This window comes from Dreissena polymorpha, chromosome 5, assembly GCF_020536995.1.
Source record: "Dreissena polymorpha isolate Duluth1 chromosome 5, UMN_Dpol_1.0, whole genome shotgun sequence".
NCBI classification, from domain to species: Eukaryota; Metazoa; Mollusca; class Bivalvia; order Myida; family Dreissenidae; genus Dreissena; species Dreissena polymorpha.
The window spans coordinates 28315677-28459855 of NC_068359.1; the positions used below are offsets into that span (position 1 = coordinate 28315677).

The following is a 144179-nucleotide window of genomic DNA, read 5'->3' on the forward strand; positions in this document are numbered from 1 at the left end:
TCGATGAATATAACATTTGATTGATTTTTATTGATTGATTTTTATTTGGTAAACATATGAACATTACATAGTTACTACATAATGCAGACAATATAAAATATATTATCACAGCAATATACATAGCAAACCATGGAATGCACACACAATACCAAGGATAACACAAAAAAGAGAAAAATGATTTTCACTTATTTCCATTGTGGTCCTTGTTATTGGTGGCAGTAACCATGAAACAGTCATGTATTAGATTTTAATAATGTATATGTATCAAATATGTACTGTTTAATAAAGTATATTACTGATTAAGAATGAATAAATATAATCACATGTTCATTATTATCACAGAAGTTGCATAAGAAATTTACACACTGCATAGGTAGTTAATAAACACACTTTGTAGCATAAGTTAAAGAATAATTATGAGATCCTTGCATCTTATTGATCATAAGACTTAAAAATGTATCACAGTATTTTAACAGAACATAAAATTCATAATAAAAATTATACTATAAAAAGCTATAAAGACTCTAAAAACTGTTTCTTGATGGCACCCTTGAAATTGTTAGGTTTAGGTACATCCCTGATGTTTTGAGGAAGATTGTTCCATAAACAGATACCATTATATGTTAATGTTTTAGAACCAAAACTTCCTACTCTTGGTTTGGAAAAACGACCAGAGTCTTCAAATGTAAAATTTTCAGCAAAATGATCAGATTCTGGCTGAGCTACCATATTAGACCTAGTACAATTGTAGCATTGTGTGTTATTTGCTGTTTATAAATAAGAACAAGAGGAATGTTTGTATTTAATCGCTGTTGTTGTGTTTTAAACTTGATTTAAAGTACCAACAATTTATAATTCAAACAATTTTATTTAAGTGTGTGTATATTATTTTTTAATGCACACATTTATATGCAATACATGTTATGTATATTTATTGTTAGGTATATGGTGATTTGTTAATGTATCTTTCTGTTCCTGATTGCTCGTTGTTGTTTTTGCCCAAATCGACATCTGTGATGCAACAACTAAACAAGGGACAAAATTGTCACAAAACCAGGTTTTCATTGTGAAAAAAAATGTGATAAAGGGAGACAACTCAAACTGAACTTTTTAAATGAACAAACAAAATTAACACCCTTTGTAAGTTTGTTTTAAAATAAATCTATTTTTAGTCGTGGCGACCTTGACATTGGAGATATTGACGTGATTCTTTTGTGCAACACACCGTCCCATGATGGTGAACAAATGTGCCAAATGATTTTAAAATATCATAATGAATGACATAGTTATAGCCCAGACAAGCTCATTTATGGCTATTTTTTACCTTTGAACTCAAAATGTGACCTTGACCTTGGAGATATCGACGTAATTATTTCGCGCGACACACCGTCCAATGATGGTGAACAAATGTGCCAAATGATTTTAAAATCTGACAATGAACGACATAGTTATGGCTCGGACAAGCTCATTTATGGCCATTTTTGACCTTTGAACTCAAAGTGTGACCTTGACCTTGGAGATATAGACGTAATTATTTCGCGCGACACACCGTCCAATGATGGTGAACAAATGTGCCAAATGATTTTAAAATCTGACAATGAACGACATAGTTATGGCCCGGACAAGCTTGTTCCGCCAGCCCGCCAGCCAGCCCGCAAGCCAGCCAGCCAGCCAGCCCGCCCGCATTCGCCAATCTAATAACCAGTTTTTTCCTTCGGAAAACCTGGTTAAAAAACATATATATGATCAATAAAACAATGTAATCATTTGATAACTATGTTAATTTGTGTTGTTACTTTATGTGTGGCATTTAATGACAATGTATTTTGTTGCAAAAACGTGGATTAATTATTTCAAAGCGTCTTTTACAGTTCAGTGAACATGGAACATAATACGGACTTCATATCACAAACTTAGAAGATATAATATGCTGCATACATGTAATAAATGATAAATTATGATAGCCAAAGATACATCATTTCAATACAGTCATACACACAGTTATTGTAATACTAGTATATACAATATAAAAAATCGACTTGTTAAAGGCTTTGTAAATAAAATAAAAATAATAATTTTATATTAACAGACACAAAGACTCTCCTGTTCTTGTGTACCCTAATTCACAGTCGGAAATTTTAATATTAAACAAGGGACAAAATTGTCACAAAACCATGTTTTCATTGTGAAAAAAAATCTGATAAAGGGAGACAACTCAAACTGAACTTTTGAAATGAACAAACAAAATTAACCCCCTTTGTAAGTTTGTTTTAAAATAAATCTATTTTTAGTCGTGGCGACCTTGACATTGGAGATATTGACGTGATTCTTTCGTGCGACACACCGTCCCATGATGGTGAACAAATGTGCCAAATAATTTTAAAATCTCATAATGAATGACATAGTTATAGCCCAGACAAGCTCATTTATGGCTATTTTTTACCTTTGAACTCAAAGTGTGACCTTGACCTTGGAGATATTGACGTAATTTTTTCGCGCGACACACCGTCTCATGATGGTTAACAAATGTGCCAAATGATTTTAAAATCTCACAATGAACGACAAAGTTATGGCCCGGACAAGCTTGTTCCGCCCGCCCGCCAGCCAGCCAGCCCGCCCGCATTCGCCAATCTAATAACCAGTTTTTTTCCTTCGGAAAACCTGGTTAATAAAAATGGTAAGTCATGTGTATGTGTGTATAGTAAATTTAAAAGAAGTAATTAAAAACATTGCATTTTATGTTTACGGTATTACCACCATGGCTGTTGATTAGTTAAATATAAACGACAAATAGGGTAATAGTTATTGATGTAAACGTGTAGTAAATGTAAAGTTCATTTAGAAATGTGAAGATGGTTTACGGATACGAATAAAAAATGGTTACGAATCTAACAGGGTACGAAATGAGAACTAAAAAATACCTTAAAAAATGGTACAGTTATCCGTTATAGCATAGATTTTCCATTGTAATACTTCAATAACAATTCACGTGTGCACATTTTGGACACAGAGGACGTGCAACTGTACTATAAATCATAACATTTGAAACTTAAACAGATTCCCAAATCGCATCCAAAAACCGAAAGTAGCTATAATTTGTTGAGTGGTTATGCCCCTTATTTACATTGTGCATTATGCGGCGTTAGTAAAAAATGACATCGGTAGCAAATCCAATTGTATGCTATTAAATCAAATATTAAAAATATAAGGCAGATACTAAAATAACATACAACGTACAATGATATTCTGCTCGCCACCTCGTCCCATTTTTTCTTCGAATAACAGAAATTTGTTCGGCTCCGATTTCCTTGTATTCGCCGAATAAAAAGGCTCCAGTGGTCCCGAACAAACGCGTTTAAAACAATCTCTGCTGGTTCGGTCCAATCTGGAGCCTTCTGATGCTTCATTTCGCTTTTTTCAACTGACAGACACTCCATCGTAAAAGTTGTATCAGAAATGTCTTCTGAAATTTATGACACTATTTGGCGCGTTTTCTATACTATAAAGTTCGCTTAGTTGTGACGTCATGAAAAAAAACGATCTTATTGAAGTCTATTTTCAAACGCGTTTGTGAATAAGATTAAGAATCCTGAGTCTGTCTTTTGTAAGTCTAAGTCTGAGTCAAAGTCTGAGTTTATTATTGGTGAATACGTCTCCTAGGATATATTTTTGACCAAATATCGAGTTGCGAAAGGCCGCAAACAGTCAAATCCATTTCATTAAAACATAAAGTAAAATAAGAAAGCCTTTTTGTGTCAGTGTCATAACATAGGCAACATACATTGAAAATACAACCAAAGACAAGGCTGGCTTCTTCACTTGTGAAACTATGGCCCTTGATCTTTTCCCCCACCCACCTCATTTTTAATGAAAAATTGAGAAATTTGACCCATTTCATGGCATGCACAGTACTGTAGTGTTTTCACCCGGTTAGCTATTCGTGGGTTTTAATGCAATTATCACAACCGCTAGCAAAGATAATATACTAGACTACTCACATGGGCATCGACTGGAATCCACGTCTGGACGGCACCAATCGTCCTCGTCGTCTTCGAGGGAACTTGTCGGCTTCACGCGTCGGCTCGTCGGGTACACTCGTCGGCTCGTCGGGTGCACTTGTCGGCTCGTCCACGCTACCAAATGGCACTATACATGTACTTCTGGGAATACACTTCCAGGCAAACACGTACTTAAACACACAGTCACCGGCTTACATACACAGTCACAGACTCACTTATGTCTTCTGGGAATGGCCTTCCAGGTAAATACGTGTTGAACGCACATAAAATACAATATAATACAATACGCACAGGCTCACAGCTAGACACTGGCTTACATACACAGGCTAAACCCCCTGGAACTACTTACGTACTCAGGGTTACACGCACAGGTTCACAATTACAGGCTCACAGTTACCGACACACATATACAATACAATACCATATAATACAATATAAACTATACGCAGGCTCACTATTTCACACACAATACTCACATAGGGACATAGGCACATAAACACATCTACTCACCTCAACGTCCCGTGCACAAGAGACCGTACAAACTCGTGCTGCCCAGCATGCACTATATCGATTTGTCGCTGGTTCCCAGTCACGAGGTATGTGCGCGTTTTGTAGGCCGGGCACCGGCACAACACTCCTCCCACTTTTCTCCTTTTGGGACGACGCCACACAGCGAAGGAATCGTACCGGAGCTACCGATGAAGTAATAGTGCCCCTCGCGTAAGCACCTTGACCTAACACCTCAAAGTCAGGTCTGCATGCCGGCCAGCTTTCGTCCGACCTCTCTTTCTGCGCAACGTCTGCAATATACAACAACTAAAATTCATTCATCTCCATTAAATGTCAATAACCCCCTTTTCATAATCTTAGAATAATAACCAACAATAACCCACAATTGGTTATGCCTTGGTGCAAATAGGCTTGCTTACAAAATGCAAAGACATGATAAACAAAAACAGTTTCAGTGAATTGCTAATTTGCACAACTATGAAACTATACGCTTTAACCATAAAGCCATAATTAAATTAAATCAATAGTCACTGTGACTGCTTTTAATTTGATGATGCATATAAGCCTAAAATTGTGTAAAAACAAATCTGCCAAAAAATTCGCCTTCTTTTTCAAAACAAGGTCCTGTAACTCCTGTCCTTTTCTTGTCTACACAATGAATGGACAGGAGCACCCACCTTACAACCTATTTTCACCAATTTTAACAAATAACATAAATGCGACAAATACATCCGCTTTGAAGCACACATGAGAAGGTCCTCACCCCCACATGGAAATGCATTATCTACAATAAAAATCATCTTGGTTATATTATACAATCACAAGAATTTTAACAAAGGGACTACGAATGCGTTAAATACATATCTAAGTGGCAAAAGGTTAAAAGTATAAGAATAAAAATAATCTTATTTTTGTCCAAGTATAATACCTTTAATTGCTTTTAATGTTACAAATTCATTTTATTGACATTATCTGGAGGGAAATACAACTAAAATAAAACAAAAACTATTGTACCCACTACACTCCTCCCACTTTTCTCCTCTTGGGCCGCCGCCATCATGGTAATCGTACAGTCGCACCCAAGGCAGAAAAGACAGAGACTCAAATGGGACTATGATTTCCCCCTTCCCGCAGGCACAGGAGTGCCTTTGCCAAGCGGGGTACATACAGACCGCTGCATTCTAGCGGTTAGTGACCAATATGTTTCTTGCATATTTAAAATTCCATCAAATTAGTAAAATAAAAAAGAACATTCTTGTCGGCTATCGTCTGACAATTACTTAATCAAGAAAAAACATTATTGTTGGCTTTCGTCCAACAAGTACATTCCCTTATGTATTAGAATGTGGAGATCCCACTGAGAAATAATGTACTTTACAAAAATAAAAACAAAATAAAGTGTACATGCACCTGGAAACACCTCCGGCCATTAACAAAAAATGAAATTGATGCATCATGACAGTTGCCGTCAAGCATGGTCACGTAAAAAATTCAAAAGACCTGCAAATATTGTTTAAAAGAACAATTCCGGGAAATACCACTTCCGGCCACAAACAGTATGGAGTGTGACAGTGGTCGTCCGACAATGTCACATCCGACCATAAGGGAAACCAGACTTCACGGGAAATAATCAAACACATCCGTGATTGTGCAAAGCACTACTTAGCGCGGTAATACAAACATTACAGGAAGTAAAGCGCGGACGGCACAAGATAATTTGGGACGACACTTTATGCCTATTCATTAAACCCTCATTTCGCAGAGCACTGCTCAGATTAATTTCAAGTTTATAGTTCCAACAATATTGCAATAAAAGACTGGGCTTAAACTGAGACAATATGACATATATATATATTCAAAACAATCTAATCAAATTAATCAAAATGTTTAAGAGAACTATTACTTTTATACTCCGCGTACTACGTAATACATTAACAACACCGCGAATAGGATAGAGTTTCCAGTAACAAAACATCAGAGTAGTAAAAAGGATCACAAAAATAGGTGACCATACCGCTGTTTAGTATTATGTGACTGCAACGTTACTGTAATTGTTTAAATTGGTAGAATATTGTATTTTTAATTGTTTTACTAGTTTTACTAACAATTAACCTCGCCATTTACAATGTTAGGCGGAACAGATTTTGGAAGTTAGACGCTCTGGTGGTCGCCAACCTAATTTCCAACGCTGGGACCGCTCCCAGCGGCGAGAACTAGAGGGTCGCCACCCTCTTAAGCCACGCCTAACAGGCCTTCGAAATTCATCCTCCCTTCTTTTGTCCGGGGCAACTCGGTATCCGGATGCGCCACCCCCTCGGTGGTCACCCGCGGCGACTCCGTATCCGGTCGCACACTTCCGGCGGTCCGCCGCAGCGACATCAGCCGGATCCACATGTCTGGCGGTCGGTTTGGCCCCATCTTCAGTGGCCGACCTGGCCATCACTCGCGCTGCCTGGCCAATTTCCCCTCCCTGGGCAACTTCTGCCGCCTCTCGGCTGGCTGCTTCCGCAGACTCCCCGTACACCCGTTGTACGCGAAATGCATCCACGCACACAGGATCCCCATGGTCTCCTTCAGTGATATTGCCAATGACCATCCCTGGATCACGGACGACATCTGGCACAGTTGGCTGCACCAAGGGAACTGCATCGTGCACGTCCTTGGCATGCTGTGGGACTCCCCTCTCAAGATTCAAAACCTGTCCATCAAAAATAATGGTGGCCTCTGCCATATTAATGATGGCTCTGCCTGGATTTACCAAAATGTCGAACCCAAGAAGCATATCGACATCTGTCGGAGCTACATGCAAATGCTCCCGATACCAGCAGTTGCCAATCTTTAACTCAACTGGGCCTACGGCAAAACTCGGCATGGAGTAGTCCCTTCCTGTCATCAACAACTTGACATCACCCAGCTTGGGAGGTGGCTGCTTCATGGCCTCATACATCCGATCAGAGATAATACTGACCTCTGCTGCCGAATCAACCACTGCGTCAACCACGATATCTCCCACCTGCACCTTCATGCAGAACTGGGACACCAAACCTGGCTGGTTTTCATGAACCACTTCCGGTTGACCCGACTGCTCATCCGCTACCACTACGGGAGCTTTCTCCTCATGGTTGGCCAAGGACATGGTACTTTCAAGACAATTCCGCTGGAAATGTCCCAATCCACCACACTTAAAGCAAGATATGCCCCGCCGCGCCATACCAGGATATTCGCCCCAATTAGACCCATATCTTCCTCGCTTGGATCCCTCAGGGCGGAAATTTGAATGTTGGTATCCACTATGATACCCGTTGTTTCGCCAGTTCCCGGCGCTCCCATGGTAAGCATTTGAGCCGGATCCCCTTTCGTAGGCATGTTGGTTCCGATGCCCACGTGGACCGCCGCGGCTCCAGGTGCCTTCCTGATAGGGATCCTCGGCCGCACACTCGCCATAGCATCCCTCGTGAACGTCGGGACGGAACAACGGAACCGGTCGTTCGACGCGGCGAACAGCATCCGGGGTCCCACAACGGCAGGACAACAGTTCCACGGCACCCTGCAATTGACCAACCACCTGGCTCAACTTGTCGAGCGCCGACCCACTCACCACCTCTGGAATTGGTTCCTCGCCAACCGCGTGAACCCATCTCAAGTCCTCCTGCTCATCCATTTGGGTAGGGGCACATGCAAATTGAATGTGATGGAACATTCTAATTTTTTCAATTGCCTCTCCTATCGACTTTGGTTGCTGCATGCTCACCTGTCGGCCGGTTTCTCTGTCCTGTAACCCGTGGCAGAATTTTGCCACTGCCTGCTCGGTGGCGTATACTTGGGGCAGATCTCGGAATGCCTTAGTGGCTAGCGTGAGTACGCGATCTGACCACTCATCCAATGATTCTCCTACCCCCTGAGAAATTGCCTGGAAACGCCCTTGCGCAGTAGCAGGGAGCTCTTTGGCATCAAAACGCTCTTCCAGACGATGCAGTAATTCCTTATAAGGGACAGTTTTCCTGCCGTCAGTTAATACAGCATAGAAGTCCGCAGCTTTTCCCACCAAACACCAAACCAACCCATCAGCGCACTCATCATCTGACCATTGGTGCAAATTGGCATAGCGCTCAAACTTGCCCCGAAAAACTGGCCAATTGCTTCGACCATCAAACTGTAAGGTTTTAGGTATTCGGGTAATCACATCCCGAGTAGCAGGGTTTGGTGTAGTTGCAGGCAGGAGTGCAATAGGAAGGCTCGGTATTACCGGCGGGTTGATGAGCGCCAGAGTAGCCTGCTGATTGGGTAGGCTAGGTGGGTTTATGGGCACTGGATTAGCAGGCTGATTTTGTGCTGGCTGATTAATGGGTACCAATGTAGCAGGCTGATTGTACATGCTAGGTTGGTTGTTGGGTACCTGGTAAGCAGGCTGATTTTGTACCGGTTGGTTGATGGGTACCAACGTAGCAGGCTGATTGTACATGCTAGGTTGGTTGTTGGGTACCTGGTAAGCAGGCTGATTGTAAACAGGTTGATGGATGGGTACCTGGTTGGATAGCACAGACCCATTATTTGGATAAATAAAGTAAGGTGTGCTTGTGGTCGGAGGATTGGGAAGTTCTTGCAATGCCTTCATGAGGGTTGCTTGGGGTAGGGACGTCTCAATTTTTCCTCCAAATGCGCCCTGGTGCACGCGTGATGGGTATGTGGGGGAAGGTTCTTCGGTTTTATAGGCGACTGGACTGCGCCACCTAAGACCCGCCTCGCTGTCTGCTCTTCCCCACGGCAACTTCTGTTCCCTACGTCCAGCGGGGGTATGAGATAAATATCGGGGTATGGGGGTTTGAGACAAAGTCTGCAAGGAAAGGAAAGGTCTTGGCCTGGAGGAGGGGCTGAATGTTGATATTTGGTCTGGACCAGCCAATTGGTGTTGGACAAGAATGGGAAGTGATCTTTGGACCAGGGGTTGTGACCAATTTTGCAACTGCGATTGCAGTTCCGAAATACTCTCCTCCAGGGTGTTAATCTCTGCGGCAAGCGCAGCCCTTTCTCGTGCGTCTGGCCGGTTCCTTGGCGCACCTAACCCCCACCCCCCGTGTGGGACTAACTCACCAGTATACAACCGCCCCATATCTTCCTCATCTTCATCCAAGGTTATTGCAAATAACCTTGGATTCGGACGGAAGTCCAGCATCTGCATGACCTCTTCATCCAGAGGTCGCCGCATTAGTACAGCGATTTTCCTTGTCCAATTGGGAAAAGTACCTGTACCGGTCTGATTGGGAAAAATTGAGTCGTGAAAACCTCAAAATTGGGAAAAATCAGGTCGTGAAATCCTGAAATTGGGAAAATCGCGTCGTGAAGTTTAATCTCTTATTCAAAACATCATACAGTTCATACTTAATTGAACATACCCATTTAAATGGGTGCTGGACGTTTCGTGCCACTACCAGTTCGTGTCACTGATATTTGTGTAGGAGGGCATTGGACGTTTCGTCCCACTGATAATATATAGGCGGATAGGTGTAAATAATACCGTATAGGTGTGAAATCATAACAGGAATCTTTCGCACCTTTGATTGTAACATCTGTTCAATGGGAAAACAACATTGTTTTTTTTTTCAAGATTGTTTAAGAGTCAATTTAAATGCTTCATATAATACATTAACAATACATTACATAAATATATTAAAACATCAGAAGTGAATGCAAACATACATTTTTGACAAAAAAATTGCAGCCTACCCAATCTTGTAGGATTATCTTGTGTTGGCCGAGATTACATAAAAATATACAAACATTTGCAATAAATTGACATTAGCAACATCATATGCATGCATACATTTTAACAATATCTAGATTGATTACATAAATATATTCAAACATTGTTTTAATACACATTTACAAAAGTGCACAAATATAGAAACACAAATACAACAGCATACTATCCTATCATACACAAATCATATATACAATGTATTGCATTTCAGAAGTCCTCATCGTGGATGTCATCCTGGGTTGTGCTCGGTCCCAGCCCGATGATATGGCTGCACGCTCTCAGCAGTTGAGTAGTTGTCATGTCATCGTCTTCGTACTTCTCCCAGATCTCGAAGAGCCGCCCGTGCACTTCTTTGAAGATTTTCCGGTGTACCCGAGTCAGGGCGTGCTCCGACACAAGGCGGATTGTTAGATCCACTGTTTCTGCCTCACGGCGCAACATGTAAAACCCTAGGTCGGGACGCCCTGCTCGACCGTTGATTCTGCGATGCCATCCTGGAAAAAAATATATGTTGTGAACTATGATGTATAATAATTTGTATTTAATAATATTTAAATTATAACTATCCAATGAAAATATGATATATTAGTTTTTATAAGATAATATTTAAATTATAACTATCAATTGAAAATAATATATTGCTTTATTATTCTATACATGTAAAAAAATACCTTTAACGTCGTTGTTCGTTCGTAACGTCTCGCGGTATTATATACTGTGTGTTCAACTGACTTTATTTACTCTTTCAATGAATTACACAGTTTACCTCAAAGATCTCGTCAAGAGGCTGGTAGCACCTGGAAATAAACTCTGATACACACATACACAGTTTGTATCATAATTAAAGCGGTGAGTTGTTTACTAATTGGTTACTAATTGGCCATTAAAGGCCCGTGTCTGTAAATTAAAGGCCCGAGTCAGTAATTAATTGTTTGCTAATTACGTAAAGACACATACGGCTAATTGAAAGTTTGTGAGTCGATAGTAAAGCATAAGCTTTTCTTAAAAGAAAAAGACCAACTTTATTTTAAATTGTATTATTGTTCATTCATGTTATATATTATTATTTATGTATATAATACATACAATTGAAGCATAGAAAATAACAGCATTTCATGTTTTATATTTATTAAACATAATGAACTATGCACACATGTTTGTATACTAACAATAAATCATTTTATTTTATTATTACAAGCGCATACACATGATTCATAAAAAATAACAACACTTTATGCTTTATGTTTATCGCATATAATACACTATTTACAAATATTAGTATACTAACGATAAATCATTTTATTTGTTTGTTATTTATAATCATAACTGTCAACATTATTGTAATTTTCTACATTAATATACACCCCAATATCATTCACACCTATCCGTCTATATATTATCAGTGGGACGAAACGTCTACCCCTTTTTAACACAAATATCAGTGGCACGAACTGGTAGTGGCACGAAACGTCCATAAACCATTTAAATAATCATTTGCAGGCATGCCTTAATGACCATTAAGTTATAAAGTTTATATAAATAACAAAATAATATAAAGAACACACCAAATCAATTACTAGTTGTTTTAATCTCTTTTAAAGCAATGTCTCTCTCTTTCATTTTTGTGAAAATTTCAACAATCTTTGATGTTTGATCATCACTCAGTTGCTTGCATCCCTCCCTGCACAGCATCATTAGGGCTGTCAATGTGTCCTGTGATAGATGGTTCCGATTGGTTTTTTGGCATAATATTTGCTATTATGACTCATTTCAAACTACGATAAGGTTACAAACCGACGTAAAACAGTATGCTGGCTGCCTGGCAAAAGAACCGGAAACAGAAACAACTATATTGATTGAATGCGCTGAATAATAAAACCCGAAATTAATCGAGCGCGTGGTTACACACAACTATACGATTTTCTTTGTTCGCTCGCCGAAAGTTGGTTTTTTTTACGAAACTTTCGATCGTTTTGAGAAAAAATTCGGACGCTGATTGGGATTTTTCCAGATGCCGATTGGGAATTTGGGAATTTTCGCTCGATTGGGAAAGTACCGTTTTGGGAATTTGGGAATTTGGTTCGATTTGGAAAGTACCGTTTACCGGTACTTTATAAAGAAGGAGGAAAATCGCTGTAGTATTCCCAGAGATTCGGGATATACGTTACCCGCATTCTCCCGGAGATTTACAATGGCTTTAGCCAATTTCGGTCCAATCCCCGGAACGGAGGTCAAAACATGAGGAGGGTCAAAGTTTACCTGTACCATTCTGACCGGTGTCCTTGGTGTGGCGGGTCTACTGCCCATATCCGCCATTTTAGTTTTAAATGTTTGGCAGACAACAACAACCAAAAAAAACAAACCAAAAAAACAACAACAGGAATTCAAGAAAGAAAAATCCGTGTGACAATGACAATGAAAATAATGTAGAAAACGTTTTCCTTTAACCTATAACTACCTCAGACTGGCCCACCTACCACGTGAACTTAAATATTTCCCATATCCATTATTAATTGAGAAATTTACAATGAAGGAAATTTAAACAAAAACAAAAAACGGACTGGAAGTTACTAAATCCAAAAAATTCTTAAATGAAAAACTTGTGCTAAAATGGTAAGGACAATAAAAACGTTTTTCAAAAGAAACAATAAATTTCCCACCAAATACCTAACTTCCACGTGAGCTTAAGCCCTAAACTGTGGTAACAACAACAAAGATGGCCGACACGGACGAGTTAACACGTGGCCATCCGTTGATTACACAAGCAATGAACCTGTTACAAACAGCATTGGACAATCACGTTTTTTAACAAATATTTCGCCAACTGATAACACGGCCGGCGAATGTGAACAATGAAAAAAACTATGATGCCGTCTGTTTTTACACACGACTAAAAATAGACGAAAAATGCGTGCAACTGTTAAATTATAGAAATAACGTTTTAAAACGAACACAGAACTTTAAATTAAATTTGATGCGACGGTCCAAACTAAATTTCACGATGCCGATTTATTTGCAACAAAGTTATATATAGAACTAGCCTAACCGTTAAAACACAATTACACAAACCCCATCCGTACTACCATTGTAGTGTTTTCACCCGGTTAGCTATTCGTGGGTTTTAATGCAATTATCACAACCGCTAGCAAAGATAATATACTAGACTACTCACATGGGCATCGACTGGAATCCACGTCTGGACGGCACCAATCGTCCTCGTCGTCTTCGAGGGAACTTGTCGGCTTCACGCGTCGGCTCGTCGGGTACACTCGTCGGCTCGTCGGGTGCACTTGTCGGCTCGTCCACGCTACCAAATGGCACTATACATGTACTTCTGGGAATACACTTCCAGGCAAACACGTACTTAAACACACAGTCACCGGCTTACATACACAGTCACAGACTCACTTATGTCTTCTGGGAATGGCCTTCCAGGTAAATACGTGTTGAACGCACATAAAATACAATATAATACAATACGCACAGGCTCACAGCTAGACACTGGCTTACATACACAGGCTAAACCCCCTGGAACTACTTACGTACTCAGGGTTACACGCACAGGTTCACAATTACAGGCTCACAGTTACCGACACACATATACAATACAATACCATATAATACAATATAAACTATACGCAGGCTCACTATTTCACACACAATACTCACATAGGGACATAGGCACATAAACACATCTACTCACCTCAACGTCCCGTGCACAAGAGACCGTACAAACTCGTGCTGCCCAGCATGCACTATATCGATTTGTCGCTGGTTCCCAGTCACGAGGTATGTGCGCGTTTTGTAGGCCGGGCACCGGCACAACAGTACATCCAAACAGAATGCAATCCTAGTTTTGGCTACATTACTCATTAATTTCATCCATGTGCTGTATTTACCTAGAAAAGTGTCTGCAATAGGTTTAGATTTTTCACAATTAACCTTCAAATTTCTGTTCTGTTTCTGCAGAGTGAAATATTGACTTCCGCCAAAAGTGAGAACCTCCTTTTTGAAGATTCAAAATTTCCCATTGTGTCACACCGGTCTTACTGACAATAACGTTGTGACGTCACCATTTATGTATAGAATGAAAATTTCCTTGTTTCAATGTTTTTATCCAAAATTTTGAGACATTCTTTCTAAAACTTAACACAAGAAATACATCTTATAAATACCTAATTGATTATTAAAGACCATAGGTTACCCCTACCCTAAAGATATGTAATTTTATATAGTGAAGAATTTCTTGATGGGTCATTACGGTCACATTTCAAAATGGTAACATCACGCAGTCTGGTTCCCATGATAAAAGTTTGTTTAAAGTTTATTTCAATTCAAGTTTTTCATCTAATAAAACGACCAAAGTCTTTACTTCTACCAATTGCCAGTAAATGAATTTCAATAGCCACATATTTCTTTTACCATAAAAAAGAAACACATGCAATTTTTCAAACATGTAGATTTAATACAGTATGTTTTTCCGTAGTATCGGCCCTCTTAATGAATACATACGAATTTTGGAAGTGAACAAATACAAAATACGTATGTTTAATATGTCAATCTATAGTTAAATGTGTATTCTTCGACATAACAACGAAAACCGCATTTAAAGGGGCCTTTTCACAGATTTTGGCATTTTTTTAACTTATTCATTAAATGCTTTATATTGATAAATGTAAACATTGGATCGAAAAAGCTCCAGTAAAAAATCAAGAAAAAAAAATAAAAAAAGGAAAAGAACATTGCCCGGAGCAGGTTTCGAACCAGTGACCCCTGGAGTCCTGCCAGAGTCCTGAAGTAAAAACGCTTTAGCCTACTGAGCTATTCCGCCGAGTACACATCCGTGATGTATTTTATACCTTATATAAGCAATCTTCGTAGTTTCACAAAATTTAACGACAAAAACAGAACTCTCCAAATTATTCAATCGTTTCGCGTTGCAACGCTTTATAATTTTTAGGTTTTAAAATCGTCAAAAGATGCATATAATGGCTATATTAGAGCATGGTTAATGTTCAGTATTACTGTTTCCTCACAAATATCATAACTAAAACGAAAACTTACGAATCTGAAACAACTTTTTTCAATTTTGTCAATTTACCAAAGCGTGAAAAGATCCCTTTAAATCCGCAATGTTTTCACAAAATACTCGCTAGACTTAGCTCCCTGTAATAAGCTGTTTCATGTAAAACTGTCTCATAGTAGCGGCCCTTCTGATTGGTTGCTTAGATTTCCTACTATGCGCATGTGCTTGCTCTAAAAAGTTAATGGAAAAACGAAACTCTTGCTCATGTTGTTCTTAAAATAGTTTTACATTTTATTCAAAAATAATCGGCATGTAAAACATTTGATAAAGCTACTTCTAATCCATAAACAAACTAACATAATTGTGTGTAACGTATTTAAAAATCAAAGCATCACCCTGGAATAAACTTGACCTACTTTCCAACGAACACCGAAAATCATGAGAATGATCGTCGTAAAAGTCATGGATAACCATCAAATAAATTACAACTTCCAAAAATTGAAGAAAAAATATTAACATTCCAGCATGCTGGATATTTTATTCTTTCTCTTAAAAAATTATCTGACTTTTAATGAAGACAAATCTAAACTTTTAAAGTATCGTCACGTCACCTATTTTCGCCGTTCTCCTATTTTTGCCGATAACATTTGGTGCAATATAACCTATATATCGTCACGCGAGATTGCACAGTTGACCTAGTCCGAGAATAAACAACATTGTCACGGATGAATACACCGTGATTTCTTTTTAAAATGGACATCCGAAAGGTAAGAAATAAACAGATGAAAACTTACCTGCAACAAAATGCAGATTTGCTTAATGCCCTTTTTTTGTTCCTGTTACTTCGTATGTTATTATTTAAATAGTGTGACTTTGTTCATTATCTTACTTGTAAAATGTGCAGCAGACACAGTATGACGTCACATATAGGCGCGATATGTCAAATTTTTGTCGGCATATGTAAAGCCCGTGAAAAATGCGTAATATATCTCCTTATCACACCTCATGAGTATATTTTCAGGCTCCTCCTTCGGAAAGAGGCAGCTGCAGGGCCACTTATTCACACGATGATCTGACAAATGCGTTCAATATGTGTATTGAACAAGGGCTTCCTGTTGAGAGGGTTGCTAAAAAGTTCGGTATTCCGATCAACACTTTAAATGACAGAGTTCGTGGCAAAATTAACATAGACACTTTAAAATCTGGCCCTTCCCCTTCATTTGATACCAACCAGGAAACATTGCTCTGTGAGCACATTAAAACTATGGCTGAAATTGGCATGGGTTATTCTCGACAAGAAACAATTAACTTGGCCTCTGATTATGCCATTCATTTGGGAATAAAACAACAAGGGGAAAGGTTGAGTTTGAAATGGTTGTATGGGTTTTTAAGTAGATGGCCGGAGTTAAAGGTAAAAAAAACTCAGTCACTATAAATAGCAAGGGCCAGAAGTGCCACTAAGACGACAATTGAAAACTATTTTAAAGAATTGAACAATATATTAACCAAATATCATTTGACAGACAAGCCAGCCAGAATCTACAATATTGATGAAAAAGGTCTCAGTACAAATCACAAACCACCTAAAATTGTAACAGGCAAGGCCTACAAGGCACAGGCGGTGAGAGCTGATAAGTCCCAGACGGTGACCCTTATTGGTGGAGGTAACGCTTCAGGGCAACAAATTCCTCCATATTTCATATTTCCTGGTGCCCGAATGCATGCAACCCTACTAGAAGGATCAACACCAGGAACGTATGGGACAGTGTCTGATTCTGGCTGGTCCAATACCGAAATATTTTCCTATTACATAAAATACCATCTTGAACCTTTACTACCAACACGTGATGCTAACTACCCCATCCTTATCTTGTATGACGGTCATAAAAGCCATGTCTCAATTGGTTTAATTCAATGGGCAAAATCAAATCACATAATTCTATTTGTTCTTCCGCCCCATTGTAGCCAAATACTTCAACCCATGGACGTCTCATGTTTCGGTCCGTTTGAAAATGCATGGAATGCGGCATGCCACCATCACATTAGAGTTACTGCGGGTTATGTTGTAACCAAAAATGATGTATGTTGTATTGCATGTAAGGTGTACACAGCCACGCTTACACCCGTGAACATTCAGTCGGCTTTCCGTCGATGTGGAATACACCCATTCAATGCCAATGTCGTAAGTGATATTGCTATTGCACCATCTCTTGCTTTTGCAAAGACTGCCCAAACAAAATTAGTGGTACAGTCTCATGAAACAGCTGTTTATTATTTCGACAAACGATGCGCGCCAATCTTTGATAATGTTCGCCCTGCAAAACTAAGAAAAACTCTTAGTAAAGTTGTCGCATGTAAAGCAATTACTGAAGATGTTGTGTACAATAAGGTAAAAGAACATCTAAATAGACATAAACCAACAACAAAGTTTGTAAAATCATCATCAATGGAAGTTAAAAATAAATCATCAACCTCAACAACATCTACAAACCCAATTCATAAACCTGGTACCTCATCTATGAACGGTTCAAATGTCTTGGATGAAATTCATCATGAAGCTGACACCTCTGAGGACGATATGTTGACGACTCTGAAAAGTGCTGCGTGTGTAAACTGTTCACATCCGCAGAACTAAAATACTGTATTAGTCTGACTTTGGTAAAATGGCCACAATGTGACATTTGTGACAGTTGGGTTCATCTAAAATTTTGCACACCTGTAAAAGTATTGAGGAGGGGTGATCAGTTTCTGTGCCCAAAATGTGCAAGCAAAGAGGTGTAAACAGTTTTAAAATTGTAAATGAAATACAGACATATTATGTTGACAGTTAATTTATATAAAAAAACAGTGTATAAATTGTACATAAAATACAAACCTATTATGTTGACAGTTAATATCTAATATTTACATTTGCTTACTGTTACATAACTTGTTGAACGACCCTTATAAACCAGTTTATGTGTAACCGGCGAAAATAGGTGACGTCACTTACGCTGACATTTATTTAAAGTGACCTGTAAATGGATGTGTTTACATATTTGAAGCCATGAAATAACTCAACAAAAACACTAAATTTATATTGGTAAGTGGTCTATTTTCCTCTCAGTTATTTAGTTTTTCAAATTGTGTGTATTCGTTATTGTAAAAAAAACAGTGTAGTGTTTTTACGGTTAGCTCTCTAGGGTTCTTTCACAACAACTACAGCAATTACTAGCAACGACAAGATACTAAACAACTCACATGGGCATCAACTGGAATGCTCGTCAGGATGCACCAAACGTCCTCGTCGTCTTCGAGGGAACTCGTCGGCTATACTCGTCGGTTGCACGTCACAAAATGGCACTATACATGTACTTCTGGGAATACACCTCCAGGCAAATACGTACTTAAACACACAGTCACCGGCTTACATACACATATACTTCTGGGAATACACTTCCAGGGAAATGCCTGTCATTTACACAATCACAGGCAACTCACAGACTCACATGCACAGTAACAGTCTCACTTATATCTTCTGGGAATGGCCTTCCAGGTAAATACGTGTTGAACACACATAAAATACAATATAATACAATATAATACAGTATAACCTATACTCAGGCTCACAATTACTCACTCAGGCTCACAATTACTCCAAGCAATACTCAGCTTGGGAAAATACGTCTACTCGCATCAGTCACCCGTGCATAAGAGACCGTACAAACTCGTGCTACCCAGCATGCACTATACCGATTTGTCGCTGGTTCCCAATCACGAGGTATGTGCGCATTTTGTAGACCGGGCACCGGCACAACACTCCTCCCACTTTTCTCCTTTTGGGACGACGCCACACAGCGAAGGAATCATACCGGCGCAACCGATGAAGTAATAGTGCCCCTTTCGTAAGCACCTTGACCTAACACCTCAAAGTCAGGCATAGCTTTCGTCCGACCTCTCTTTTGGCGCAACGCCTGCCATAAACCACAACTAAAGTTAATGCATCTCCATTAAATGACCATTTGTGTTTAGCACCTTCGCACAAATATGAACGCATATGAGCCTTAATCTTTGTTAATAAAGAGTTAAAAATAAAAGTTCATAATAAGGCCCGGTAACTCTTGCTCCTTTTCTTGTCTGCACAATAATTGGACAAGTGTACCCACCTTCCAACCTATTTTCACAAATTTTAAGAAATAAAATAACTGCATACAAATACATCTCCTCGCAGCCCAAATGAGAAGGCCTACGCCCTTTGCATGTGACTGCATAATATACAATAAAAATCCTCTTGGTTATATTACAATAAAAATCACAAGAAATTTAACTTTCTAAGGTTATAAAAATCCTCTTGATTATATTAAAATAAAAATCACAAGAAATGTAACTTTCTAAGGTACTACAAATGCGTTAAAATAATATCTAAGTGACAAAAAGGTTAAAAATATAAGAATAAAAATAATCTTATTTTTGTCCAAATAATACATATAATTGCTTTTAATTTTATACAGAAAACGTATTTTGCAACATAATCATTGACATTATATGGAGGAAAAGACAATTAAAATAAAACTATTGTACCCACTACATTCCTCCCACTTTTGTCCTCTTGGGCCGCCGCCCTACGGTCGCACCCAAGGCAGAAGAGACAAAGACTCAAATGGGACCATGATCCCCCTCCCGCAGGCACAGGAGTGCCAGCGCATAGCGGGGTACATACAGACCGCTGCATTCTAGCGGTTAGTGACCAATATGTTTCTTGCATAAGAAAATTTCCATCACATTAGTTAATAAAAAAAAACAGTATTGTCGGCTATCGTCCGACAATTGCTTAATCAAGAAAAAAACATTCTTGTTGGCTTTCGTCCAACAAGTACAGTCACTTATGTATTAGAATGTGGTGATCACACTGAGAAATAATGTACTTTACAAAAATAAAAACAAAATAAAAGTGTACATGCACCGGGAACAACTCCGGCAAATCAAAAAATTAAAATGACGCTACGAGACAGTTGCCGTCAAGCACGGTCACACACAAATTTAAAAAGACGTGCAAATATTGTTTAAAAGAACAACTCCGGGAAATACCACTTCCGGCCAACAGTATTGAGTGTGACAGTGGTCGTCAAGCACTGTCACCTATAAAAAACAAACTCATTCGACAAAATTCTACGACATTGCTCGGCATATGGTTGGTAGAAAAGAATTTATAGAAAATTACGGAAATAAATGACATGATACAGCAATGACGAAGTGATTGAAGTTAGATCGACTCACAAATCTTAACATGGAAGGATAAAAGGTGACGGAGGTGCCAAGACTGGGATATTGCAGGGAAAACCGGGTTTTTATTCACCATCTGCGTAGTTACCACATCCGATGGTGCGGTGTGACAGCGGTCGTCCGACAATGTCCGACAATGTCACACCCGACCATAAGTTAAAAAAATAAACAACAGACTTCACGGGAAATAATCAAACACATCCGTGACTGTGCAAAGCACTTCTTAGCGCGATAATACAAAAATTACAGGAAGTTAAGCGCGGACGGCACAAGATAATTTGGGACGACACTTTATGCCTATTCATTAAACCCCCATTTCGCAGAGCACTGCTCAGATTAATTTCAATTTTATAGTTCCAACAATATTGCAATAAAAGACTGGGCTTAAACTGAGACAATAGGACATATATATTCAAAACAATCTAATCAAATTAATCAAAATGTTTAAGAGAACTATTACTTTTATACACCGCGTACTTTATGTAATATTCATAACAACAGCTTTTACTACTACTACTACTACTACTACTACTGCTACTACTACTACTACTACTACTACCACTACCACTACTACTACTACTACTACTACTACTACTACTACTACTACTACTACTGCTGCTGCTGCTTTTAGTGTTACTACTAGAGATACTCCGCGTACACCGTAATACGTTATCAACACCGCGAATATAATGTCACTGCAACTTTACTGTATTTTTTTTTAATTGGGGGTCTTTTGTATTTTGCATTGTTTTCCTAGTTTTACTAACAATTAACCTCGCCATTTACAATTTTAGGCGGTACAGATTTTGGAAGTTAGACGCTCTGGTGGTCGCCAACCTAATTTCCACCGCTGGGACCGATCCCAGCGGCGAGAACTAGAGGGTCGCCACCCTTTGGAACCACGCCTAACAAGTCTTCGAACACCACCTTCCCAGCTGTCATCTGGGGTAACTCGGCATCCGCATGCGCCGCCCTTATGGCGGTCACACGCGGCAACTTCTGTCGCCCGTCTGACAGGTACTGACCTTCCGGTGGCCGGAGTAGTTTCAGCAGCTTTTCGTTGGGCTATTTTGGCCCTCACCTGGTCGGCCCTGTCGGTGGCCATGCTTTTAGCCGCCTCCGCAGACTGAACCGCAACGCGCTGCACGCGAAATTCATCATCGCACACAGGATCTCCATGGTATCCTTCAGTGCTCTCGCCAATGACCATCCTTGGATCACTGACGACATCTGGCACTGTTGGCAGCACCAAGGGAACTGCATCGTGCACGTCCTTGGCATGCTGCACCTTCATGCAGAACTGGGAAACAGGACCTAGCTGGTTTACATGATCCACTTCCGGTTGGCCCAACTGCTTAGTCGTCGCAGCTACCACAACGGGCTCCTTCTCCTTATGGTTGGGCAAGGACATGGCATGAAAATGTCCCCAGTTGGAACCATATCTGCCGCGATACGATCCCTCAGGGCGGACTTTTGAATTTTGGTTCCGATGCCCACGTGCACCTCCGCCACCCGCACCCGCAGGATACATAACCTGGCGTTGGTCGTTGTACCACCGGTTCCGGACCTTCCCTGGGTAGGGGCACTCCACAGGGTATTCGGCATAGCCTTTTTTATTTCGAAACGGCTTACCCGGTTGTCGGACAAAGGGATCAACGGCCGAACTTCCAAAAGAGTTTGACAATCTCTCCACAGCATCCAGCAACTTCTCGACCACCTGGGTCAATTTGTCGACCGCCGACACACTGACCTCATCCGCAGTGGGTGCTTTCTTCACCTCGTGAACCCACCTTGACTCTTCTTGCTCAGTCTCCTGGGTATACCTCGGAGCCGCAGCGCAAGCCGACTGAACATGGCAATATATCTTCAGCATGTTCATCGCATCTCCCATAGATGTTGGTAACTGAAGACTAACATGCTTGCCGGCCTCCTCGTCAATCAAACCGTGACAAAACTTCGTCACTGCCTGTTCAGCGGCGTATGCATAGGGCAGATCACGAAACGCCGCTGTTGCCAGCTTCAGCGCCCGATCTGACCAATTGTCTAGGGACTCGCCTACTTCCTGATGGGCAACGTGGAAACGGCCCTGCGCGGTGGCGGTAAGCTCCCTGGCGCCAAAACGCTCCTGCAGTCGCTGCATTAGCTCTGCGTAAGGTACCGTCCCTCTCCCTTCGGTTAGCAACGCATAGAAATCGACCGCCTTTCCTGTCAAACACCAACCAAGGCAATCGGCGCATTCTGCGTCAGACCAATCTTGCACCCTTGCGTAGCGCTCAAACTTGCTCTGAAAAACAAACCAATTGCTCTGCCCATCATATAGCAGGCTCTTAGGCAATTTTGTCAGAACATCCCGATCTTTCTGTGTCGGGGGAATACTTGGGCCAGGAGGGTTGCTTGGTCCGGGCAAATTATTGAAAACCGGTGCATTGCTGGGTATGGGAATAGTGATGGTAGATGGAATTGGGACAGGTAGACCATTCGGGGCAAGAGGGCCCTTTGAGGCACGATGGGATCCCGTAGGCCCATTGTCCCTACTCTGGGGCAAACCTAACAAAGGGGGCGGGGCGGGGACGCTTGATGTGACATTAAACGGTTTCGGTATGCTTGTCATCATATTGTCCGGCTGTAACAACATACGCTTTGGGAGCAAAGGCTTTGCAATCTGGGGAAGAAAATCGTCCCATTGAGCTACGTCCGCCTCAAGAGCCGAAAGTTGGGCTTCTAGTTGGGCCCTCTCGTGATCCTGACTTACCGACTCCTTCTCGAGCACAGACATATCTATCCACCTTTCGTGTGGGTCCATGGGCCTATTTGCGATTGACCGCCCCATTCCACCCTCCCCAACATGTTCCGCCCCATCCCCATACCCCAGGGCTTCTCTAAATAATGCGGGGTTAGTACTAAAATCCAACTCTGTCATGTCACCAAAGGTCAGCGGCCGCCCTATAATTGCCTCTAAAGTATGTGGTAACAAATTTCCCGTATTTTCCCGTATCAAAACAATGGCCTGTGCCAGTTGTCTGCCCACACCCAGAATACTGCATAATCTAGTGGGAGTGTCGTAGTTCACTCGAATTTTTCTGGGGGCTACTAGTAAAAATGGTGGGGTATATCCACTTCCCATATCCATTGTTAATTTAGAACTTTACAAGTAAATATGAAAAAGTTAAATTAATAAACAACCTAAAATAAATGGGCCAAGAAATTCTGAAATAAAAACTTTTGTATCTACTGGTAGACAATTAACATTTAATTGCCAAACAACCAATTAACAAACTCGCTATCACTGTTGTTGCTATCAATAATCAATAAAAACTGAAAGTAAGAAACACGTCGCTTTAACTTGACGTTAAGCACTAATTTCCCGGGACCCAGTTTACTTTCGCAATAACACTGCTATAAAAAGAATTGCCAAGGACAAAACTCGTGCGTGTAAACTTCTATTTCCTCGGACTTTAGTTACCGATATATCAGCAATTTACACTGCTATATACAACAGTCAACCAAACACGTTTTTCATGAACTGCTGCGCACAGAATACGCGCCAACTAATCACGGGAAAATTGCCAAATAAAAAAAAAACACGTGGCCATCCGTTGATTACACAAGCAATTAAACTGTAACAAACAGCATTGAAAAATCACGTTTTTTAAGAAATATTTCACCAACTGATAACATGGCCGGCGAATGCCAACAATGGAAAAAAACTACGATGCCGTCTGTTTGTTACACACTTCTTAAAATAGACGAACACTGAGTTCAACAAGTTAAAAACAGAAATCACGTAACACGTTTTATGAAAAACAAATTATGCGATGCCGATTGATTTTGCAACTAGCCTAACCGTTAAACACAATTTTCACTTTGTCCCCCGTTGGGCGCCATTGTAGTGTTTTTACGGTTAGCTCTCTAGGGTTCTTTCACAACAACTACAGCAATTACTAGCAACGACAAGATACTAAACAACTCACATGGGCATCAACTGGAATGCTCGTCAGGATGCACCAAACGTCCTCGTCGTCTTCGAGGGAACTCGTCGGCTATACTCGTCGGTTGCACGTCACAAAATGGCACTATACATGTACTTCTGGGAATACACCTCCAGGCAAATACGTACTTAAACACACAGTCACCGGCTTACATACACATATACTTCTGGGAATACACTTCCAGGGAAATGCCTGTCATTTACACAATCACAGGCAACTCACAGACTCACATGCACAGTAACAGTCTCACTTATATCTTCTGGGAATGGCCTTCCAGGTAAATACGTGTTGAACACACATAAAATACAATATAATACAATATAATACAGTATAACCTATACTCAGGCTCACAATTACTCACTCAGGCTCACAATTACTCCAAGCAATACTCAGCTTGGGAAAATACGTCTACTCGCATCAGTCACCCGTGCATAAGAGACCGTACAAACTCGTGCTACCCAGCATGCACTATACCGATTTGTCGCTGGTTCCCAATCACGAGGTATGTGCGCATTTTGTAGACCGGGCACCGGCACAACAACAGTTTGTTTCTGACATCGGCGAAAACTGGTGACACCAGGATACCATATCTGATGTTGTAATATCATGCTATATATTTTTATGTATATTTGCCTTTTTATTGTAGTACAAATTGTTTCCAGTCTTTCAGCTTTAATACACTTGTTATTTCTTATTCATCATGTTTACTAGTCGGTTGTACAAGCTGTCTGAGCTTATGTTTGTTGTTTAGCTCTTGCCGACTCAACATAAATCTTATCTAATCTTATCTTATCTTAGCACTTCTTGACGGTTTTATCGTTAAAGGCACGATACTATGAGGATGAGCGATACTATGAGAGTAAGAGCTAGATAATACCTCCATAACCGACTTAATAGTATGCAAACTAGGACTACATCTTTATTTGGTGATAATTTCGTACACACTAGAAATTAATTGTAAAAGCAGTAAATAATCTGAAACAGAAGAAACAAAGAAGATTACAGAAATCGTCTTCATCGTGGCGTATTGGAGATGGTATCCGCATAACGACCGGTTGGTCTCGAATAGTAGAAGAGGCTATAGAAGTTTTCAGCGCCACAGACGTCAACCTTCAAAAACCACTGACGTTGAAGCTCATCCTCAAACGTGCCCATGAGAAGCATTACTATACATACTTGCAATTGAACAAATTTACTTATTTAATCTATCAAAGGACTATAGAGTTCGCCACCACCAAACAGCTGACAAGACTGCAGCAGTTCAACGGCACTTTCCACATCGTCCTCAAGCCGTTTTGTGAACTGCAGTATGTACATGCCTTATTGCGACACTAAGATTAATGAAGGCAGATGCCCCTACTCTTGGTCATGATGTCAAGGAGAAGAAATGCAAACTATGTCACAATATTTCGCCATATTGAAGGTCTGGGGCGAGATTAACCAGTTATCCAAAGCTTTGTGGTGCACTTTGAGGTCTGTTTGTTTTACCTTTTTCAATCATTTGGTAGCGTTAGTCGCGTTATTTTTGAGTTATTATGTTTTAGCTTGTTCAATCATGTAGTAGTGTGAGAAGAGTTATTCCATATGTAATAATGTAAAAAGGTAGCGTTAGTCGCGTTATTCATGAGTTATTATGTTTTAGCTTGTTCAATCACGTAGTAGTGTGAGAAGAGTTATTACATGTGTAATTATGTAAAAAGATAGATGCAAAATCTTCATTCAACCTTTACAGTTAATATTTCAGCACAATGGTGTGCGCTTAAGATGGAGCCAGGCTGTTGTGAGGTGCATAAACGCAGTGTGCCTTTAGGCGACGTTCGAGAGACGCGACGCCGTCAATACATTGATGCCACTTGATGCGAAAGTAAGTGGCAATTCCATTTCTGCCCGAAATACAGATTACGTGTGCTTTCAACAGGTACACTTTTTAATTCCAACATGTATTTGCACAAGTATACAAGTACTAGTATATACAGTAATAAGACAGTGCATATAAACTTTCGTTTTCAAATATTGTTATAAAATGCCTTTATAAATCCAGGCCTGCTGACCGGGCAACGTCAATTGATACAGAAGCCGTCTTTGGCTATTTTCTGTCTACCTGGCTGGACAGTACCGTATGTAAGACTGGTCCATATACCGGCAAACATTGAGAACTAACAAAGATACAGAAGCCATGTTATAAATTCGGTATGTACACCAGCTTGATAACACTTTTGCCGTTTGTAGGGATGTGATTATCAGGGTGCAGGATAACGTGACTTTGTTGGGTTCCCAATAAAACGTTAATGGATGTATCACACCGGTAAGTGCTGCTTTTGTTTAAATAACATTTTAAAACACTGTTTCGTAAGAATATCAACTAGTGCATAAAAGACGGATTTTTATGCTGCTTATGGCAATGTGAAATACCGCTTATGGCAATGTGAAACACATAACATTTACTTTATTTTATAAGCCTGTGTTCTTGTCAAAACAATCCATGTATACTGCACGATAATGCTTTACGCAACGTTAAATGTTGTCACCGAATTAAGACGTATTCAAAGCTTTATTCTTAAACCTGAAGATACCGACACAAACTGCAAGAACAACTGTCTTTTATGCACTAAACATTTTTGCAAATGAATTTCATTAACTTGAGATATTTGCAAAAATAAAGTTCTTTACGTTGTGTTTACACTCTGCCCATCCCGTGTGTAAATCCTTGATAATCCCGTTGATTCTGCACCCTGATTATCGTGTCTCGGTCTGCAGGTTTCATATATACATGCATGCTCTCGGAATTACCGCGCATTATATCCATTGTATTAAGGACATGACTGTGTGGTAGGTGTATCTTGACGATAACCAAAGTCAGTTTGCTATAACCAAAGTCAGTTTGCTTTGCATGGTTTGCGGACAAATCCCGTTTGGCCAAAACTTTCAGTTTCAACAACTGTTTAGTGCTCTTTTTTAGGGGCACCTGTGCTTTATTCGGTCCTTAAGAAATATCTCAATATCAATATCAAACTCTGCCGGCTAGGCCCTATCTGATTTTTGTCTGTATGGTTTTGCCAACATCAATCTCGTGTGTAGAGGAAGATCCGGATTGCATAATCTACATTAGCAGTGAGTGTTTAGACACTTAACCTTTCTGGGACCAAAATGTCGGCGTCAAAGTTGTCGACCACTCTTTGGATCATACCAGCGTAACAATCGCAAATAGTGCATCAATTCTTGTCTTTCGATGAACTTATGCCTGCTGATCTTCAAAACCATTTGAATATAATAATGATACATTTTGGATACACATTATGTCCGACCAGATTAATAAAGTGATTTAAGATATAAATAGCCATTTCTTAGATAACAAGAAGGTTGCATTTCAAGTAAATTACACCAATTCCGTTTACAAATGGCATTACAGTTATACATAGTGCTAATCTTCCGTATTCACCAAGATATTAATATCCCCATATATGAGAACAATAACAAAGTATTGGCGTGATCATCGAGTCAACTAAATTAAACTTTTTATTTGATGGGCAATGACCAAACGTTTATTTTTTATGTTTGTAGATTAAGAAGGTATGATTGTGTGCATCAGCAGGTAACCTATTTAGTTATATGGTCCATGACAGGGAGGGGATAAACAAAAAGCCCAATTTGTTCATAACAAGGTGTTGTGTTAACTTGTTTTCCACCAAAATTCCAATCAACGTTCTGAAGTGGTCCACTATCTCGGAACACTAATACTGAAGTTTGATCAAGATAAATAGAGAATTAAAGGTAACTGACCGATCGTTGTGTAATATATCAGCACACTGGATGAGCAAACGGTTTATTACTTAAATCTTACGGAGGAGTCCGGAGATAGCCGATGTATCACGATTGATATATCAGGTGAGGCATTGAACAAGGCTCACCGTTTCTTTAATCGTGCCAAGCTTGTTATATACACACCACGCAGTAACTTGCTTTTATATGTATCACATCTCAACGTCCCCATTTTAAAGTAATAATGAAATATAATCGCTACGACGGTGCTTTGTAGGTGGTAATCAATATGTTGTTTTGAGATAAACACGTCAATAACGGCGACATGTGCACTTGCGCTTATTTTTGAAAATATTTTTTTTTTGTTGTGTTATTTTTTCGATTTAAATATATGACATCTTGGTATGAAATTGTTTATTCTGTTCAATCTGATTATATTTTACATATTAATAAATGTTAAAGTCACAGAAGTTGCTTTAAACACGGGATTTTCCAAAAGATATTTGTATGTCTAACACAATGTATTTTGTAATCATCTTATTTGACCAAACTAACCGATGGTCGAACTTTTTTCTAACTATTGCTAATCAATATTTAATCAACATCATCATTATCAATATCTTTGTCCTCATCATTTTTGTCGCAATATCGCGATGTTACGGAAACGAAAATACTAATATAATAAGGAATTTAATCGTGCGTCGAACATACGGTAGATCTTAAGCGTTCAGATATTTAAATTGGAAAGAAACAAACGATTATTTTGTATTATGTTTTTCACTTAAAAGAACCGTGTTCCTTTGTTTGAACGTTCTTGGTCGCGTATTGAAACTGGTGTCCGTCTTGTGACCCTGAGGTCTCGGGTTCGCTTTCTGTTAGCGTTCTCGAGATTTCACGAAAGACATATTGTCAGGTTTATACTCGAAATGAACCTGAGAGTGCCTCAATAAGCGTTGAAAGCAAGTAAAATAAGTTTAATAAGTTGTTCAGTATTGGATGTAAATAACATAACTGCATCGAATAAATTGCACAAGATGCAGATACGTTACATTTTTTATTCGTACATAGCATAGGATTAACTCGTACCTTTCACATTTATTATTCACGAAATAACACACGTATTTTATAAACAGTCATTGCAAACAGTTTCAATGAAAGCCTGAAACATGATCAGCATACTGACGTCTTCATCCAACAAGGCGCATTCGATGTTGACCTCCTCGCATTTCACGACATCTTCCTCTGCGGTCTGGTATCGATCCCCACCACCTTGTTCATGATTAGATTAGCAGTCAAAATAAGCCAGTGCTTTCAGAGCACGCTTCCTGCCTTGGCGGTGAAGCCTTTTGTTTAGCTTGGATTATTTGTTTCGCTCACGTTTTTCGTGTTTTAACTCTCTCTCTCTCGCTCTCTCTCTCTTTCCCTATTAAAAGATATCTCGCGAGCGTAGCTATCGTAGCTCTATCTCGCTATCTCTACTATCTATCTCTCTCTCGCTCTCTCTCATTCTCGTCTCTCTCTCTCTCTCTCTCTCTCTCTCTCTCTCTCTCTCTCTCTCTCTCTCTCTCTCTCTCTCTTTGTTTTCTCAATTTCGTGTCGTATTTTTGCTGGATCCGTTTCGTCTTTTTCTGTATCCCATCTCCGTCGTATAATCGCCTCGTGCCAACTTTTCACAATCTTTCTCATGGTTGTATGTGTAGCGTGACTCTATTTCTATTGCTCATGACATTCTGGTATGGCAACAGTGTTCTATTTACGTCATGTGTTTTTGGCGTAATGACGTCACATGTGTTAAAGCAGAGTTGCGATTTTTAACAATTTAACATAGACAGACAGACAGACAGACAGACAGTTTATTCAGGCTTATACAAATATATTCGTTTTCATGCTTTAATACACACGTAATTCTTTGTCAAGTAACTAGGCATAACAACATAACACTAAATACCAAATAATTGTCATTAAAGAATATAAATACAGATAAAATAATACGATATAGTAATAATAATAATAATAATATTATTATTATTATTATTAAAATGTGATTCTTTACCATTTAACGCATTGTAAAAACCCAGCGATCCGAAATAATGTCATGCAATTTATTTATTTGAAATATAGGTTTAATATTATGTCAAAATTTATAAAAATAAAAAAGGGTTAACATTTGCGAAAAAGGCTAATTTTTTTAAGTTGTACGCGTAAATTTTTCATATTTTAGAGATTTAACCCTCAAGTACAACTTCCCCCAATAAGTCATCTTGCACAAAATCGGACTAGGCATTTTGATCGAATCTGCGACCCATTCGTCATCGTGTCAGTATTTAACCACAGAGCACGGATCTGCTTCCAATCAACTTTTGAACTTATTTAATTAAACCAGCTTATTAAACCATATTAAGACTTTTCGCATAATTTGAACGAAACGGTTTTATATGTACATACATGGATGCAGTAGCTCCCTCGTTGGAATAACAACAAATAATTATTTTAATCTAATTGTTTACTTGGTCGGATAAGAGTCATACGCAAGCTCGTGAAATAGTAATTATATCCATCACTTCACTTAACCCGTAGTCTGGTACCGTTTGGCACCACAGGTGAGGTAATTATATATAAACCACATAGTAAATACTTCTCATATATATTATCTCATCTTACAACTTCCAGCTTGTGACTTTCGCCTCCAATCTCCCAGCAAACATGCCCATATCGGCCCGATATCGGCCAAATGATGGAATATCGGCAGAGGTTTGCCGATGTTGGGCCGACATCGGACCGACATTTATGTTAAACAAAAAATATTTTGTTAAGAGATGAGAACTTTTTGCAATTTTCCATTTTAGTGAATCCATCTGGTTTAATAACGTTTGATTAGGTCGCATATTATTCAATTTATATTTATAGGACAATGTCGGCCCGATGTCGGCCCGTTGTTATAAAAATACTTGTAACTCCACAGTTCAAAGTATAATATCGGCCCAACATAGGCTCGATATCATAATTAACACTCAAGAGAAAAGTTAACTTTGATTATTTTCTTTTTAATTTCTTGTTGCATTAAATTTAATTGTCTATGTCTCTTTTAAAAACCGTGAAAGATAGGTCGCATATTATACAATTTATATTTATAGGACAATGTCGGTCCGATGTCGGCCCGTTGTTATAAAAATACTTATAACTCAACAGTTCAATGTATGATATCGGCCCAACATAGGCCCGATATCATAATTAACACTCAAGAGAAAAGGTAACTTTGATGATTTTCTTTTTAATTTCTTGTTATTAAATTTAATTATTATGTCTCTTTTAAAAACCGTGTAAGATACTTGATATAAAATCAATATTATCATGTCCAGGAAGAGTAACCGTTGTTAAAAGGAAATACACAGGTTGCTTCTCTTGGCTCTTGTACAGTGAATCTGCCCAGGCTTTGGAAGTAAACAAAATAGTATGTCAACTAAATTTATATCACATAATGTTATAAAATACCTTTCATTTAATAAATAGATTTGTCATATTACTTTTTATGTAAATATGCGTTTGAAATATTTGACTTTAAAATATATTCAGTCCTGTATAATCATACAAATAGGCGCGCGACAAAGCTGCATTGACTCAATTTCGAAATTATCAAGGTAGAACTATTCTGTCCTGGACTTTTTTATTTTTTTTTGTTCGGAACAATTTTATTTGTTTTTTTCACAAGATCAGACCATTTTTAGAGTGCTGTTTTTCTGAAATTGCTATCTGTCATCAAATGTCGCATGTTTTCGCGACTGTTCAATGTTTGTTTAATTTCATGAATGAATAGCTAGTCAGCTAGCCTATAAGTTGTTTCATAAAATTCTTTCTAATAAATTTTGGTGAAACTGAAAACACTCCGTGTATTATATTAGCAATGTCAAAATCAAGGGATAAAACATACTGGCACTCATACAGACAGGTAAAATAATGTTTCTATACACTTAAATCATGTTTACAATGCTGAGGAATCATGTTCCAGTACACCCAATGCAACAGGCCATTTGGCAGCTATTTCTTAGGTAATTACTTATTGTTCTTTTAGTAAACAACATAAATTAATGAACTGAGAGCTGTGTACAGATGCTTTGTGTTTCTTTTCAGGTAAGCCATTTGTCTGTATTGGGTGGCCGAAACCGCTCTGATGTGTGCCGGCGCATTCTGAAGCATTGCATGTCAAATGAGGTGGCCAACCAGTACAGCTGGCATGGGAGGAAGAAAAAGGCAGTATTTGGAAAACTTCCATTGGCTGATGCTGTGCAGAGTAAGTTGTCATAGTATGTGTAAAAAGATAAGGTCACAGTTAGAACTAATACACAGTGCCAGTTACGCGGTCTCGGTAGTTTTCAGACTATACTTAAGGGGTCAATATAAAAAACCGGGTCTGTATACAACCCCGCGTTCTAGGCACCTTTAATTACTATGAGGGGGGTGTAGGGGAGGTAATGCAATCAAATGTCACAATAAGGTCTTATATCGAAAACCACAATCACGTCTGAAATTGAAATTTCATGTACCTCGCAATTAATGTCGCTATATATTTCCTTGTATGAGACGTAAAATAAATGACGTATTTATATAATACTATATAAGGTACCCCTATACACCTTAATTCGTGTTAATATCGGGTAAAAAAGGGTATGGAGATACATGTATTTAAAGTGGGAACCCCATGACCTATTTCTTAATCAGAGACCCCGTAAATGGCCATATGTGTGAATATATATATACATACAGAATTACATCCGGCTGTTTTCCTTTTTCAAAAGTAGTCTTCATATTGTAATTTAAAAAAGGTTAAGAAATAATATTGGTTTATAAACTGCCCAGTATCGTTAATTCTTGCAACCCTGTTTGAACATATAATGGATATAGAATAATATGAGCCTACATGTCATTACCATTTTCAGAAGCTGTCATGCGGTCCTTGAAATTCACAGCTGCAGAAGTTGAACATGAGTGCAGGGAATGGTTTAGAACAGCCTCTGACCGTGACGGTGGAAGAAAAAAGAAGACAGCTTAAAAAAGTGATGAACCGTCCCAATGAATTTTAACTCGTGTGTGTTTTAACTTTAAATTTAGTCTCCTGCTGAAATTTGTTATGATGTAAAGGTCTCTTTGAACTTGAAATTAATGATTTTACACAACTTTTCTTTTAATATGCATAATGATGGAAGCAGTGTATATTTTTTTTTGTTTTTTTTTGCCTTTATTACCTAAATAGCTGTAACTCTGTGTGTTACTTAGGTAAACGTAACTGTTCAATATTTTCTTGTTCTAATTGTTTTCATTTGTCATTTTTGAAGAAAACAAGTTTCATGTAGTTTGTATTAATATTGAAGACAATTTTCTCGTAATATTTTTTATTCAAAACTTTCTAGAAATGCCCATAATTTATGTCTAAGTTCAGGGGACATACAAGGTGTTTATTTCTGAAAATACTCAATTATAAAAACCAATTCCCTCAATTCATTTTGAATTTGATAAGTGACAGAACTCAATTATTTTTATTTTCAAGTGATCATTTCCTGGTGAAAACAACAAATAATTTTAATATATGTTAGTTTAAGGTATTTATGGTTATAAAGTCCCAGTAAACTACTCAATTATATATCATTCAGCAATCTATTGCACTGCTCTACTGCAATGTATTCATTAACAAATACTGGCTGCTTTTTACTGCATAACATTATTAGTTCTCTTTAAAGGAATGGTCCGACTTAATGGCTTTTTTTCAGTATTTTGGGAATGTGACCCCATTCCATGAAATTGGGAAATGTTGTGTCAATATATATATTTACCTGCAGTTCAGAAAAAGTACAACTGATTAACTACAATTCTTATTCCACATTTCACAGCTAGTATTTACCATTTAAGACAATGAGGAATTGCTTGACTTGATTTAGGGGGAAAAAATGTGTTCTGCCATTGAGAACATGGCCCATTACCTTAAAGTGAGATTTCTAGTCACTTGTACATTTACATTTTCTGCCATTACTATGTTGTGTTTTTTTTTCTGGATAGCAATTTGCTGAATTTACTTGTTACACTTTTTTGTGTATCGTATGACTGCTATGTTGTATTTTGCTGACTAGTCTTGTTACTATTTTTTGTGTATCATACGACTACATTGTTGTATTTTGCTGACTAGTCTTACTTGTTACTATTTATTGTGTATCGTATGACTACCCCAGCAAACATGCACATATGGGTCCCATATGGGCTGTTTCTGGGCAAACCCATATGGGTAAGCCCATATGGGCGTCATTTGGGACCAATATGGGCTAGCCCATATGGGAATGCCCACAAGGGTCCCATATAGGTCCCATATTATTGCGCTATCGGGAAAAATATGTAAACTTGTATTTATTTGATTAAAAACTCATTTCTTAAAACGTATGTAGGACTAACTTGATCTAAACTGCTAATATTCTACCCAAAAATAGAAAATCAATGCATAAGCAAATAATATGCGGCCCATATGGGTCCCATACGGGTCCCATATGGGAGTCATTTGGGAGCTATATGGGCTTGCCCATGTGGCAATGGCGATAAGGGTCCCATCTAGGTCCCATATTATTGCGCTATCACGAAAAAGATGTAAACTTGTATTTATTTGATTAAAAACTCATTTCTTAAAACGTATGCTGGACTAACTTGATCTAAACTGCTAATATTTTACCCAAAAATAGATGGGTCCCATTTGGGCCGCCCAACAAAGGACAAAATCAGCTACCGGGCTGTTTCTGGGCAAACCCATATGGGTAAGCCCAAATGGGAGTCATTTGGGACCTATATGGGTTAGCCCATATGGGAATGCCCTTAAGGGTCCCATATAGGTCCCATATTATTGCGCTATCAGGAAAAAGATATAAACTTTTATTTATTTGATTAAAAACTAATTTTTTAAAACGTATTTATGACAAACTTGATCTCAACTGCTAATATTTTGCCCATACGGGTCCCATTTGGGCCGCCCAACAAAGGACAAAATCAGCTATCGGGCGCACATTTTTTTGAAAATTCTGTTTTTGATATGGCTTTGTTTCAAATAATGTATATACTATGATTAATATGAAGTCATTTTCAATAGATAATTTTAATTTAAATAATCGCGCAGAAAAATAAAGTATTTAAATAATATGCGCATGCGCAGATGTTAATTCCGCCTCGCGAAAACATCCAAAACAAAACACTCAAAACGGTAATTTGTTAAATTGTGATATTATACACGTAATTATATATTTCTTTTGAAATCAGATATATATTGCTGATCACGCATTATTTATTTATCTGTTACTTCAATGAATGCCTGTGCGTTTAATAATTTAAAGTGCAAATTATTAGAATCCTTCATCGCTTTGCCTTTGTCATGTATTTTCGCGACGTAAGTCGTAACGTTCGTTTGTCGCCATAGATCAATCTTTTAGTTAAACTGCTTAATTCAACTTGATTCTGCCTAAAATTCACTACAAACTATTTATAGCAGACAGGCGCATGCCTGAAAAAATGGAACACTAAATTAGTAATCATGCTAATGCTAATAAATCTTACTTATACTATACATTGATATAATATTAATTTAAACGTATAATATAATGTTTTTTTTATAGGTCTTTGATTACTTGCACGCAAGCCAAGGTTGTCTGCCTGTTGACAAATTTTAATGATTATTAAAACACATATTTGCAGAATATTAAAAAAGTCTGTGTATTAAGAAATAATTAAATTCATAATGTTTATTGTACAAATTTATTTCAGAAAATTAAATATTCACCACCACCTGGTTTGCCAACATCGTCTTTACAAGGAATGTCCAGCAGTGCATGACAGAGGCCGGTCACTCCCATTAAGTCCAGCTGAAGAGCCTTCCCAGTTCATAGGACAAAGTAACTACAGTGCCTTCCCCAGGAAATTTTGCAGGCGCGCCGGGGCTGATTGGGGGTGGGATCGGGAGGGGTGTCCCCTCCCGACGTTGATTAATTTTTAAATTTAACGTGTCAATTCACGTTCTGTGGTGCGTTATAACTTAAAGAAAAACAGCGTCAAAAGACGTCATTTGGTGCGCTATGACTCTTCAAAAAAAATTCTCCAGTCATTTAAAAATATATTTTTTTTATATTGTTTAATTGTTTTAAAACTTTTCCGCACAGATAGTAAAATCCCGACTCGAACGATTTCCCAATACATCCGTTTCAACCCGACTCTTTTACTGTATACTTACTATTTTTGAAGTTTCTATTTATTACCCGATAATCCCGTTTATTCCGTTTTTATCAATCTTTTTCTGGTAAATATTTACGATAAAAGCTTTCAGTTATTTCTTTAACACAAACCTTGCCATTTTTTAAGTGACTATTTATAGATTTGATGAAATATTGCCTCTGAATATGCGTCAATCCCCTGACCTGTTGTGTGCTTGTTAAAACGCTCAATACACGCCATTTGTATGCAATAGACGCGACGTTGTACATGCTGCATAATTTTCGCGCTCTTTTTAATTGAGAAAAAGATTCGACACAAAATAAATTTACACTGCTAATTTGAAGCAAAAATATTTAACGTTGCGGTTACATTTACATTCGGAAGTGTGTTTCGGATTAAAAACGCGTTAACATCGACTTACGGGAATGGGTTTTGGATTACAAATTTAATTATTCCCATTTGAGATTTCAACAAATATTAACCGTTGCGTTATAAATTCAACGATAATTTGTTTAAACACTTTACGGGTCGAATAAATGTTTTGACGGAATTATGCATGAAATTCACGTTGTCCACGAGGATCACGGCCGGTTGCCATCATCAGTCTTCTAACTATCGATTATCGGACGAAACATTAACAAGTGTGCGTAATTAATTCAACGACAATTTGTTTAAGCGCATTACGTGTCGAATAAATGTCAGAAAAACGAGGTTAATCAGTTCTATAAATGGACATGTTGAAATATACATGTACTGGAATTAAATAAATTGTTATCACATAATTGTAACCGGTAGTCATTTGCACAACTTACTCGCTATAATAATTAATTGTTTACCACTTGCAATTAATTTCTCGTATTAATTATGAGTCAAAGGTAACACTTGTTTACAGTAAAAAGGTGTGATGATGATGCCCTAAACCGTCTTTAATGTTCTGTACTGTACTAATTACCGGTTTATATTACTCAAATGGTACAACTTCTTACTAATCAAGCTGCGATAAACTCTTACTTCATGCCCGACGTCAATCAAAATTAATGGTCGATAGTTAACCCCGCCCTCATAAGCATTCGCGTAACCGATTGGACGATGAACTTCACAGTTTGACGACTGGAAAGTTACCAGATACATCCTTGTCAGCATTTAAATGACCGTGTTATGTGGCTAGAATAATCGATACGCGCGTCATGCTATTCTCTTATCAGTGGATTATCCATTACCCCATGTGGTGTTTATGGCGATTACTTGTGAAAGTAGGTACCGAGTGCTCTTTTAAAACAGGGAATATTGATACACTGATAGGAAAACCTTGATTTTTTTGGACAATCTCCACTTTCTTTTACTGAAGAATACACTGATCGGAAAATTTCAAGCGCCCCGGTGACTCTGATTTCAAAATTCAAGCGCCCCGGCAAGGGGCGCTTAAATGGCCTGGGGAAGACCCTGAACTAATTTTTGTGCTTGAAACTTTAACTTAAAATAATTTCAGTTTTGGAACTACTGCTTATAAAATGATAGTTAATTACATAAATAATTGATGTAAACAGATAATCCAACTGAAAAAATATAAAATACACAGTCATTTAGTAATCTATAATAATACATACTTCTACTAATAAAAGAAACAAATTGACGTTGACAGGCATATAGGTGCAAGTTGCTATAATCAGCCCTAGCTGTACAACAGCTGTTGGGACAAATCGGGCCCGCTGCCGTTATATCGGCACACATCCGATATAATTATATAAGACCCAGCTGTGATATATATTATTGTCAACATAATTTTAGGTACAGTTTTTTTTACTCTGTCTTCAGATGCAGTTACACAGATTTTAACGGTGTTGGAAACAATGAGAGACGAGAACAGGGAAATGAAGCGGATGCTGCATCGGCTCTTGGCTAGGTCAGCTACTGATGACGAGCCAATGCAACTGCCATCAGTCTTCCGATTGGAACATTTGAGCAAATAGATGAGTTTGAAGAGCATCTTGGTGATGAAGCTACGATCCATCTTTTCTAGGACTGCTGCATAGTTCAAGCTTTTTTATCAAATATATTAAGCAATGTTGTAAATGTAATTGACAGTTCTTTCTCCATTGATCCTAAACCATTCCTTTAAGGATCATTTTCTAAGAAAGCATACATTCTTTTTATCTGGAAATGAAATGGTATATATTCCTTTGCAAAAGAAGAAACAGCATTCCAGTTTTTGAAGGTTTTAAAAGACATATATATATATATATATCATGTGCAATTACGAAAAACACTAGAATGTATGAAGATATCAAAGATAATAATATGGACTTGTTCTCGAAATAGGATTTGCCATTTATTTGAGTTTTTTTTATTTTTCTGCAGGGTTTTTAATTTCTAGTTTATAAAATATTTTGTTTAGTCTTGCAAGTATGTTTTCTACAAATGTTCTTTGAGTACATGGTGTGTTATTTGTATTGGTTAAAGATTTAATATGCATGGGTATGCTTTTGAGTAATGTGTAGTACATCAGGAAAATACTTGAAGGTATTCTGTATATGTAATATATATTTTATATCAAAATAATAGGAGTCCTTAATTCTATAGTTGTATAACTGGTCAACATATATAATGTTATAGAAAAACGTCGTATTGTTTGAAGTTATGTCATTATTGTTCCATAAAATAGTTCAACTGTTGGTTTGGGTTTATAGATTATGAGTAACATTACTCCATGCGGATAGAACATTAGATAGAAACATGTTTTCGTTAGCAACTTCATGTAAAATATTTTTGCTGATGTTACATTCAAAAAGTTAGGAATCACCATATTATTTTAGAATTCTCTGGTAGAATAGTTAACGTGGGATCCTCCTGCTATTTATGTATGTATCCATGTATATGTGTGTAATACTTTATGTGAATAAAAGTTGAGAGTACTTTAATAAATTTTTAAGTCTTTTAACAAAAACCTTGTATTTCTTGCAGGATAATGCTATTTAGCTCTTGAACCCTTTGATATCGCTCTGTTCCAGCAAGAAGAAATAGATAAAACATTTAAAAAATGAAACTGGAAGTACATGTACAAGAATCTTTTGTCTGATGTTCAATTTAACACAGTATTTCATGTTTGCAGCCTACATATTATTTCTAACATAACCTGAATTTCCATTAATGCGTTGTCCAAAATTTTACAGGCTCTGTGTACCCATATTGAATACAATGCCACCAGTTTGTAGCCCATATTAAGTACAATGCTGCCTGTATGTAGCCCATATTGAGTAAAAGGGCTACCCGTATGTAGCCCATATTTAGTAAAAGGGCTGCCTGTATGTAGCCCATATTGAGTAAAAGGGATGCCCATGTTGGGCCTATATGGGTCCCATGTGGGCACCTATATGGGCCCCATGTGGGCTGCCAACATGGGACCCAGATGGGTATTGCAACCGGGCTCCACATGGGTCCTATCTGGGCTGCCCCATATACTTTCATGGGGCAGCCCAGATGGGACCCATGTGGAGCCCGGTTGCACTTCCCATCTGGGTCCCATGTTGGCAGCCCACATGGGGCCCATATAGGTGCCCACATGGGACCCATATGGGTCCCATATAGATTGTTTGCTGGGGTACTATGTTGTATTTTGCTGACTAGTCTTATTTGTTACTATGTTTTGTGTATGGTATGACTACTTTGTTGTATTTTGCTGACTAGTCTTATTTGTTACTATTTTGTGTGTATCTTATGACTACTATGTTGTATTTTGCTGACTAGTCTTACTTGTTACTATTTTTTGTGTATCGTATGACTGCTATGTTGTTTTTTGCTAACTAGTCTTAATTGTTACTATTTTATGGGTATCATACGCTATCCAGTTTAAAAGAAGGGTTATTTTATTAATTGCCAGGGTATATAGACCAGTTTTGATAATATGGGTGATATGAACCATTTATACATGCATGTTTGGTAATTTTCCATGTATACAATATGCGTGTTGGATACGTTGGTTTTCTTCATAATTCTCTATTTTATTTTCAATTGCTGAATATTCTATTACCAAAATACAAAACTCAAGTCATTTGGTCATTTAACATTTTGTTTCAATGTGTTAATTTTTCAGTTTCTGTACCTGTAGAATTATAGAGTCTGTTAAAATAATTTCTTTTACATTTGTTGTTAGTCAATGTATATATTAATTAATTTTACACCATTAGAATAAAAATGTTGGAATTAGTAATAAATCAGTTTAATATTTTCAGTTTCAAGACAGTAGTATAATTAGCAAATACTGTGTTCCAGTTTGGTTGAAAAGAATGTAAAAATAAAATGTTGTCTGAAGAAAATGTTCTTTCATTTATTTAAGAAACTGTATTAGGCCCTTAACACTACCAACAACAACTAAAAACAATTGAGGCTAGACAGGGACTGAGAAATGGTTAAAAGTATGTCGGCACCATGCTGGCTCAAGAAGGTATCGCCGATATACATACCAATGTCGGGCCAACATCGAGCCGTGTTGCACTCCCGATCTCGGGCCGATATACATACCAATGTCGGGCCAACATCGAGCCGTGTTGCACTCCCGATCTCGGGCCGATGTAATTACCGATGTCGGGCCGATATACATACCGATGTCGGGCCAACATTGCGCCGTGTTGCACTCCCGTTGTCGGGCCGATGTAATTACCGATGTCGGGCCGATATTGAAATAAATATCGGGCCGATATCGGACCGATTTACAATGTTTGCTGGGAGCTATTTGTTATGTTCCAATACTCAATTTCTCGCACCTATAAATGTTAACACACCTCTCAGCTTCCATTCAGACTTGTAACGAGGCATTTGAAAAGTGACATACTTTGAATAGCAATGGCTGCCGAAATAAAATCTTTGAGAAAACTCGAGTGTGCATAAAAGCGATTACTTGGATTGTTTTTCGAAGCAATGGCGATGTTTCAAGCGGTTTAATTATGGACACATATGCAATTATTATATTGCAGCGCGTTATACCATGCTTTTTGCGAAACTCGAAGTAATACACGGGAATGCTGTTTGACTTAGCGGCCGTGTGCAGGAACAACCGTCAAATTTTCAAAGTTATAACGTCAAATGATGTTAAGATTAGCAAAAGAACAATTTTTTATTGATTTATTTAAGCTCCTGTTCAATTCAATGTAATAATTTGACGTTTGACGTCATAGTATAAGTAACGTCATTTGACGAAGTTACTTTGACAATTTGACGTTATTGTGTATGTTTATATGCCATGATGAGCTGTGTGAAACCGGTCGGCATATTTTAATAGTTTTTTTTTCTTATACCCATGCGACGTACTGTACTATATCAAACAAGGTATTCAACTCAAAATGACCCGAAAACCGGATGCATCGCTTTCAACAGCCATAACTTCATCAATTGTGCAGCGATTTCCATGAACTCATTCAATGCAGAAATAAATTTCCTTTCTGGAAATATACATATCTTGTAATTATTTTTACAAATGCTGGGTCAAATTTTAAGAAATAACACATACACAGCTGGTGTGACATACTCGTCTCCGACCTGACCCGATCTAAGACTGATATCTTCGTGGAGTAAAGGGCAATTTCCCTGCAAAGTTTACGGACCTCGGTACCATAATTCAATAAAACGTATGAAACAAAACATTAATACCGTTCTTGCCGTCAGATTATGCATCAACACTAAATGTCCAGCACCACTATCTATCTATCTATCTATCTATCTATCTATCTATCTATCTATCTATCTATCTATCTATCTATCTATCTATCTATCTATCTATCTATCTATCTATCTAACTTATATATATATATATTTTAGAGAACCCCAATACCACAATACACTTAATCGCATTATATATATATATATACATATATTAAATAGATAAATAAATGAAAGCACGTGGAGAGAAACTATTGATCATACAAGTCCGCTCTCAATTTAAAAGCTTTAAAAACAAAAATCGATAGATTTCGTACACTTTTTTCATTGTCTGTAAGAGGTCAATAAAGTTAATCATGTCCGGGTTCTTTCAATAATATGTATTCATATGCTTCTTACGTGAATAAATAAACATTATATTTTGGCATTCAGGTAAAAAATAAAAATTGTCATCAAGAACGTAACAGTTTTTGCATTTGTATGCCCCCTTTCGAAGTAGAAGGGGTATATTGTTTTGCTAGCTGTCTGTCGGTCTGGCTGTCTGTCGGTAAACCAGTCTGAATGTCGGTATACCAGTCTGAATGTCGGTAGACCAATTCGTTTCTAATCAATAATTCCTCAACGAATTGACCGATTGGCTTGATACTTCACATGTGCATTGGCCTCGGCCAGTAGATGACCCCTATTTACATTTGGGTCACTAGGTCAAGATCACTATCACACTAAGTGTTATCATCGTTTCCGATCAATAACTCGTCAACGAATTGACCGATTGGCTTGATATTTCACATGTGCATTGGCCTTGGACAGTAGATGACCCCTATTGAAATTGGGGTCACTAGGTCAAAGGTCACTATCACATTAAGTGAAAATAATTTCCGATCAATAACTCGTCAACGACTTGACCGATTGGCTTGATACTTCACATGTGCATTGGCCTAGGACAGTAGATGTCCCCTATTGAAAGTTAGGTCACTAGGTCAAGGTCACTATCATACTACTGTGAAACCATTTATTTTCGATAGCACAAAATTTCGCCTTTTTTATAAAAATGACGATTTCGTCAGCACTTAAATACGCCGATTTCTGATTTTGAATTTTAAAAAATGCGTCAGTCAATATCCGATTTGTGTGTAATACATATTCGCGATCAATCGCAGTTGCGAAAAATCGTGGTACGAATGCGGGAACACTCTTGAGAATCACTGCAGGATATGGGGCCTGTTTGTCACATGCCAATTAACTAGTCTTTTGTTATCAAGGGACAGTAATGGACCCTCTTAATGTATGCCATTCACACATTCATTGTTATGATTAGCGGACAAGTGGGATCGAATAACCGTTAACGAGTGTTTGTAACAACGAAGCCAATTGCCAATTGGGTATGTGTTCTAGTTGGTATGATTTTTATTAAAATGCTGTCAATACCGTTTTAAAACTGTTTGTGTTATACGAAAGAGGTTCCAGTTTGTTAAGTGGTTTTTTTTTTTCAAATAAAATGCTTTTTTTCTGATATCAACATTAAAATTAGAAACTCTATGTGTGTGTTTGTTCTTTAAAAAGTAAACTACCGGTATATAAATCAATAATGTCAATAATTTAAAAATAAATAAATTGATACATATAAAATAGTAATAAGTGTGGTTAAACGCAAACAATCAAACAACAAACAGCAATTTAAATATTCATTATTAATTTGTGATAAATACGCATGTTGATCACACATCGTCATCTTTTTATTTGGTTTATTGTCTTTCATCGGCATTCGCTGCGTGATGGCTAATATGCAACACCCCTGAAAAACACAATGCACCTAATGGGTAATAAAGTTATAAACAATTAGCGCTAATTCATTACCATTCTACATAAACGAAGTCAACGCATTCGATACAGCTGTAATGCACACGCGTTTTAAAGAAGTGTCACGTGTCAGTTAAGTACCTTGTGTAATCTACATCCCTTTGTGTCAAAACCGGATTAATCTTGATTACGAAACAGCAGTGAATGTGTGCATGGATTATGTTGGAATTTAATGCCTCATGTCTACGGTATAGTTTTAAAATATTGTTCAATTTGGTATTTGTTTTTGTTCAAACATAGAGCATGATTGTTCGTTAGGATCTTAAATTCGCCGATTGGTCGACTGACGAAATTTATGAAAATTAATGCCTGACGATTAATAATGGTTTCACAGTATGTGAAAATAGTTTCCGATCCATAACTCGTCAACGAATGGACCGATTGGCTTGATACTTCACATGTGCATTGGTCTTGGACTTTAGATGACTCCTATTGAAATTGGGGTCACTAGGTCAAAGGTCACCATCATACTAAGTGTAAAAATCGTTTCCGATAAATAACTTGTCAACCAATTGCCCCATAGGCTTGATACTTCACATGTGCATTGGCCTTGGACAGATGACCCCTATTGAAATTTGGGCCACAAGGTCAAAGGTCAAGGTCACTGATACACATTAAGAGTACAATCGTCTCTGATCAATAACTCGTCAACTGATTCACCGATTTGCTTGATCGGTGTATTTCCCATGTGCATTGGCCTTGGACAGTAGATGACCCCTATTGAAATTGGGGTCACTAGGTCAAAGTCACTGTTACACACTAAGTGTGAAATCGTTTCCCATCAATAACTCAACTGATTCACAGATTGGCTTGAGATTTCACACGTGAATTTGCCTTGGACAGTAAATGAACCCTATTGAAATTGGGGTCACTGTCAAAGGTTAAGGTCACTGTTACAGACTAAGTGTGAAATCGTTTCCGATCAATAACTCGTCAACCGAGTCACCGATTGGCTTGATACTTCTCATGTGCAGGGGCATTGGACAGTAGATGACTCTATTGAAATTGTGGTCACTAGGTCAAAGTTCATAGTAAGTTGCACAATAAGTTGGAAAAGCGTTTCTGATCAATATCTCGTCAACGAATCAACCGATTGGCTTGATACTTCCCGTGCGCATTGGTCTTGGACAGTAGATGACCTCTATCAAAATTGGGGTCACTAGGTAAAAGGTCAAGGTCACTGTCACAATAAGTGTGAAAATTGTTTCCAATCAATAAATCATCAACGAATTGACCGAGTGGCGTGATACTTCACATGCGCATTGGCCTTGGGCAGTAGATGACCCCTATTGAAATTGGGGTTACTAGTTCAAACCCCTGTTTGGAGGGGCATGTGTCTCCGACCGCGGAACACTTGTCTGTTTTGTAACAGTATCTTTTCAGGGTTGTGCCATCTCCCTGCTTCCACTTCAAGTCTGTGGGTAGATCTCTTATACGAGTTAATGCAATTCTTAATTGTGAAACATTTACTACAGTTTAATATTGCTGGAACTTAAAGCTACTGTAAAGGCTAATACTTCTACATCAGGTCATGTTTGCTTTCACTTGACCAGGTTTGGAAAAACATATCAGATATTCGTTGCTTTTTAACTATGGGAAGACACACATAATACGTTTATGTATTCACGGTACACGTCCCAGTTCTCCATTGACGAAATTATTTTGTGTTTGCAACCTCACACTTGCTTACAGTATCGTATATGCATTCTTTCATTCTGAACACAGTCACTATTTGTAACCTCCATACTTCACAACCATAGCTTACAATAGATTCAAAAAGTTTATTCAAAAGCTCAAGTCTATAATTAACTGATATATCTGGGTATTTAACTAAATTTGCTTTTAGCTTGTAAATAACTTTTAAGACCCTGTCCTGGGAGAGCATCATACGTTAATGAAAAAAGAACCACAGTGGTTAACTTTGTACAAGTTTAGAATGTCATTATTTTGTTAACTTATACTAGTATTGTTAATAAAGTGTTAAAAACAGAACACACACTGTTGTCACTGATGTAAATAAAAGAAATCATGGTCTTAAAACATTGCAAGAAATATTTGTATATACTTTGCTAGTACAGTTGCTTGCATATTTAATACATTGACAAACATGTATATGTATTCAATATATGCTTTCAACTGAATTATTATAAAATAAAATATATAAGTATATAGTAAAACTAATAATTTGACGACATAACAAAATATAGCCTTTAAATAATGAAAAACGCAATGCAAGACATTTAATTACACAAGGAGTCGTGTAACGGATTTAAAACATGTAGTGAATAGTCTAGTGACGTCTTTAGTTAACAGAAAATGTTATAATTCCAAGCACACGAATTATGTTACAGGGGTGTGTACACGAGCAAAGTGGGAAGTTAGCTGCCAATACGCTTTATTATAATTATTAATTTTGGGTAAATTCACATGCCAATAATGTCCTTGCTGTATATATACACACATAAACTGGCCCTTCGTATGTGATTTTAGCCAGGTCATTAATATAAACAGTTTATGCACATAAGTTGAGTTACCGTTACATTCTGACTATTCTACAGTGTTAACTATGTTTCACAGTAACCATATAAGAATACTTGACCGACCACAATCACATTCAAACTTGGCAAATATATAATTCAAACAAGTTTACCACAATGTTGGTTTAAATCAAATGGGCAAAATGTTTTTAAAAAAAGGTTGAGGAAAACAAAACGATCTAATGGTCACATAGCAAACTTCGTGCCTTGCAGTTTAAGAGAAGATTTTTAAAGTTTTCACTTTTATACTGTACAGGAAACACGTTACAACACGGTGGAGGCAATTTTGAATCAGGGGCACCATTTGAACATACTTTGTTGAAAACAACCATGCCATGTATCATGCTGGGCACCATTTGAACAAACTTGGATGAAAACAACCATGCCATGTATCATGCTAACTACCAAACCCTTGTGCATAGGGGTTTCAGTGATTTTTGTCAGTTTTACTACATATATGGAACACAGGTTACATCCATGAGCCAGTTGTGAACAAACTTAGTACAGAAGCTCAATTTATGTTAGATGCAAATACCAAAACTCTGGGTCTTATAGTTTCAGAGAGAAAGATTTTTCAAGTGTTCAGTATATACATACTATGGAAACAAAATAGATGCAGGACAAGGCTTTTAAAGTTTTTATTACAGGGGCATGATTTTAACAAACTTGGTAGAGGAACACAATATAATTTAACTTTCAAATGTTAAACCTTCATGGCTTATAGTTTAAGATTGTTTAGCTACTGTATCTTACTATACAAGTTTATATCACAAGAAGCCCTAACACTTCTTTTATCAGAGATTTGTGATATTTTCCTGTTTTAGATATTTCTTCAATTATGTATCCTCATGAACATCTACAATTTACCACTCGTGTTAGATGCAGAACCACACTCCTCACACTTGTACAGCCATTCTCGTGAATGTACCCTCATGCGTGTCTTCAAGTGACCACTCTTCTTTCATGCATAACCACAACTGACACTTGTTTCTCTCTTGAATGTATCATCAAGTGTTTTTTCACGAGACTACTATGTTTAAATGAAAAGCCACACACATCCCACTTGAACGGTCTCTCTTCTGTATGTATCTTCATGTGTTGTCAATGTACCACTTGACTATGTTTAAATGCTTTACCACACTGTGGTCCACACACCTCACATTTGTACAGTCTCTCTTCTGTATGTATCCTCATGTGTTTCTTCAAGTCAGAACTCTGGTTACAAGCATAGCCACACGCCTCACACTTGTACAGTCTCTCTCCTGAATGTATTCTCATATGTGTATTCAAGGTTATACTCTGGTTACAAGCATAACCACAATCCTCACACTTGGACAGTCACTCTGCTAAATGTATCCTTATGTGTGTCTTCAAAGTACTTTTCTGGATACATGCATAACCACACTCCTAAAATGTGTACGGTCTTTCTCCTGTATGTATCCGCATGTGTGTCCTCAAGGTACTACTCTGGTTACATGTAAAGCCACACTCCTCCCACTTGTACAGTCTCTCTTCTGAATGTATCCTCATGTGTCTCTTAAAGTCAGAAATCTGGTTACATGCATTACCACACTCCTCACGCTTGTACAGTCTCTCTCCTGAATGTATCCTCATGTGTCTCTTCAAGTCAGAATTCTGGTTACATGCATAACCACACTTCTCACACTTGTACAGTCTCTATCCTGAATGTATCTTCATGTGCGTCTTCAGGGTACTACTCTGGTTACATGCATAACCACACACCTCCCACTTGTACAGTCTCTATCCTGAATGTATCCCTCATGTGTGTCTTCAAAGTTGTACTATGGTTACATGCATAACCACACTCCTCACACTTGTCATGGTCTCTCTCCTGAGTGTATCCTCATGTGTGTCTTCAAGGTACTACTCTGGTTACAAGCATAACCACACTCCTCACACTTGTACAGTCTCTCTCCTGAATGTATCCTCATGTGTTTCTTCAAGTCACCACTTTTGTCACAAGCATAGCCACACTCCTCGCACTTGTACAGTCTCTCTCCTGAATGTATCCTCATGTGTTTCTTAAAGTCAGAACTCTGGTTACAAGCATAACCACATTCCTCACACATGTACGGTCTCTCTTCTGTGTGTATCCTCATGTGTTTCTTCAAGTCACCACTTTACTAACATGCATAACCAATCTCCTCACACTTGTATGGTCTCTTTCCTGAATGTATCCTCGTGTGTTTCTTTAAGTCATAACTCTGGTTACATGCATAACCACACTCCTCACACTCGTACGGTCTCTCTCCTATATGTATCCGCATGTGTCTCTTCAAGTCATAACTCCGGTTACATGCATACCCACACTTCTCACACTTGTATGGTCTTTCTCCTGTATGTATCCTCATGTGTGTCTTCAAGGTACTACTCTGGTTAAATGCATAACCACACTCCTCACACTTGTACAGTCTCTCTCTTGAGTGTATCCTCATGTGTATCTTCAATGTACTACTATGTTTCAATGCTTTACCACACACCTCACACTTGTACGGTCTCTCTTCTGTATGTATCCTCATGTGTTTCTTAAAGTGACCACTGTCTTTATTTAAATAACTGCTCAGCAGGTTTTTTTATGTATCCTCATGTGTGTCTTCAAGTGACCACTCTGTTTAAATGCTTTACCACACACCTCACACTTGTACATTCTCTCTCCTGAATGTATCCTCATGTGTGTTTTTAAGTCATAACTCCTGTTAAAAGCATAGCCACACTCCTCACACTTGTACAGTCTCTCTCCTGAATGTATCCTCATGTGTGTCTTCAATATACTACTCTGGTTACAAGCATAGCCACACTCCTCACACTTGTACAGTCTCTCTCCTGAATGTATCCTCATGTGTGTCTTCAATGTACTACTCTGGTTACAAGTATAGCCACACTCCTCACACTTGTACGGTCTTTCTCCTGAATGTATCCTCATGTGTCTCTTCAAGTGATCACTCAGTTTAAATGCTTTACCACACTCCTCACACTTGTATGGTCTCTCCTGTATGTATCCTCATGTGTGTCTTCAAGTTATAACTCTTGTCACAAGCATAGCCACACTCATCACACTTGTACGGTCTCTCTCCTACATGTATCCTCCTGTGTCTCTTTAAGTTACCACTCCTGTTACAAGCATAGCCACACTCCTCACACTTGTACAGTCTCTCTCCTGTGTGTATCCTCATGTGTCTCTTCAAGTCATCACTCTTGTTAAAAGCATAGCCACACTCCTTACACTTGTATGGTCTCTCTCCTGTATGTATCCTCATGTGTCTCTTCAAGTCACCACTCTTGTTAAAAGCATAGCCACACTCCTCACACATGTACGGTCTCTCTCCTGTATGTGTCCTTATGTGTGTCTTCAAGTGATCACTCAGTTTAAATGCTTTACGACACTCCTCACACTTGTATGGTCTCTCTCCTGAATGTATCCTCATGTGTGTCTTCCAGTGATCTCTCAACTTAAATTCTTTACCACACTCCTCACACTTGTATGGTCTCTCTCCTGAATGTATCCTCATGTGTGTCTTCAAATTATAACTCGTGTCACAAGAATAACCACACTCCTTGCATTTGTACGGTCTCTCTCCTGCATGTACACTCATGTGTTCCTTAAAGTTACCACTGTCTTTACTTGAATAACTGCTCAGCAGGTTTTTGGGTCCGATGAGGCCAAGTTCTCTGGCTAATTCATCTCTGTACCAGACCAGCAGCTCCTCACCTGAACCAATAGAAATATTAACAAATTATTTATAAAACATCTACAAATCTTAAACTTTTTTTTTCAACAAACACAGAATGTCTCAACTAGAACTTTGTTAAAAATGTGACTGATACCCCACATTTATATCTTAACAAGAGCACCGCCTTGCGGGTGCAGACCGCTCATCTATTTTCTTTTTAAAGGTGAAGGGACTCTCATTTTCAATCACAAAGGAGGGAGGAGTGGAGTGAAGAGGGGTGTATAGTGTGGGGTTGTGGACATTTATTACATTATCTTCCAAAAAAGCGAAAAAAAAAAAAAAAAAAAAAAAAAATCCGGGGGGGGAGGGGTTGGGGGGGGCGATGGGGGGGGGGGGTTTGGGTGCGATGGTTGGACGGTATTTCAAACATAACCATTTTTTAAAAAAAAATGGGGGGGGGTATAGTGTGAGGGTGTGGTGGTAATTTGTGAGATGATCTTTAAAAAAAAAAAAAAAAAAAAAAAAAAAAAAAAAATAGGGGGGGGGTGGGGTGGGGGGGGGGGTATAGTGTGAGGGTGTGGTGGTCATTTGTGAGATGATCTTAAAAAAAAAAAAAAAAAAAAAAAAAAAGGGGGGGGGAGGGGGGGAGGGGGGAGGGGGGGAGGGGAGGGCACGGGGGATGGTTTGGGTGGAGTCTATTGTGGTATGTCAGGTAAGAGTAGTTTCATCAAAGTATCAATCAAATCTAATCATAAATAAAGAAGTTATGGCAATTTTAGCAAAATTTAATAATTTGACCTTGAGAGTCAAGGTCATTCAAAGGTCAAAGTAAAATTAAAGTTGCCAGGTACAGTAACCTCATGATAGCATGTAAGTATTTGAAGTTTGAAAGCAATAGCCTTGATACTTAAGAAGTAAAGTGGATCGAAACACAAAATTTAACCATATATTAAAAGTTACTAAGTCAAAAAAGGGCCATAATTCCGTAACAATGACAACCAGAGTTATGCAACTTGTCCTTTTACTGTACCCTTATGATAGTTTGTGAGTGTTCCAAGTATGAAAGCAATATCTATGATACTTTAGGGGTAAAGTGGACCAAAACATAAATCTTAACCAAATTTTCAATTTTCTAAGTATAAAGGGCCCATAATTCCGTTCAAATGCCAGTCAGAGTTACATAACTTTGCCTGCACGGTCCCCTTATGATAGTTCATAAATCTTGCAAGTATGAAAGCAATAGCTTTGATACTGTAGGAATAAAGTGGACCTAAACACAAAACTTAATCAAATTTTCAATTTTCTAAGTATAAAAAGGGCACATAATTCTGTCAAAATGCCAGTCAGAGTTACATTACTTTGCCTGCACAGTCCCCTTATGATAGTTAGTAAGTGTTGCAAGTATGAAAGCAATAGCTTTAATGCTTAAGGAATAAAATGGACCTAAACACAAAACTTAACCAAAATTGTCAATTTTCTAAGTATAAAAAGGGCACATAATTCTGTCAAAATGCATGCCAGAGTTATCTAAATTTGCCTGCCCAGTCCCCTCATGATAGTAAGTAAGTGTACCAAGTTTGAATGCAATAGCATTGATACTTACTGAGAAAAGTGGAACTAAACGCAAAACTTAACCAAAATTTTCAATTTTTTAAGTATAAAAAGGGCACATAATTCTGTCAAAATGCACGCCAGAGTTATCTAACTTTGCCTGCCCAGTCCCCTCATGATAGTAAGTAAGTGTACCAAGTTTGAATGCAATAGCATTGATACTTTCTGAGAAAAGTGGACCTAAACGCAAAACTTAACCGGACGCCGACGCCAACGCCAACGCCAACGCCAACGCCAACGCCAACGCCGACGCCGACGCCAAGGTGATGACAATAGCTCATAATTTTTTTTCAAAAAATAGATGAGCTAAAAATGTGTAAATGTGAATTGTATTACATACAAATTGTACGTTCTTCTTGTTGATCTCAACATATTCTATTTTTGATTCTAAGACTGAAATATAGGACAGGTTTTAATTCAAACTCAAAGTTTTGGTTATTTATGTGTTTTTTTGCTATTTCCAAATGTTAAATAATTTAAAGGGAATGTTGGAGTAGAAAGGGAAGTTGGTAAAACAAACATTATTTTTTCAAGACTGTTTAGACGTATTGAGAAGCAGGTTTTTCAATTACTTAGATTGACCTTTTATTAATCGTTGTGTATATAATGACGTTTATTAGTTTTACGACTGAGGCTGCATTATGCAAGGACCTGGAGTGTGTCTAAGGCAGCACTCAGAATAGACTGATCCCGGAAAAGCATGAGTTTAGAAAAACCCACTAATCACCCCGGTACAAACAACGCTTGTCCATTATATCAACCAATGATAGCTTCCTTTAAATAATAACTGTTGATACGGTGTGTGATTTTGAAAGGATTATAAATGGGTCATGTTTATTTGTACCAGCAGATTAGTGGGTTTTTCCAAAAAGTTGCTTTTCCGGGATACATATATTGGGAAGACATTTGAATTAAAGCTGCAATGTCCAACTATTTTTTTATTAGTCTGAGGTATTCATATAGCTGTGTTGCGCTGTGGGGGAAATCAGAGAATCCGGAGAAAATAACACCTTTCTGGTATGGAGACAATCATACAAACTCCTACCCACGTACAGGAAATTGAACCCGTATAACCAAGTTGAGACTGCTCTAATCAGACAGATCCACATTGAACATTCATATCTTTAGTCATACAACAGGGGTATATACCTGGTGAAACTGGCTTCAATGTGCAGTAATAGATGCCTCCTTTGTACTGCAATCCTACAAGGTTCCGATCTGCATCCGTCATAGCACAGTTCACATATCTCATCCAGTTAGAGGTGGCTTTGTTCTGGGCATCCACAAAGTGACTCCCGTTGCCATCCTTATAGATCTGAAATGAATAGAATCTTACTATAAACAACCAACAGTAAATATGATTGATACACAAGAAAACCTGATACCCAATATGCTTGTTATAAAGAGCAACATAGATAGACCAAAGTACCAAACAATGCACTGATAAACTAAATAGCGGCAATGGTCATACAATATTTTATACAGCACAAACATACTTAGTAAAGTGTTTGTTTTTTTTACTTTCATTCATGTAAAATAGTACAGTACTTTAACCCCTTGAAATACACACTTGTTTTATATAATGAATCAGCTTCACAAGATGTGTGAAATCTTTACATGCCAGCATGATAACATATTAGCTATAAATGTGTTACAGGTACTGATGCCCAAACAACATACGTTTGGACACAGTCAAAGCAATTATTAATTCCACAGCAGACAAACAGAAAAGGCCATTATTCAGTCAAAGCTATTGCTGTCGAAATTTCTCTTTTAACAAACATCTGTACACTAAGAACAATCAAATTTTAAAGTCTGATAAAACTCTCCCAAGCACTTAAGAGTAATTAAAAAGTAATATTTGGGACTATGTATTCTATAGTGGAAACCAAACAAAGGGCCATAACTCTGCCAAATCTTATCACAGAAAAAGTTACTTTCATAACTATTATCTCTAGAAAATAAAGATAACACCACTATGAAAATTTGATCAATATCAATCTGGTAGTTAAAGATAAGTTGGAAATAATGCCTGTGTTTGTGAAACACAATGCCTTCTACTGTGCTCCTTTGAAGCCATATGTTTGACCTTTGACCTTGAAGGATGACCGTGACCCTTCACCCCTCAAAATGTGCAGCTCCATGAGATACACATGCATACCCAATATCAAGTTGCTATCTTCAATATTGCAAAAGTTATGACCAAGGTTAAAGTTTTGGGACAGACACACACATACAATGACAGACAGAAAGGCCAAAAACAATATACCCCGTAACCCCGGATCATTCGATCCGGGGGCATAAAAACAATGTTGGGATATTCAATAGTGGTAAAACAGACAAATGCGATAATTCTGCCAAAACTTGCTGCAACAAAACTTTTTTATCTTTGCATTTAGGTTATTCATATTCGAAAGTTTGAACAAGAATCACCATATAGATAAAGAGGCATTGACAACACACGCATCAGAATTGAACTATAGACAAAAAACATAATCCTGCTAAAACTCCTGGAATGTCCAATGCCTTTATTTTACAATCATCTACACAATAAACAGTATGCGCAAGATCAAACCATTAGTTAAAGAGTAATCAAATAACTTGGGGTGAACAGACAAGCTGAGGGACAGACGGACAAGTATAATGTTTAATGCCTCTCCCTCTGTGGCGGTATAATAAACATTAAATCCCTTCTATTGACTGCTACAAAGAGAATTCATTTGTTGAAAATTCAGGACTTTATTTTCTAACATTTATACTTTTTTAAATTAGCCTCGCATTTCAAACTACAAATAAGTATTAATGCATCAAGCTTAGCATCACCTTCCTCTGCCAGCAATACCCTGACTTATGGTTGTCAGTTATGATATCTGCCCCATACGGTCCAAACATGATCCTGGATTCCAGTTCCTCTTTGGAAAACACTCCAAGACCAGCTCCAGCTATTTTGGATGTTTTGATTTCAAGGCAATCTGGCAAGGTATGCTCAGCTTTAAGAGGGTCTTCTTCTGGCACCTTCAGTTTATATTAAAGTGTATGTAGTGTAAACACTAGTTGTATTAGAACAATAAGTGCATATATAAGGCATTTCTTATATTAATCGACTTTATAATCGGTAAAATACTTTCTAAGTAACAGTCTCATATGCCCATGATACTTTATACTGATACTTTATCATGATACCATAACAGTAATATGTTGTTTTTTTTTTCCTTATTTTTCTACAACATGTAGTTTATTACATTGAATACAGCCTCACCTCTTTGTCCTGTATGTAGTTATAGGGTCCATGGACAGGGCAGTCCCCTTCAAACTCCTTATTGCATTCTCCACAGTCTAAGAGAGCAAATAAGCACAGGGCAATAATCAAACAAAGTCAAAGACTTATATCAGCTACCAGAACATCAGATTTAAAGAACCCACTTATATTTATAATGAAAAGTATAAGACCGCTAATTTAGAAAATATCTGAAGGACAGCCTTTGCATCACAAGACTTTTTATTTCTATTCCCAGTCATCAGTTCACAAAATAAGCTCATATGGTTTAATCAAATGCTCTTTTACTTTCTGAGTTATTTGCAACACAAAATCTGACCAAAGTTCAAGGTACAATTTTAAAAAAGGTCAATAATTTGACCTTGTGACTTTATAGTTTGTTACTTCATGTGACCCACTTTTAAATTAGGCTTAGATATGAAAAAGAAATAAGTTTAACCCAAAACAGCCACAAATGAGGCATTTTAACTTTGTTTAAGTGTTATCACTAATTTTCTCAGATTTGACATAGCAACCTAATTTGTACCACATCGGAGCGAAATTTTAAATAGCTACTCTCAAGTTAAACATTCTGACCCATGCTCTTAAAGATTGACTATTTATATGGCTTGTCATATGATAACCCAGTGACCTAGTTTTTACCTATAGTTATACTTGGCATTGAAATTGTTATATAAAATTTCTGAGTAAGTTTTATCAAGATTGAATCATAAACAAGGCTTTAAAGGGTTAGAAGGTTTGCAAAATTTGACCTGCTGTCCTAGTTATCACTGAACTTAACCCAATATAATTTCAAATTTTGCCAAGTTTAGAATTTTTAAGTTTCATCAAGATTGATTAATAAATGTGTCTTCTAGAGTAGTAATACAGATTTTCAATGATTTAACAAATAAGCATAGTTTTTAACCTACTTGACCCTGGTTATAACTTGGTCTCAATATTTTCACTATTAACATACTGACAAAGTTTTCTATATATTGATTTAACTTGTGGCTGTAGAGTGGTAACAAGCCAAATGTTGACCATGCACAACACATGACACCGAACTTACCACTTTAGCTCAACATGTAAACTAAGTGCTCAGGGAGCTAAAAAATATTATTATAATGTTTGTTGATCTTTCGTGAGACTTTCTAGTGCAAAATAATGGATGTTTTGTTCCAGGGCTTACAGAGAAAATGGTCATTATCACAAGGTTCAAGGTTCATACAGCTGGCTAGGATCCTCTCTTGAAGCCTGTATGTCTTGTCTTTTTCTGGGGACCTCTTTTTCTTCGTTCTCTGCAATGGTGTTGAATATGAATAATATACATTACATTTCACACATTTTATTCCATTTTATTTATCTTTAAATCAAAACAAACAAGGGACAAAATTGTCACAAAACCAGGTTTTCATTGTGAAAAAAAATCTGATAAAGGGAGACAACTCAAACTGAACTTTTTAAATGAACAAACAAAATTAACACCCTTTGTAAGTTTGTTTTAAAATAAATCTATTTTTAGTCGTGGCGACCTTGACATTGGAGATATTGACGTGATTCTTTTGTGCAACACACCGTCCCATGATGGTGAACAAATGTGCCAAATGATTTTAAAATATCATAATGAATGACATAGTTATAGCCCAGACAAGCTCATTTATGGCTATTTTTTACCTTTGAACTCAAAGTGTGACCTTGACCTTGGAGATATCGACGTAATTATTTCGCGCGACACACCGTCCAATGATGGTGAACAAATGTGCCAAATGATTTTAAAATCTGACAATGAACGACATAGTTATGGCTCGGACAAGCTCATTTATGTCCATTTTTGACCTTTGAACTCAAAGTGTGACCTTGACCTTGGAGATATAGACGTAATTATTTCGCGCGACACACCGTCCAATGATGGTGAACAAATGTGCCAAATGATTTTAAAATCTGACAATGAACGACATAGTTATGGCCCGGACAAGCTTGTTCCGCCAGCCCGCCAGCCAGCCAGCCAGCCAGCCCGCCCGCATTCGCCAATCTAATAACCAGTTTTTTCCTTCGGAAAACCTGGTTAAAAAGCATTCCATGCAACAGGCGGACGGCTATAAAATATCTCATTCACAAACACACTCTACCTAAACAACAGACAAAGGGAAATACTGGACACAGCAAAAACGTTTTTCTTAACCATCGTCTTTACATTAATATTACTCAGGCAGTGAAAGTTGAAGCAAATTCCGCCAAGCAGCTAAAGATTTTAAAAACACAAACATTTTGGGACTATATTTTCTTATGCAAAAAAGCAGACCAAGGAACATAATTCTGTAAAAACTTGTTGCAGCCAATGTTCCTTACTTAATGATAATCACACATGAAAGTCATTCAACAGTCAAAGTTTGAGCTAGGTCCACCTAGTAGTAAAAGATAGGTTGGAGCCACAATCTTCAGGACAGACACATGTAGGAACCAGTACAGTGCTCAATACCTCCCTATAATTTATTGCAATAAGAGGAAAACAAAATACTGGTTACTTATACATACTTTCTTCACATGGTCACCCTTTTCCTCTAATTTATTCTTAGCTGGTTCCAGGAAAGGAGATGCAGTCCTTGTCACAGCATTCTCTGCAAGCATATCATTAAAATAAAACTTCTGTTATTACTAAGTAACCTTTCCAACACCCTCTTGTTTCGTCAAAATATGGATTTTGTGTGACTCTTTTTTTAAACTGGATTTCAAGTGTATTGAGTATCCATAATTAACACAATTAAACAAGGGTACCATAAACTACTGTATCTAATCTAGAAATGTTCAGCAGGTACAACAGTTTCACATTCAACCCTCAACATGCTTTTCCGGGACAACACTCACTTTTATTGTATTTCGGTTCCAATGAAATCTCTTCTAGCTTATAAACTACATGTACCTATTAGAAAGCAGACGACATTAATTTGGCAAATACTTGATAATTCAAGGGCCTTAATATGGGAGGGCTTTATGCAAGTTAGCTGATTATCAAACTTGGTGGATATTTAATGCCCAAAAACATAGCCACCATGTTTCATGATGATCCCATTTAAACAATCCGATTTAGTGAGCAGGCAAGGTAAATTAAGCCTTTTTACAAATAATGGGCCATAACTACAAACAACTCAATGCAATCTGGCTTGCTGTAAAAACTGCGCTTTGATATTATTACATAATTAAAAAGTTTCATGGTGATCCCATGTTAATTGTTTGAGTTATTGAGTGTACATAATTCACCTCCATCTTTTTCCGAGTTTGAATGTCTTGGAACATTTAAGTTGGAGTATTGGTCCATTTGTATTGTCCATCCACCCACAGCTGATTTAGCATAATATTCGTCTACATTTGAAAGTTCAATCTCTTGCCTTGTCAGATATACAGAATTAAGGTCGGCCAGTTTAGCTTGATTCTCTGGTGTTTTTGAATACAAAATGTATGTATGATCACATAAAGCATTGTGATCATTTGCTGTTGTATTTCCATTGTCTGTTCCTGTCTTTATATACTGTTTAGCTATACCACATTCATTATTGACGTCATATGTTGTTATATAACCCTGGTCTGTAATTGGATTTAGAGACTGTTGTGTTGCCCCACATACAGAATGGAGCTCATCTTGTGCATTTGAATTGGAAGTCGCGTTTTTGTTCACACATACAGAATTGAAGCAAGCTTGTCTGGCTACATCTTGACGCAAAACTTCACATTCCGTCTGTTCTGATTTCACACATTCAGAGGTGAAGCCATCTTGTTTGTTGCAATCTGGATGTCTCTCTTCCCATAGATCCTGTTCTGATTTGGCACAAACGGAATAAAAATCAGAAGCCGGAGTATACCATGCTGTCCATTCATCAGTTTCAATTTTGACACAAACAGAGTTCAAGTCAGCTATTGTTTGGTCTGAATTTAATGTCTCTTGACTTACCCTAGCCGATATAGTGTTTACACTAGTTTGGGTTTTGGAATCAAAGTCCTTTCTAATTGTACACTTGCTTTTAAGGTCACTTTCCCAGGTATTGCTTTCTGTCTTTCGTTTTCTCATTTTGAACTTTTTGGAGGCCGCCACACTTTTCTATGTTTTTGTCATTCTGAAAATGTTAATTCATAGGCAATTTCGTGAGACAGATTATATGGTCACAACACTTACAAATATGTAAAAATATTGCAAACCACTTTACAGTTACAATCATTACATAAAATGATCTGAAAAACTAATCTTGATATATTAGTGCGTGTGTTTTTTTCCAATATTTTTTGTATGCCGGTTTAAGATATGAATTGTTTAGGTAGGACAATTTGTTTTAAAGTAGGGCACTGGTCAACAATACCGGGTAATGCGTACTGTGCAAACATTACAAACATTTTTATATTCTTTTTTGCATGGTTTTGGAAACTTTATCTTGACATAGTAAAGTGTGTTCTGCATTGTTGTTACCATTTTGTTTCATCATCAAGTACTTTTTTGCCCAAACCTGGTAACACTTAGTAAGCGTGTTCGAATAAATATTAGCGGTCATGAACAAGGCTTCAAGCTCATCAATAAGTAAACAATAACAATACATTTTCATTGTTACCTTAGAATATAATTATTGAAAAAGGTGAAAAATAACTTGTCATTGATAAAATATTAAAACAATGACTATAAATAATTAAATAAACAAAAGCATGCAACAAAAAACACTTTATTTTAAATCTTTTTTTAAATTCATGAACACAATGGACATCATTAAACGCCAAAGATTATTTTCCGTGTTTATCATGTGTATTATTTAAGTAAAACTAAATTCAAATAAAACTAGAGCTTTGTCACAGACGTGACGAATACCCCCGTATGCCGCATTGACACATAATATTTTGCATGTCGTCTTCACAAAAAACAGCGGACACCATGCTCAATTTTTAAAACGCACTAAGTGACCCCTTGACCTAGTTTTTGACCCAGAAAGGCCCATGTTCTAACTTGGCCTTAAGATCATCTCCATAAAACTTCTGACCAAGTTTGGTGAAGATCGGATGTAAACTACTTGAATTAGAGAGCGGACACCATGATGAATGTTAAACAAGAGCACCGCCTTGCGGGTGCAAACCGCTCATCTATTTTTCTTTTTAAAGGTGAAGGGACCTATCTCAATTTCAATCACAAAGGAGGGAGGGGTGGAGTGGAAAGGGGTGTATAGCGTGGGGGTGTGGTCATTTATTACACTATCTTCAAAAAAAAACATTTGGGGGGGGGGGATTCTTGGGTGGGATGGTTGGACGGTATTTCAAAAATAAAACAAGGGACAAAATTGTCACAAAACCAGGTTTTCATTGTGAAAAAAAAATCTGATAAAGGGAGAAAACTCAAACTGAACTTTTGAAATGAACAAACAAAATTAACCCCTTTGTAAGTTTGTTTTTTAAAAAAATATATTTTTAGTCGTGGCGACCTTGACATTGGAGATATTGACGTGATTCTTTCGTGCGACACACCGTCCCATGATGGTGAACAAATGTGCCAAATGATTTTAAAATCTCACAATGAATGACATAGTTATGGCCAGGACAAGCTCATTTATGGCCATTTTTGACCTTTGAACTCAAAGTGAAACCTTGACCTTGGAGATATCGATGTAATTATTTCGCGCGACACACCGTCAAATGATGGTGAACAAATGTGCAAAATGATGTTAAAATCTGACAATGCACGACATAGTTATGGCCCGGACAAGCTTGTTCCGCCCGCCCGCCAGCCCGCCCGCATTCGCCAATCAAATAACCAGTTTTTTCCTTCGGAAAACCTGGTTAAAAATGAGAACTTTGTAAGTAGAGGTTTGTTGTAGCCTTTGGCAGACTGGTAATTTGATGGTGAAAAAAAAAAAAAAAATGACCTTTGACCTTGAAGGATGACCTTGACCTTTCACCACTCAAAATGTGCAGCTCCATGAGATGCACATGAATTTATTTTTTTTGACCTTTGACCATGAAGGATGACCTTGACCTTTCACCACTAAAAATGTGCAGCTTCATAAGATACACATGCATGGCAAATATCAAGTTGCTATCTTCAATATTGCAAAAGTTATGAGCAACGTTAAAGTTTTCGGACGGACACACGGACGGACGGACGGTCAAAATTTGTGTGCGTATGGAAAGGCGTTGTCCATATACACATGCATACCAAATATGAAGGTTATATCTCAAGGGACATAGAAGTTATGAGCATTTTTCGAAACCTAAACGCAGATTTTGAAACCTAAACACAGACCCCTACTTCAAGGTCAAGGTAACAGGGGTCAAAATTGTTGTGCGTATGGAAAGGCCTTGTCCATATACACATGCATACCAAATATGAAGGTTATATCTCAAGGGACATTTATGGCCATTTTTGACCTTTGAACTCAAAGTGTGACCGTTACCTTGGAGATATCGACGTAATTATTTCGCGTGACACACCGTCCAATCATGGTGAACAAATGTGCCAAATGATTTTAAAATCTGACAATGAACGACATAGTTATGGCTCGGACAAGCTCATTTATGGCCATTTTTGACTTTTGAACTCAAAGTGTGACCTTGACCTTGGAGATATTGACGTAATTATTTCGTGCGACACACCGTCCCATGATGGTGAACAAATGTGCCAAATGATTTTAAAATCTGACAATGAACGACATAGTTATGGATCGGACAAGCTCATTTATGGCCATTTTTGACCTTTGAACTCAAAGTGTGACCTTGACCTTGGAGATATCGACGTAATTATTTTGCGCGACACACCGTCCAATGATGGTGAACAAATGTGCCAAATGATTTTAAAATCTGACAATGAACGACATAGTTATGGCCCGGACAAGCTTGTTCCGCCAGCCCGCCAGCCAGCCCGCCAGCCAGCCAGCCAGCCAGCCCGCCCGCATTCGCCAATCTAATAACCAGTTTTTTCCTTCGGAAAACCTGGTTAATAATAAAAATAAATATATGTGTTTTTTTAACCATGTTTAAAAAAAATTGAGGGGGGGGTATAGTGTTAGGGTGTGGTCGTCATTTATTAGATGATCTTTAAACAAGGGACAAAATTGTCACAAAACCAGGTTTTCATTGTGAAAAAAAAATCTGATAAAGGGAGAAAACTCAAACTGAACTTTTGAAATGAACAAACAAAATTAATCCCCTGTGTAAGTTTGTTTTTAAAAAAAAATCTATTTTTAGTCGTGGCGACCTTGACATTTGAGATATGGACGTGATTCTTTCGTGCGACACACCGTCCCATGATGGTGAACAAATGTGCCAAATGATTTTAAAATCTCACAATGAATGACATAGTTATGGCCAGGACAAGCTCATTTATGGCCATTTTTGACCTTTGAACTCAAAGTGTGACCTTGACCTTGGAGATATCGAAGTAATTATTTCGCGCGACACACCGTCCAATGATGGTGAACAAATGTGCCAAATGATTTTAAAATCTGACAATGAACGACATAGTTATGGCCCGGACAAGCTTGTTCCGCCAGCCAGCCCGCCAGCCAGCCAGCCAGCCAGCCCGCCCGCATTCGCCAATCTAATAACCAGTTTTTTCCTTCGGAAAACCTGGTTAAAAAAAAATAAAATAGGGGGAGGTGATTCGGAGGGGGGGGGGTGGGGGATGGTTTGGGTGGAGTCTATTGTGGTACGTCAGGTAAGAGTTGTTTTGTCTAAGTATCAATCAAATCTTATCATAAATAAAGAAGTTATGGCAATTTTAGCAAAATTTAATAATTTGACCTTGAGGGTCAAGGTCATTCAAAGGTCAAGGTAAAATTCAACTTGCCAGGTACAGTACCCTCATGATAGCATGAAAGTATTTGAAGTTTGAAAGCAATAGCCTTGATACTTTAGAAGTAAAGTGGATCTAAACACAAAATTTAACCATATATTCAAAGATACTAAGTCAAAAAAGGGCCATAATTCCGTAAAAATGACAACCAGAGTTATGCAACTTGTCCTTTACTGTCCCCTTATGATAGTTTGCGAGTGTTCCAAGTATGAAAGCAATATCTATGAATCATAAAAAATGTAACGAAACCGAAAATGAATATTAATTACAACGGTGTGAACGCGGTTAACACCTGCTAATTAGTTTGCATTGTCAATTAATGATTGGATTAAAGGAGCGACTGTTAATCGATAATCCCATATATGCCCCGATTTATATTTTTAAAACCAAATTATGGGTGGGTAATATAGACGATAAGAGTCATAAACACAAACGTTTGAAAATTTCGAAAGTGTCAAATGAATTTCGGCATATTGTTCTATTTAAAGATATGATGAAATAAGCTCCCAATCAGGACCGTTGTATTGCAACATGCGTAAATCACCTGACACGGTTTGCATGCGTCGTGTACAGCTATTTGAGGTTACAAATTCTACATTAAATAAATGAATTTCTTTGTCCAGATAAAATGCGCGCGAAAATAAATCGGCGTGGGTGTATTTATTTGTAAATAAAAATTTCGTAGCGGAACATTTAACATTGAGAACATATAATTTCCATTAAACGTTTCGTTGTGAATTTCAACTAAAGTACCGGGGTATCTCGCGAATTATTTGGCATTGACATTTCCTCTAAATAAAATATAATGTAAACACGTTGTATCATTACCGTTACGCTGTATTAGTTCCTTCATTATTGAAACAATTATATATTGTATACTGACTGCACACAAGTGTCGTAACATACGGATGCAATACGTAAGTTTGGACAGTACTTAAAGTCGGACACAAGTAAATAAATGATTTAATACTCTCTTGATTTCTTTGAAACTCGGTATTTGTTGTTAAAAAGGACAAATGCAATGATTAACACCATAATAGTCAATAGTATTGATCATCTAAACGCTTTATTTACGTTTCCGACTTTACGTACTGTCCGAATTTAAGTACGCATACATGTGCACATACATGTAATATCTACATGTAGTATATGATTTTCTTTGGTACATTTACATTTAAGTACACGGTGCCTGTACTGTAACATTAATTAACGATATTGACTGTGTACATCAGACTACTTGCTGTTTTATGTATATGTATGTATGCATATTATTTATATGTAAATGAAGAAATAAAATAAAGATGAAAACCTGCCTCTTATCATTTTGTAGGAAAATTTTATGGGCTACCAAATATTTTTATTGGTAGCCCAGTGGGCTACCTGAAAAATAAGACATTTGTCGGACACTGTCTATGATACTTTAGGGGTAAAGTGGACCAAAACACAAAACTTAACCAAATTTTCAATTTTCTAAGTATAAAAAGGGCACATAATTCTGTCAAAATGCCAGTCAGAGTTACATAACTTTGCCTGCACAGTACCCTTATGATAGTTAGTAAGTGTTGCAAGTATGAAAGCAATAGCTTTGATACTTAAGGAATAAAATGGACCTAAACACAAAACTTAACCAAAATTTTCAATTTTCTAAGTATAAAAAGGGCACATAATTCTGTCAAAATGCACGCCAGAGTTATCTAACTTTTCCTGCCCAGTCCCCTCATGATAGTAAGTAAGTGTACCAAGTTTGAATGCAATAGCATTGATACTTTAATAGAAAAGTGGACCTAAACGCAAAACTTAACCGGACGCCGACGCCAAGGTGATGACAATAGCTCATAATTTTTTTCAAAATAGATGAGCTAAAAACGCACTGAGTGACCCCGTGACCTAGTTTTAGGCCCGGAATGGCCCATGTTCAAACTTGTCCTAGAGATCATAAAGATAAAACTTGTGACCAAGTTTGGTGAGGATTGGATGAAAACTACTTGAATTAGAGAGCGGAAAACATGGTGAGGTTTAAAACGCACTAAGATACCCCGTGACCTAGTTTTTGACCCGGCATGACCCATATTCAAACTTGACCTAGACATCATCTAGATACAACTTCTGACCAATTTTGGTGAAGATTGGATGAAAACTACTTGAATTAGAGAGCGGACAACATTGTGATGTTTAAAACGCCCCCGTGACCTTGTTTTTGACCCGGCATGTCCCATATTCAAACTTGCCCTAGACACTATCAAGATACAACTACTGACCAATTTTGGTGAAGATTGGATAAAAACTACTTGAATTAGAGAGCGGACAACATGGTGAGGTTTAAAACACACTAAGTGACCCCGTGACCTAGTTTTTGACCCGGCATGGCCCATGTTCGAACTTGACCTACACATCATCTAGTTACAACTTCTGACCAAGTGTGGTGAAGATTGGATTTAAACTACTTGAAATAGAGAGCGGACACCATGCTCAATGTGTAAAACGTACAAAGTGACCCTGTGACCTAGTTTTTGATCTGGCATGGCCCACGTTTGAACTTTGCCTTCAGATCATCTAGATAAAACTTCTGACCAATTTTGGTGAAAATCGGATGAAAACTACTTGAATAAGAGAGAGGACACCATGCGGAATGTTAAAAAACGCACTAAGTGACCCCGTGACCTAGTTTTTGACCCGGCAAGGCCCATGTTCTAACTTGGCATCTAGATACAACTTCTGCCCAAGTTTGGTGAAGATCGAATGAAAACTACTTGAATTAGAGAGCGGACAACATGCTGAATGTTTAAAACGCACTAAGTGACCCCGTGACTTAGTTTTTGACCCGGCAAGGCCCATGTTCGAACTTGGCCTAGACATCATGTAGATACAACTTCTGACCAAGTTTGGTGAAGATCGGATGAAAACTACTTGAATTACAGAGCGGACACTTAATACGGACCGACAGACAGACTGACCGACAGACAAGTTCACTCCTATATATCCCCCTAAACTTCGTTTGTGGGGGTATAACAAATAGAATTAACTTAAATTCAATCGTCATAAAGGTTTATGGACGTTTTGTGCCACTACCGAGATGTGCCACTGATATTTGTGTTGAAAATGGGTAGATGTTTTGTCCCACTGATAATATATGGCCGTATAAGTGTGAATAATACAGTATACAGTGTACAGAAAATACCGAAATGAGCGAACATTTTCGAGCGAAGCTATTGTATTGTACGCATAAAATTTGACAAATTTGCGTAAAAGTCAAATTGGTTGCGTTTTCAATACACATGATATTGTATTTCTTTGCATTTTTATACATTTTAATAGGGTGAAAGACGCAGATGCACAGCTTATCTGGGGCAATGGTAAGGCGGCGACGCTTTCATTCAGCAAGCACCTGGATGACAAAGCAGGAAAACAGTCAAAGTTATCCAAACGCTATGCGGACTAGATTTCATTGTTAAATAAAAAAATGCGTTTTAAGTCTGTCTTAAACCGTCGTTCTTTGTTTATGTCTTTGTAAAGCGTCTGTACTTTCAGCTTCTATTACGATGGGAAATAAAAAGTCTCAGAGAGGTCGAAAGACGTCCGCAATTGTTGCGCCAAAATATAATTTGATTGCAAACGTTTCCGAACCAAGAAATCAAAAGCCAATTAGAGCCGAATCATTCGTGTTATCATTTGTTTTTAAGTTTAAAGTTCATATTAAGGAAAGTTTCAAGGATTAAAGATGTTGTGAAACATCAGTTTACTAAAGTTTATGATGATAGTTTACAATTTTATTGAATCAATACAAGTATGCAGCTTCAACAGAAGTAAAGCGTGAAAACCCTCAGCGATTTTCCTTGTCCAATTGGGAAAAGTACCTGTACCGGTCTGATTGGGAAAAATTGAGTCGTGAAAACCTCAAAATTGGGAAAAATCAGGTCGTGAAATCCTGAAATTGGGAAAATCGCGTCGTGAAGTTTCATCTCTTATTCAAAACATCATACAGTTCATACTTAATTGAACATACCCATTTAAATGGGTGCTGGACGTTTCGTGCCACTACCAGTTCGTGTCACTGATATTTGTGTAGGAGGGCATTGGACGTTTCATCCCACTGATAATATATAGGCAGATAGGTGTAAATAATACCGTATAGGTGTGAAATCATAACAGGAATCTTTCGCACCTTTGATTGTAACATCTGTTCAATGGGAAAACAACATTGTTTTTTTTTTCAAGATTGTTTAAGAGTCAATTTAAATGCTTCATATAATACATTAACAATACATTACATAAATATATTAAAACATCAGAAGTGAATGCAAACATACATTTTTGACAAAAAAATTGCAGCCTACCCAATCTTGTAGGATTATCTTGTGTTGGCCGAGATTACATAAAAATATACAAACATTTGCAATAAATTGACATTAGCAACATCATATGCATGCATACATTTTAACAATATCTAGATTGATTACATAAATATATTCAAACATTGTTTTAATACACATTTACAAAAGTGCACAAATATAGAAACACAAATACAACAGCATACTATCCTATCATACACAAATCATATATACAATGTATTGCATTTCAGAAGTCCTCATCGTGGATGTCATCCTGGGTTGTGCTCGGTCCCAGCCCGATGATATGGCTGCACGCTCTCAGCAGTTGAGTAGTTGTCATGTCATCGTCTTCGTACTTCTCCCAGATCTCGAAGAGCCGCCCGTGCACTTCTTTGAAGATTTTCCGGTGTACCCGAGTCAGGGCGTGCTCCGACACAAGGCGGATTGTTAGATCCACTGTTTCTGCCTCACGGCGCAACATGTAAAACCCTAGGTCGGGACGCCCTGCTCGACCGTTGATTCTGCAATGCCATCCTGGAAAAAAATATATGTTGTGAACTATGATGTATAATAATTTGTATTTAATAATATTTAAATTATAACTATCCAATGAAAATATGATATATTAGTTTTTATAAGATAATATTTAAATTATAACTATCAATTGAAAATAATATATTGCTTTATTATTCTATACATGTAAAAAAATACCTTTAACGTCGTTGTTCGTTCGTAACGTCTCGCGGTATTATATACTGTGTGTTCAACTGACTTTATTTACTCTTTCAATGAATTACACAGTTTACCTCAAAGATCTCGTCAAGAGGCCGGTAGCACCTGGAAATAAACTCTGATACACACATACACAGTTTGTATCATAATTAAAGCGGTGAGTTGTTTACTAATTGGTTACTAATTGGCCATTAAAGGCCCGTGTCTGTAAATTAAAGGCCCGAGTCAGTAATTAATTGTTTGCTAATTACGTAAAGACACATACGGCTAATTGAAAGTTTGTGAGTCGATAGTAAAGCATAAGCTTTTCTTAAAAGAAAAAGACCAACTTTATTTTAAATTGTATTATTGTTCATTCATGTTATATATTATTATTTATGTATATAATACATACAATTGAAGCATAGAAAATAACAGCATTTCATGTTTTATATTTATTAAACATAATGAACTATGCACACATGTTTGTATACTAACAATAAATCATTTTATTTTATTATTACAAGCGCATACACATGATTCATAAAAAATAACAACACTTTATGCTTTATGTTTATCGCATATAATACACTATTTACAAATATTATTATACTAATGATAAATCATTTTATTTGTTTGTTATTTATAATCATAACTGTCAACATTATTGTAATTTTCTACATTAATATACACCCCAATATCATTCACACCTATCCGTCTATATATTATCAGTGGGACGAAACGTCTACCCCTTTTTAACACAAATATCAGTGGCACGAACTGGTAGTGGCACGAAACGTCCATAAACCATTTAAATAATCATTTGCAGGCATGCCTTAATGACCATTAAGTTATAAAGTTTATATAAATAACAAAATAATATAAAGAACACACCAAATCAATTACTAGTTGTTTTAATCTCTTTTAAAGCAATGTCTCTCTCTTTCATTTTTGTGAAAATTTCAACAATCTTTGATGTTTGATCATCACTCAGTTGCTTGCATCCCTCCCTGCACAGCATCATTAGGGCTGTCAATGTGTCCTGTGATAGATGGTTCCGATTGGTTTTTTGGCATAATATTTGCTATTATGACTCATTTCAAACTACGATAAGGTTACAAACCGACGTAAAACAGTATGCTGGCTGCCTGGCAAAAGAACCGGAAACAGTAACAACTATATTGATTGAATGCGCTGAATAATAAAACCCGAAATTAATCGAGCGCGTGGTTACACACAACTATACGATTTTCTTTGTTCGCTCGCCGAAAGTTGGTTTTTTTTACGAAACTTTCGATCGTTTTGAGAAAAAATTCGGACGCTGATTGGGATTTTTCCAGATGCCGATTGGGAATTTGGGAATTTTCGCTCGATTGGGAAAGTACCGTTTTGGGAATTTGGGAATTTGGTTCGATTTGGAAAGTACCGTTTACCGGTACTTTATAAAGAAGGAGGAAAATCGCTGACCCTATATCCCAAATAATTATCTGGGGCACTGAGTATAGTTGTGAATCTGAATGGGATGTATAATACATGCCAGAAATTTTCGGGTCCAAATCGGGACAGTCCATTAAAAATGTCGGGACATTTGACCAAAAAGCAAATTGCAACAGTGTTAAATATTATAATTATGTATAATAAAATAAAAATTATTTACTTTTACTACTGAGGGCATGCAGTCACATCATAAGTCTGGGACCAGACACAAGTTGACAACACATGACCTGATCCACAACGAAAAGGAATTCTGAAATGTGTCAGGGGGTTTTTTTACTAAGAAAGTGACGCCGATATTCGGCGTCTTCCCTTACCAGAATTTTTCCCCTTAAAATACAATTTCCCCACCAAAAATATCATTTTTCACCAAAATATAATATTTTCTCTCAAAGAAATGTTCATTTTTCCTTGGGGCATTCGACAATTATCCAATTTGCACCATGTACAACGAATTCGCGCTCTCTCTCTCCAGACGAACACACAACATCTGGGAATCCCAGTTATTCTAAATATAGCTCTTAAATAACGTCATGTAAACTGGGCAACTAATCGTAATAATCATGTGACTATTTTACTGGATACCGGTCTTGCGCGAGAAGGGTGTTTCGTCAATTAATTACCGGAAACCAGTCGAATTTTCATCCGGGCTATGTGCAAGCCGAGGTATAAACGTGAAAACAGAAAAAAATGTCTCACAATTAGCGTTCTTACACAAACAAAATAAAACATTCGAACTCGGGAGATACTGAACGCATCGAGGCATTTTTTAAGAAAGAATCATCGAAAACCGTTATAACCCAGCAGGATTCCGAGGTAATCAACATCGAACATTGTGAAAGTGAAAGTAGACAATCGGCAGCTGCCGCTCCTTTCCCTTCCAATACTGTAGCAAATCAAGATCGTCAACCCATTCATCATGAAATTGAAATCACAAAATTGACATCGTCCCCCGGCCCCAGTACAAAAATATAGTTGAAAACATTTCCCATGACACAGAACAAATCGGTTTAAAAAAATATATAATGCAATGCTTTTGGAGAATTATCAATTTTTGATTTCCATACTTGAAGATAACAATCTTTTATTCGTGTTTTGAACAGATGTATAAAATTGTCTTCATGCCCAACACCTTGACTAAATCCATAACTAAATAGTAATTCTCTGATATGACTAGCCCATGTCCTTCTACCTGCATCATCTAACTCTTTTTACCTATTATAACACTGTTAAGGATATCTATGGTTTCCATACGGGTAATTTTCAACCAGAACTTGATGCAATTTGGGATATATGTTATACATAAAGGAAGTCTATCACATTCTCCTAAAGCTAAGATGGCCCGGTTGCTCAAAGCATCGTTAAGTCTTAATGGACCGTTAAATGATAACGGACCTGTTAAAATCTGGGTTAGCGTTAACATTGGGTTGCTCAATATAACGCTGGCTTTTAACGGCCAGTTTAACGTCAGTTTCTGCCTTTAGCTTTAATTGAGGTTTAAAGCACAATTAAACAGTTAACGCTAGGTTTCAAAATGGCTGCTATAGCCGTTCTGCCATTTAGGAAACCAAAGGAATTTCGATTGTCACATCATCTTGATGAATTAACTAGTGAAGAGTTTATTGCACGCTATCGTTTTTCTAAGAATGGAGTCTATTTCTTGGAAAATCTTCTTAAGGACGATTTGCAACGGCAAACAAACAGAAACCATGCGCTGACATCAATCCAACAAATCCTCATAACATTGAGATTTTTTGGTACTGGAGCATTTTATTCAGTCATTGGAGACACTCTATGATTCCACAAATGTACGGTATCTAGAGTTGTTGAAAATGTAACGGATGCCATCATCAAGCACTTGCACGAGTTCGTTGTGTGGCCATCACCAGCGGAGAAGGAAAGAGTTAAACAAGGCTTTTATGCAGTTGCTGGATTCCCGAATGTAATTAGCTGCATAGATGGAAAACACATCCGCATTCAGGCACCTCATGATGATGAAGCTTCATATGTCAATTGGAAAGGCTTTCACGGCATAAATGTCCAAGCTGTCTGTGATCATCAAGGTAAACTTAGGCGTAACAAAAAAAGTTGTTTGTTTCCGGTGGCCCGACCCTACCTAATTTTTTGCCGCCGGTCCTAATCTTTTTTGAGCCCAAAATTCGAAAAAAATCGGACCGCGTATTTTTCGGCGCGCTCAATAAGCGTTCAACGTTATCGGCGCCGTACATTAAACTTTCAACATAAACAAGATGGCGGCGCCCAGCGCTAGCACGTCGAATGCAGCATCGTCAGTTCTTGCGATAACATTTTTCAAATGCAAACATCTGGAGGAGCAAAAACTAATAAAAAATGTTTCTCTCAAAGCAGATGGACGATTTATTCCAGGAACATCACTCTCGAGACAAAACTGTCACTTACACAGTGAAGTGTAAGACGGACATGTCAAAATCGGCTGAAAGTTTTGAGATCGAAGGTAGGCCTACATTAAAGCAGTTGCAAATGTGTCAATTTTACAGTATCTTTATTATTAAATATATTTTAAACAGGTATATATCATGTTAGAATCGGTATGTGTTTATTTATATGGTGCAGTAGTTTCGTATTACCCCACCCACTTATTTATAAAATATTAAAACTTTGTATGACTTGGGATAAAGTTGGGTGAAGGGATGGGGGGTTGAACTATGCTGGCATGGTCCCATGGGGAACCCCTGCTCGATTTTTTCAGAGGGCTGGACTTTGTTGTTTTTTTCGAGGATTTTTTTTCTTCAGGTATATAATTTTGATTTGTTTGTGAATAGCCCGTCTAAATAATTGTTTAGCCTCTCTTTATATCAAAAAGGCAATGCCTTGTTTCAGGTGGAATGTCCGTTGGAACACTAAGTGACCGTTTCCAAATTAAATGTCTGGAGTTCACCTGTATGAGTAGGATGAATGCGGACGATGAGAAAGATGTACAGGAAGTTTTAAAGGAAACAAACAAAAAGGCTGTGGATGCGTTTAAGTTGCTTATGACAGGGGGAAGACGATTGTTTACGAAAAGAAAAACTTCAAGGTATTTAAATTTCATCTTAACAGTGTCAGTGAGGGTCTTTTCAATATATTATAACAGGCTTAGGAATTGGTTCCCAGATTCCCTTGTATCTCCATCAGTCTCTTCAACTTGTCTGCAACTGTCAAATACTTGTACATAGTGTAAAATATAGATATGTAGAGTTGTGTTTGGTGGTTTCGTACAAATACTTTCAGAAGGGTGCGCCTATCTGAGAGGTGGGTATTAGAAAAACCTTCTGATTTTTTACAGTTCGGGTGTTAAAGATGGTTTGTCAAGGAAGGACGAGCTGTTCAATGATTTGGTTGGGGACTTTGAAAAACAGGGGCTAGACTGGCCAAGTAGTCAAGTATCCATGGAAGGAGCTTACTTTATTCAGGTATTTTATAATATCCGATATAATGTTTAAAAACTTATTTTGCTGAATATTTTGTCAGGCACTTTGACTGAATTTTCTAATAATTTTAATCTTCTATGTCCGTACATTTTCAGATATTGTCATGTCCATTCAATAATATTAAAGAACTCTTAAAAATGCCAGGGAGCATTGCGAGACCAATGCACACAATCTAGCCGTGTACTGTTTTAGGAGCTTCTATATAAAATATTTCAAGCGGGGAAATACTTTTTAATTCTCACAAATCATATATTGAATGGAAATGTTGCAGTCTGACATTGTCTTTTAATTTCAAATATTAAAGGCTATTAAAAAGGCACTGTGGTCAAATTGAAGATATAATATTTAAGAATAATATAAGATATAATATTTAAGAATAATATATTTTTATCTTGTTGCAATTTTAGTGCCATGACTTTAATTTGTAAGTATTTAACTGTCGAACTAAAAATGTCTCTAACACTATTCTGTATCTTGAATGTCCTGAGGTGTCGCATTTTATATGTAGTTTGCAGATTTCAAAATTAAACTAACATAGATCTAACTTGATACTTAAATTAAAAAAATATATATTAAAATGTGTGTGCTTTTGTAATATTAAATATAATATAAAAATGTAAATGTAATGTTCTGTACAAGACCATACAGCATTTTATTGGACTACATATTAAATGCATACTATTGGTGTGTGGATTATCCTTGCTTTCCTGGTTTCCTGGTTTTATATCATACCTCACCGTGTTCTCTCACAAGATATGAATGTTTATTTGGCATAGTAAAAAATAGATGTACCCTTGGTCAAGGAGTTAAGTGTCAAGACCAACCTAAGTTTGACCTTGACTTTTTGATCAATGGGGACATAAAAATATCACAAACACATCACTAACATGTAATTATGCTCCTCACTTTATAATATCTGACATTTGCTTTGTGTGTATCTCTATTTTTGTACATCTGTACAGACTGTAGAGTAGTATTACTATTGAAGTATGCATAACATTTTGTGGTTTGGGTGTACAGCTACTCGTTAACTTTAATGCTTTAAGATATAGAGAAATTAACTTTAACCTGCTAAATATTTAGCTTTTTTTAATGATATCATTTTGTAAGGATGAACAGTCAACAGTTGTGTTGTACATGTAGTTTTAATAATACTAGCAGTTTTAAGATATTAAGATATTAATATATTCTGTTAAATCAGTTTGGAAGTTTTTTTATAATCTTTTAATGCATGCGGTACAAATATTAAATAGAACTTATTTGTTAAATCTTTTATATAAAATATTAAATAGTAAAATCTGACCGTTCTATTAAAATAAATGTAAGTCTTTTTTAATATATAGGACAAAAAACAGACAAGTTGTCAAGTTGTTAAAATAGTTTCTTTCAAAAACAGATCCTATGCAATGCTCTGTGGTACCTTACAAGTCATCATGAAGTGATAAATGATACAGCCAATCGCCAACAAGATGTCAAACCCATTCCTGAGGTTTTTAGCAGTTATTCAGGTATTTTTTATACTGAATTTTGTTCCAGTCTTTTATATATATATATATAAAATGCTGGCTCATGTTCAGTTTGAAATAAATAAATATTGTGACTTTATAGCTACATGACAATTATACGCAAAATAATTCTTTTAATATAATATATAAAATATTTAATGTCCAGGTAAGTTCTGAATGGTTTTAATCCTTGAATGGTCTTTGGTCTAGGGTTTACCCCGACTGGCCTGACATTAATTGTTCCTTACCGGTTTCACCGGAGGGGCTTATAATTTTCGCTCTGTGTGTCCGTCGGTCCGTCTGTCCGTCAGTCTGTCACACTTTTCTGATTCTTGCAATAACTTTAAGTTTTTAATATTTGTTCATGAAACTTGAAACATGGATAGATGACAATATGGACATTATGCACGTCATTTCATTTTGTTCCTACGTCAAAAATTTTGGATGCTATGGCAACAAAACCAAAAAAAAAAAAATTGACAATGGTGGTATTTCTGACAATGGTGGAGCCGGTAGGGGACCATATTGCTTGACAATAGCCTTGTTACTTCTTCTCTGTATTAATCCAAGGTATAACAGTTGTGTTTGATAGCTATATTAAATAAATATATTAAAGTATGAAACAAATTTGATTGTAAAGGTAATCCTTTGATGCCATTTTGCAGGTTACAATGATGTGAAAAGGAAAAAAATGAATGGTCAACAGATGTCACAGTCAGATCTCGCCAGTCATAGTCAGGCCTTGTACAGCCTTTTGATGAAACCAGTTGTTAAAAGCACACCTGCATGGAACGAAGCTTTCATAAACATCCAGATGTTAGCCAATTGTATGGACTCGTACAAGACTTACTTACATGAACAACTGGAGACTCAAACAGAAAACCAGAAGCAACTTCATCCATGTAAACCTATATCAGAGAATGCTACTGTTGAGCATAGGAAGAAAGTAGATTTTATTGCACAAAGATATTCGAGAATTGATCAAGTTATGAGAGATGCAGATGAAATGTCACCAGTATTTTTTGATGAAACTTTACATCTTAAAGATCAGTTTGAAGATTCCAAACAAAGATCAAGATTTTTTGAAAACTTGTTTTTGACTGTGCCGGTGTTTATTATAAGATATTGTCCAGGTGGGTCAAGGGTTACAACTTCTTGCTTGATCAAATATGCTGATAACAAACCACCAGAGGCGAAGATACTTATAGATGGAGCCCGTTTGTTAAACAAAATACAGAGCAGACTTAATGAAGTACACACTAGGGCGCAAAAGAAAGCATTTAAAGAGAAGATTGATTTGATTACGACAATGACTCCCGCAGTGAGAAGCATCATTTACAGTCATTTAACAACTGATGGATCGGCGTCCTGTAATCCTGAAATGCAGGAAAGATTAAGGTTGATTTCCCTTGGAAACACAGAAATAGTAGATGATTTGAGGCATCTTAATACAGGTAGACCAAAGGCTTTTGAACCATTCTTTGACAAGCTTGAAGAAGTTATTGAAGAAGTCACAGCTGCTGATGACAGGAGGCATAACACAGCACATCTTAGTCAGTGGTTTTCTGTGGAAGAACTCATCGAATGTACTAAAGCACGGTTACCAGAAGACACACCCGTACCATCTGGAAGCTTAGTAAGGCTACAGTTTGCCCCAAAAAACCCCTTCACTCACAGGGCACTCTGTTTTACTGGAAGATTCGATGTGCAGTATAAAGTTCAGCGAAGGCAGCTTCGTGTAAGCCATCAAGATCAGCATTATTGTGCCGCAATTCTGAAATATTTCAAACATATGGCTGTTGAACAAAAAGATGCCAAACCAGTAGTGTTGTTCTGTGATGACAAAGCAAAGATACCAGTTGGCGAGCCTGAGGCGCCAGTATCAACAGGTGTTAGAGGGAAAAAGACTCTTGCACCAACAGAAACAACGTTAATAGCTCTTGATCATGACATGACAAAAGCATCAATCACTCCCTCTGTCTATCTGTCATGTCATGTTCCAGACACAGTGGACAAATCGTTTGTACGAGGTGTTGTAACAACTGTCACTAATGACTCTGTATTTGAAACCTCGGGTCCATTCAGACATGCAGCGACAATATGTAAAATGCTTAAGAATGAACAGCCCAAGATAGTGATGAAATATACAGATGGAGGAACTGATCAACGAAATAACTTGGAATCAGTCAAATGCGCCAATATCTGTGTATTTAAAGAACTGAATCTAGACATGTTAGTTCATGCCAGATGTGCACCAGGGCACAGCTGGACCAATCCGGCAGAGAGAGTCATGTCTGTTTTGAATATAGCTCTGCAGAACTGTTCACTTGAGAGAGAGAAGCTGGCTGACGAACACGAGAAAGAGTTCCAAAAGTGTAACTCAATGGCGCAATTAAGAGAAGTCGCTGCAAAGAAGCCAGAGGTAAAAGTAAAATGGAGGGAATCAATTGAGCCAGTCCAGAGTACCATCAGGAACAGATTTTTGCGCCTCAAGCTAAAAGACCACCCATTTCAAGCCCTTGACCCCATGACAGAAACCGATATCGATGTTGTCAAGAGGCATCTTCGGGAACTTTTCCCTACATTGGATACTGATAAACTTCAAAAGGTTCATACCAGTAAAGTTCCAGAGTATGCGGACTGGATGTCCAGACATAGCCGTCAAAGTCATTACATCTTCCAGTTGAAGAAATGTCAAGACGCAGATTGCTGTATTCCTGGAGAAAATATCGATACACCTTGGCTGCCTGATCCAATGTTAGATGAAACTGGTGAACATTACTACCCCTATGATGTTGCGAAAACCATGGAAACCTCAGAAGCCTGTCGACCATCACTCAAACAAACAAAAACATTAATCAAACAAACAAAAAAGACGAAATCCAGTGCAGGTAAAAGTCAAACCACGCACGACAACCCATATGGTGATGAGCTGCAAGTAGAAGAACCCACACAACATGAAACCCCGAATGATGGGAACGTTCAAGACACGTCTCTCTACACAACCCAGAATGCGCGGGCTCTTGTCACATGTGTTGAGTGTAGAAAGCCTAGAGTGATATACTGCAAACAAAGACTAACTGAAAGAAGCAGGCTATCTTTAGCCATAACATTGAGTGAACTCGACTTTGTTTGTGGATCGCCAATTACAAAACCATCCAGCAAGCTAACAGTCAGTTGCAGACCATGCGAATGTGCCACCCCAGTAGAAATCCCATATTATGGAAGTGCCTTAGGGCAAACTGATGTATGTGCCTTTTGTGGAAGTTCTGGTGGAGAGGTTGATCAAGACCTAAAGTTGAATTTCAAGACTGTCCTACCATTATGCAGTCCATGTAAACTGAATGGCCTGAAGCCAATTGTATTCCGACCATATGGAAAGAATAAGTGATTGTATCTTGAAAAAGCTGCATAATGGTAGGACAGTCTTGAAATTCATTTTCATAGTACAGTCAAGTTACCATTACCGGATCATTACGCATAGCGGATCACTTTGATGTACAAGACTGCGTTTTGCGATAAATAGTTGAAATTGTTAGATGATATTTTGCACATAGCATCTTCAAGGCCTATTATTTAAACGCATTGATTGAGTCGTAATTAGAGCGTCTCTTTGTCAAACATTTCGGTATGTTTTGCTGACATGTATATATACGACTTTGTTGACTTCTGTCTCGTTTCCAAATCGAGGTTGAACATTTTTTGTGGCCACTTGCTATAACTCTGTTGGAAAGTAAGAAGTTTACCCATTATTTTAAAGGCCATTTAGTAGTCTTTCGGCATGCAAAAGTCCATTTCAGTTTTGATTCATGTTTAAGATTTTGTCTGCGTGTAAAAATAAGACTATGTGCTAAATCAGTTGGCAACGGTAATTTTTAATCAAACTGGTGTTAAAGAAGTCTCAAACCGTTCATTGTTTTTCACCAGCACAACTTAATTACGCTACTGATCCGGTAATGGTAACTTGACTGTACTGTTGAAGGAAAAAGTAATACCAGTTTGTGTCTTTGCCAAAGTTTTGACAATTTTAAGTCATTCAAATGGTCTGCAACTGACTGTTTTAATAGCTTGCTGGATGGTTTTGTAATTGGCAATTCAAGATAGCAATTTTTTTTCCACAATGGAATACAAAGTTTAAAGATTTCATGTTTTAAAATCCTCTTTAACGACTGGGTGCATCTCTACTAAACTTTTACATTGGATCTCCAAGAAATGAATATAGAATTATTTCTGGCAGGATTATGGTCCTTTGTCTTTTTTTTCACTTTTGAATTTATTATTACAAAATTGTGTGTGTTCAACTCCTTTGCTTGACAAATTTTGCTTCAACTTTCACAGCTGAATGTAAAGATGATCATTATGGTAGGACTTCTGACTGCAAACAGTTCAGCCATTTTTCATTTTGTCTACTGAATATATAGTGTATTTGTCTCTGTCCAAGCATAATTGTCCATGTCAAAATTCTAGTTATATTTAATAAGTAAAAATGTTATCATTTTCAGGGCAAGCACAGTCATAGTGCTATAGTGGGGGACATATTGTTTTTGCCCTGTATGTTGGTTCATTTGTTTGTTTGTTTGTTTGCCCCAACTTTAACATTTGCAATTACTTTTGCAAGATTGAAGATAGCAACTTCATACTTGGCATGCATGTGTATCTCATGGACCTGCACATTTTGAGTGGTGAAAGGTCAAGGTCATCCTTCAAGGTCAAAGATTTAGCTTCAAAGCGGCGCAGTAGGGGACATGGTGTTTCTAACAAACACATTTCTTGTTTAAATTTATAAGTATAGTTTGATACAAGAAGCATTAAATTTCTGCTTTTCTGTGCTTGGTGTGATTTGATTTTGTGCTTGTTTATTGATTTTTGTGTGTGTAATTGTATGTATATAATACAAGTCGTAATAAATTTTCTGTTCTGTTCCTGAAATTCATGGGTAGATAGACCCCACGCCACCAGTACATAATATAATCTGAAAATGTGGTCCTTTGGGAACATTAACTGCATCCAAGAAATATAAAAGCACATCCGGTTTGATTGGGTCTTTCCATGGTGATAATGTTAAATGCAACACCACTGGCGTTCCCGTAGCACTGCTTTTGAGGTATTTAATATATTATAAATAATAAATAATATAGAATACACTGCATGAACCCAAAGGACCAGAAAGTATAACAACACTGAATCCCTATAGACACTGAGGGTCAAGCTCTCTGTGACTTGTTATAGTTATGCCTTTTATTGGTCATAAAATGGTATATTTAAGCCGTTGCCAGAAGTCAACATTAAACTCGGAATTAAGGAAAGCAACACATTCAATATTAATGAACAGCAAGTTTTTATTTCATAAAAGCATTTAAATATAGTCATATAGCATTACAGACATCATCAAATTTATTGTACATACAGTTATACACAAAACATGAGAAGAAAATGCACCATGTACGACAATTTCTAAAAAAAAAATATTTTTAAAAATAAAATTATTTGCCTACCTACCTACCCTAATTTTTTTGGCCATGTCAGTGGAAACAAACGATTTTTTTTTTAGGCCTTAATGCTGTTTTATTGTTTCCATTGCACATATATATATATATATATATATCATCTGAAATGAATAAATAAATGCATTTAGATCATGTGCTTATTTGTTTGTACTTGTAGATTTTTATTTGCAAAATCAGCGTTCATATGAAATGTTTTGTTAGCATTGTTAGCAGTGAAATATCTAAATTAATCAAGTAAAATACTAAGGATATTATAAATTTATATCTGATTATTTAATATGTAAAATAAGTTTTACATGTACAACTTACCTGACTTTTTTTTCTTTATCAAATGTTTGAACGTTTATTTTTTGGTGCAAGGTTTAAATGGTAATATTAAAAACATGGGAGATAATTTATTGCAGCATTTTAGAAGTCAAAACGGTCGTTAGTTAAAACGGGTTTCGAAAGGGGTAAATTATGCCTCATCTTAAATAACTTTAAGGTGTCACACTCATATACCAAGCCTTCGTGTTCATGTATAGTTTGTGTGTGATACAGGGAAATTAACAAGTGTCAATGCCAGTTGGCCAGGGTCATGCCATGACAGCCACATCTTCAGGACGTCGGGTCTCTGTGCAAAGCTGGAGCGGGAGCATAAAAACTTTGCAGATGGTGTGCTGTTAGGAGATAGTGGGTATGTTAAACTTGTTTTAGCTAAATAAAACTTATTGGTATATATTCAATGGAAACTAGGATAGAATAGTATTAAGTTATCACAGAAATACAATTTCATCTAGTGCGGGGCTCGAGTTTGCAACTTGCTTTACCAACTGAGCTGATCTTTCGGACTCACGCACAATTAACGCCTCTTGCAATTTAACTTTGACGCAGACTTCCTGATATTCCTACCTATAACATCTGGCCTCATATAGGTCACCCCAAAGGAAAATTGCGCCCGCTGCGGATCTCGAATCCCTGACAGACACAACAAAATCATAGCAGTCCGGCTTACCGCACGGCTGATTCTTTCAAAATACCTCTAGACTTGTATCAATATAAAACATCTCTCATAGTTGCCATAAATTATTTATTATAAGCAAATCATTCCATGTGTTAATTAACAAAGGGGTTGGTAAACACGAATGCCTCCAAGGTTCAGATGTTTATTACAATTTTAAACAAGGCACGAACTTAGTGAAAGATAAATAGGACAGGCCTGACTAAAAAAACAACATCGAACCTCGAATAACAATAAACACATACATGATACACGCAAGTAAACTGTACTTTTATGAAAAACATAATAGTCAAAGGGGAGTAACTAATGTTTAACTTAAATGCAATCTTTAGAAGAGTTGTATCCCATGTTACATGACCTTAATTCATGAAAAATGTAACAAATGAAAAGACAAAATTAGAAAATGTTTAAAATTGATAAAAACTTTAAACAAATTAATCTGATGCACACACAAACAATAGTTTTAAACAATACTAATATGGTTTTCATACAATTCAAATGAAACATTCCCATATTAAATCTAATTTTAATGAAATGGACATATGCAAATAGTTATGGTGTCTGTTCAAAAGCACTGAACAAATATAAACTTTCACCACTTTCAGTTACCAATACAAAGTGTACATGATAACTCCTTTCCTGGCGGCGGATTCTGTGGCAAAGGAAAGGTATCAGCAGGCCAAAACCCGGACACGAGCAGTCATTGAAAAAAGCTTTGGGAGACTCAAGCGTAGATTTGCTGTTCTACACTCTGAGGTATTTTTTAATGAAGCAAAGTGGGTAGAACATACACTGTTCAACCAAATTATCATACAGTGAATATGTACATTTGCCATCTAACAATAACACTATGCATTTGTATATTTCCTTTTTTATTGCATTTAAATGACTTTGATTTCTAATTATTTTAAACACTTGACATTTTTAAAATAATACAAAATATATTTGACCTTTGACCTTGACGGATGACCTTGACCTTTCACCATTCAAAATGTGCAGCTCCATGAGATACACATGCATGCCAAATATCAAGTTGCTATCTTCAATATTGCAAAAGTTATGACAAAACTTTAATATTTCTTCAAGTTTTGGACAGACAGACAGACAGAATGACAGACAGACAGACAGGCCAAAAACAATATACCCCCTTTTTTAAAGGGGGCATAACAATTTGTAAATGTTTATTACATAATTTAACCTAGAAATCATTAAAGGTTTCTATATTTAATATGCCCATGCCTGTTATATAGTTTCAATATTTGCAGGTTAGATTGAAGCCTGCAAAGATTTGCAAGATAACAACAGCATGCGTGATACTGTACAATATTTGCATCAAACTCAATGAGCCTGACATTGGGGATTCTGATGAAAATCAAGACAATAATGATGCAGTATTCAATCTTGCGATGAATGGGAATGGAAGCGGGACACACATACGTGAATACATTGTGAATAGATATTTCACATAATGGAAAAAAAATTGTTTCTCGAATTTATGTAAGGACATTAAATATAAAGGGTATAATCTAACACAATTATTGCTAAACAACATTTAAAAAAAATCAATGTTAATCATTTTGTTTTCAATAAAGCACTGAGGCAACTAAGTCAATGTCACCATTATATTTCAAGATACAAGATACAAACTTTTATTTCAAGTCGGTTTACAATAAATAACAGTATAACAGTATAATATTTATAATATTTAGTCCTCGAAAAATATCCCATTGATGATCTCATCAACAACGTTCTGGTCACGTCTCATTTCCTCTTTCAGCAGCATGCGAATCCTTATATCAAGTAGTTGTTTCTGAAACATAATATTGCATTCTTAAAGACTGGCTCTTAACAAGTTATTAAAACTGAAACTTAATACAAACGCAGATCATTTTGATTTTTTATGCATTAACAGTACAGTAAGATAAGTAGTCAGTCTGAACAATTTAACATTAGTTCTTTTGTAGACCTGGTGAATGTTATTGGTTGAATTTTCATATTGTGTACATTTTCTTATACTGTTAATCACTAGTGTATTACAGTAATACTGTTTCATACAGAAAATTCTGTTAACAGTTGTCATTGTATCAATAGCAGTATAATTATTGATCAATACCTTTATCAGTAAATAAAGACTGTTTTAGCAAATGTATTATTTAAATCTATGATTTGTTATTGCAATTATTGTATGTACTTATATTCAACATTCTAAGTTAAATAATTTTGCATATTTTCCCTGTGAATAATTATAGAGTTCCATTCTGTTTACATTTGGCTGAGAACTAGGTCAGCCATCAGCTGATTGAACAGATGTATTTAAATATAGGTCAGGAATATTCCCAGCACTTTGTAAACACTGTCTACTCTGGTGGAGAATGTACTGCAGTAATTTCAATTTGCTAGTAAAGGCAATGATGTATATTAGTAAAAATAACTTACTTTATTTAAATTTGTGTGTTTATTGATTAAAACAATATTTAAAAATGTCATGAGCCATTTTCTCAACAGAGGGAGTATGTAACAGGGTATTCACATACACTAATTATCATTTATTTGTAAGTATGATATTTGAATAATAATATGGAATACATAATGCCACATTGTTATCACATTCTTACCTCCCGTTCCTGCTTTTCCACCTCCCCTTTGAAATATTGTACCTGCCAGTACTGAAGTTCTTCAGACTTTGTTGCGAACTTCTTTTGTTTCTTTGCTGGTCCTTTATAACAACACTCACTGAAGTTAAAAAAATTATATATGCAATAAACACTAGGCTAATTTTAATCTTGAATTAAAATGTTTAATGTATGACACAATTATACTCTGGTTCAAAGTTGTTACTTTACCTTTCTTAAAATAGATTTCTGAGTGAAGTTAACCTTTTTTATGATTGGTTGATTTGTAAACTCGAGCGCATGGGTTTTTTAAGATTGTTTATACTTGTTTTTTGTAAGCGTTGAACACCCAGTGTTAAAAAATTTGAATTTCCCAGTTCCACCCTCCCAAATAAAAGTAGTTTTTCGTAAATCATTTTATAGAATAGGTCATTGTGATAAGAGAATTGATCGTTTGTTATTGCTTACTAATTTGCTTTGTATCTTTGTTTGTAAAGTGCTTTGCATTTATGACATTGTCTGTTTATTTACATATTTAATATTTGTTTTCAGCTTGAATTGTTATTAACATATTGTATAATGTTTAATGCAAGGAATGCTTGTATTATGCTTTGAATGCGTTTGCATGAATATTCTACGAATTATTACACGTGACTTATAATTGTCATAAATGAAATTGTATGTATGATCAATTTATCTATTTGATTTACATTACTTTGTGATCGATTTAGTAATTCAATTATGATATTATTTGAATTAATTTTGCTGTGTTACAAGGCCAATAAAATTTGACTATCATTGAATTTGTTATTTATTGTAGTTATTACTATATATGCTATATATAATTTCTCACCGATTAAAACTTTAGGAAAGAAATTGCAAATTGTATGATGAAGTACATGGAGTTAACATATATTTTAAAAACAGCATTCTTAACAGCATTTGATCATTAAATAGTACGTAATATAATTATCACAAATAATAATAGTAAATACTGATAGTAGAAGAAGTGTGGTTGGAGAGGCAGCAACTACTACTTAAGTAACTAGCCATTATATTAGTAACTACTTTTAGTAGCATTAACTACAATTAGTTAAAGTCAAAACTACTAGAAGTGGTAAATTTTATTAGTATAAGTAAATACTAAAATTAGCAGTAACTTTTATTAGTATTTGTGTTATTTTATCAATACTTTATTCTTACCTTTACTGCTCTATAAATAGTTGTATTTGTGTTATTATCATTTAAGAAACATTATTTTATATACCTTGACTGCTCCGTTTGTTCAACTGTTCCTACAGCGGGCGCAACTGTGGTGTTGGACAGAAAGTGACGACCATCTGTAAAAATAAACACAACACCATCAGCATTGTGTGTAACCTTTGCAGCTCACGACGGTGAAAATAAAACTCATACTGTACCCGCAAATGGCGCAATGCCATGTGTCTAAGCGAGTGTTATTGTGAGAAATTGGATACTTATTGGACATAATTTCACATGAAATGGTGAGTATTATCGTTGCATTATGATTTGTGAATGTTTGTATGCAGGTTGAAATATCACATAAAAAAACTTGACTTAATTGTTGGTTTAAACAGTGTTGAACATGGGAAAAACCCTGTTACTATAAATAGCATATATCAAAGCAGACGGCCGTTGACATTTCATTATTTACTTTTTATTAATTGTTTCAATTGGTAGTTTTTAAATGAAATAATAAAAAAAAGATTGTTAGAACAAACCAGCTTCACCGCTGTCCAATCCTCCAATAATCCCATTGAAGGATGCCGAATCTTTGTACATTTCGGCGATCCGAACTTTTTGTTCATCGGCGACAGCTGTCAGTGTCAGGGTCCCTCCGCCCGTTTTACGCCGTTCTAACTTTTCACTGGTAACTGCTGCCTTGCTCTCTCTTTTCAAGTTTTGCCACTTATTACTACATTCATCCGCAGTTCTAACTGCAATTCCTTGTGCAGAAATATCTTCAGCAATTTTTGTCCACATATCTTTTTTCATTTTATTATTGAGAGTGTTTGAAAATTTATTAGTTAATATTGAAAATGTTTTCTCATCTTTTACCAGCTCTTCCAATTTTAATATTTCTGTATTGCTAGAGTTAATGCTCCTTTTCTTTCTTTTAATTTCAGGTGAATTCACTGAAGATGCGTCTGCTTGGGATGCCATTTTGGAATTGGATAACAGGAACAGGAAGTGGAAATTTGGAATGGATTGTGGGATTTAACATGGATGTTAAAGTCTTAACGCTGCGTTAATTAACGCTAGCGTTAAAACTTGTTGAGCAACATGAAGTTAACGGCTGATTAAATTACGCTGCGTTAGGGTAGCCTACTTAAAGCGGGTATATACGATCTTGTCAAATATTTATTAATTAATATAAAAGGTGTAAAAAACTTATTATACATATATTTCAATATAAACTAAAATAAAAGTTAAGAAGAACATGTGTCGAAAAATGCTAAATAAGCCAGATATTTAATTCTGAAATCGAAAAAGGCTGTACAGCCTAATTCGCCAACATGTATATCATGCATGTACGATGTGAATCTAAATTTAGTTTAACGGTTCATTTGAAATTCCTGCAGCGATATCGATTCATACGACACACGAACACTTACTAAAAAGACGAATGCATCGGTTATTATAGGAAAATAATTACGAATTATCTTCGTCACAATCGGCTCGGGGCGCTAATTTGTATTTGCTGCATTTTATGAAATTCGTCTTAAATGCATCATTTTTCTTGCATATTGTGTGTTATTATAACATATTTGTATCAATATTTTACAATTCAGCACATATAAAAATCGTATATACCCGCTTTAACAGAGGTAAAGCTTAACGGTAATGTTATCTTAACGATGCTTTGAGCAACCGGGCCCTGATGGCCCGGTTGCTCAAAGCATCGTTAAGTCTTAATGGACCGTTAAATGATAACGGACCTGTTAAAATCTGGGTTAGCGTTAACATTGGGTTGCTCAAAATAACGCTGGCTTTTAACGGCCAGTTTAACGTCAGTTTCTGTCTTTAACTTTAATTGAGGTTTAAAGCGCAATTAAACAGTTAACGCTAGGTTTCAAAATGGCTGCTATAGCTGTTCTGCCATTTGGGAAACCAAAGGAATTTCGATTGTCACATCATCTTGACGAATTAACTAGTGAAGAGTTTATTGCACGTTATCGTTTTTCTAAGAATGGAGTCTCTTTCTTGGAAAATCTTCTTAAGGACGATTTGCAACAGCAAACAAACAGAAACCATGCGCTGACATCAATCCAACAAATCCTCATAACATTGAGATTTTTTGGTACTGGAGCATTTTATTCAGTCATTGGAGACACTCTAGGATTCCACAAATGTACGGTATCTAGAGTTGTTGAAAATGTAACGGATGCCATCATCAAGCACTTGCACGAGTTCGTTGTGTGGCCATCACCAGCGGAGAAGGAAAGAGTTAAACAAGGCTTTTATGCAGTTGCTGGATTCCCGAATGTAATTGGCTGCATAGATGGAAAACACATCCGCATCCAGGCACCTCATGATGATGAAGCTTCATATGTCAATTGGAAAGGCTTTCACAGCATAAATGTCCAAGCTGTCTGTGATCATCAAGGTAAACTTAATGCTGTTTTATTGTTTCCATTGCACATATAAATATATATATATATCATCTGAAATGAATAAATAAATGCATTTAGATCATGTGCTTATTTGTTTGTACTTGTAGAATTTTATTTGCAAAATCAGCGTTCATATGAAATGTTTTGTTAGCATTGTTAGCAGTGAAATATCTAAATAAATTAAGTAAAATACCAAGGATATTATAAATTTATATCTGATTATTTAATATGTAAAATAAGTTTTACATGTACAACTTACCTGTTTTTTTTTTCTTTATCAAATGTTTGAACGTTTATTTTTTGGTGCAAGGTTTAAATGGTAATATTAAAAACATGGGAGATAATTTATTGCAGCATTTTAGTAGTCAAAACGGTCGTTAGTTAAAACGGGTTTCGAAAGGGGTAAATTATGCCTCATCTTAAATAACTTTAAGGTGTCACACTCAAATACAAAGCCTTCGTGTTCATGTATAGTTTGTGTGTGATACAGGGAAATTTACAAGTGTCAATGCCAGTTGGCCAGGGTCATGCCATGACAGCCACATCTTCAGGACGTCGTGTCTCTGTGCAAAGCTGGAGCGGGAGCATAAAAACTTTGCAGATGGTGTGCTGTTAGGAGATAGTGGGTATGTTAAACTTGTTTTAGCTAAATAAAACTTATTGGTATATATTCAATGGAAACTAGGATAGAATAGTATTAAGTTATCACAGAAATAAAATTTCATCTAGTGCGGGGCTCGAGTTTGCAACTTGCTTTACCAACTGAGCTGATCTTTCGGACTCACGCACAATTTACGCCTCTTGCAATTTAACTTTGACGCAGACTTCCTGATATTCCTACCTATAACATCTGGCCTCATATAGGTCACCCCAAAGGAAAATTGCGCCCGCTGCGGATCTCGAATCCCTGACAGACACAACAAAATCATAGCAGTCCGGCTTACCGCACGGCTGATTCTTTCAAAATACCTCTAGACTTGTATCAATATAAAACATCTCTCATAGTTGCCATAAATTATATATTATAAGCAAATCATTCCATGTGTTAATTAACAAAGGGGTTGGTAAAAACGAATGCCTCCAAGGTTCAGATGTTTATTACAATTTAAAAAAAGGCACGAACTTAGTGAAAGAGAAATAGGACAGGCCTGACTAAAAAAACAACATCGAACCTCGAATAACAATAAACACATACATGATACACGCAAGTAAACTGTACTTTTATGAAAAACATAATAGTCAAAGGAGAGTAACTAATGTTTAACTTAAATGCAATCTTTAGAAGAGTTGTATCCCATGTTACATGACCTTTATTCATGAAAAATGTAACAAATGAAAAGACAAAATTAGAAAATGTTTAAAATTGATAAAAACTTTAAACAAATTAATCTGATGCACACACAAACAATAGTTTTAAACAATACTTATATGGTTTTCATACAATTCAAATGAAACATTCCCATATTAAATCTTATTTTAATGAAATGGACATATGCAAATAGTTATGGTGTCTGTTCAAAAGCACTGAACAAATATAAACTTTCACCACTTTCAGTTACCAATGCATAGTGTACATGATGACTCCTTTCCTGGCGACGGATCTGAGGTATTTTTTAATGAAGCAAATGGGGTAGAACATACACTGTTCAACCAAATTATCATACAGTGAATATGTACATTTGCCATCTAACAATAACACTATGCATTTGTATATTTCCTTTTTTATTGCATTTAAATGACTTTGATTTCTAATTATTTTAAACACTTGACATTTTTAAAATAATACAAAATATATTTGACCTTTGACCTTGACGGATGACCTTGACCTTTCACCATTCAAAATGTGCAGCTCCATGAGATACACATGCATGCCAAATATCAAGTTGCTATCTTCAATATTGCAAAAGTTATGACAAAACTTTAAGATTTCTTAAAGTTTTGGACAGACAGACAGACAGACAGACAGAATGACAGACAGACAGACAGGCCAAAAACAATATACCCCCTTTTATAAAGGGGGCATAACAATTTGTAAATGTTCATTACATAATTTAACCTAGAAATCATTAAAGGTTTCTATATTTAATATGCCCATACCTGTTATATAATTTCAATATCTGCAGGTTAGATTGAAGCCTGCAAAGATTTGCAAGATAACAACAGCATGCGTGATACTGTACAATATTTGCATCAAACTCAATGAGCCTGACATTGGGGATTCTGATGAAAATCAAGACAATAATGATGCAGTATTCAATCTTGCGATGAATGGGAATGGAAGCGGGACACACATACGTGAATACATTGTGAATAGATATTTCACATAATGGAAAAAAATTGTTTCTCGAATTTATGTAAGGACATTAAATATAAAGGGTATAATCTAACACAATTATTGCTAAACAACATTTAAAATAATCAATGTTAATCATTTTGTATTCAATAAAGCACTGAGGCAACTAAGTCAATGTCACCATTATATTTCAAGATACAAGATACAAACTTTTATTTCAAGTCGGTTTACAATAAATAACAGTATAACAGTATAATATTTATAATATTTAGTCCTCGAAAAATTTCCCATTGATGATCTCATCAACAACGTTCTGGTCACGTCTCATTTCCTCTTTCAGCAGCATGCGAATCCTTATATCAAGTAGTTGTTTCTGAAACATAATATTGCATTCTTAAAGACTGGTTTTTAACAAGTTATTAAAACTGAAACTTAATACAAACGTAGATCATTTTGATTTTTTATGCATTAACAGTACAGTAAGATAAGTAGTCAGTCTGAACAATTTAACATTAGTTCTTTTGTAGACCTGGTGAATGTTATTGGTTGAATTTTCATATTGTGTACATTTTCTTATACTGTTAATCACTAGTGTATTACAGTAATACTGTTTCATACAGAAAATTCTGTTAACAGTTGTCACTGTTTCAATAGCAGTATAATTATTGATCAATACCTTTATCAGTAAATAAAGACTGTTTTAGCAAATGTATTATTTAAATCTATGATTTGTTATTGCAATTATTTTATGTACTTAGATTCAACATACTAAGTTAAATAATTTTGCATATTTTCCCTGTGAATAATTATAGAGTTCCATTCTGTTTACATGTGGCTGAGAACTAGGTCAGCCATCAACTGATTGAACAGATGTATTTAAATATAGGTCAGGAATATTCCCAGCACTTTGTAAACACTGTCTACTCTGGTGGAGAATGTACTGCAGTAATTTCAATTTTCTAGTAAAGGCAAAGGTGTATATTAGTAAGAATAATTTACTTTATTTAAATTTGTGTGTTTATTGATTAAAAAAATATTTAAAAAATGTCATGAGCCATTTTCTCAACAGAGGGAGTATGTGACAGGGTATTCACATACACTAATTATCATTTATTTGTAAGTATGATATTTGAATAATAATATGGAATACATAATGCCACATTGTTATCACATTCTTACCTCCCGTTCCTGCTTTTCCACCTCCCCTTTGAAATATTGTACCTGCCAGTACTGAAGTTCTTCAGACTTTGTTGCGAACTTCTTTTGTTTCTTTGCTGGCCCTTTATAACAACACTCACTGAAGTTAAAAAAATTATATATGCAATAAACACTAGGCTAATTTTAATCTTGAATTAAAATGTTTAATGTATGACACAATTATACTCTGGTTCAAAGTTGTTACTTTACCTTTCTTAAAATAGATTTCTGAGTGAAGTTAACCTTTTTTATGATTGGTTGATTTGTAAACTCGAGCGCATGGGTTTTTTAAGATTGTTTATACTTGTTTTTTGTTAGCGTTGAACACCCAGTGTTAAAAAATTTGAATTTCCCAGTTCCACCCTCCCAAATAAAAGTAGTTTTGCGTAAATCATTTTATAGAATAGGTCATTGTGATAAGAGAATTGATCATTTGTTATTGCTTACTAATTTGCTTTGTATCTTTGTTTGTAAAGTGCTTTGCATTTATGACATTGTCTGTTTATTTACATATTTAATATTTGTTTTCAGCTTGAATTGTTATTAACATATTGTATAATGTTTAATGCAAGGAATGCTTGTATTATGCTTTGAATGCGTTTGCATGAATATTCTACGAATTATTACACGTGACTTATAATTGTCATAAATGAAATTGTATGCATGATCAATTTATCTATTTGATTTACATTACTTTGTGTTCGATTTAGTAATTCAATTATGATATTATTTGAATTAATTTTGCTGTGTTACAAGGTCAATAAAATTTGACTATCATTGAATTTGTTATTTATTGTAGTTATTACTATATATGCTATATATAATTTCTCACCGATTAAAACTTAAGGAAAGAAATTGCAAATTGTATGATGAAGTACATGGAGTTTACATATATTTTAAATACAGCATTCTTAACAGCATTTGATCATTAAATAGTACGTAATTTAATTATCACAAATAATAATAGTAAATACTGATAGTAGAAGAAGTGTGGTTGGAGAGGCAGCAACTACTACTTAAGTAACTAGCCATTATATTAGTAACTACTTTTAGTAGCATTAACTACAATTAGTTAAAGTCAAAACTACTAGAAGTGGTAAATTTTATTAGTATAAGTAAATACCCAAATTAGCAGTAACTTTTATTAGTATTTGTGTAATTTTATCAATACTTTATTCTTACCTTTACTGCTACATAAATAGTTGTATTTGTGTTATTATTATTTAAGAAACATTATTTTATATACCTTGTCTGCTCCGTTTGTTCAACTGTTCCTACAGAGGGCGCAACTGTGGTGTTGGACAGAAAGTGACGACCATCTGTAAAAATAAACACAACACCATCAGCATTGTGTGTAACCTTTGCAGCTCACGACGGTGAAAATAAAACTCATACTGTACCCGCAAATGGCGCAATGCCATGTGTCAAAGCGAGTGTTATTGTGAGAAATTGGATACTTATTGGACATAATTTCACATGAAATGGTGAGTATTATTGTTGCATTATGATTTGTGATTGTTTGTATGCAGTTTGAAATATCACATCAACAAAACTTGACTTAATTGTTGGTTTAAACAGTGTTGAACATTGGAAAAACCCTATTACTATAAATAACATATATCAAAGCAGACGGCCGTTGACATTTCATTATTTACTTTTTATTAATTGTTTCAATTGGTAGTTTTTAAATGAAATAATAAAAAAAAAGATTGTTAGAACAAACCAGCTTCATCGCTGTCCAATCCTCCAATAATCCCATTGAAGGATGCCGAATCTTTTCATTTCGGCGATCCGAACTTTTTGTTCATCAGCGACAGCTGTCAGTGTCAGGGTCCCTCCGCCCGTTTTACGCCGTTCTAACTTTTCACTGGTAACTGCTGCCTTGCTCTCTCTTTTCAAGTTTTGCCACTTATTACTACATTCATCCGCAGTTCTAACTGCAATTCCTTGTGCAGAAATATCTTCAGCAATTTTTGTCCACATATCTTTTTTCATTTTATTATTGAGAGTGTTTGAAAATTTATTAGTTAATATTGAAAATGTTTTCTCATCTTTTACCAGCTCTTCCAATTTTAATATTTCTGTATTGCTAAAGTTAATGCTCCTTTTCTTTCTTTTAATTTCAGGTGAAGTCACTGAAGATGCGTCTGCTTGGGATGCCATTTTGGAATTGGATAACAGGAACAGGAAGTGGAAATTTGGAATGGATTGTGGGATTTAACATGGATGTTAAAGTCTTAACGCTGCGTTAATTAACGCTAGCGTTAAAACTTGTTGAGCAACATGAAGTTAACGGCTGATTAAATTACGCTGCGTTAGGGTAGCCTACTTAACAGAGGTAAAGCTTAACGGTAATGTTATCTTAACGATGCTTTGAGCAACCGGGCCCTGCAGGACTAAAGAGCTCCAGTTTAAAACAAGAATGTAATTAAAGAAAGAAATAAAAGTAAAAAAATAAGTTAACCCCACCTGGGATCGAACCACTGACAATTGTATAATGAACCAACTCGGTCATATCTGATGATACTGATAACAAAAATATTGAGTTGTGATAATAGCATCATCGGTGTTGCTATACATATATCCTCGGTTAAATTAACCCCTAAAAATGGTAGAGTTGGCAAAGTATTTGTTCTTATTACGGCACGTCTGTCTTTGACTATTTCTTGACAAAACGATACAGCTTTTGAAGTGTATAGGATTTACCGTGTATGTTTTAACGTATTTGGTGATTATTTTCGGTTAAACTTTTTTCCAATAGTGTCTCGTCTGAGTATCAATTTTACAGCGATGATAAGTTTAAACGGGACAATGTGTTATGAGGGAAATTTCGTTCATATAGTTTTACCTGTATTTCATAATAGTGTGTTACATTTACATTAATCAAGTAGATCGTCAATTAATGACGTGTTGAATAGTTAATGGAACCATTCGCGGTGTGGCGGACCCGTTATTTTCTAAAGCAGGTGTGTATAAAACAAACCCTAGTTTCAGACAGAATGGTTTGATAACGAATGCGATGCTGCACAAAATTATTTGAACCACGACGCTTTACGTATTTTTTACGTGAGTAAAACATATATAAATCGAGAACGTTTTTGTACAAGTACGACACAGCATACGGACTTAATTCGCAAGAAGAAAGCCTGTTGTTCTAAGAAAACATGTTGGAGATTAAACAATTAAGAAAACACAAACAAATGGAATGTTTGCAACGTTTAAAATCAAATGATCATAACAAATAAAATATCTTAAGAAGTAATTTCCAAGTTTTTCGAAAACCTAATTAACGGTATGTGTGTTTTAGTATTACTGAAGCAGACAATTTATTTTTAAATAATGACTTCAACCTAATTCTGCATTTCAAGAACTTGACGTACCTTTTCTGTTGAATAACTTAACTATTGTTTGGATAAGAAGTGGCTATTTACGGAGAGTCACCGGCTGAAGTTAAAGCACAATTTATAACTTATATTTATATTGCAATTATTGGGGGCTAAATGTAAATGTTAAGACTTTAACTATTTAAGCACAGTGTTAAATTATACTGAATTACACTGAAAGTTAAAAATTGGCAAAGCCAATTTGGCCGTACATATATAATTGCTTAAATGTAATCAATATGAAATACAACAAAAAATTGTCTATATGGGACACCCTTTTATGGGTTATATATAACATTATGCTTCATAAGGACGGTGTTTCACAAAGTCATATCATGTTGAACACAAACATTAACAATTTTTAAAGCGATTACTACAGGTTTAAATAAAAACATGTAGTGTTGATGTTTATGGAGAAATAGATAAATGACAATTATATGTAAACAGATTTGTTGAAATTCTATTTTATTGGTGTACAATTCTAAACAATGAAAATATCGTAATGCAAATTGTTAACAAACATGCTTTACAAATGCAATACAGGTTGTCCAAATTGGGTCTAAAATGTAAATATTATTTAAAATGATTTTCGATTTGGTGATGTATTTAAACAGGAGCTTTATAATACATTGAATAACATTTCTGTATTAGACATTTATACCGTTTTAAAACGTCATTGGAATATGAAGACTATTTAGACTTACTGGCTAGACGTCTGCGCTTTTTTTGTCAGATTTAGAGTATCTGCACTACCGTTGAGAATCCAAGCTGGCAGATACGCTCAGAATAACATTCCGCAAAATAAACGTTATGTTGTAATGGCTTTGATGTTGAAGACGAATACCATTTTATATGTATATGCCGCTGTTACACTGATTTGTGAAAAACGTTTATCAGCCGTATTTTGTATGTTATCCCGTCAGTATAAAACTTCCAAAACGTATCAATTGATGTCTTGTTATAAGTTATTAGTTTATAATGTATGACAATATGTCAAAGAAGCTTTTCATATAAGAAATTCAATTCTTCATAATACAGTTTCATAAATTTCATTACGGGCTCGATATAACTAAGGAGCTTTTAACATCGAGTATGTTGATTTGAGTTTGTATTCTTAAATGACCATTACATTGATGTAATGAAATGTTGCTCTACCGGTGTACGTGACAAAAACTAATGTGCATATTTAAGTTTGAAGACGATGCACTTTAAAATAAGTCTGAATAAACTGTCTGTCTGTCTGTCTTTATAACTCTTTATAGTTGTAAACAACAAAGACTATTCGAACTTCATATCGACATAACAAAGCAAGTCAAACCTTTGTCTTTACACGTATCAAGTTGTCTGCCGGATTAAGGTCCGGATGTCTGATATGTTTTCCGCGGAACATCTTATAAGGAGAAAGTTCAGTGTACGAGATGCATATTTGAGCCGTTATAGCCCTTTGTTATTGTTTGTCCAAGATCATTTTTGTATCAATTCGCAGTATCATATGCTAATATACCTATACCTCATGGCTTGGAAGGGAAGCGCAATTGAGCCATATCTATTGCTTTAATTGTTTTAGTAGTGTTGCTCTTTGAATATTTTGATATTTCAATATTGTTGGTGGCATATCTAGTTATCAACTTTAAATATAATTGGGTGGAAGCACGCTTGACGGGGCACGTAGGGCCCGTCAAACATAACACCTGCGTCCATTATTGTACGGTTATTGTGCATTCTTAATTTTCTTTATAGTAAACGTGTATCTAACGTAAAGGCTAAATCTCGTCTGACAAATAAAATATCTGCTTCACACACCCTTTCTTCAAACAAATGTATAAAACTTAGTCCAAAAAAACAACAACATGCTATGCTTTTGACTAATCGGCATACTCGGTTATTTCCATCACTACATGATTCTTTAAAGTTTTATGGTGCAGTTGTTAGCGGACTTAATCTCAATGATCCTTTGTTGAGGTATATTCGAAATGGATTGAACGTTTTTTTCCAGATATGTTTTCATTTTGGATCTGCATTGTGTTTTAGAGTATGCTTATATTGATTTCCAATGTCCAATGTAAGAATTTTGTTTCAACAAGTTCATATTTAATAAATTATGTTTTTACTACATTTTACCAACACATAGTACAAATAGTGTCCATTTTTAATATACATCCAGTTTGAAGATACGAGTAGTATTATAAACTATATGTGCATTACATGCACAATACGTCTGATATTTACGTTTCAGACAAAGCTGCCATAGCGTTCACAGCCAGTGGTCCGGTAGATTCCCCTTTTCGATTCGACAACGTCCTAACCAACATTGGTGCCCGTTATGACCAGTCTTCAGGGCGTTTCATATGCACTGTTCCTGGGCTGTATTATTTCACTTTCCATTTGGTGAAGAAACGAACGAGTCCAGCAGTAGATTTGTGTGGCTGTAGCCTCGGTATAAACTCTATCTCGGTTGGAATAAGGGCTTTTATAGACCCTTACGCGGAAGCAGACCGCGGTAGTTACGGCGTGAGCAATGGGGCTTACCTGCAACTTTTGTTTGGAGACACAGTCCAACTGGTCGACTGTTCGTCGTCAGGAACTTTTGAGAGCTGGTCTTCGTTCAGTGGAGTTCTCATTAAAGCTGACTAGCTTGAAAGCTTTGACGTTTAAAATAAAGACATGTACGAATTTGAGATTGCTATTGATAAATTAACAAATAATTCATTTAGTGAAAAATACTAGAATCACTGACTTGTAGATTTTATCCAAAGTAGCAGCCTAATTACTTCTAAAACAGTGTTTCGTAAAATGAATTGTCAAACACATCAGCTGCATTGGTGTAACTTGACAAAATAGCAGTACTACTAGAAATTAAGCAAATATTAGCAAATCAGACGCTTTATTGGATTTCTACTTTTGTCAATAACAACACCATGAAACATCATATACTTATAAAACATTATAGCAGTCTGGCTTTTAGTTATAGATAACATGCAATTTAAAAAATAAATAATATAGTTCCCTAAATTGAACAATTGATGAATTCATTAAGGATACAGAGTAACTCATCATCATTGATTATATATACTTTGCATTGTTGGCTTATTATGTGCTTTTAGTAATGAGAAACTGTGTAGACTTGGCTTAGCTCTCCTTATTTCGAATATGTTCTATCCTTGACTAACCATTTTATATTATGATGCGTATATGTTGTATATGGGCCGGAGGCCATATGTACGAAATAACGAAATGAGAATAAAGAAAAAAATAAACAACGCCTACCTATGTAGTTATAAACTACACTTACCAATTGTAGGTATGAACAACGCCTACCTATGTAGGTATGAACTACACTTACCAATTTAAGGTTTGAACAACGCCTACCTATGTAGGTACGAACTACACTTACCAATTGAAGGTATGAACAACGCCTACCTATGTCGGTATGAACAACGCCTACCTTTGTAGGTATAAACTACACTTACCAATTTTAGGTATGAACAACTCTAACCTATGTAGGTATGAACAAAGCCTACCTATGTAGGTATGAACAACGCCTACCTATATCGGTATGAACAACGCCTACCTATGTAGGTATAAACTACACTAACCAATTGTAGGAATGAACAACGCCTACCTATGTAGGTATGAACTAAACTAACCAATTGAAGGTATGAACAACGCCTACCTATGAAGTTATGAACTACACTTACCAATTGACATCTCGCCTGGACGATGATCGCTCCGCCCAACTAATCACGTGGCTTAGCGGTTAGAAAACCTAGACAAGTTAACACCAAAGAGGCTTCTTTGCCTATAGATTTCCTATGGATAACGCGGTATTCCGGATAGTTTTTATGGGCTTTTTTTTCACCCCTTATAACACTGGTAAAAGGGGTTTGTGTCATATATTTGTTTATGCAAATGCATAAATTATATTATTTATAAATTAGTTTATAAAGAATATTAGCTATGTATAACGGGTACTGTACTAGATCCCTAAATCACATCAGTATTTTAAGCACGTTCCCAAACGCTTGCGCGACTACCGAAATCTAACCTGTTACTAAGCGTAATGTTGGTATTAGTAATAAATTATCACCTCTACACTGGTATTTACCCATGTCATTTACGAAAATACAAACGAAACATTTTCTTCCACATGTATTTGATACAAATAGCGCTTTTTAACTGAGATTTTGCTTACGTTTTACACGCTTTCTGACACCGAGCGGTTTGCGAAATCCCCCATGTTATTACGTATAAAAGTGTTATTAATAATATTGAAGATTGCTTTTGGGACATTTATCAATCATTAAAATTAAAAGTGCAGAACATCAAAACGGTTGCATTAATCGATACGTTTTTATTAATAAAAGGGAACATAAAGTAGTTTTCACTTGATTCTGACATAAACAGCGATTTATAACGTTGATTTCGTTAAGTTACGCAATAGTTCATACTTAAAATTGCTTATATGAAATTTTCATTTTCTGAAATAAATTATTGTCTATAAGGGGAGTTTTGGTAATTCTACACATTTAAGCTTCCACTCGCACTTGTCAAGAACACATTTCCGCCTTGGAAATAGTATAAATTAAATTCATCTAAATTATATATCTGGATACCGACTGTCCGAGTAACTTAAACCTTACTTACACCATTTCACTAGATTTAACTTACTATTATTTCGAACAAAATAAACGAAACTCGTTGAATAAATGAGAACTAGGCGTTAAGCTTGTCTAGAAAATGACCGATAGGTCGTTAGCAACCGGCGCGCCCGATTTATCGATCGCTGATTGTTCGATCGATATTTTTAGATAAGAATCTGATTGACAGTTGGCGAGATGTCAATTGTAGGTATTAACAACGCCTACATATGTAGGTATGAACTGCACTTACCAATTGTTGGTATGAAAAACGCTGACCCATACGAAGTATGGCCAGCGTTGACTCATTAGAGGTATGAATAACTCTGACCCATGGATGGTATCAATAACGCTGACCAAGTGTAGGTATAAACAAAGCTGACCCATTGCGGGCATGAACAACGCTGATCAATCAGAGGCGTATCCAGAAATGTTTCAGAGGGGGGGGGGCTCAACTGGGAAGGGTGTGGGAGGGGTGTTCCTTGCTGTGGTCGATTTTTTTTTGGAAATGGCACCTTGAAATGATGCAATTTTCTTCTATCTAATCAGCATTTTGCATGATAAAAGTGCATGTAAAATAAACAAGAACTTGAGTTCAGACATCAAGTGTGACAGACACACAGACAGACACACAGGGGTAAATCAAATGTCTCTCAAACCACTAAAGTGGTGGGAGACAAAATCTTTATCCGGAAAATTTTTAACAGTGTTAGATGGGTGGACCTCCTATTTAACCTTGTTAAATATCCTACTAGGTCACCCTGTTGGATGGGTTGATATTTATCAAACTTGGTTTTAATTATATTATGTATACCTTGTTGAGTCTTGTGGTTCAAAAACTGTCAAATGAGGCAAAGTCATGCATTGATAAACCTTTTTACAAATTATAAAATAACATTTTAAGCAACACTCTTTATTTCAAATTCTATCAAATGTTATGTCATTTTGTAACAAAAACATTACAAGAAAATCTATGCACAGGTATATTCTTACAACTATTCAACTAATGTTATGATATTTGTACTTTCTCAGAAATGATCACTTAGATAATTCATATATCTCTTCATACTATCACTGGTTACAATTTACAACTCAGACATGATGTCAAGAAGATCCATCCGCCTGCTTCCGAGCATACTCACAGCAAGCACAATGCGGACAACCTGTCCTGACCCATTGATGATCTTAGTTTTGTCTTAACAAGTCCTAGGGCACTGATACTTCTTTAACACTCGCATGATGTGACAGGGAACACACATGATAAGAACAAAACAGTGTAAATGTTGGTGTACAGCTGGGAATCACAATGTGAAACTCAGCAGGCAGAGACTGAGGGGAAGATCATCATTGAACCATTCAAGGTCAATTACCTGTCAATAATACCCGCAAGGGGAGTTAGACAGTATAGATAGATAGATATATAGATAGGTCACTAGCACTTACAGGAGAGGAGCACAAACAAATTAATTGCCATTCATTAAGTGTGCTGTTGAATTTCACTGGCAATCACGTGTTACTCAAAAGGATTATCACTCTCAAGAGCTAATACCAATAAAATTCATCAAAGAAACTTACCGAAAAATTAATGATGCTTGTCCATTGCGTTCGTCTAAACTCTTTAATTGCTATAAATTGAAATATTGTTTTTCACAAGTCCCATGCGGCAGCCATTTGTAAACATTTACATATAGCTAAATGTATTGATGAATTCATTAGTTGAATGTATCTCCTTCAGCCAATCAAAAAGCGCAGTTTATCACTTACAGTCAATGAAGCGTGCAGTTTAGCTGGCGAAGGTTAGATGCAACGGGGCTAATCAGATAAATCGACAGCTGTTTATGGCTTAATTAGGGGCATATGACAGGAAATACACAAGTGGATTGAAACTGTAAGGGGCTCATTTTTTTAAATCGTATCTAGCCAGCCAGCTGGGGGGGAAGCAGGGCCGTACCCAGGATTTTTTGACTTGGGGGGCCCAACTGGGAAGGGTTTGGGAGGTTTCCCCCCTCCCTATATATATACTTTTTTTAATTTGGCACTTTGCAAGGTGAATTTTAATGCTTATAAATACGATGTTTTGTGATATGAATTAATGGAATATAACAAGTAAATCAGCACATTTCGGAAGTCTTAAGCTTTAAACATTGGTGTGAATTCACAACAATATTAAAAGCTTTATATTTCCGAAACTTACAGGTTTAAACTGACGATTATCCACATCAACTCTCGTATTGCTTCCACCATTTTTTTCACAAAGCAATGACGTCACAGGTTTTTTTCTCTGATTTTTTGGGAAAGACCTTGCCTTTTTTAAGGAAAAAATTGCGCGAAACGCCTAATTTTTAGGGGAAATAATGAAAGTCTTAAATAATCAATTTAACATATTTTACTGTTTTCAAACAAATTCAAGGCGACATATAATTTAACTATACAATATATTTCTACACTGGATTAGGTTAACTTATATAATGAGATTGATTTGTTGTTTCAATTTTCCTTTTTTTACCAATGAGCCATTAATAGGTTGACATTACTCAATTCTCGGTACTCAATTATCAATGCGGGGAATCACGTGGTCAGATTTGATAAAAAATGGCCGCCGATGCCTCGATTCGATGGAGAAATTGAGTCTTATTTTAAATACTGAATTCTGCCAAATTCTTATCTGTTGCTCGGCAAATTTATGAATCTGTTTTTCTTTTCAACAGACATGTTAACTATCTCATTGTAGTCTTTTTCAGTGATTTCCTTGCAAAAATGAAAAATCCTAAGTTTTAATACCTTTGTCAGTGTTTTTGTTCCGGTTCAAATTCAGGGCCCTATCTCAATGTAAAAAGTATATATTGGGACCTAAAAATTCCCAAATAAAAGGTTTCCAAAAAAAAAGTTAACTTTTATAGGGAAAAAATACGTCCAGGGGAAAGGGCCTTCTCAAAGAAGGAAAAAATATGCGTCAGAAATTATCAGACCATATTCTTCAACCTCCTGTAGCAGTTGCTTCCATTTGCTGCACTAATCAAAATACATGTTACATCAACCATCGATAGTTGAAGCATTCATGATTACAATGGGGGACTGATCGGGGATGTGTGTACAAGGCGATAAGAAAACATTGCCTAGGGGCTTATCTCGATTGGCGAGCGCTAATCCCCTTGTTTATCAGGGACAATAAAACATAGCTGCTCTTTTGTTTTCAGGGAAAGTGTACTGTGGGCCCTTGCACGAGAGAAAAAATTGCAATGGGCCGATCATTTAAAAAAAAACATAGTTTAAAAGCCAGCTGGGGGGCCCGGGCCCCTGGGCCCATGGCCTGGGTACGGGCCTGGGGGGGCTTTAGCCCCCTAGCCCCCCACCTTAATACGCCTCTGTCAATTGTAGGGATGAATAACGCTGTCGCATTGAACTTTATTACTTTTTTACACACGTACATGCAACATGTATGTTGTAGGTTCCTAAGCTGGCGATCATGTACCTGTATAATCTTTTACGTCGTATTCATATAATTTTAAATATTTCCAGTAATTGTTTTAGATGTAGAGGCATATACATATGCTATAAACAAGATCAAATGTGTGCCTTCGAAGAACACATATTGTAACGAAATAAAACGATGGCCTCGATCCGAACATGCCTGGTAAGTAAAGTATAAATTAAAATAAAATATGGTACTTGACGACAAAAAAGCAAAAGCAAATTACAAACTGAAGGTCCGTCCAGAAATATGTATATCTTCAGATAACAAGATATAAATATATCCTGTGTTTTAATGAGTTACAGAAAGGGAGGTAACCACTGCGAAGACTTTGCTTATTGTTTTTGACAATAGAAGAGTTATTATTATTTAATTGGGAAATATCATATGTAAAGTCGTTAACGTTAATGTGCAATAAATAATATATCACTACAATTGACACATGTGTATTTTTCAAGAACTAAATATCGACAATGTACATAGGGTTGGATAGATAATGAAAAATGACATTTGACGACTTTAAAGTAAGTATATTTTTTAAATAAAATGAATATACTAGACAAGTAAAATACGACATATAAATTAAGGAAAAAATAGATTCTAGATTTAAAAATATCAATGTAAACATAATGCTATAATTATTAAGGATTGTCCAGTAGTATGTATGTTTGTGACTAATGTTTTGTATTTATTTTATATCACAGATTTACCCTGGCCCTCATTACTTTTCGCCAATCAATCGCCACTGTCCGTAAAGAAAAGGAGGAAAATCTAGAACATCAATAAAGCGATTCGCTTCCGTAAAGTCAATATATATTTAAAAAAGCGGCATAACATATAACACTCACTTTGGTGGTTCGGTTCATCAATGTTGGTCAAGCAAACCGAATTTTATGGGATCGAACTTAGCTTTTGATATTCTTGTTTTTTTAACAATATGGCTCTTGTTGACTGTATTATTACAAATGATACGTGCCAAAGTAATTTAATTCATACATGTATATACTACTGTATATTGTTTACCCGTATTATTCACTTCATAATATAAATAATAGCAGTAAAAGTAGCAAAGTAACCTTTTCGCCATACTCTTGATGTTTCAAGTATTATCGGTATATAAACAGTTGCCTTTATGTTGCAAAATTGTCAGTGCGTACACAAAAGTCGCGCACTTAATGCAAAATTAATTTCTTTCAAAAACATAACAACAACCGCTGAGTGCTTTGCGCCGTTTAGCTGTTTTCAAAAGCCTATCGGTTAAAGTCGATATGTCGTTGTTTGACGCATGAATATAAATAATGCACGATATTTGTAACTAAATTTAGAATCAGGTGCGGAATTCAAATGAATACTCATTAGGTTATATCTATGGAACAATAACAGTGTTCATTGAACAAAGCAAATTTGAATACTTTTTCACGCAGCAGACGCTTTTTGAGTTTCTGAAAAGAACGTCAAAAAAGTCAGGAATCCTCAGTTATACAATAAAGATTTGCACGTTTTACCTTAACCCTTTGATTATGAATATGTCACTAACAATTTCTAGTCGGTACGCCTATGCTCATTTCCATCATACGTTATAAAAAACAACCACGCCTTTCGCCGCCAATTAACCCTTTAAAGAAATCACACGGGTTGGCCAAAATGAAGTGAATCAAAACTTATTTAGTAAAGAATGCTTTAATACTAGATCTTCACCTGCAACTTTATTAAGGACTTTGACTTTAATACCTGTTAAATGTGTTTAAGAACAAAAAGGACAGAGACAAGTCTCTTTTGATGAGTTATAGACATTGAAATGAACAGTTTTTATTTTTTCCCCTAATATCTCTCATTCGCACTCTGTTTTTCCCCTTTCACCCAGCGTCCAGCGTCTTCCCCTTTCTCTAAAAAAAAACCCCTGCTGTGTAATTTTTTTATATATTTGTGTACTTGCATCGAAACATTTTTTAAATATATGTATGTATTGACTTTCCATATTGTTAATGTATTATATAATATAAACGTCATGTAAAATAAATCTTTAAATGAAATACATCTTGTGACGTTCTTTCTGTTCCTTGTATTGTAAATATTGTCAATTTATTGAAAATGATTTAATATCTTTATGTAATAACTCTCTATGTTGTTAATGTGAAATGAAATATGTAAAATCTTCAACTGAAATACATTTTGTTAATGTATTATATTAAAAAAAAATTGTAATTGCTTGAAATGCATGTTAAGAATATATTTAACCCGAATTACTAATCTTGAAATAAAACAATGGCGTGTTTACGTAGTTCAGAGGTGACAATAAAATGTGCAAAAGTTTCCCCGTTATGATTCACACCTAAACGGTATTATTTACAGCTATCCTTCTATATATTATCAGTGGGAGGAAACGTCCAATCCCTACACAAATAGCAGCAAATAGCAGTATTATGAACTAGTAGTGGCACGAAACGTCCATCACCCGTCAAATTGTTCGCTTTTTAATAATTTCACACAATATAAATATACTATACATGTTCTTTAATGCAAATACTCGTTGTATGCAAAATCTAACGGCGAATATTGATAAAATATCATAGCATTTATCAACTTTATCAATGTGTTGTTCATTTGTAACATATTTTCTTGTTTGTTTAGATTTAAGGGGGCAGGGGATATATTTTTGATCAAATATCGAGTTGCGAAAGGCCGCAAACAGTCAAATCCATTTCCTTAAAACATAAAGTGACATAAGAAAGCCTTTTTGTGTCAGTGTCATAACATAGGCAACATACATTGAAAATATAACCAAATACAAGGCTGGCTTCTTCACTTGTGAAACTATGGCCCTTTATCTTTCCCCCCACCCACCTCATTTTTAATAAAAAAATGAGACATTTGACCCATTTCATGGCATGCACAGTACATCAAACATAATGCAATCCTAGTTTTGGCTACATTACTCATTAATTTTATCCATGTGCTGTGTTTATTTACCTAGAAAAGTGTCTGCAATAGGTTTAGATTTTTCACAATTAACCTTCAAATTTCTGTTCTGTTTCTGCAGAGTGAAATATTGACTTCCGCCAAAAGTGAAAACCTCCTTTTTGAAGATTCAAAATTTCCTTGCTGTCATTAGTTTCAATGTTTTTATCCAAAATTTTGAGACATTCTTTCTTAAATTTAACACAAGAAATACATCTTATAAATACCTAATTGATTATTAAAGACCATAGGTTACCCCTACTCTAAAGATATGAAATTTTATATAGAAAAGTCTTGATGGGTCATTACGGTCACATTTCAAAACGGTAACATTTGTAGAAAACGAAATGTGAAAACATTTGGAGATCCGTATAAAAAAAAATAACAGTGCTGCTGTATATTGTAATGTAAATAATTACGACTCATTCAGTTTATAAATGTGCTTTGCTGTAATTTATTATTGTGTGCTATGTATACTCGAATAAACTATGTGTTCTGTTCTATTATATTCAAAAAAATATTCATGTAGTGCAATTTCATATTTAATACAATACAATGTATGGAAATAAAACATTTGATTTCTTGTATGCGTGATATTCTATTGGTATAACTATTTATTAAATTCAATTAAAATGACTTTGTAAATGGAAATAATAATAAGAAAGTGATGACATATTATAATGTTCTACATGTGTAAATAAGTAGTAGTGTTGCTTATTTTATGTAAATAGCAGCGATAGTATATTTAGTATCTTTGTTATATAATGTACTTGTGTATAGTAAGAGATTCTAGTCATAAGTTGATGGTATATTGAGCGTCTTTGTGTATAGAATCTATTATATAGGATTAAAGATGATAAATTCTCTTTAACGCTCAATTATAGTTGTTTAGGTTTTAATGTAATTAGTGGTTTATTACATAAATGTTTCTTATTATTTTACCATCTTAATTAGCTGTTTTATTAAAATACAGAAAGCCACTGTTAACCAGTTCACTTAGGTAGTCGCTCTTTTACATCATTTTTCACTATGCGCATTAGTACCCAGTTTTACAAACACCAGTGTTGTATCAACTTCAATATTTTATTACAGGTGTTTAACATAAGGTTAACAGGGGCATTATGGGTTTTTTATGATGTATGTCTATGAAACATGTATTTGTAAAAAAAGCAATAGTTTTAAGTGTAATATTACACACTTAAATGTCTTTTACAAATCTGTAAGATTGGCCATGCATGTTTGTAAATTGTGTTATTTTGTGTATTATTATATTGTACATGTCATGGACTAGACAATAAACTTTGAAACTCTCTGTTAAAGTCGTAAGACATAATTAAACATCTTAACTGAGATAAGTGCCAACAGCACAGCCGAATCTTTTCAAACCGGAAAATATGGCACGTGCTGTCAACCACCACAGGTACAAGGAAAGACCGGCAAATCCCACTGACCTATCATTTGAGGTAATGTATGAAATTTGACGGCGCACTTGTATTTGTATTTACATTTTATAACGTTGCATAAGTATAAGTATGTGATTTGCATGTTCTTTATCTTCTAATTATAGATCAACTATGACTATCTACAATGCAGAGAATTCATCATTGGGGACATACAGGTACAAGAGGCCAGACACATCCTGTTCGCCACCCAGGATCAACTCCGTTTGTTGCTCACTAAACGCTGGTTCATCGACGGAACATTTAAGGTAAAACAGTAATTATCAGTAGAAGACCAAATAATGAATGATTGAATACGGTAAACAATATTGCAATGTGGTTGCATATAATAATCATAAACTATAAATTTCACCAATAAGAAAGGTTAATTATCTGTATTATAGAATAATATATAGTATATATATATATTGTATTATAGAAGAACAAGTAGATACAGATATAATTATTGTTCAGTATGGGCATTGTTTTCTTTCAGATTGTTGACGCACCTTTCAACGGCGGACAACTGATGTCCATTCACTCTTTCATGGAAAAAGATGGTAATTGCAAACAGGTGCCACTCATGTTTGCACTCATGTCAAGACGACGTCGGGACGACTACGTAGCTGTGTTCCGGAAGTTGCTTGACGTCTTAGGCACTGTCCAAGTTGAGGAGTTCATGCTGGATTGTGAGCAAGGTATTACACAATTAAATAGCCTATTGCAAGTTACTCTTACAATTCTATTGCAATGTTCAGTGACAATAAGATATATAGTTTATATATAAAATATGATTATGATTGATCTTTCAGCTGCTTGGTTGGCTGTACGTGAGTGTTTCCCCGGTGCCATAGTGAAAGGCTGTGTGTTTCACTGGACCAAGGCTGTTTGGGCTCGGGTGATGGACCTCGGGTTGAAGCCTGCGTATATGCAGCGGTCCTCTGCCTTCAACCTCATTCGCCAGCTGTTGTGCCTGCCATTCTTACCAGCACAACACATTCGCTCAACGTTTCTAAAGTTTGCAGAGCACGAAAGGTCACATCCGGATCGCGAAAAGAGGAACAGACTGATGGATTACATCTCGCGCCAGTGGCTTGATCACCCTATCTTCGATGTTGACAGTTGGTCCGTGTTCGGTTACCAGATCCGAACGAATAACGACGTTGAAGGTAAGATTTCTTTTTTTTTCATTCTGTTTTTAATGTAAAAATCGTGTACGAATGCTTCTATTTAATACTACTTCAACTGTCTATTTCTTTTCGCCAAATATAAATATTCTACGTAATTTATAAATACAGTGAACAAAAAATAACATACATTATACATTTTCATAGATATTTGTCTGTGTTTTTGCGACTTTTTAATAGTTCATTATATACATTTCAGGATATCACCATCGTCTGAACTCGAGAGCTGGTCCCCGCGGTCTGTCATTTTACAGATTAGTACCTGTGCTGCTCAGTGAGTGCCAGCATGCACAGCGGCTCGCAACCCTGATAGCATCCGGCAGCAATGACGGCACAAATAGAGGCCGTCAGTACAGACACCTCTCCCAAAAAGTAAAGGATTTATTTGAAAAATACTCCGCGGGTGAACTGACGACCACTCACTACCTGCGTGCTTGCGGAAAACTATACGGACCGCTAGACATGGATTAATGTTCGCTGTCGAACTAACCTACCTGCGTGCCTGCGGAAAACTACTGAAATATCGAATGTGTTCAAATAGACTCTACGGACATTTCAACGTGTTGTCATTTTTATGTACTTCATAAACTATATAAATAAAGAATGCTTTCATTGTCGTTTTATGTAACTAAACTACTAAAAAATGTTAATTAAGTGACACAAGTTGCATTAAAATGTCAGAAAAAAACATGAAATATATATTTAAACATGTAATTATATCATAAATAATACTTGAAAAATATGCATTTTTAATTCATATTAATTCAGATGCTGTTTAAAGTCTTGTTTTCTTTTCAAGGCAGACACAGGAGCAAGAAATTAATCATTAATGTTACTTAAAAACATATAACATTAAAATTTTAAGTTAGCTGTAGAGTAATACAAGCCTATTTTTTTAAGAAATACTTTTGAAGCTTTATTGTGTTAATATGAAATTTTATCTTCATGTAGAGAACAAAACTATATCTCTCAGTGACTAACACAATCAAATTGGTCATAGTGACTGCTCACTGTGTTTCGAAGTTACATGATTACATGTTCTTATAATGAACTCACTTGCATGACTTTAATGGATGCAATCTAATTTCATTGTGAAGAATTGCCCATCTCCTTTTCTAAATCGTTTTATGTAACTAAACTACTGAATTATCGTATGTGTTCATCGCGATGTTTTACACCACTGTTATTCTACGTTATTTTATGCCAAATAAATAAACAAATAGACTCTACGGACTTTTCTTTGTGTTGCTTATACGCTGTTATGTTTATGCAGTTCATAAAATATATAAATAAAGAATGCTTTCATTGTCGTTTTATGTAACTAAACTACTGAAATATCGTATGTGTTCATCACGTTGTTTTACACTGTTATTCTACGTTATTGTATGTCAAATGAATAAATAGGTCAGAAAATTATTTCTTTTTAGTTTTTTGTTACTACTCTAGAGTCTAGACTATAAGTTTAATCATTGACGTGATGAATATCCTCTTATTAAAATTATATAATGGTCACCAATTTAACTTCTCAACAACTAGTGTTCCGCTAGTATGGGGGCGAAACGACCAGGTGCGAAACGACCAGGGCGGAAACGTCTTGGGGGCGAAATAACTAGGGTGCGAAAAAACTTGGGCGCGAAACGTCTGTAAATCCATCACGCAGTCTGGTTTCCATGATAAAAGTCAATCGGGACACCTCGGACAATTCCGCCATATCGGCGATCGTCTCTCGGGTGTATTTGGTGGAAGAATATGTCTAACGTCTCTAGGCGGAAGATATTACACCGAAAATATAGTTCGGGTTACACACCATTAAATTTGCACTAAATTAACTGATAATATAGATATAGAAGGACCAATATCTCTGAGGAGTAATATAATAGAATATTTGTTTCTGTTATTGTTAAACATTAGTTGTCATTACATAAAAATTATTCAAATGTTAATTAAATGTTTAGAAAGCCAATTAGTTGTTTCTTGAAGTATAAACAATACCATTATTCAAGCTTAAAGAACCAGTATTTCTTATTATTGCATTAATTATCGGTACAACATTGCGGATGTTCTGCAGGGCGACAAACTTTGAGATTTAATCCATATGTTTAGGTTCTATACCATAAACAATCGTACAACACTGTACAGTGGTACAGGGAAAACTCTTCCGTGTAATATAAGAAATAGTAAAATCCACTTAGATCCCCACCCCCCCAAAAAAACAACAACATTATAGTGACAAGCCAGGCAGTCACAAAATGTATACAGACAATAGCCATATGGCTCTCAGTGGGTATTACTATTACCAGTATTGAGACACCTAAAGGGTTTCGCAGGATGGAATAAGTGGAGAGCTTGATTGAATTTGAAAAACAATTCTTTCTGTGCATTTGATGATGGCAACCATACAGTACTTCTGGCAGATATTTTTTATATTTTAGCCTAGGCAACTTAATTCCAGATGCTGTTATTCTGGCCAGGCCGATACTCTTTAGCTGGGCAACCAAAACTCTAAATATGGTCAACTGTGCAGGCAACAATTGTAACTAGAAGTGGCGCGGCAGAGGCCGACGAGTATCCCCATGCCGCATGTTTGACCCAGTAAGCATTATAATGAACCTCGTGGTGAATATAATGGATCAGCCCTGTTTTAGCCTTAAGTGTAAATTGGTTATTCCAATACTGTGGAGACACCAATAACACACATAAACAAATTAAGAATACAGTTTTTTATGCCCCCGGTAGGGTGGCATATAGTTTTTAAACTATCTGTCAGTCTGTCTGTCTGTCCTTCCGTCTGAAAACTTTAACATATCCCTAACTTTTGCAATATTGAAGATAGCAACTTGATATTTGGCATGCATGTGCATCTCAAGTAGCTGCACATTTTGAGTGGTGAAAGGTCAAGGTCATCCTTAAAGGTCAATTATACGGCTTTTAAGCGGGGCAATAGGGGGTATTGTGTTTCTGACAAACACATCTCTTGTTTTTAATTGAAAAACCAAAGACATTGTTGGAATTTGACTTATTTAATTTATTTTTTAAAAGGCACCAATAAAAGCTCCTCCATCTCCTATGCACGCTAAACCAAGAATCAGTTTTTTATAAGATTATCCTTCAAAATGGACAAAAGTCCGGGGCAATACTGTCAAAATGCCCTTTAACAACTCTTGTGACATGCAGCTGTAGTCTATTTTCTCTGTATTTTTTTTACAGCAAAACACATAATGGCATCATCATAGATGTATAGCTAAGAATTCATTTTATACTATATAAATATGTTATGTGGTCTTATTTATACAAAATAACCTGGATATTTATGAAAAAACAGCATCTCCCTGTAAAGAGAGATGACATTTTGTTCGCCATAAACATTTATATATTCAGTAAATTGTAAGCAAAAAACATGAAAAATTCAGTCCCCCAGTCATCGAGTTTTTAAAGAGTTCAACTTTGCTTAAGTAATAATGCATCAATGTTGATTCTAACAAAAAAAGGGTAGTCATTTACGCCTAAACAGTTCTGCTTTCCAGAAGCAAGGATGTCAAACACAAACTTTAAACCATTTATAGTCTTAATTATTAAACAAGAGGGCCATGATGGCCCTGTATCACTTCACTGCTGAAAAAAAAGGTTTAAACAAATATTCTCAGCATGTGCAAATACTTAAATATAGGCCCTATTTAAGCACATGTAGACTTTTGTGACCCCCTGGGCTGGGTCACATTTAACCACAGGGGCATAATTTGAGCAAACTTTGTAGAGGACTACTATATCTCACTACATACAAAATGTGGTAGCCCTAGGTCCTAGAGTTAAGGACAAGAATATTTTAAAAGTTTTCACAAAATAAACAAGATATAAGCGTATATTATGTTCAATTTTGTGACCCGGTGGTCAGGGTCAAATTTGACCCAAAGGGCATTATTTGAACAAACTTTGTAGAGGACTATAAGATGCTACTGCATACCAAATTTGGTAGCCATAGTCCGAATGGTTTTCGACAAGAAGATTTTTAAAGATATCACAAAATAGGTGCTTTATAAGCGTTAATTCAATTTTGTGACCCCTCGGGGCATGGTCCAAGTTGACCCCAGAGGCATTATTTGAACAAATTTGGTAGAGGTTTATTTTAGATGTCACTACATACCGAATTTGGTAGCCCTAAGCCCAATGGTTATGGACAAGAATTTTTGAAGTTTTCACAAAAAAGGCCTTATATAAGCATATGTTCAACTTTGTGACCCCCGGCGCAGAGTCAAATTTGACCCCAGGGGCATATTTGAACAAATTTGGTAGAGGACTATTAGATGTCTCTACATACAAAATTCGATAGCCCTAGGCTCAATGGTTATGGACAATAAGATTTTGAAAGTTTTCACAAAATAGGCCTTATATAAGCAAATTTTCAATTTTGTGACCCCTGGGGCAGGGTCAAATTTGACCCCAGGGGCATAATTTGAACAAATTTGAAAGAGGTTCACCTCAGGAAAATTCCTGAGAAATTTCATCTGAATTGGACCAGTAGTTTAGGAGATGTTTAAAGGAAAAGTTAACGCGCGGAGGGACGCACGCGCAACGAACACAGGACCATGACATAAGCCCCACTTGTCTTTGACCAGTGGAGCCTAAAAGATATTCGGCGTATATCCTGATTTTGTAATATAGTATGGAAAATAACAATTTTATTTGATTCTGTAGTAGAAACAAAGAAGAACCCTTTTCTTTTCAAAGTAAAAGTTTTATAATTATTTTTATTTTAATATTTTTTTACATTTTTTTTTATTCAATATAGTACATACAATGTATACATGTATATGATCATACAACAAAGTGATTGTACAAAGCAATAAAGTTCAGACATGTTATACAAGATATGCTAATATATGTACTTTTTTTGGTTTCCTTAAGATTAAGAAGAAAAAAAACTGGGTTAATATGTGTTTTCTTTGGTTGTTTGTGATAGGTGTTGTTTTTTTAAAGAGAAAAGAAAAAGAACAACAGAAGAACAATTATGAAAAATGATGAGTTGTTTAAAGTGGGAAGGAAGCATAATGGACTTGCGTGTTTTGTTGTATATTCACAATGATCTTATAAGATTGAAAAAAAATAAACACAAATATTTTAGAAAGATAAACTAACATTAGAGTAAAATGTATATAAGTGGACAAACATGAGAATTTTATCAGATTCCATTTTTGTTCAAAGATTTGTTATGTGTCATTACTGAGGGCTATTTCTTTCTCAATCTGGATTTTTAGTTTAAGACTATGGACAAAAACAATTAAAATTTGGTACTTGTTTTTTGTACTTCATGTTAAAGATAAAAGATGTTTAAAGGAAAAGTTAACGCGCAGACGGACGCACGCACACACAGCGAACACAGGACCATGACATAAGCCCTGCTGGTCTTTGGCAAGTGGAGCTAAAAAGATATTCGGCGTATATCCTGATTTTGTAATATAGTACGAAAAATAACGTTTTTATTTGATTCTGTAGTAGAAACAAAGAAGAACCCTTTTCTTTTCAAAGTAAAAGTTTTATAATTATGATAAATTGCCAGGTCATAATTATGGGCCTTTGTTTTTGACATCTGATATCTTGTGAACCTAATGATGGTGCCCTAATATGAATGATACATAACACGAAGTAAAACAAAACAAAATTACTGCGTAAGTGTGTGTGAGATAAAAAAAATTATCAAAAAACAATAAAAAATTTATTTGCATATTAAATTCAACACACTTTGACAACAAAAAGTATTGTTTGTATAATCAATATGAACATAATCTAAGTTGCTGCTAATATGGGATCCCCACCAGGATTTGAACCTGGATTTCCTCTCCATATAGAAAGGTGTGTTTGCTTACACTATAAGGATGTTCCAATTAACAGCAATAATATTGGTTACAATTATTTCTGTCAACTATATTAATTGTTTAATTAAGTCTTGACACAAAATGTGTAAATAAACGTTTTAAGCTTTTTAAAAACAATTTATTCTCCATCAATTTTTTAAGGCAACTGTCACATTGATAATGACATGTATCATAAGGGCTCGCCTTTAAAGCTACTCTGGATCAGGAACTCATGTTTTTCCACAAACACTGAACCTAAAATCAGAAAAAGATTATTTAAAACCACTTTTTTTGTAATAGAAACAATTAAATGCCTTTTTTATTTCAGTATATCATTGATCCCCATAAAAATCTGGAAACATAACCCAACAGCTTGTTGAAAATGTGTTTGCTTATTTACATCTGTGAGTCCATGTATTAGTACATGTGACAGTAAGGCGGTAAGAAACTGCAACAACTAAATCGTAACAAATATTCAAATAACTACAATGGTATGTTTCTTATGCTAGCAATTAAGTAGCAAATAATGAGAATAACTAAATATGACATTTTGGGCTGCACAAACTATAAAGATCTACATAATGTTCAATGAACATTATATACAAACAGGGCCGAGTTGCAACATTTTAAAAGATAAAACATTTGATTACTTTACGGTAAGAAATAACACTTTTTAATTGATGTAACATGCATCAAAATAATCCCAAATAGTTTAAACAAAAAACACAGAAATATTAATTGACCAGATAGTAGATTGACATGAACAGACAGTAAAATAGAGTTTTGGAATGGTCATGTTCATCAGATCATGTACAAAATTGGGACAATCATAGCTCTACACAGTTCAACTAGTATTTTAAATGTAAAAGAAACAGATAAAGAAAAAAAGATGTACACAGAACATATGCTTGGAAAGTTCTGGGATTATTTCATCAAAATTTCTTCAAGAAAGTATAATGTACTGAAAAGTTTAGCTTAATAAAAAAAACACTTAACAATATATATATAATATTACAGATATTCACATATAAACATTGTTACTGAACTCAACAGAAATCACTTTAAAAGTTTCAATGACTTAACATATCGTTGCTGAAAAAAAAAGGGCGCTTGCTGCACTGGTAACAACACAATTATATAACGCGATAATTTGCTCATAAAATGTCCAAAATCAAGAATTAGGTAAATATTGTGGGCAGTCAATCGTTTGGCATATGGGTGTTTGAACTAAATTGCATAGGATAAACAAAATGGCAGCAAAAGCTATTGATGTTATGTACATTTAAAAACCCGCAGAACTAGATATAATAAGCGCTTGGTGAAATCTACAATTAATTATGCTCACCATCTTGAAATAAAAAGTTCTTCAGCAAGTGTCGATTCTTTCTTGGGTCTGATGCGCAATACACAACTGATTGATTATTATGCCACTTGAAGTGATTAATAGTAATAACACATTTAATTAATATATCAGTGAACTAAATCTTGCAATAGACCAACACTAGTATAAATTATTACATTTTTGACTTGATACATTGACGTGTATAACTATGCTGTTTACAAATTTAGATAAGAGTGGGTCTCACTAAACACTGCAGTCACACACAGTCTAGCAAAGGCTACAAAGACAAGTAAAGTCAGATCAAAACACAAATAAGTTAACCATAGTGTATCCTTTATTTAATAAATTTAAGATTATTAGGGGAATATATTTAGGAGAAACAAAGATTTTAACAAAAATAACTGTTTTTATTTGGTCTACAGTAGTTTTGATATAATTCCAGGCAAGGTATAACAAAGGCAATCCAAGAGTTACAGTGGGTTTATTGGACCTTGCAGCATGTGTTTGACTTTGTGTACCTTTGCTACACTTTGTGTGTGTGTTTTTGTAGTGTTTAGTGTGAGCGTTACGGCATGTAAACAATAGCTTCTTTTAATTTTAGAGACATGTGATTAATGCTATAATGCTTCTTAAACTAGGAAAAACGTTTCGGTGTAATGTTTAGAGAATGTTTTTAATCATGTTTTTAATTTATTGTAATTAACATGTACATGTTCTTTAAAATATATTCATATTTCTGTTCAAATGATATGCATTCATTGTTTACAGTGATTTTTGTATTATTAGCTAATGTACAATTCGGATGTAATCATTTGGGACCTACTGGCGGGAATTTTTATATGAATTTGACTGGTCATGATTAAAGGTAAACTAAGGTCAAAAGTGACGCTAAACAGCTATGCTGAAAAAAAGAAAGGAAGTCTTCCTTAACTGGGCTCAATCCACTGACACTTGGAGTAAAAGTCAAGCGCTTAAACCAATGGGCCATCAGTGCTTCCATAGTCAGTGGTTTATTTTATACTTTATACATGTATAAGCATTCCTTGAAATATCACACAATCAAACAATAAAAAAAGAACTCTCCCAAATTATTTGTGTCATTAAATGCAATATTGATAAATGTAAACATTCGATCTAAAAAGCTCCAATAAAACACAAGAATAAAATAAAATAAAAAAGTAACCCTCAACTTGGCTAGAACCATTGACCCCTGGAGTAAAAGTCTACCGCTTAAAGTTAGACCACTCGGCCTTCCATGCGTATACTATGAGTGATGTATTTTATACTTTATGTAAGCAATCCTTGTAGTGTCACAAATTATAACGAAAACAGTCAATTTAAAGGTGCTAAAATCAAGAATAGAATTAAAATAAGGAAAAAAAGTAGTCCTAATCAGGGCTAGAACCACTGACCCCTAGAGTCCTGGATTTAAAGTCTACCATTTAGACTACTCAAACATCCGTGCTTATTGAATGAAGGATGTATTTTATACTATATATAAGCATTCTTTATAGCTTCACAAAATATAAGGACACCAACAGATTTCTCCAAAGCATTCAATCGTTTCGCGTTGCAGCGCTGTATAATTTTCAGGCTTTTAAATCGTCAAAAGATGCATATAATGGCTTATTTAGAGCATGGTTAATGTTCAGTATTACTGTTTCCTTGCAAATATCATAACTAAAACCAAAATATGCGAATCTGAAACATTGTTTTAACATTTTCTCAATTTACCAAAACGTGAAAATTTAAAATTAACTTAATGTCATAGTCCAAATAATTAAACGTAATCTACCGATGTATACATGTATCGACCTCATATTTATAGGATAGCTGAAATTATTGCGTTCAGAATAAATCTGAGCCAAGAGTCTGCCAAAACAGAAATCATCAAAAGACTATTGCGGCAATTTATATTGACTACATGACGTCATCATTGATAATTAATACTATAGGAGTACTCATGTCAAATTACTGGAATCTTTCCATTTAAACAAGTTTAATTATGTTGTGGGAATTCACAGATTTACACTTAATATTATTTAAAGAATGTAATCTTGAAACAGACGAGCTACAAAAACCACATTTTAATGTTTCTTCTTTACGTCAGGTTTGAAACCGTCCGGCCGCCATCTTGTTTTCAAAAGTAGTTCCAAATCCAATATGACGGCCGCCTTCGTACATCAGAGAGACGGTGTGGTGTAGCCCACTGTCCGATGCGTTCAGATTGGATAAAAGTTTGTTTAAAGTTTATTTCTATTCAAGTGTTTCATCTAATAAAACGACCAAAGACCTATAAAATTTAATTTATAGGTCTTTACTTCTACCAAATGCCAGTAAATGAATTTCAATAGCCACATATTTCTTTTACCATAAAAAAGACACACATGCAATTTTTCAAACATGTAGATTTAATACAGCATGTCTTTCCGTAGTATCGGCCCTCTTAATGAATACATACGAATTTTGGAAGTGAACAACTACAAAATACGTATGTGTTATATGTCAATCTATAGTTAAATGTGTATTCTTCGACATAACAACGAAAACTGCATTTAAATCCACAACCTTTCACAAATGCTCGCTAGACTTAGCTCCCTGTAGTAAGCTGTTTCATGTAAAACTGTCTCATAGTATCGGCCCTTCTGATTGGTTGCTTAGATTTGTTACTATGCGCATGTGCTCGCTCTAAAAAAATGTAAGTTAATGGAAAAACGAAACTCTTGCTCATGTTGTTCTTAAAATGTGTAGTAAGGTCAATTTCTTATCTCCCTTTTACATAAAATACATTTGCTTCTTTGTGGGAGTTTCGTCCTCTCGCCAGTGTTCGTTCACCAATGAAAGCTCGTGCAATTGTGGTCATGTCCAATCGTTATTTAGAATTGATCCGATGCAAGATTTTCATTGGTCATTCAAATGTACCTGTTGATTTCATTATGAAATTACTGACCACGCTTGCATTTGCCAAGACCGTCTAGTGGACGCAAGTCCATAGTCGTTGTTTTATTCCAACCTGGTGAGTTAAACAGTTTTCATTTATTGGACATTGTGCATTATTGCATTATGAAATGTGTGTGAATGAGTTTAATTAATGTGAAGTTCATTTAATTCATATTTCGTAGTATCGTTTATTTTGTTCTGTTTGTAAAATATTGTCATTGTTTTGTGTAGGTCTTTTCCGTCATGGCTATATTGGTCTGCGTCAATAAATACAATTAAACCTCCACGGCTTTGATTGAATGATGTGCCCCCATTCACACACCCACTACAAATGGCGCCCAACGTGGGGCAGACGTGCGACGGAAGGACCAGGTTGGCGGCTGGACCAGGTTCCCGGAGGGCGGCGAGGTTGGTACCACGTTCGTTGAGGACGGGCCCACGCTGTCGGAGCGGCGCTGGATTCGGGAGCACGACAACCCCAAAGAGGCGCGTTGACTTCCGTCCAGCTCCTAGGACCGTTTTGCAGGACCCGCAGTACTTTCGGAAAGGACAGCTGAATTGTGAATTAATTATGCACTTTCTCGTAAGAGAAATCCGCGTGCTTTTCAGTGTTTATGTGACCTTTTGTTTACACCACGTGACTTATGTACTTATAGTTGTGAATTTCGTCACTAGAACTTTCCGCAACTGTTCGTTGTGGACGTTTTGTTTGTGGATGTGTTAAAGTACATTTGTTCTCTTAAACATGTGCGATTGACTGACCAAGTAAGTCTATTACATGTATATCAACTTCTTTCATTTTAATATTTATGACGCACTACTTATTACGTGTGTACGTGTATGTGCAACAAATAGTTCCTTTGGTATCAAATGTAAACAATGCGTACGCAAACACGTCCTGTATTTCAGTTCGGCGTTATTGCAGTCTTTGAAAATATTGTATTAATTTTAAACATGATAATTTTCTGTAAGTATTTAAGAAACGTTTGTAGCGAAGTTCAATTTTGTAAATAATTTTCAGTTCACGGTTAATTATAGTTATGTAATATGTTTTCGTGACCGCTAGATTTCATTCATTTGCCTTAAGGTTAAATTACAAATAAGAATCCACATGCTGTAGTTAATTTGTGGTATTGACTTCTTTTATTTCCTTTAAATAGTAGTAAAATTATAAATATGTTTAGTGTTGTAATAATTTGACAATTATAAAGTTTTTGCAGAAATTATTTGTTTTAATCTTGACATGAAACGTGTCATTGTAGTCGTACATTTCCATTAGAGCTTATACGCTTTATCGAATTATCAATTAGTTGTTCATGGGAATTATTAGCTTATTTAAAATTATGATATTGTTTTGGAATTAAGGTTTTTGGTTTAACACTTTACAAATGTTGAATTTATGTGTAATATTGGTACATATCAACATATCTTTGTGATTTAGACATTTCCCCTATAGTTATATCTGTCAAACAGTCTAGTTTCTAGATTTGTTAATGGTAATGGTGAAATTCATTTAAACTCTCACTCGACCCTGGTGACCTTCGTGAGCTAAATTTACAACTTTGCGTTGCATGATTTCCGGTATACACAGTCTTAAACCACGGAGTACTTCAAAGTAGTCATTTATCTTCACTGTGGTTAAGTTCTGCTAATGTCATTGAGACTGTTACTGCCGAAATTTGCCAGGAACTTTACGTAATCCTCTGTAAGAGTGCTTTTGTTATTTGCTTTCACTGGGTGTCTTGAGCGGAAATCGGGGAATCGTTTGATTCCCTGTGCGATATTTCATTGTGGAGTATCCGAGTTAAATGTTGTCAATTAAATCGCCACCTTTCAGTTGGGCAGATTGGATTTCTTTCGGTTGTTGAAAATTGATCCCAGGTTTTTTTTTTATATGTGATTAATTTGCACTTCGACCCCAACAGGTACAGATGAAAGTGTTTGTATCTGAAGACACATGCCAAATTTAAATATTCTTTACCTGAAGCTATTTACAATTTAAAATGGTAATGCTCATTCTTTAATGTGTGTATTTGTTAAGGGTGTTATGCGTTGTGAAGTTTTGTGTTTGTCAGTGTGTTTATGTACTTTCTGAGGTGTTATCAATCCCAAATTTGACTTTTCTACATTTTTCTTGTATGTTTGTTTAATGGCCAGAAATGAATATATGGGTGATTTGTTATTGAAAATTGTTAATATGGGAGGTCATATTGCCATTTGTGAATGTTGGTTGATTTAAGTATGTCAAATCATGCTTTCAGCTACATACATTTTTTGTGTTGTTCTGTAATCATCAGTGCAAACTATGTTTAAAAGAATTTTGAATATTTGTGCAACTTTACACATTTGCATCAATATTAATTGCTTTGTCCATGTTCATTAATCATGACCATGTTAACCATTATTTGGTTATATCATTGCAAGATGATTTAATAAATCCAAATATTCTTGTTCAGTAATAATGCAAATATTACTGCAGTTTGAGAGCTCATCACATAGACATTAATTGTGTTCTCTTTGATGTGTTTAAAATGTGTTTTTTAGCATATGTGTACAAAGTTACACATTTGTCTAGTAATTAATTAATTGATATGTTCTTTTGTCATTAATCATGACCGTGTTAAACTCTATTTGGTAATATCATTGTAAGATGTTGTAATAAATCCAAATATGTGAATGAGTATTTAAGCAAATATTACTTAAATGTGAGGTCTCTTTACAGAGAAATATGTTGTATTCTCTATGTTATTGATGTATTGTTTTCTTTCTATATTATTTGAACTTTTGATTGTCTATTCGTTAAATGTTGAGACCAATATAGATGTGTTTTGAGTTTAATGTGATCGTAAGGTGTTAGCTATTACGAATATGTGTGTCATGTTTTCTTAGTATTTTTACAAGTTGAAACAATCCATTTTAATTCAGTTGCATACTGCTCATATTGCAGAAAGTTGAGTAATACTATCTCGACATAATTCTTCGTTTTCTATTGAGATTGTAGTAGGAAAACATGTGCAGTTTGTGTTTTATTATTTTAAACGTATATCAAGGTTAATATTGTCATCTTTGCAACTTATAGATTGGTGTTTGTATTTTCTTCAATTAAGTAACACTTAGTGTGCAACTTCAAAATCAATTTGTAATGCTATGTGCTGCATTTTACTTAAACATTTTCAAAAGATCAATTTTTCAATTTAAATGTTTTTTGAATGACTTATATTTTAAAATGTCCGGAGACATTTAGAAGAAGAGGGGAACTGTGTAGTAAGGTCAATTTCTTATCTCCCTTTTTATATAACATACATTTACTTCTTTGTGGGAGTTTCGTCCTCTCGCCAGTGTTCGTTCACCCATGAAAGCTCGTGCACTTGTGGTCATGTCCAATCGTTATTTAGAATTGATCCGATGCAAGATTTTCATTGGTCATTCAAATGTACCTGTTGATTTCATTATGAAATTACTGACCACGCTTGCATTTGCCAAGACCGTCTAGTGGACGCAAGTCCATAATCGTTGTTTTATTCCAACCTGGTGAGTTAAACAGTTTTCATTTATTGGACATTGTGCATTATTGCATTATGAAATGTGTGTGAATTAGTTCAATTAATGTGAAGTTTATTTAATTCATATTTCGTAGTATCGTTTGTTTTGTTCTGTTTGTAAAATATTGTCATTGTTTTGTGTAGGTCTTTTCCGTCATGGCTATATTGGTCAGCGTCAATAAATACAATTAAACCTCCACGGCTTTGATTGAATAATGTGCCCCCATTCACACACTCACTACAAAAAGTTTTACATTTTATTCAAAAATAATCGGCATGTAAAACATTTGATAAAGCTACTTCTAATCCATAAACAAACTAACATTATTGTGTGTAACGTATTAAAAAATCAAAGCATCACCCTGGAATAAACATGACCTACTTTCCAACGAACACCGGAAATCAAGAGAATGATCGTCGTAAACGTCATGGATAACCATCAAATAAATTACAACTTCCAAAAAAATGAAGAAAAAACATTTACTTTCCAGCTAGCTGGATATTTTATTCTTTATCTTAAAAAATTATCTGACTTTTAATGCAGACAAATCTAAACTTTTAAAGTATCGTCACGTCACCTATTTTCGCCGTTCTCCTATTTTCGCCGATAACATTTGGTGCAATATAACTTATATATCGTCACACGAGATTGCACAGTTGACCTAGTCCGAGAATAAACAACATTGTCACGGATGAATACACCGTGATTTCTTTTTTTTAAAATGGACATCCGAAAGGTAAGAAATAAACAGATGAAAACTAACCTGCAACAAAATGCAAATTTGCTTAATGCCCTTTTTTGTTCCTGTTACTTCCTATGTTATTATTTAAATAGTGTGACTTTGTTCATTATCTTAATTGTAAAATGTGCAGCAAACACAGTATGACGTCACATAGACGCGATATGTCAAATTTGTGTCGGCATATGTAAAGCCCGTGAAAAATGCGTAATATATCTCCTTATCACACCTCATGATTTACAAAGTATATTTTCAGGCTCCTCCTTCGGAAAGAGGCAGCTAAAGGGCCACTTATTCACACGATGATCTGACAAATGCGTTCAATATGTGTATTGAACAAGGGCTTCCTGTTGAGAGGGTTGCTAAAAAGTTCGGTATTCCGATCAACACTTTAAAACAGATATCAACCAGGAAGCATTGCTCTGTGAGCATATTAAAACTATGGCTGAAATTGGCATGGGTTATTCTCGACAAGAAACAATTAACTTGGCCTCTGATTATGCCATTCAATAGGGAATAAAACAACAAGGGGATAGGTTGAGTTTGAAATGGTTGTATGGGTTTTTAAGTAGATGGCCGGAGTTAAAGGTAAAAAACCTCAGTCACTAGAAATAGCAAGGGCCAGAAGTGCCACTAAGACGACAATTGAAAACTATTTTAAAGAATTGAACAATATATTAACCAAATATCATTTGACAGACAAGCCAGCCAGAATCTACAATATTGATGAAAAAGGTCTCAGTACAAATCACAAACCACCTAAAATTGTAACAGGCAAGGCCTTCAAAGCACAGGCGGTGACAGCTGGTAAGTCCCAGACGGTGACCCTTATTGGTGGAGGTAACGCTTCAGGGCAACAACTTCCTCCATATTTAATATTTTCTGGTGCCCGAATGCACGCAACCCTACTAGAAGGATCAACACCAGGAACGTATGGGACAGTGTCTGATTCTGGCTGGTCCAATACCGACATATTTTCCCATTACAAAAAATACTATCTTGAACCTTTACTACCAACACGTGATGCTAACTACCCCATCCTAATCTTGTATGACGGTCATAAAAGCCATGTCTCAATTGGTTTAATTGAATGGGCAAAATCAAATCACATAATTCTATTTGTTCTTCCGCCCCATTGTAGCCACATATTTCAACCCATTGACGTCTCATGTTTCGGTCCGTTTGAAAATGCATGGAATGCGGCATGCCACCATCACATTAGAGTTACTGCGGGTTATGTTGTAACCAAAAATGATGTTGTATTGCATGTAAGGTGTACACAGCCACGCTTACACCCGTAAACATTCAGTCGGCTTTCCGTCGATGTGGAATACACCCATTCAATGCCAATGTCGTAAGTGATATTGCTAGTGCACCATCTCTTGCTTTTGCAAAGACCGCCCAAACAAAATTAGTGGTACAGTCTCATGAAACAGCTGTTGATTTTTTCGACAAACGATGCGCGCCAATCGTTGATAATGTTCGCCCTGCAAAAATAAGGAAAACTCTTAGTCAAGTTGTCGCAGGTAAAGCAATTACTGAAGATGTTGTGTACAATAAGGTAAAAGAACATCTAAATAGAAATAAACCAACAAAGTTTGTAAAATCATCATCAATGGAAGTTAAAAATAAATCATCAACCTCAAAAACATCTACAAACCCAATTCATAAACATGGTACCTCATCTATGAACGGTTCAAATGTCTTGGATGAAATTCATCATAAAGCTGACACCTCTGAGGACGATGTTGACGACTCTGAAAAGTGCTGCGTGTGTAAACTGTTCACACCCGCAGAACTAAAATACTGTATTAGTCTGACTTTGGTAAAATGGCCACAATGTGACATTTGTGACAGTTGGGTTCATCTAAAATTTTGCACACCTGTACAAGTATTGAGGAGGGGTGATCAGTTTCTGTGCCCAAAATGTGCAAGCAAAGAGGAGTAAACAGTTTTAAAATTGTAAATGAAATACAGACATATTATGTTGACAGTTAATTTATACGGGAAAAAGCCCGTGAAGCGGGCGTTGACCGTTCATACATATGGAAATTTAGACCATAAAATTACATAAGAATACCATAAAGGGATGCGTCTCAAATAAAAATGCCACGCGACATATATTTTTGCGATGCTATTTATGACCTTGAACAAATCAAAAACACTTTGACATATGCAAAATCACATGTAAATACATACCTCAGGAAAAATTATATCAATGACATCATAATTGTGTAGCGAATTGCACTAAATATTCTCGCATTATTTGTTTTTCTTCGCAACCGTTCCAGAATTAAGTCATTACTCAATTATCTCCCCAGAATGCTCTTCTTCAGTGGGTATAAGCCGAAGACTGGTTCACTACATATAGTGACAGTCTTTACCAAACACAATTTAGGTGAATATAACCCGTCTTTAATATATTGCCGAATCTCAGATTTCTGTCCAATTTATTTGCTTTGATCTTTTCGATATCTTATTGTTATTATTATCCTGACAAATCACAAACGCTTGTTAAAAAATTATTTGTTTTAAACATTATAGTTGGCATCTCTATTCTTCCAGTATTCTCGCGGTATTTCAATAACGGCACCCTACTGTTTATTTGTCAGAATTTGTGACGCATTTTCCATTCGCTCTCAGAAAGAAGTTTTACTTGTGATCATGAGCAATATTCTGGTAAGTTGTCGTTGTTATCCACCAGAAACACATTTATTCACAAAATTTAAAGATATTCCGATCTAACTTTTTAGTCTTTTAGTTTTAATTTTTTACGTATTTACACCTCGTCTGCTCGCACTTTACCGATATCCCGGAAGGTTACATATCACTATAATTAGTTTAGGCCTAGAACCACAAAATCCGATACCGTTGGATTTTCGTACCACAATCTTACGTAAAAAAATCTTCCAGATTCGAAATCAACAAAAAACAAGACATTTATAAATTGTCTGCATTATCGATCAAATTTTAAGATATTTGTTGGTTTTCAGTTTTTAGAAGCTGTTCTGCTTAGGCAAGAGCTGGGCATCATACAAGCCATTCTATCCAGCAAAACTGACAGTTTTGGTTTACAGAAATCAACAAAGTAGGGATTCCGGAACTATCAAAATTTCCAAAGCTATACACACAGTTATTATCTGTGGTGATCTTGATTGGTTCTGTTTGTTTACTTGGATGGAACATGTGTGGACTTTTATAGAACTTTGAAAAGTCTATATATGTCTATCTATAAACAAAAACCAGCTATGGTATAATAAGATCAGATGTGCAAATAATGTCAAAGGGTTGTTAAATTAACAATTTGAAGGCAATTATGCTGAAAAAATATGAAAGTTCCCATGCAAATTTTGTCTGTATATCGACAAGTGTCTGCCGATAATTGTCAAACTAGTAATACAAAACTTACCACAAGTATGTAAAAGCACTAAGTACCTGTGATCATTTTTTGTAAGATAGTGTAATTCTTAACAGTAGCAAATAGCTTGTTTAGTAAATGCATAATGCAATTAATATGATTTCCGTTCTATTGTGTAATTAATAAATTGGTTGTTACTTGTTAATCCATGATAAATGTTTTATGGCTAGTACAAAACCAGCAATGTTAATTTTGTAAAAGGTAATACAATAACACCACTTTGTAATTTCATATACGTAAATATTCTTGAAATGTAGGTTGATGACAGTGTTTTAGTTTTACTTATTTTGTAACTATTATTTTATGTGCAAATAAATGATGTGAAGTGTTTTGTATCTCCACACAATACCACATACCTTTTTATATATGTACTGTGTTATGTGTTATTTGAATGTTTAAATAAAAAAAATATGGATGATATAACATGATGCATTCTAATATTTGCATTCAAATTGTAACTATACAGCTAAGTGTTTGCAGTTTAGACTGTGATTTTAGAATTGCTACAAAATGGCTAGTTTTTTATTGGCGACAAAATTTAAACTTTTCAACAATAGTTTGCGAAAGAAAATTAGAAACCTGCAAGATACCTGTATTTATTAAATATTTTAATTGCGAAACAAGTATGTTGTTATGCTGTTACACATAATTATACATTGATAATAAATAAGAAGACAATTAGTGGTGTTAACGTTTCCCAACAGTAGAAATCATTCTTCTGATGAAGTCAGTGATATACAGACGAAAGCTCCAGGTATGGCTTTCAATACGTAGTGTGTGTTATTTGACAGTCTAAAACTTATTGGATTAAAAAAAAATCCTGTCAAATTTGACACATCACGTGATTTTGATTATGTTAAATCAGTGTACTGTATGCTAAATGCAACTGCTTTAGCAAGCTGTCATGTTGAATTGAGACATTTGATGAAACAAACTGTTTCCTGGGTTGGACCAGTACTTAGTGTCTATATGACGTACCATGACGTCGAAAGTCTACAAGACCTACTTGGTAGAACGAGTAAATTGTAATGTACTTCAACGTTCAATTTTCACCGACCCTTGAGTGTTCGCCAATCAGAAGACACCTTACGTCTGTTGCTTTTAGAGATATTTGACATTGAAAATTATTATTATTATTATATATACCGAATTATGCGACTATCGACCGCTAACTCATAGATATTGTGCGTATTTATTAAACATTATTATTATTATAATTTATACCAAATACGCACAATATGAGTTAGCGGTCGATAGTCGCATAATTTGGTATAAATTAACCACTTCCCAGCAAACATGCACATATGGGTCCCATATGGGCTGTTTCTGGGCAAACCCATATGGGTAAGCCCATATGGGCGTCATTTGGGACCAATATGGGCTAGCCCATATGGGAATGCCCACAAGGGTCCCATATAGGTCCCATATTATTGCGCTATCGGGAAAAATATGTAAACTTGTATTTATTTGATTAAAAACTCATTTCTTAAAACGTATGTAGGACTAACTTGATCTAAACTGCTAATATTCTACCCAAAAATAGAAAATCAATGCATAAGCAAATAATATGCGGCCCATATGGGTCCCATACGGGTCCCATATGGGAGTCATTTGGGAGCTATATGGGCTTGCCCATGTGGCAATGGCGATAAGGGTCCCATCTAGGTCCCATATTATTGCGCTATCACGAAAAAGATGTAAACTTGTATTTATTTGATTAAAAACTCATTTCTTAAAACGTATGCTGGACTAACTTGATCTAAACTGCTAATATTTTACCCAAAAATAGATGGGTCCCATTTGGGCCGCCCAACAAAGGACAAAATCAGCTACCGGGCTGTTTCTGGGCAAACCCATATGGGTAAGCCCAAATGGGAGTCATTTGGGACCTATATGGGTTAGCCCATATGGGAATGCCCTTAAGGGTCCCATATAGGTCCCATATTATTGCGCTATCAGGAAAAAGATATAAACTTTTATTTATTTGATTAAAAACTAATTTTTTAAAACGTATTTATGACAAACTTGATCTCAACTGCTAATATTTTGCCCATACGGGTCCCATTTGGGCCGCCCAACAAAGGACAAAATCAGCTATCGGGCGCACATTTTTTTGAAAATTCTGTTTTTGATATGGCTTTGTTTCAAATAATGTATATACTATGATTAATATGAAGTCATTTTCAATAGATAATTTTAATTTAAATAATCGCGCAGAAAAATAAAGTATTTAAATAATATGCGCATGCGCAGATGTTAATTCCGCCTCGCGAAAACATCCAAAACAAAACACTCAAAACGGTAATTTGTTAAATTGTGATATTATACACGTAATTATATATTTCTTTTGAAATCAGATATATATTGCTGATCACGCATTATTTATTTATCTGTTACTTCAATGAATGCCTGTGCGTTTAATAATTTAAAGTGCAAATTATTAGAATCCTTCATCGCTTTGCCTTTGTCATGTATTTTCGCGACGTAAGTCGTAACGTTCGTTTGTCGCCATAGATCAATCTTTTAGTTAAACTGCTTAATTCAACTTGATTCTGCCTAAAATTCACTACAAACTATTTATAGCAGACAGGCGCATGCCTGAAAAAATGGAACACTAAATTAGTAATCATGCTAATGCTAATAAATCTTACTTATACTATACATTGATATAATATTAATTTAAACGTATAATATAATGTTTTTTTTATAGGTCTTTGATTACTTGCACGCAAGCCAAGGTTGTCTGCCTGTTGACAAATTTTAATGATTATTAAAACACATATTTGCAGAATATTAAAAAAGTCTGTGTATTAAGAAATAATTAAATTCATAATGTTTATTGTACAAATTTATTTCAGAAAATTAAATATTCACCACCACCTGGTTTGCCAACATCGTCTTTACAAGGAATGTCCAGCAGTGCATGACAGAGGCCGGTCACTCCCATTAAGTCCAGCTGAAGAGCCTTCCCAGTTCATAGGACAAAGTAACTACAGTGCCTTCCCCAGGAAATTTTGCAGGCGCGCCGGGGCTGATTGGGGGTGGGATCGGGAGGGGTGTCCCCTCCCGACGTTGATTAATTTTTAAATTTAACGTGTCAATTCACGTTCTGTGGTGCGTTATAACTTAAAGAAAAACAGCGTCAAAAGACGTCATTTGGTGCGCTATGACTCTTCAAAAAAAATTCTCCAGTCATTTAAAAATATATTTTTTTTATATTGTTTAATTGTTTTAAAACTTTTCCGCACAGATAGTAAAATCCCGACTCGAACGATTTCCCAATACATCCGTTTCAACCCGACTCTTTTACTGTATACTTACTATTTTTGAAGTTTCTATTTATTACCCGATAATCCCGTTTATTCCGTTTTTATCAATCTTTTTCTGGTAAATATTTACGATAAAAGCTTTCAGTTATTTCTTTAACACAAACCTTGCCATTTTTTAAGTGACTATTTATAGATTTGATGAAATATTGCCTCTGAATATGCGTCAATCCCCTGACCTGTTGTGTGCTTGTTAAAACGCTCAATACACGCCATTTGTATGCAATAGACGCGACGTTGTACATGCTGCATAATTTTCGCGCTCTTTTTAATTGAGAAAAAGATTCGACACAAAATAAATTTACACTGCTAATTTGAAGCAAAAATATTTAACGTTGCGGTTACATTTACATTCGGAAGTGTGTTTCGGATTAAAAACGCGTTAACATCGACTTACGGGAATGGGTTTTGGATTACAAATTTAATTATTCCCATTTGAGATTTCAACAAATATTAACCGTTGCGTTATAAATTCAACGATAATTTGTTTAAACACTTTACGGGTCGAATAAATGTTTTGACGGAATTATGCATGAAATTCACGTTGTCCACGAGGATCACGGCCGGTTGCCATCATCAGTCTTCTAACTATCGATTATCGGACGAAACATTAACAAGTGTGCGTAATTAATTCAACGACAATTTGTTTAAGCGCATTACGTGTCGAATAAATGTCAGAAAAACGAGGTTAATCAGTTCTATAAATGGACATGTTGAAATATACATGTACTGGAATTAAATAAATTGTTATCACATAATTGTAACCGGTAGTCATTTGCACAACTTACTCGCTATAATAATTAATTGTTTACCACTTGCAATTAATTTCTCGTATTAATTATGAGTCAAAGGTAACACTTGTTTACAGTAAAAAGGTGTGATGATGATGCCCTAAACCGTCTTTAATGTTCTGTACTGTACTAATTACCGGTTTATATTACTCAAATGGTACAACTTCTTACTAATCAAGCTGCGATAAACTCTTACTTCATGCCCGACGTCAATCAAAATTAATGGTCGATAGTTAACCCCGCCCTCATAAGCATTCGCGTAACCGATTGGACGATGAACTTCACAGTTTGACGACTGGAAAGTTACCAGATACATCCTTGTCAGCATTTAAATGACCGTGTTATGTGGCTAGAATAATCGATACGCGCGTCATGCTATTCTCTTATCAGTGGATTATCCATTACCCCATGTGGTGTTTATGGCGATTACTTGTGAAAGTAGGTACCGAGTGCTCTTTTAAAACAGGGAATATTGATACACTGATAGGAAAACCTTGATTTTTTTTGGACAATCTCCACTTTCTTTTACTGAAGAATACACTGATCGGAAAATTTCAAGCGCCCCGGTGACTCTGATTTCAAAATTCAAGCGCCCCGGCAAGGGGCGCTTAAATGGCCTGGGGAAGACCCTGAACTAATTTTTGTGCTTGAAACTTTAACTTAAAATAATTTCAGTTTTGGAACTACTGCTTATAAAATGATAGTTAATTACATAAATAATTGATGTAAACAGATAATCCAACTGAAAAAATATAAAATACACAGTCATTTAGTAATCTATAATAATACATACTTCTACTAATAAAAGAAACAAATTGACGTTGACAGGCATATAGGTGCAAGTTGCTATAATCAGCCCTAGCTGTACAACAGCTGTTGGGACAAATCGGGCCCGCTGCCGTTATATCGGCACACATCCGATATAATTATATAAGACCCAGCTGTGATATATATTATTGTCAACATAATTTTAGGTACAGTTTTTTTTACTCTGTCTTCAGATGCAGTTACACAGATTTTAACGGTGTTGGAAACAATGAGAGACGAGAACAGGGAAATGAAGCGGATGCTGCATCGGCTCTTGGCTAGGTCAGCTACTGATGACGAGCCAATGCAACTGCCATCAGTCTTCCGATTGGAACATTTGAGCAAATAGATGAGTTTGAAGAGCATCTTGGTGATGAAGCTACGATCCATCTTTTCTAGGACTGCTGCATAGTTCAAGCTTTTTTATCAAATATATTAAGCAATGTTGTAAATGTAATTGACAGTTCTTTCTCCATTGATCCTAAACCATTCCTTTAAGGATCATTTTCTAAGAAAGCATACATTCTTTTTATCTGGAAATGAAATGGTATATATTCCTTTGCAAAAGAAGAAACAGCATTCCAGTTTTTGAAGGTTTTAAAAGACATATATATATATATATATCATGTGCAATTACGAAAAACACTAGAATGTATGAAGATATCAAAGATAATAATATGGACTTGTTCTCGAAATAGGATTTGCCATTTATTTGAGTTTTTTTTATTTTTCTGCAGGGTTTTTAATTTCTAGTTTATAAAATATTTTGTTTAGTCTTGCAAGTATGTTTTCTACAAATGTTCTTTGAGTACATGGTGTGTTATTTGTATTGGTTAAAGATTTAATATGCATGGGTATGCTTTTGAGTAATGTGTAGTACATCAGGAAAATACTTGAAGGTATTCTGTATATGTAATATATATTTTATATCAAAATAATAGGAGTCCTTAATTCTATAGTTGTATAACTGGTCAACATATATAATGTTATAGAAAAACGTCGTATTGTTTGAAGTTATGTCATTATTGTTCCATAAAATAGTTCAACTGTTGGTTTGGGTTTATAGATTATGAGTAACATTACTCCATGCGGATAGAACATTAGATAGAAACATGTTTTCGTTAGCAACTTCATGTAAAATATTTTTGCTGATGTTACATTCAAAAAGTTAGGAATCACCATATTATTTTAGAATTCTCTGGTAGAATAGTTAACGTGGGATCCTCCTGCTATTTATGTATGTATCCATGTATATGTGTGTAATACTTTATGTGAATAAAAGTTGAGAGTACTTTAATAAATTTTTAAGTCTTTTAACAAAAACCTTGTATTTCTTGCAGGATAATGCTATTTAGCTCTTGAACCCTTTGATATCGCTCTGTTCCAGCAAGAAGAAATAGATAAAACATTTAAAAAATGAAACTGGAAGTACATGTACAAGAATCTTTTGTCTGATGTTCAATTTAACACAGTATTTCATGTTTGCAGCCTACATATTATTTCTAACATAACCTGAATTTCCATTAATGCGTTGTCCAAAATTTTACAGGCTCTGTGTACCCATATTGAATACAATGCCACCAGTTTGTAGCCCATATTAAGTACAATGCTGCCTGTATGTAGCCCATATTGAGTAAAAGGGCTACCCGTATGTAGCCCATATTTAGTAAAAGGGCTGCCTGTATGTAGCCCATATTGAGTAAAAGGGATGCCCATGTTGGGCCTATATGGGTCCCATGTGGGCACCTATATGGGCCCCATGTGGGCTGCCAACATGGGACCCAGATGGGTATTGCAACCGGGCTCCACATGGGTCCTATCTGGGCTGCCCCATATACTTTCATGGGGCAGCCCAGATGGGACCCATGTGGAGCCCGGTTGCACTTCCCATCTGGGTCCCATGTTGGCAGCCCACATGGGGCCCATATAGGTGCCCACATGGGACCCATATGGGTCCCATATAGATTGTTTGCTGGGTTAAGGGATCAATACAGAGACCTCCCAGTGACTAAGCCAGTTAGCAGACACTACATCCACTATACCACAGACACCGAACCAGCTATAAATTCCTGTGGCTAGAAAACACAAAAAAATAAGATGCTAGATCTTTAAGCTTGGAACATGTAACTCGTTTTAAGATTGATTTTTTTGGATGCATTACTTAATTATTGCAACAATTATAATATTTTGAACACAATCATGTCCATATATTTATTAAAAATACATGGTTATAAAAAAACTTAAAAAGCTTTTGCCCGTAAATTAGGTAGCACCTATAATCATATTATAAAAAAAAATATTATAAAAAAAAATAGTGTATAAACTGTACATAAAATATAAACCTATTATGTTGACAGTTAATATCTAATATTTACATTTGCTTGCTGTTACATAACTTGTTGAACGACCCTTATAAACCAGTTTATGTGTAACCGGCGAAAATAGGTAACGTCACTTACGCTGACATTTATTTATTTATAGCGAGCGAATCTCGCATTACGGTAACACGTGTATTTGACTGTAGATCTACAGGTTGTTGTTTTGAAAAGTTTGGTATCTGCGCGCGCAATAACCGGATATCCGCAATATCCGAAACCGGAACTGGAAATTTTCGAAGTAAATAACCAGCGGCTCCTGATTGATCATAATGATAAAATAGATAAAAATGATCAAATTTACGGATTTTAAATATTCTAAAATTCTTCTCTGTATTTATTGTTACTAGAGCGCTATATTTTGAATAAAGCATCAGCATTCTTCGTGTAAAACATTTGTCTTCATTCAGGGACTTCCCCGTTCGATGACGTCATCACCAAATTTATCCAAGTAACAAATGACGTCACCGTTGTGTGTGTACATAGCAAGTGTCAACAACGGCTACTCGCATTTTGTATTTAAATGATGACAAAACAAATAAGTGCTATTATTTATTGGACGATTGCCATTGAGGAACAAAAACACGATTGGTTCGGCATGTACTCGGGTACCAAATTTGTCAAAACAACAACCTGCACAGTCAATTACTCGATTTCATAATCATTTTATATAGTGTATTTATTTTTCTTTCACTGTCTAAGTCATGCATTACATTTAAATTTAAAGGTGGAAAATCACATTTGAGTATCATTTAAACATGACCAAACTTTATTATCTCATCACAAAATATATTCTAGATATCTATTCTCTTCTATTGAAAAAAATACAAGAATTTAGCTTAATGTTTATGCCTCACAAAATGGCATGATTCAAACAAATATTGCTACCTTTGACAATATCTCATAGTGAGGGAGATAGTTCCCTTATTGATATCTGAGCTAACCTTTCTGGTAAAGAACATTCTAAATTAATTATTTGATAATTACTAAAAATAGTGCAATATTTATAGATACTATAAAATGTGATTGATTCAAGCAATCAAAAGGTGTGATCAAATGTGATTAATCATATTTAAAAAAATAAATTCAAATAAGATATAAATAACTTTGAGGTGGGTGACGTGACAGTCGCTACCTTTACTACGGTGGCTGACGTGACAGTCGCTACCTTTAGTACGGTGGCTGACGTGATAGTCGCTACCTTGAGTACGGTGGGTGACGTGACAGTCGCTAACCAAAATGACTTTTAAACAGAAGCTAGGAATATACAAATAAATTTAATCCTAGTATTTTGGTACTTAAAAAAATATAAACTCACAAGTGTAAAATTATTAAAGTGTTATATCAATGGTATTAAATAACATGTTTTGGTGGGTGACATAATTATCGCTGACCTACATTGCATTTATTCCTCAATTATGGTAACTTGAAATTACTTTGACTTTTAATGCTATAAAATGAAAATAAAACAAATATTCTGCCTGGCCCTTGTGAAATCTTAGTACAGTATGCAACATGGAGAAATCATTGCTGATGCCAGTGACGATGATGTGCACCTGAAAATTATGATTGAGAAGGTAGCAACAGTTGGATGTTCTAAATTTTTACATTGTTTGTTCTAGTTGATTGTTTAGTGTTTTAGAAAGGTAATGCCAAGGACATACATACTAGATTAATATATGTCCTTGGTATATACTGTTTGCTGCACAATTTGTTGATAGTTTCATGTGTTACGCAACTTTCACCTTGATCTATCTTCTCTTCAGGTATACATAATTATCAAAGTATAGGTCACTTTATGGTTTAGATAATTACTTTTAAAAATATTAGAGTTATTTAGTTACAAGGACTGTTCTGTTGCTCTTATCCGCAGTTGGTATTCGACCCATATATATTTTACCAGATTTGTGCAAAATACGGTGATTTTATCTCATCTATACACAGTCGGCAAATAAGCACCATTTTTACAAACAGAAGCTTTTGTGGGCTTTTCAAACATTACCTCATGTGAGCTTTTGAACTGACAACATACTGTTCTAAATCATAACAAAATATCAATTAAATGTTATTCTTTGTAAAAATTTCCTAAGCAAGGTAATCATGCTATTATACAGCATTGCAGTTTACCTATATATTTTTCAAGAGGTTAGATAGCTTAATTGGTTGAGCAACCCAGGCCAATATCATATGATCATTATCATCAGATGGCTCATGGGTGGATTCGGGTTCGAATCCCGATCTGACCTTCGTAGGTAAACCTGTGGTTGCAAGGCTGGCAACTGATAGTGTGACAATTTCTATTGGGCGGGGTTTTGGGCTAAAAGTTCTGTTCATCAGGTCACATGAAACCATTTAATATGGTCCGTTTGTTTTTTTAATTGCTGATTAACATAATAATTAAAAGTTCATTTCCTTATTTTTTTATACGAGTGCCTATATTATTACCAGTCTTTAAGAACTCCACGTACGTTCTTCTGTTAGGAAGTGCCTATAAATTTTTTATTTAAATATCATCTTTATTAAAGTTTTTTTTTAGTTTCTTCTAATAAACATTAATCGAGCTCGCTTTGAGGCTTTGCCTTATTTAATATTAATGACCTGTAAATGGATGTGTTTACATATTTGAAGCCATGAAATAACTCAACAAAAACACTAAATTTGTATTGGTAAGTGGTCTATTTTCCTCTCAGTTATTTAGTTTTTAAAATTGTGTGTATTCGTTATTGTAAAAAAAGCAGTTTGTTTCTTACATCGGCGAAAACTGGTGACACCAGGATACCATATCTGATGTAATATCATGCTTTATATTTTTATGTATATTTGCCTTTTAATTGTAGTACAAACTGTTTGCAGTCTTTCAGTTTTTATAAACTTGTTATTTTTTATTCATCATGTTTAATAGTCGGTTGTACAAGCTGTCTGAGCTTATGTTTGTTGTTTAGCTCTTTCCGACTCAAAATAAATCTAATCTTATCTTAGCACTTCTTGACGGTACGTTTTATCGTTAAAGGCACGATACTATGAGGATGAGCGATACTATGAGAGTAAGAGCTAGATAATACCTCCATAACCGACTTAATAGTATGCAAACTAGGACTACATCTTTATTTGGTGATAATTTCGTACACATTAGAAATTAATTGTAAAACCAGTAAATAATCTAAAACAGAAGAAACAAAGAAGATGACAAAAATCGTCTTCATCGTGGCGTATTGGAGATGGTGTCCGCATAACGACCGGGTGGTCTCGAACAGTAGAAGAGGCTATAGAGCGCCACAGACGTCAACCTTCGTAAACCACAGACGTTGAAGCTCATCCTCAAACGTGCCCATGATAAGCATTACTATACATACTTGCAATTGAACAAATTTACTTATTTTATCTATCAAAGGACTATAGAGTTCGCCACCACCAAACAGCTGGCAAGACTTCAGCAGTTCAACGGCACTTTCCACGTCGTCCGCAAGCCGTTTTGTGAACTGCAGTCTGTACATGCCTTATTGCGACCCTAAGATTAATGAAGGCAGATGCCCCTACTCTTGGTCATGATGTCAAGGAGAAGAAATGCAAACTATGTCACAATATTTCGCCATATTCAAGGTTTGGGGCGAGATTAACCAGTTGTCAAAAGCTTTGTGATGCACTTTGAGGTCGGTTTGTTTTACCTTTTTCAATCATTTGGTAGCGTTAGTCGCGTTATTTATGAGTTATTATGTTTTAGCTTGTTCAATCATGTAGTAGTGTGAGAAGAGTTATTCCATATGTAATTATGTAAAAAGGTAGCGTTAGTCGCGATATTCATGAGTTATTATGTTTTAGCTTGTTCAATCACGTAGTAGTGTAAGAAGAGTTATTACATGTGTAATTATGTAAAAAGGTAGATGCAAAATCTTCATTCAACCTTTACAGTTAATATTTCAGCACTATGGTGTGCGCGTAAGATGGAGCCACGCTGTTGTGAGGTGCATAAACGCAGCGTGCTATTAGGCGACGTACGAGAGACGCGAGACCGTCAATACATTGATGCCACTTGATGCGAAAGTAAGTGGCAATTCCAATTCTGCCCGAAATACAGATTCCGTGTGCTTTCAACAGGTACACTTTTTAATTCTAACATGTATTTGCACAAGTATACAAGTACTAGTATATACAGTAATAAGACAGTGCATAAAAACTTTCGTTTTCAAATATTGTTATAAAATGCCTTTATAAATCCAGGCCTGCTGACCGGGCAACGTCAATGGAGACAGAAGCCGTGTTTGGCTATTTTCTGTCTACCTGGCTGGACAGTACCGTATGTAAGACTGGTCCATATACCGGCAAACATTGAAAACTTACCAAGGAACAGAAGCCATTTTATAAATTCGGTATGTACACCAGCTTGATAAGACTGTTGCCTTTTGTAAGGATGTCATTATCAGGGTGCAGGATTACGTGACTTTGTTGGGTTCCATATTAAACGTTAATGGATGTATACACACCGGTTATTGCTGCTTTTTGTTTAAATAACTTTTTAAAACACTGTTTAGTAAGAATATCAACTAGTGCATAAAAGACGGATTTTTATGCTGCTTATGGCAATGTGAAATACTGCTTATGGAAATGTGAAATACATAAGAATTACTTTATTTCATAAGCCTGTGTTCTTGTTAAAAAATTCCATATTTACTGCACGATAATGCTTTACGCAACGTGAAAATGTGTCACCTATTTAAGACGTACACAAAGCTTTATTCGTATACCTGAAGATATCGACACAAACTGCAAGAAAAACTGTCTTATGCACTAAACATTGTTGCAAATGAATTTTAATAACTTGCGATATTTGCAAAAATAAAGTTCTTTACGTTGTGTTTACACTCTGTCAAGCCCGTGTGTAAATCCCTGATAATCCCGTTGATTCTGCACCCTGATTATCGTGTCTCGGACTGCAGGTTTAATATATACATGCATGCTCTCGGAATAACCGCGCATTATATCCATTGTATTAAGGACATGACTGTTTGGTAGGTGTATCTTGACGATAACCAAAGTCAGTTTGCGATAACCAACGTCAGTTTGCGATAATCAAAGTCAGTTTGCTTTGCATGGCTTGCGGAAACAACCCTTTTGACCAGAACTTTCAGTGTCAACACCTGTTTTTGTGCTATTTTTAGGGGCACCTGTTTCTTTGTTCATTTGTTCGCTCGCTCGTCCGTCGGTCCGTACGGTCGTTCATCCGTTCGTTCGTCTTTCCTTCCGTTCGTTCGTCCGCTCCTTCGTCCGCCCGTTCCTTCGTTTGTCCGTATGTCCGTTTGTTTGTTCGTCCGTTCCTTCGTGCGTCCCTCTGTTAGTTCCTTCGTTCTGCCGTTTGTTTGTTCCTTCGTTCTGCCGTGTGTTCGTTCATCCCTTCGTCAGTTCGTTCATTCTTCCGTTCGTCAGTCCGTACGTGCGTCTGTTCTTTCGTTCCATCGTCCGTCCGTGCGTTCCTTTGTTCGTCTGTCCGTTCCTAAGGTCGTTCCTTCGTGCGTCGGTTCCTTCGTTTGTCCGTGCGCCAGTTCGTCCCTTATTTCGTCCGTCCGTTCGTCCGTCCGTCAATTCGTTCGTCCGTCTGTTCGTTCGTCCGTCCACCCGTTCCTTCGTTTGTCCGTATGTCCGTTTGTGCCTTCGTTCGTCCGTGCGTCCGTTCGTTCTTCCCTTCTTTCGTCCGCCCCGTTTGTTCGTCCCTTCTTCCGTTTGTCCGTCCGTTCGTTAGTTCGTCCGTCAATTCGTCCGTCCGTTCTTCCGCCCGTTCCTTCGTTCGTTCGTTTGTCCGTTTGTCCATCTGTTTGTTCCTTATTTCGTTCGTCCGTTCGTTTTTTCGTGCATCCGTTCGTTCCCTCGTTCGTCCGTGCATCTGTTCGTTCCTTCTTTCGTTCGTTCGTCCATTTGTGCGTCCCTTCGTTCGTCCGTCCGTCAATTCGTGAGTCTTGAACACTATTTAAACTTGATTGGGGTTGTTCGTTATGCAGTCGGACGTTTCCGCTGACCGGGTTTCTTGACTGAATTGTGCCGTTGAATTCGCAATGCCTTCGTTCGTCCGTGCGTCGGTTCGTTCGTCTCTTCTTTCGTCCGTCCGTTCGTTCGTCCCTTCTTCCGTTCGTCCGTCCGTTCGTTCGTTTTTTCCGTCTACAGTTTCCGCTATCGGCTGACAATTTGTTAGTTTAAACCTATTTATTTTAGCTCGATTGCATCGAAAGCCTAAGGCTTATATGAACGCTCTCGAGTCCGTTTCCTGGGCCTAGAACCAGTACTTGGTGTCTTTGGGAGAGATCTAAAGAACGCTCCCACGGTGGGGATCGAACCCCTGACCTCCCGGTCGCTAGGCGGACACCCTATCCATTACACCACGGCGACCACGGTGACAATTTGTTCATTTAATATAGGTTATTGTACCAAAGTTTTGTTTTCGGCTACTTTTTCGGCTACAGTTTCCGATAGCGGCTAACAATTTGTCAAATTAATGGAAATAGTATACAGTGTTCTGTTTCTGGCTACCTTTTGGCTACAGTAGCCGCTAGCGGCTATGGTAGCCAATACCGGCTATAGGTTTCGGCTACTCAGCCGCAACCTAGCCGCTACTGGCTGACTTTCGCTACATCCAGGGTACCCATTTCGGCTACCTTTTAAGCTAGTCAGCCACTACCTTTTCTATCTGTAAGGGTGTCTTTAATGTATCTTATTTATATGTGTCTACGTGCTTATTTTTTGAAGAAATGAAATATTCTTATGTGTCTTATTTATATTGTATCCATGTTTTAAATGTGTCTTATGTATATAAGACTACATGCTATACTGCTAGTGTCATGCGAAAATGGATCTTATTTCTTAATATCCACCTTCACACTTCATTATCGCCTTCTTTAATTAGGCTATCTCTATTTAAAGAACAGATAACTGAGAACTTAATTAAAATAATCATCGGTGATGTTGATCCATTCTAGCTACCGTAGATCATATTTCAGTAAATAAGATTACTTCGGGATTATAAAATTGCGTATGCTAAGATTTGAATATATAGACATTTATTAACTGTACTGATATCCACATCAACTAATGATATTACCTGTATTATTTAGCATAGAACGCGTATATAAACTAATATTATGGTAAATAAAACGGATTAAAAGGTTATTCAGTTCGTATTATTGTATTCAACGAGTTTTTAAGGCAGTAGCATGCAGGTGCCTGTGTATTGAGCTGATAAGATAGGGATCACCACAGCAGGTTGCTAATACACAGTGTAGACTCTCGCTTAACTCAACGTTCAATGGCACGCGCACTTAACAAAATGATAAACATCACGTGTATCATTATATTTCTTTTTTATAAATTACGTACAAATATTATATGTTATACATTGTTCACATTTTTTTACTCAACCAAAAAGAAATAATAAAACATTGTAATACATAAAGCGCAATCGGAATTTGACCTTTAATTTGATGCAATCCACAATTTTTTTAGCGGCCAAGCGCAGTATTCTGCTGATGGTGTAATGTAATATATACAATAATGATAAGAAACAGTACGAGGCAACAGGCATCAGGTTGATAAGGAGGCGAGGAACTGATTAACAACATCTGTACATATCGGCCTATTTTTTTAAATTTCTTTTATGAAATTCACAATTTGGCTCTTACAAGAGGTGGCCTCAACGTGGCAACGGGTGGGCAACATATCCATTGTGTTGGCAAACTACCTCATGCATATATAGAGAAATTGTGTGCTTTTCGGTGCTTCTGTGCTGACGCGGGAGTGCTTTTCGGTGGCCTAAAATACTATTGTGCTTTATATTTAAACATAACGATATTTAACGTAGTCATTATTGACGAAATACATATACATGTAAACATCTTTTCAATCCATTAAAACGGCCTTTATAGCTCCCTTCATATAAAAATATTTAATTAAAGACTGAATTAATCTTAGAATCGCAAATTCATTAATATTGGGGTTTTTTTGTTTTAGATAAATCAGTACTACAATCTTGTAATAAACGAAAACATGTTTGTTCAGTCGCGTGCTGTCCATGTGCACACAGCGGAAGAAGTGTCCCATTATGCACCTCCACGGACGGACGATCGGAGGTTCCCATCCCATGTCCCCATTGACAGCCGCATTCGGTGTGCACCTGCCGACGCCAAGGAAGTATCTTCCTGCGTGGTGCTGTACAACGTTGATGCAGGATAATTCCTTAGCTCCAAATATGGCGGCGCCGTAGCTGATGATCGGCCATATTATTGTATCGTAGAGCTTGTTGAAACCATCAAACGGCATCCCTCAGAACGCTTTATCTTTGGATATGAGTAACCTGAGAGCACGAGTTGCTGCGTTAGCTACAAAATAAACGGTAATATTCAAGTCTAAATGTTATGTCAGTACGAGTCCCAGATACCTGTAATGGTCTGTGTATACACTATTTGACTCACATCAAGTGAGGACGGCGTTTAACGATCTGCGTTTGGGGAGCGAAAGTGCATTATTTTAGTTTTCTTAGTGTTTATCGTCATGTTATTTTCCTTACACCATGTACTTAAGATACCTAGTAGTTTTTGAAGATTTTTTTCGCTTTCAGCAATAAGACCAAGGTCATCGGCATAGAAGAAGTGGTTAATCAGTTTGTCGTCGATATCTATTCCAACGTTACTGGCGTTGAAGCTGTGACTTACGTCATCTATGTACAAGTTAAAGGCTAGCGTAGATAGCAAACACCCTTGTTTAAGACCAGATTTTACATAGAAAGTTTCAGCTTTGTAGTGATTCACTTTAAAAGACATTCGAATACATGGATTTAAGCGTTTTCATCAATGCCGTTTACTTCGTATGCACTTAATTTTTATCATAATAAACGACGTTCAATTTTGTCATATGCTACACTGAAGTCCACGTATGCCGTAAACGTTGGTTTACGAGTACGCAAGCGGCTCTGTATTATTAACGTCAGTGTACATAACTGGTCTATAGTGCTAATTTTTGGTCAAGACCCGTTTTGGGAATCTGATAAAATAGTATTGTCCTCTGCCCATTCAGTTAGACGCTTGTTTAGTATGCTACAGTATGCTTTATCTACATAAATTTTATTTCTGCTAGAGCAAATACGACGCTAACTGATCATGATTTCAACAAAAGTGATAATCTTGATACAATTTATATTTCTATGCACATGTTTACACGAGCAGTCAGTATTGCAAGTTGGTTTACAAAACATCAAATAATCAGACGAAAGCCTCAATCGAGTGCCTTAAATAGTTTTTAATAAACGTGCCATTAACGTCTACGCTAAACGCCCCTACCCGCCCCTATCTCAATTTAAATTTTAACGACTAAACCATAAGAATGGTACCAAATTTTCAAAACTTAACCCCTGTCTGTAACAACAAAGGTGCTCTTTGGTTGCTTTATTAATGTGTTTATTGTCACGAAATTGATTCCCGTCATCATTGTTGCATATTGTTTAATAGGCCGACATCGTTAATTTAAATTATGTAGCGCGTTTAAGATCAATTTCTACGATAAAGTGTATGAAAAATTAATTTATAAAAAAGTTTCATGTTATTATTTAACTAAAAAATTAACTGGTCATCAGATTAGTTCAGTACTTACATTTAACAGTTCGCGCTTTCGGTACGCTGTTATTGGCTTTTCTTTGTTTTATTACGTACCGTGATTAAGCTCTATCTTTTTAGCTCTTTATTTTTTAGACATTAGTTGTCTTGGCGACACAATGCTATTGCAACCACAGGTTGTTATATTTGTCTCAAAATTTATGACAAAACTCATTTGAATTAGTTTTTATTGGTGTAGATTTGGGTAGATGTGGGAAAATCATTAAGTAAGTGGTGTGGAACCTATATTTATTGAAGTAATTTTTTCAATCGTGATACATCGGCTATCTCGGATTCCTCCGTAAGATATTGATTTATGAAATAAATCGTCTGCTGATCCAGAGTGGTAATTTTTTGAGAAAAATTACATATTGGCTCGAGTAAAGATGAAGCATAAAACAAAACAATAGTTCCCATCACACAAACATGATGCAAAATACTTATTTTTACAAAGATTTATGTACATTTAGGTATATTTGGGAAGATTTGGGTAGACTTAGGTAATTCGTGTCGCCGCGTTTTCTTGTTTGTTTAGATTTAACCAATCTCCACGCAGAGTTGTCGTTCCTTGCTCTCACATACAACTCTGCATAAGGCTCAGCACGCCATTTTGTCTACCAAATAGCTAAAACCGAACAAACGCATACAATGTATATTTGAGTGGATATTTAAGATTGCATGCATTTAGTTAAGAAATATGACTTTTAAATGTACGATAAATCGTGCAAAAACTTGTGAGTTTTAATGCAACTCTTTGGAGCTATTGTATTGCCCATTTACACAGATGTAATCATTCCACGCACTTCACAAATGTAAACAATTGTACATATTTTTTATTGAGTGACGTTAGGCATTGCCTCGACGTATTTATGTATGTCGGTTTCTTAACAAAAAAAAACAGATCAATTTTATAATAATTAATTAAGACTGATATAAGATATCATGGTATGATATGGTTTTCTTTAATGCAGTTAATGCAATGTAACCGTCGTGCAAAAGATTGTTTAGTATACTGTAACCTCACTGATGAACGCTTGGAATGATCATGACATGAATGAGACGCTTTCATAACAATAGTTCGTTCTGAGCCAAACACAGAGGTGAATGTAATGTGACCGTCGTGCAAGAGATTGAGATTTAACCGGGAGCGAAGAATTTCTGGATGCGTCAATACGGTCACATTTCAAAACGGTACCAACACGCAGTCTGGTTCCCATGATTAAAGTTTGTTAAAACTTTATTTCTATTCAAGTTTTTCATGCACTAAAATGAAAAAGCATCCGCTCCTACCAAATGCCAGTAAATTAATTTAAATTGCCATTTATTTCTTTTACCAAAAAAAGAAACGCAATTTTTCAAACAAGTAGATTTATACACCATGTCTTTCCGTAGTATCGGCCCTCTTAATGAATACATACGGATTTTGGAAGTGAACAAATACAAATCACGTATGTGTTATATGTCAATCTATAGTTAATAGTGTATTCTTGGACATAACAACGAAAACTGCACCGCAATGTTTTCACAAAATAGTATCGGCCCTTCTGATTGGTTGCTTAGATTTGTTAGTATGCACATGTGCTTGTTCTAAAAAAAAGTTAATTGATGGAAAAACGAAACTCTTGCTCATGTTGTTC

The 144179-nt window shown here is 36.0% G+C and overlaps 5 protein-coding genes, 1 long non-coding RNA gene and 1 pseudogene across 11 annotated transcripts; 4 read left to right on the plus strand and 3 right to left on the minus strand.

Moving 5' to 3' along the window:
• The window catches only part of LOC127831132 (uncharacterized), a 78914-nt pseudogene extending 64604 nt beyond the window's left edge, over positions 1-14310 (minus strand).
• Positions 14311-48722: 34412 nt separating this feature from the next.
• Positions 48723-69451, minus strand: LOC127882127 (histone-lysine N-methyltransferase PRDM9-like). The gene is given in 9 exon segments (XM_052430588.1): positions 48723-49603; positions 49605-50331; positions 53054-53219; positions 54728-54919; positions 55164-55240; positions 56353-56461; positions 57699-57781; positions 58422-59272; positions 68913-69451. Coding segments are annotated over 8 exon segments (2580 nt in total). The 5' UTR covers positions 59227-59272; positions 68913-69451; the 3' UTR covers positions 48723-49182.
• Positions 69452-69852: 401 nt separating this feature from the next.
• On the plus strand, positions 69853-89692 carry LOC127882144 (putative nuclease HARBI1). Of its 4 annotated transcripts, none has more exons than XR_008050420.1 (4): positions 69853-71575; positions 80514-80649; positions 81579-81729; positions 89344-89692. XR_008050420.1 is itself a non-coding variant. In XM_052430614.1 (4 exons), exons 1-4 carry the CDS (start codon positions 86685-86687, stop codon positions 89351-89353), a joined length of 726 nt encoding a protein of 241 aa, XP_052286574.1. In that variant the 3' UTR covers positions 89354-89692. The 4 variants fall into 4 exon arrangements, 2 of the variants coding, with proteins under 2 accessions (XP_052286574.1, XP_052286573.1); XM_052430614.1 differs by lacking the exons at positions 69853-71575; positions 80514-80649; positions 81579-81729 and adding exons at positions 86685-87213; positions 87711-87846; positions 88776-88826; XR_008050421.1 differs by lacking the exons at positions 69853-71575; positions 89344-89692 and adding an exon at positions 82239-82366 and having other exon boundaries at positions 80192-80649.
• Positions 71600-79388, plus strand: LOC127882125 (uncharacterized). Of its 2 annotated transcripts, XM_052430584.1 has the most exons (5): positions 71600-71985; positions 72372-72567; positions 72817-72943; positions 74358-74469; positions 75132-79388. In XM_052430584.1, exons 1-5 carry the CDS (start codon positions 71862-71864, stop codon positions 77855-77857), a joined length of 3285 nt encoding a protein of 1094 aa, XP_052286544.1. In that variant the 5' UTR covers positions 71600-71861; the 3' UTR covers positions 77858-79388. The 2 variants fall into 2 exon arrangements, with proteins under 2 accessions (XP_052286544.1, XP_052286545.1); XM_052430585.1 differs by lacking the exons at positions 71600-71985; positions 72372-72567 and adding an exon at positions 73369-73385.
• Positions 81023-85769, minus strand: LOC127882146 (uncharacterized). The gene is made up of 4 exons (XM_052430615.1): positions 85328-85769; positions 84853-84925; positions 83589-83706; positions 81023-82783 (listed from the first exon to the last, which is right to left on the minus strand). The coding sequence occupies exons 1-4, from the start codon at positions 85767-85769 to the stop codon at positions 82679-82681; spliced, it is 738 nt and encodes a 245-aa protein (XP_052286575.1). The 3' UTR covers positions 81023-82678.
• Positions 89693-106554: 16862 nt separating the features above from the next.
• On the plus strand, positions 106555-108257 carry LOC127831133 (uncharacterized). Its single transcript, XM_052356123.1, has 5 exons — positions 106555-106623; positions 106728-106868; positions 107096-107297; positions 107412-107768; positions 107986-108257. Exons 1-5 carry the CDS (start codon positions 106555-106557, stop codon positions 108255-108257), a joined length of 1041 nt encoding a protein of 346 aa, XP_052212083.1.
• Positions 108258-126952: 18695 nt separating this feature from the next.
• Positions 126953-131864, plus strand: LOC127882148 (uncharacterized). 2 transcript variants are annotated; one of them, XR_008050423.1, is made up of 3 exons: positions 126953-127918; positions 128476-128603; positions 130736-131864. It is a non-coding gene; the product is annotated as an uncharacterized LOC127882148 (long non-coding RNA). The 2 variants fall into 2 exon arrangements; XR_008050422.1 differs by lacking the exon at positions 126953-127918 and having other exon boundaries at positions 127925-128603.
• Positions 131865-144179: the final 12315 nt, after the last annotated feature.

What these genes read in the sequence shown, in the direction of transcription:
- LOC127882125 (XM_052430584.1), top strand. Translation starts at nt 71,862, where the DNA reads ATGTTTCTCTCAAAGCAGATGGACGATTTATTCCAGGAACATCACTCT. An exon ending in TGAAAGTTTTGAGATCGAAG is followed by an intron (nt 71,986 to 72,371) that starts GTAGGCCTACAT and finishes GCCTTGTTTCAG; the next exon opens with GTGGAATGTCCGTTGGAACA. An exon ending in GGTTTTTAGCAGTTATTCAG is followed by an intron (nt 74,470 to 75,131) that starts GTATTTTTTATA and finishes GCCATTTTGCAG; the next exon opens with GTTACAATGATGTGAAAAGG.
- LOC127882146 (XM_052430615.1), bottom strand. Translation starts at nt 85,769, where the DNA reads ATGGCATCCCAAGCAGACGCATCTTCAGTGAATTCACCTGAAATTAAA. An exon ending in ATTGGACAGCGGTGAAGCTG is followed by an intron (nt 84,926 to 85,327) that starts GTTTGTTCTAAC and finishes TTATTTTTACAG; the next exon opens with ATGGTCGTCACTTTCTGTCC. An exon ending in GAACAAACGGAGCAGTCAAG is followed by an intron (nt 83,707 to 84,852) that starts GTATATAAAATA and finishes TTTTAACTTCAG; the next exon opens with TGAGTGTTGTTATAAAGGAC.
- LOC127882144 (XM_052430613.1), top strand. Translation starts at nt 86,685, where the DNA reads ATGGCTGCTATAGCTGTTCTGCCATTTGGGAAACCAAAGGAATTTCGA. An exon ending in AGCTGTCTGTGATCATCAAG is followed by an intron (nt 87,214 to 87,710) that starts GTAAACTTAATG and finishes TGTGTGATACAG; the next exon opens with GGAAATTTACAAGTGTCAAT. An exon ending in GTGCTGTTAGGAGATAGTGG is followed by an intron (nt 87,847 to 88,775) that starts GTATGTTAAACT and finishes CACCACTTTCAG; the next exon opens with TTACCAATGCATAGTGTACA.
- LOC127831133 (XM_052356123.1), top strand. Translation starts at nt 106,555, where the DNA reads ATGGCACGTGCTGTCAACCACCACAGGTACAAGGAAAGACCGGCAAAT. An exon ending in CCACTGACCTATCATTTGAG is followed by an intron (nt 106,624 to 106,727) that starts GTAATGTATGAA and finishes TTCTAATTATAG; the next exon opens with ATCAACTATGACTATCTACA. An exon ending in AACGAATAACGACGTTGAAG is followed by an intron (nt 107,769 to 107,985) that starts GTAAGATTTCTT and finishes TATACATTTCAG; the next exon opens with GATATCACCATCGTCTGAAC.